We start from the raw sequence: 101,366 nt of genomic DNA, 5'->3' as shown, positions 1-101,366 counted from the left end.
TCTCCCTTTGGCAAACTTCTTTGGTCTCTGGATCAGGTGACTCAGGTCTACTTTCTAATCCTGGCCCACATTTGTCTCCCTCTTTCTATAACTACAGATGGACTATAAATTCCACCCACCGGCAGTTAGGTCTCCCAAAGCAACTGAGCCTCCGCTCAAGTGCCCCAGCCCCAGTGGTCAGCTCTGGGGAGCCCCTTGAGCCAGCAGGTTGGGGAGAATCGTTTATAACAGCAATGACTCCCAACTCCTGCCCTTTGGAAATAGACATGAAGGCCCCAAGATGGAGTGAGGGGGGATGGTTTGGGCGTGCTTCTTCTCTGATGTGGATTTCCTGGGTCTTTTACTTCTTCTTTGCCCACTCTTCAGGCCCTAAGATTTAGAATCACAGTCAAATACCATTTGAGTTGGAAGGTAATGGAGTCATTTTTTTGTAGGTAGGGAAACTGAGGTGGGTGGATGACTTGCGGGGGCCTCACAATGAACTGGTGGAGCAGTCTCCTGGCAGAGCCAGGCCGCACACACAGGACTTCAGGAATCCCTGTGTTTTAGTGGGGGAGATGACCCTTCTCCAACACTTCAGTTCCCGGCAGGCATCCTCCCGTGCTGGTTTCCAGGGTAGGCATCCCCCCTTTTCCTTGGGGAAGGGTCATAAGTGAGTGGATGAGGCAACCTGGGGAGGTTTCTCACACTGCTCCTTAGAGCAACAAGGAATTAAAATGGCCTCCCTCTAAGGTGACAGGAGTTGGGGGGTGGGGGACTGAGGCCCATGTACCAGGGATACTTCAAAGGCTCCTGTTTGGAATGCCCTCTTCAAGAAGTGGGGGTGGGCCGCAGACCAGTAGGCAGCCAATCTTCACTTCAGTGCTGTCCTGCTTCTACAGAGCTCAACCATTTTCTAGAGAATTCTTGTAGACAGGGTCCATGAACTTGGGTGGGGGAAAATAAAAACCCATTGTTACTTACAGAAACCTCAATCCAACTGAAATTCAGCATCCCTTTCAGTTATTATTATAGTCTACAAACCACAAGAGTATTTGCAGTGTTTTTGACTGTCACCAATAGACATCACAGATATTTTCCAACCACTTATAGTTGTTGCTATCTCAAGATATCATTTATGTTCATTATTACTTCAAAATTTTGGCAGGGATAAGGCCCACTGCTAGATATTTTATTTAATGAGTTATTAAAGAAGCACAAATATCACTAAATTACACATTTTATAAAATATTTTCATAAAATGACATGCGATATAAGTGATTGCCTTTGTAACCTTATCCTTTATTTTGTGTTTTTAAAAGCATTATCCTGAGAAGGTGTCCACATAGGTTCACTGGATTATCAAAGGGGTTCATGGCATGAAAATGATTAAGAGTACCTGATTGATTAGCCCCTGAAGGCTAATCATTTGGACAGGATTTAAGGAATCCTTTAGAAAATGGCTTTGACTCTTTGCATCTGGGGTTGTCTCATCCTCATAACTCATTTATCTGAGAGGCCACATCTGAAGTGGGAGTGCAGACTGAAGACACGAAGACTGAGTTTAATTACAGCTCTCTGGTGGCTACAGGATGTGGGTTATTTCCTGTGACCCTGCCCTCTCCTATTTCCTGTCGTCTCTGAGGGCCCCGTAAGATAGGTTAGTACCCGGGTGGGAAGCCTGACTCCTGGGGCTGGGCCTGGGTCGGCTGGGTAAGGATTGCTAGGGAGAATCCAGGAACCAGTGACCAATGTAGGTGAAGACACCGAAATCTGGCTAAGATGTCAGAAAGATCTTGAAGATGAAGGGTGTGAGCGTCAGGGACGAGGTGGCCAGGCTGTGCCTGCCAGGGTAAGGTCAAGAGCTGAGGTTAGCTCTAGGCAACAAGGGTCTGAATATTTCCTACGTTCAAGTCCTTTGCCGGATGACAACGAGGGAGGATGACATGTAAGGTAAGTACCTACAGTGAGATTTGTGGCTTGTTGGCCCTGTGAACAAGCACATGAGCTCCACGAGGGCAGGGACTCTGCCCTGTTCACTGCACCTAACACGATGCTTGGCACATGGTTCTGGGGATGTCGTACAAATGAGGCTGAGCCTCTGAGGGAGAAGGAGCCAACTGTGCCCAGGATGCCTGTACCAGGTGACATCAGACACCTTGGACTGGAGTTCCCAAGGGCCAGTGTCTAAGTCATCTAGCCATGTGGTGACTGAACACCCATGTTGTTAGACAGTCCTGATTTCAGGCGGTTTATGTCTGGAGGACCATGCTCTGGGAGTTCTGTCTGGAAAATAGGGCTTCTTAGCCACACTTGGCCTGTCTCCTCCTTAGACCTGAGGTGTCAGGGCAGGAGTCCTGACTGGGAGCTGAGTTGTGAGGACAGGGGGTGTTAGTCTGTGGGAACTGAGTTGTGAGGACAGGGGGTGTTGGTCTGTGGGAACTGAGTTGTGAGGACAGGGGATGTTGGTCTGTGGGAACTGAGTTGTGAGGACAGCGGGTGTTGGTCTGTGGGAACTGAGTTGTGAGGACAGCGGGTGTTGGTCTGTGGGAACTGAGTTGTGAGGACAGCGGGTGTTGGTCTGTGGGAACTGAGTTGTGAGGACAGCGGGTGTTGGTCTGTGGGAACTGAGTTGTGAGGACAGGGGATGTTGGTCTGTGGGAGCTGAGTTGTGAGGACAGCGGGTGTTGGTCTGTGGGAGCTGAGTTGTGAGGACAGGGGGTGTTGGTCTGTGGGAGCTGAGTTGTGAGGACAGCGGGTGTTGGTCTGTGGGAGCTGAGGTGTGAGGACAGTAGGTGTTGGTCTGTGGGAACTGAGGTATGGGGACAGCAGGTGTTGGTCTGTGGGAACTGAGTTGTGAAGACAGGGGGTGTTGGTCTGTGGGAGCTGAGTTGTGAGGACAGCGGGTGTTGGTCTGTGGGAACTGAGGTGTGAAGACAGGGGGTGTTGGTCTGTGGGAACTGAGTTGTGAGGACAGGGGGTGTTGGTCTGTGGGAGCTGAGGTGTGAGGACAGTAGGTGTTGGTCTGTGGGAACTGAGGTATGGGGACAGCGGGTGTTGGTCTGTGGGAGCTGAGTTGTGAGGACAGGGGGTGTTGGTCTGTGGGAGCTGAGTTGTGAGGACAGCGGGTGTTGGTCTGTGGGAACTGAGGTGTGAGGACAGGGGGTGTTGGTCTGTGGGAACTGAGTTGTGAGGACAGGGGGTGTTGGTCTGTGGGAACTGAGTTGTGAGGACAGCGGGTGTTGGTCTGTGGGAACTGAGGTGTGGGGACAGCGGGTGTTGGTCTGTGGGAACTGAGGTGTGGGGACAGCGGGTGTTGGTCTGTGGGAACTGAGTTATGAGGACAGGGGATGTTGGTCTGTGGGAGCTGAGTTGTGAGGACAGGGGGTGTTGGTCTGTGGGAGCTGAGTTGTGAGGACAGCGGGTGTTGGTCTGTGGGAGCTGAGTTGTGAGGACAGCGGGTGTTGGTCTGTGGGAACTGAGGTGTGAGGACAGGGGGTGTTGGTCTGTGGGAACTGAGTTGTGAGGACAGGGGATGTTGGTCTATGGGAACTGAGTTGTGAGGACAGTGGGTGTTGGTCTGTGGGAACTGAGGTGTGGGGACAGCGGGTGTTGGTCTGTGGGAACTGAGTTGTGAGGACAGCGGGTGTTGGTCTGTGGGAGCTGAGTTGTGAGGACAGCGGGTGTTGGTCTGTGTGAGCTGAGTTGTGGGGACAGGGGGTGTTGGTCTGTGGGAACTGAGGTGTGGGGACAGCGGGTGTTGGTCTGTGGGAGCTGAGTTGTGAGGACAGGGGGTGTTGGTCTGTGGGAACTGAGTTGTGAGGACAGCGGGTGTTGGTCTGTGGGAGCTGAGTTGTGAGGACAGCGGGTGTTGGTCTGTGGGAACTGAGGTGTGGGGACAGCGGGTGTTGGTCTGTGGGAGCTGAGTTGTGAGGCCAGCGGGTGTTGGTCTGTGGGAGCTGAGTTGTGAGGACAGCGGGTGTTGGTCTGTGGGAGCTGAGTTGTGAGGACAGCGGGTGTTGGTCTGTGGGAGCTGAGTTGTGAGGACAGTGGGTGCTGGTCTGTGGGAACTGAGTTGTGAGTACAGTGGGTGTTGATATGTGGGAACTGAGTTGTGAGGACAGCGGGTGTTGGTCTGTGGGAGCTGAGTTGTGAGGACAGGGGGTGTTGGTCTGTAGGCTGCTGGTTTTGCTGTTCTTGGAAGAGCCCCAAAGGAAGTTTGGGGTGGGGGTGGCTGTGAGAGTGAGATGTTCACCTGACCTGGGGTGAGGGGCTGCCTTTGTTCCTTAGCTCTGCCTCATGCTCCTTATCCAGACAAGGGGATGGTGTGTGAGGCTGTGGAGGACACGAGGGTTTACTGGGAGAAAGGGAAGAAGAGGAGGCTGGCAGGTATTGGGGCACGGAGGGGAGGGGATGTATTCTAGCTACGGGCCTCATGGTCTGCCACAGAGATGCCACTTGGGAAGGTAAGAGCTGAGCCTTTGTTCCTCTGAGCCCAGGGCAGGCCTAAACCTTCTCCTCTGCCCCTCGGGCCAGGCGAGGAGTGGCTGGGGCACTGAGGGGCAGGGGCTCCTCCCTCTAGAAGATGAACAAGGAGGGCTGTGGTCACCAGGAACCCTGCCTGGGAACCCGACCTGAGGTCAGCCCTCGATGTGTTCTCTTCCTCCTGTCTTCACAAGCAGGCTGAAGCCCCAGACTCTGTGGCCATGTCTTCCTGGGAGAGGCGGCTCCATCGGGCCAAGTGTGCACCATCCTGTAAGTGGCACCTTCATTGTGGCCCATGGGTGGGCCCTGGCAGAGGCCTGAAAGGGCAGAGGGCAGTGGGGCTTCCCTCAGGCCTCCATGACCCCTTTTTCCTGCTTGGCGTCTCCTTCCACCCACCCCGGCCCTGGCCACCATGCCATTCTGCACTCTCCTCCCTGCCTGAGGAGAGCTTCCTCTCTATAGTCCGGTTCCTATGACCATGGACTCCCCTCTCACAGGCTGACTCCAGTGAGACTGTGCTTCATTATTTAGTGGTCGTTTCCCCCTCCATCTCACCCTGGTTCTGTGGCTTCTTTCTACTTCCTGTGGCATTGCCCTTCATCTTGTGTTTTCTGTAGACCCTACTCCCTGTCATGTGTCCATGGCCCACCTCACCTGTCCTAGGTCTGTGGCCTCTCCTCCCACCTGTCCTGTGTCTGTTCCTACCTCCTTCACCTGTCCTGTGTCCCTCACCTGTCCTATGTCCCCCACCTGTCCTGTGTCCCTCACCTGTCCTGTGTCCCTCACCCGTCCTGTGTCCCTCACCTGTCCTGTGTCTCCCACCTGTCCTGTGTCCCTCACCTGTCCTGTGTCCCTCACCTGTCCTGTGTCCCTCACCTGTCCTGTGTCTCCCACCTGTCCTGTGTCCCTCACCTGTCCTGTGTCTCCCACCTGTCCTGTGTCCCCCACCTGTCCTCTCACATCATGGCTCCTTCCCTCGCCGCCCTCTGCTCTGCTTTTGTCTTCTCTTCATCTATGGTTGTTCTTACTACAGGCCTCTCCTCTGTTGCCTGGTTATCCCCATGGCCTCTTCCCTGAGTGTGTGGAGTGAGGAGGAGCAGCAGCTGCAGATCTCTGGGCAGTCCCCCTGCTCACCCCACATGCTCCCCATTCTCAGTTCCGCCTGCCTGGCTTGCTAACCAGGAACAGCTCTAGGAACTGAAGGCCCAGGTGCAGCTGGCCTGGGGCCCACTTGATGCACATCAAAGGCAGATGCCCTGCAACCCCACCCCGCCTGCCTGCCAGGGAGCGGGCAGGGCTGTGGTCTGAGGCACCAGCTTGTGCTAGCTGCTGAGGAATGTTGGGGCTGGGGCTGCCTATCATGGGGGTCTGGGTCCTGTGAAGCCTGAGAGGGCTGCCTCCCCGGGTTCTGGCAATCTCAGCTTGATGGGGCAATGCCTCTGTGTCCCCTATGCAGACTTGTTCTCCTGCTTCAATGGAGGCGAGTGTGTGCACCCGGCCTTCTGTGACTGCAGACGCTTCAATGCCACTGGACCACGCTGCCAGATGGGTGGGTCTGGCCTCCACCCCACCCCTGGGAAGGGACCACGGGTGCAAGGAAAGCTAGGGGGAAAAGGGGCAGCACTTCCAGGGCTGGACCCCACTGGCCTCTGGCTTGGTGCCCACTGTAGCTACACAGAGAGGTTCTCTTTTCTCTCCCTCAGTGTACAATGCCGGCCCTGAGAGGGACAGCATTTGCCGGGCGTGGGGGCAGCACCACGTGGAGACATTTGATGGGCTCTACTACTACCTGTCTGGGAAGGGCAGCTACACGCTGGTGGGGCGCCATGAGCCTGAGGGACAGAGCTTCTCCATCCAGGTGAGGCTTCCCCTGCCATGTCTGTTCAGGAAGGTTTCCCTAGGCTCTGAAGGCTGCGCTGGCCTGGGCTCTACTTGTCATAGTTAGAGAGACTGGCACCTTCCTCCTTGCATCGCCCCCCAGCTCCCACCTAGACAGTCTGCACCTGGAAGGACCTAGGGGCTCCACAGCTCTTCCTCACCCACTCACTCTGGCCATTCATTCATTGAGCCACTCATTCATCAAGCATTTACTAAGTGCATACTGTACTCTCTTCTGGCATAAGGTTTGGTGGTGGGAGGCCCTGTAGACAACAACACAGATATAGTCTTTGTCCTCACAGAACTTATAGTCTAATGAAGAAAGACATCAAATCAGATGACTGATTTCAAGTGCAACTGAATGCTACCGAGGAGAAATGCCAAATGCTAAATGAACAAGTCCTGAAAACCCAATCTTGTTTATTGGGAAGGATGGTGACCTGGGAAAGCTTCCTGGAGAAAGTGACTTTTTTTTTTTTTTTTTTTTGGAGATGGAGTCTCGCTCTGTCACCCAGGCTGGAGTGCAGTGGCGCGATCTCGGCTCACTGCACGCTCCGCCTCCCGGGTTCACACCATTCTCCTGCCTCAGCCTCCTGAGTAGCTGGGACTACAGGTGCCCATCACCACGCCCCGCTAATTTCTTTTTGTATTTTTAGTAGAGACGGGGTTTCACTGTGTTAGCCAGGATGGTCTTGATCTCCTGACCTCGTGATCCACCCTACTCAGCCTCCCAAAGTGCTGGGATTACAGGCGTGAGCCACCGTGCCTGGCAAAAGTGACATTTAAGTGGAATCTAAGGAATGAATTGGAGTTAGCCAAGTGAAGAGTAGGAGAGTGTGGGCAGACTTGAGAACATTCTGGGGAAAAATATCATTGGGTGCTAAGAAAGAAGAGTGCCTCAGAAAAATGAGGGAGGTCCTGGATGACTCAGTTTAGAGTCACCTCCTCTAAGAAGCCCTCCTGGATCTCCTGACCTTCCAAGCTGGCTGAGGACCTCCTCACTGGGTAACTCAAAGTTCCACATTATGACCCTGTCATTGTATTTCTCTTACAAAGGTCTGGTTTTGGGTTGGTTTTCTCTACCAGCTTTGAGCTTTCTAGGCCAGGGGCCATGTCTTTCTGTGCCTGGATTGGTGCTCAGTAAAGGTTTGTGAAGTAAGGGAACACATGTGTGAAAGCCACTGTCAGGCAGGCCTGATTTTCATGCCTAGTCCGTGTGCTAAACCGGGAGCCACCTTCAGCCACAGCTCAATACCCCTCCACCTGGAGGAAAGTCTCTTTGGAGAACCAGCTCTGTTGGAGGGCACCTTGGTCAGTACTGAGTTAGGGTCAAGGGGTTGGGGGTATGGGGAGACCCCAGTGTTCAGTGTCTCCCCTCTGCTAGCCATTTGTGAGCCTTCTGTCTCAGGCATGGACCTATGAGCCTGCCCTAGGGACCATGCCCTGGATGGGTGGGGAACTGCCACCAATTTTCCTTTCTCTGCCTCGGCCTATCACATAGCAAGGATTTTCATGATCCATGATGTGACAATTACTTAGACCAATGGATTGCCATACATTCATGGGTTACAAAATCAACTTAAAGAATCACAACCATCATTAAAAAAATGAGGCAAATAAAATAGAAAATATTGTAAGAATGCATTATGCATGATAGGGATTAGTATTATTTTGTAAAACTTTTAGTTATATGTGTATTTCTTATTGTGGGTCGTGGTCACAAAAGCTTGAAAACCCTTTAGTTAGACCATGGGGTAGCTTTCGCAGTTCCCACTTGTAGTTGAAGTGGCTCCAGCCTGCTTAATCACATTGAACAGTAATCTGGTGGAAGATGCGTTCCTGGGAAGGGTTTCCACACTTGGCAGGGATAAGCCCTGGGAAACTCTTCCCTCTACCCCACCCTGTCCTTTAGGTCTATGGCCTTTGAAGTCTGGGTTCTGTCTGAACGGGGGCAGAGGAGATGTGTGTGTGTGTGTGTGTGTGTGTGTGTGTGTGTGTGTGTGTGTGTGTGAGAGACAGCAGCTCAGGAGTGAGATGTGTGCCTATAGGTGTAGGGGAAAGCTACAATCTGTACCTGCCAGGGGCATGGGGAAAGGGGAGTGTGTGTATAGTGTGCACACTGAGAGTGTCATGTGAGAAATTTATGGAGTGTGTATAGATGTGTGTGTTTGTGTTCTGTATGAGTGTGAGATGGTGGAGTACGTCTGTTGGGCTTCAATCTGATGGGATATCCTGGGTAGAATAAACAAAAAAGTTCAGAAATAGGCATAGAGAGATGGAATGATTGACTGGGAAGAGCCCTGGGATCTGAGCCATCCAGATCTGGGCTAGAATCCTGGCTCTGCGATTTCCTAGTTCTCTGTGTGTGTGGCCCTAGTCACTTCACCTCTGTGTGAATCCATTGCCTCCCCTCTGTGATATATAGGGACTGAGCAAAATCACAGAGGAAAGGTGGTTGATATGCAGGGGACAGGCCATCAGCATTAATGGAAACTCAACAAGGTGTGAATCTCAGGGTCAGGCCGGTAGCAGAAGCCTGCAAACCAGCCTCTGAACTCCCTACTCAGGTGCACAATGACCCGCAGTGCGGCTTTTCCCCCTACACCTGCTCCAAGGCTGTCAGCCTCTTCTTTGCGGGTGAGCAGGAGATCCATCTGGCCAAGGAAGTCACCCATGGAGGCGCAAGGTAACTCTAACACCTTCCACATCAAGTTGTCCTATCTCTGACACTGGTGGTGGTGGATGGGTGAGCATCCGCTCTTCTCAAGCCCAAAGGAAATTGCTTTCTGGGGACAAACAGCAATTTCCACCATCAGGGCGGAAGCATATGGGCAGGTCACTGGGTTTCTTGCCAGTGGGGTCTGCAGAATGATTTTTTTTTCCCTGGAACTCTCAGATCTTGCGGATTTCCAGACAGCAGGCTTTCAGGAAAATAGAGTTTTCCAGCGAGTTGAGAGTTTATCATGATAAGCACGCTTACTTTTCCCTCCCCAAATCTTCCCAAATGGATCATGCAATTTCTACCTTCTATCAGCAGATTCTGAGCACACTTTTACCCATTTCTGATGACACAGGGTCATTGTGAATGTCAGTTATCTTGCTGGGCCATCAGGGATGACTGGGGGACCACCAGAGGAGTGGGAACCCCTTGCTCCCACACTAAATTGCCACAACTGTGGTCCTTTGTGAAATCTTTCTTGCATCTCTTCCTCACTGTTCTTTCCTTTCCTTGATGTCCACTGTCACTTCTTGTTGCTGTCATGGGGTCTTCCTGTAATGACACTTCTCCCTGTCCTCATCTCCTGCTTCAGATCTGGAAACTGGATAACCAACCAATTGTTCTGGGGCTGAGTGTAAAATTGATGGCCTATAGGTTTATCCTGTGAATGAAGAGTTGGTAAATGGGTCTTGTGGCTAGTTAGACACTACTTTTGTTTCCCTTTCCTGATATTTTGCTGAGTTGAAGGTTGCCAAATTCCAGATTGGCTAGCAGTCCCTGTACCAGAAAAACTGGGAAAGTGGTCAAGCCTGCTGGAGCCCACCATCTTTTCTTGCACTCCTAGTTTTCCTCCTCTCTTGGCTTCTGTTTCCACTTGGTTCCTGCTCCCCACCAAAAAAATAAAGCAGATGTTTGCTTATATTCTGTCCTGTCTGGGAGAAAGGAACTTGGAGTCACTCACTCTAAGATTTATTCCTGCCTGGGAAATTGCCATTTTAAAAAACGTCTAAAGACAAAGGAATCCATGTCTACTGGTATACTTCCAGGCACCTGGGAATTCTGGGAATTCATGGGGAGGGGAAGTGGGAGCATTGGATCAAGGGTTAGGGACTGGGTGTTCCTTCGGTGAAGAGACTGGGTTAGTGGAGGTGTTGTGGATACCCTGAAGCTCTGGGATGTGCCCTGCAGGGTCCAACTGCCTCATGTAATGGGGAGCGTGCGTCTGCAGCGGCTTGCTGGCTACGTCATCGTGCGGCATCAGTCAGCCTTCACGCTGGCCTGGGACGGTGCCTCAGCTGTCTACATCAAGATGAGTCCAGAGTTCCTGGGCTGGACCCATGGGCTGTGTGGGAACAACAATGCTGACCCCCAGGATGATCTGGTGACCAGCTATGGTGAGGCGCAGACAGGTGGCCTCTGAGAGGTGTTGGTGGGGATTGGGGGACAGGTCAGGCTGGGAGGAGTTGGAGGGGACTTGGAACAGAGCCCTGGGGTCATGGTCATGGTATTAAAGACCCCGTGGAAGCCCAAGGGCCCCTTCCTAACAAATGTGTGTCCTTGGGCATGTTCTTAAACTACTGTCAACCTCAGGTTCCTCATCTGCAAAAATAGTCATAATAAGAATTCCCACTAGGGTTGTGTAGGTATCTAATGGACACTTTGCAGGTGGGATTGACCCTGCAATGTGGGGGATGGGGTGGGTAGGCAGGGAGCAGAGGGCTAGAGACAGCCAGGGAGAGAATTGGCCCAGCTAAAGACACCTATGGAGGAGTGGTAGGAAGTGAGTGAAGCGTTCAGGGCCAAATCATGGTGGCTCTGGCCAGAAGGGTCGTGACCCCTTTTGAACACCTACACCATACTAAACACTTTACATGCATCATCTCAAGTAGTCCTTGCATCAATCTCACTGGGGGATTATGTTCCCTATGGCAAATATGAGGCTCAGAGACACACAGGAACTTGTTCAGGCTAACACACCAGTTCTCTTTCCAGTGCGTGGTGCTGCATCCCCTGAGTTTGGAGCCATAGGGAGCTACTACAGGTTCCTGAGCATTCTTGGCTATTACTACCAAATAGCTTTTTCAGGAGAATGGCTCAGTTGGGAAAGCCTGATTGGGATGGGAGCTCAGGAGACCGGATTCTTCAAAACTCCTTACCCATCCCTTGGGATCTGCTTTCCCTTAGAGCCTTCTGTCCCTCCTGTACACCCAACCCCATCGCTGCCCCACCATGATGTCAGTTCCCTCCTCCAGGGAAGCTGACTGACGACGTGGTTGAGTTTGTGCACAGCTGGCAGGAGCAGGCCCCTAACCAGCCTCCAGGGCCCACAACCTCCTCCCTGCCTCGCCCACCGTGCCTGCAGCAGAATCCAGGAACCATGCAGGTCTGGAGCTTGGGGAAAGACTCCGCCACCCTAGAGCCTGACGTGCTCTCCAATTCTTCAAAAGCCACTGGCTGTGGGACCTGACTGGCTGGTGCCCTTGGCCCTATCCCTCTCTTCGCTGCCCTCCTCTCCCTTTTTCTCCAGTTTGAGTTGGGGTTCTCTGTGGGGCTGTGTGTGGCTTTGCCAGCCCCCAGCCCTGGCTCCTGGTCCCTTGCTCTAGGGCGTGTATGAGCAGTGTGAGGCTCTACTGCGGCCCCCGTTTGATGCCTGCCATGCCTATGTCAGCCCTCTGCCCTTCACAGCCAGTTGTACCAGTGATCTCTGCCAGTGAGTAGGGGTGGTGTGGGCCATGGGGAACCCTCTTGTATTGGGGTGAGTGCTCAGCACATGGGCCACCAAGCTGGGTGATCCCAGACACTGCCAGATCTGCTTCCCAAGGCTCTGAAATTCTTATCTGCCTAAGTGGGACAGAGTCATCCCATTCAACTGAAGCCTGGAAATGGGGCCAGACCCCATTAGGATCACACAACAAGTTAGTGGCAATGCTGGGACTAGAATCCAGGATTTGTGGCTCAAGTCTAGGCATCTGTTCACCTAGATGCCTTCCTGGGCAGCCTTTCCCAGTTGGGTGGAGAGGAGAGGTGCCCTGAAGCCCTGGCAGTCTCTATGGGATGGTGGCGGGCTGGTGGCACTTTGGGTTTTGTTCCAGTGAGACCCTTGGTTTCTCTGCACAGATCAATGGGCGATGAAGCCACCTGGTGCCGGGCACTTGCAGAGTATGCCCGGGCGTGTGCCCAGGCAGGGCGGCCCCTGCAGGGCTGGAGGACCCAGCTCCGGCAATGCAGTAGGTGCAGCCCAGTAGTGGGGCAGGGAGGGCTTCAGGCTGTGGGTGGCATTCTCAGGCCTCAGCTCAATGTCTTGTCCTGCTCAGAATCACAGTTGTCAGAACTCTCAGCCCCAAGGTTTTATTACCATGTGACAGATGAAAAAACTGAGGCTCAGAGTGGGAGGGACTAGCCTGGGTGATTCTCAGAGCCTCCCCTTGTAATTCCTTCTCCTTGTCAACTTCCTGGGCACCCAGTGCTCCCTCTGGGACTAGGGAGTCATGAAAATCAAAGCCCTGCATCCCATCCCCACCACACAGCCTTGGGTAGGAGCTGGGTCCTGGCAGAGCCGGGGCCAGTAACTGACAAACCATGGACTCCCTCCTTCCCAAGCTGTGCACTGCAAGGAGAAGGCCTTTACCTACAATGAGTGCATCGCCTGCTGCCCTGCCTCCTGCCAGCCCCGGGCATCCTGCGTGGACAGTGAGATCGCCTGTGTGGATGGCTGCTATTGCCCCAATGGTATGCTAGGGGCAGACGTAGGTGCCTGGCACCATCTTTCTGGCCTGGCACAGATGGTCATCAAACAGGAGTTCAGAAGATGCCTGTTTGTGGAAGGAAGGAAGGAAAGGAGGGAGGGAGGAAGGGAGGAAGGAAGAAAGGGGAAGAAGGAAGGAAGGAAGGAAGGAAGGAAGGAAGGAAGGAAGGAAGGAAGGAAGGGAGAGAGGGAGGGAGGGAGGAAGGAAGGAAGGAAGGGAGAGAGGGAGGGAGGGAGGAAGGAAGGAAGAAAAAGAAGGAAGGAAGGAAAGGAAAGGGAAGGGAAGGGAAGGGAAGAGGGGAGCAAACAACAAATGAATAAATGATTTAAGGGAAGTGAGGGTGGGGACAGAACTGCAGCCTCTTGAGAGATTCGTCAAGACATTTGATTTCATAGGGATATTTAAATTAATCAGAACTGCGCTTCTTAAGGTGTGTATGAGAACAGGTCATTGGTTTATATATACATATACATTGGTTTAAGCATTGGTCTATGTATGGGGACTGTATCTGTTTTTCAGTATATAAATTTGCAGCACATCTACAGTGTGCAACTCACTTGGCTAGGAGGATGGTTGAGATAAAAAATATAAAGATAAAAGCATTGACTTTGGGAACCAGAATCTGGTTTCAGAGATATGACACTCATATGACCAGTCTAGGGTATGATGTGGTGAAGGCCAGCTCAGGGGTTCAGACAAGAAGAATTACAGGAATTCAGAATGGGGAGAGGTTGTCAGGGAAGTCATTCCTGGAGGAGGTGGTGCCTGGTACCTAAGCTGTTTTCGATGTGGTGACAGGCTTTTGAGAGGTGGTAAAGAGAAGCTCGTGTGCAGGTTGGGAATGGGGTTGTGGGCAGTTCTCTGAGCAAAGGTCTAGAGGTGGGATTCTTTCATCAGGTGCTCACTTCTGGCCTGAGCCAAGGATTTATGGAGGAGAAAGTTTGGAAGTGGGTTCGGAGATGAAAGAAGTTAGACAAGGGGATCTTTATCGCAGGCCCTGGGGAGCCACAAATGGTTTGTGAACAGGGGCAGAGGTGAGTTAATTGGCCCTTTGCTGTCACTCTAGGGCTCATCTTCGAGGATGGGGGCTGCGTGGCACCAGCTGAGTGTCCCTGTGAGTTTCATGGGACTCTGTACCCACCTGGCTCTGTGGTGAAGGAAGACTGCAATGCTTGGTCTGTGTCTGCTGCTGGGAAGTGGGGTGTGGGGCATGGCCACTGACACTTTCCACGAGGGCTGCCCATCTGGGGTCTAGGAGTGCTAATGGCTGGCGTCAGGGCACTCACTCAGTACCTTTGAGTCCCAGGGGAATCTCGTGAGATCCAATCCATGGGGGAAATCTCTACCACCCATTTTAGAGATGGGAAGACTGAGGGCTGTGGGCCCTGCAGTTTCCCAGCATCTAGCCCAGGCCTCGAGGGGTGACCTTTTGCCTCCACGGTCTCTGTGTTTTAGCACATGCACCGCAGGCAAGTGGGAGTGCAGCACAGCTGTCTGCCCAGGTATGTCTGACCCCCACCTTGTACTAGACTCCCTTCCACCAGTCTGGTTTTTGGGCAAGGAATCTCTGGGGGCCAGGCTTGCTGTGGGTGGGGGTGTCACTCAGTTCCATTGGCTAAGCCCGGGCCCCTGTTTCCTCAGAATCACTTTGCCGGATTAAGGTCTGGCTCCAGCCCCTGCCAGGAAGGGTTTTCCAAAAGGAGAAGGCTTTTCCATGGGTTCCGTATATCTAAGGACCTTCCTGAGCTAGGAGGACTTGGACTAAGGCTGGTCCTCAAGGCCAGGCCCTGGTCTCCCCTCCGAGGGAGATCCCCAGGGCAGGGCTGTGCCTGTCTTCAGAGAGTTCTCTGGGAACAGGCCTGCGTCTCCCACTGCCCAGGGCTCTCAGAGGCCAGGCCTCATTCCTTACACTGCTCTTATTCTGGAGGGCGGGGTGCTGTGTCCTCCTCATGCTTGGAGCTTGCAGGGCAGAGTTCCCCTGGGGCAGCTCCCGTGGCTCAATGGTCTTTCTTTACCCTCAGCTGAGTGCTCAGTGACTGGTGACATTCACTTCACAACCTTTGACGGCCGCCGGTACACGTTCCCCGCCACGTGTCAGTACATCCTGGCCAAGAGCCGCTCTTCGGGCACCTTCACCGTGACATTGCAGAATGCCCCATGTGGCCTGGTAAGAGCTGGGGTTCCCCAGGCCCGATCCACCCAGCTACTCCTGCCTACTGCCCCCGAGAGAGACTGGGACTTAGGACAGGGCTCAGGTCTTCCCACGGCCCCCACCTTCTGCCTCTTCTCTCTGGGGAGAAGGCTGGGTTCCAGCCCAAGCACCTCTGCTGACTGAGTCACTTCCCTTTCCCGGGCCTCAGTGGGTTTTTGGCTTTTGTTTTAGGATTTTACTACCTAAATATATATATTATATTCATGTGTATATATATGTACATATGAAAGTGTAACACTGGCACTACTTTTAAATCAATTAATTTATGAAACAAATCCCTTTAGAATACCTGCTGGCATTGAAACAGTAAGTGGAGCTTGCAGTGAGCCGAGATCACACCACTGCACTCCAGCCTGGGCAACAGAGTGAGACTCCATCTCAAACAACAACAACAACAAAACACACACACACACACACACACACACACACACACACACACACAAAGAAATGTAATGGTTATCTACAAAAAGTTAGTTTTGATGGTTGGTTTCCTTCCATACTTTATGTGTCTTCACACACAAAGAAAATTAATTTTCAAACATTTTACATTCCACAATTTTTTTACAAGTACACCATTTTGCACTGCTATGGTCTTTATAAAGGACTTGACTTAAAATTTCAAATAAAAAAGAATGAAGTTTCTAGGATAACTCTGTGTCTTTAAAGAGCACCCTTATACCGAACAATTTGAACTGGCATGCAGGCAACTTCTTTTGTTGTTGCACACTTGTATTAGGAAAATTACACCCATTTTACAAAAAAAAAAATCCCAAAATATTTACTGAAATAAGCTCAAAACAATGTTAGAAAGACCAGTGTGAATGGTACACAAAAATCTCTTCCTTATAAATTATTAACTGGAATTTCTGATCATGGAGTGGACCTCAGTGTTTTTTTTAAAAAAAATCTCTAAAATTGGTTTAATTCAACTTTTATCTTCTCTGCTTCGTTGGATTGCATCTTCAACATTCGTCCCTCTCTTCCTTCCTTCCTTGCTTCTTTCCTTCCATTCTTTTGTCCTTCCTTCTGCAAACATTGAATACCTATTTGCGCCAGAAGCTGAGCTGGGTCTTGGAGACTGGGATGAATTAGACATGGCTCCACCTCCCTGGGCCCTATAGTTTGGTGAGCAAGGCAGGCAAGTGAACTGTTGTAACTGGGCTATAGCCAGCTGTGAGAACATGGAGGGCACAGGGTGGATCTCCACGGGGGAACTCCTTGTTGTTGTTGTTTTACTTGGGCACTGGGTGACAGAGGTGTGAAGTGGATCCAGAAGGGCTTCCTGGAGGACATGACTCATGAGCTGTGTCAGTCACCTGTGAACATAACTGAGAAAATGGCCAACGTGCAAGTCTGGGGTAGATGGGGGTTTGTTTGTTTCTCAGCAGAGACTCCGTTGTCCCTGGGCTGATCATGCTCAGCCAACCCTGGAAGCCCCAGTCTGGGCTGTGCCCAAGCTCCTCCCTGTGCATCACAGCAGGAGCTCACACCCACAGCCAGAGCAGCTGCCCCACAGTCCTGCCTCCCTGCTGGCCTTGCTCCAGCCCCTAGCACTGAGGACCCTGAATGTGAGCAGGCATCAGCTGAAGGTGTCACTCCATGGCCCTGGGGACACAGACTGAACTGGATGAGGCAGAGGACTGGGCTTTCTTCTCCTTTTGGCCTGAGTGTCCCCCTACCTTCTTTCTGCTAGAGAATGGCCCGGCCCTGGCTTGGCTGCTCTCTGAGTCAGGAGGCTGCTCTTCCTCAAAAGTGGGGTCATTCCCATCACATCCTGAGGGTGGCATAAGACAAGACACACAGGCACAGCCCAGCGGCTCCTTCCCACTCACAGAATCCTGGGGGCTATTGGGCCTCAGGGTCCCTTACTCAGTATCCCCTTCTTTTTTTTTTGAAGACAGGATCTCACTCTGTTACCCAGGCTGGAATGCAGTGGCGCAGTCTCAGCTCACTGCAGCCTCAACCTCCTAGACTCAGTGTCCCTTCCCACCTCAGCCTCCCAAGTAGTTGGTACCACAGGCACATACCACCACGCCTGGCTAGTTTTTGGTTTTTTTTTTTGGTAGAGTTGGAGCTTCATCATGTGGCCCAGACTCGTCTCGAACTCCTGGGCTCATGGGATTCACTTGCTTCAGCCTCCTAGTGTTGGGGTTATAGATGTGAGCCACCACGCCTGGCCATCAGCCCTTCTCTCTACCAGGTCTCTGATAGGTGGTGGGCCAGCCTTGGCCTGAGGCAACCCTCTTCTTTGCGGGACAGTGCCTCTTGATAGCAGGTTCTTTTTACCTTGGGCCAGCTCTCCTCCTTGTGACTTCACCCATGTGATGGGCCCATGGAGGGCCAGCCCTGTGCCAGCTCTGTGCTGGGCATGATGAGGTTACGCAGAGTAATCAGACCCTGATCCTATCTCCAGGCTCTTGTGGTCTGTAGGGAGTCTTTAGACAGCTTCCATATAAGCTACAACACGATCAGTGCCGTCACAGGGGAGCTTTATGGAAGGAACAGTCCTGCAGGTCAGAAAAAAGGATCAGAAAAAACCTCACGATAGAAGTGGCATTTGGTCTGAGGGACCTAAAAAGTGAGCCTAAAAATATTCATAGAAATCAGTATGCCTGGGTAAGGAGAGGGAGGGCACTCCAAGGGTTGATTAGATTATATGAGAAAAACAACAAGGTTGGAATATTCCAGGATCCATTAAAGCAGATGCAGAAGGACTTGGCAACTGACTGACTGTGTCTGGTGAAGTGGGGAGTGTGTGGGAGAGAAGTTAAAGATGAAGCTATGACTGCAGTCTTGGGTGACCAGCATGGAGTGGCGCGGGGACATTCACAGAGAGGATGATAATGACAATGATAAAGTATTTACACAGTGCCTTGAACTTTGACTAATTACTTTGCAAACAACATGTGATTTAAGTCTTAACATACCCCATGTTGTAGTTATCATTCTCCCCATTTTAAATATAATGAGATAGGTTGACAGAGGCTTGGGGCATTTCCGAGAATCCACAGCCAGCAGGAGGCAGAGCTGAGCCTGACCTAGGGTTGGAAGTTATCACAGCGTCTTAACACATCCACCCCAGAATCTATGCAGTGTTTGCAGTCCTCAAAGGGTTTTTTAAAGTAGACTTTATGTTTTAAAACATCTTTAGCTTTACAGAAATATTGCCAAGATAGTACCTAGAGTTCCTGTCTATCCTACAACCAGTTTCCCTTGACATCCTACATTAGTAGGGTACATTTGTTAAAAATAATGAAACGATGTTAATAGATTACCATTAGCCAAACTGCATACCTTATTTAGATTTCTATAGTTTTTTACCTAATGTCGTTTTTCTGATCCAGGGTACCAGGTTACATATAGTCATCATGTCTCCTTAGGCCCTTCATAGATGTTACAGTTCCTCAGATTTCCCTTGCTTATGATCATCTTGAAAGCTTGAAGAATGCTGGTCAGGTGTTTTGGAGAATGGCCCTCTATTGGAATTTGTCTGATTTTTTTTTTCTCATGGTTAGACTGGGGTTATGGTTTTTTGGGAGGAAGATCACAGAGGTAAAGTGCCATGTTCATCACATCTTATCCATGGTCTGTACGATCAACACGGTTTATCACTGTTGATTATGACCTTGATCATCTGGTGTAGGTAGTATTTTTCAGGTTTCTCCACTGTAAACTTATTCCTTTTCCCCCCTTTCCATACTGTTCTCTTTGGAAGGAAGTCACTATGGGCAGCCCACACTTACAGAGTGGGAAGTTATGCTCCCCCTCCTTGAAGGCAGAGAATCTACATACATTGTTTAGAACTTTTCTGCCAGGGAGATTTGTCTCTTTTCTCCCATTTACTTATTTATATCAGCATAGACTTATGGCTATTTATTTTATACTTTGAGTATATATAATCCACTACACCTTTATGTTCTTACTTGAATTGTTCCAGCTTTGGGCACTGGGAGATCATTCAGTTGACTCCTGTGTCCCTTTGACATACCTTCATCATTGTGTGTGTATATGCTGGTGGTGGTGGAGCTTGAGTGTGTGTGTGTGCATTCACATCTTTACTTTCTGGGCCTATTAGATGCACCAGGCCTATCATGTATAGTTCCCGTCCCAGTCCTAGTATCATCCATTTCTCCAAAAATATTACTAGGCTCTCCTGGTTCCTTTTATTGGACAATGGTATTAGAATCAAGATCTGGGTATGAGATGTGCTCATTGCTACTGGGGTATGACTTCTTTTAAGCCTTCTTAGCTGACAGAGAAAGGAAATATCCTCATTATCTGTGGGGGACTGGTTCTAGCACCCCACTCCCCACAGACACCAAAATCCACAGATGCTCAAATCCCTTATGTAACATGGTATATAGTATTTGCATATAACCTATGCTAATCCTCCTGTATACTTTAAATCATCTCTAGATTACTTATAATACCTAATACAATGTAAATGCTAATATAAATAGTTGTTATGCTATATTTTTCGGGAATAATGGTAAGAAAAGTCTGTACATGTTCAGTACAGACGTGAACATCCATATTTTTTTCCAAATATTTTCAATCCGTGGTTGGTTGAATCCATGGATGCAGAACCCCTGGATATGGACAGCTGACTGTATATGCATAACCATGTTTATCTTTGTATATACCCATAACTATAAATATTTCTCTATATAACCATCTGTCTCTATATGTGCTAAACATGACTTCATACTGATCATCCAATTCTAATCCATTCCACATGGATCATTCTAGCTTCCTCCTCTTGCTTATCTGTAAATACTCACACTAACAGTAAGAAACCTGGCCTTCACCATACACCATCCATTTACCTAATTGTTCAATTCCAGTATACATGTATATTCCTATTATTAATGTATATCTCTATAGGAAATAACTGTATCAACTAAAGTACAGTTTTCGTGCACAGTTTCTTTTGCCTTTAGTCTTATAAATTCCACTTATTTAGAAAGTTACTTATGTCAACACCTTTCCTCCCACTCTTTTCACTGAGTTTTGTTTCATACATTTGTAATGCAGTTAGATTATTTTGTTGTCATCTACATTTCATGCTGGGATCCCCTCCTACATGGTTGTGAGAATTTGCCTACAGCAAGTTTCACTCTTAGTAAAGTTCTGTGGGCTTTTGCAGGTAAATGCAACCTCCAAAATATTTTATGCACATTTAAAAATCTGTACCCAACTGGGTAGGATTGGGTACAACCAAGTGTTGTTGTATCTCTATTTTGCAGAGGAGAGAACTGAGATCTGGAGAATTTAAGTGACTTCTTTAAGGTCTCACAGCTTTCAGTTACATTAGGATTTGAACCTGAAACTTTTGACTAAAGGGTGTGGGCTTTATTCCCACACAGGTGACATGTCCAGAGGGGACTAGAGGATGAGTGGGTTGAACAAAGAAGATGATGTTTTAGACACAATGATTTTGAACTGTTTCAGGGATTTCCTGTCCTCCTGGGCAGGAACTCAGAAGGATGCTTGTGGCTTGTTGCACAATGTCTTTCTTTAAAGTTTCAAGCCCTGATCGTTCTGTCACTTCACTGTGTCACTCTCCTGGTTCACTTTCTCTGGTTGGCTGTTGGACTTAAGATAAAGTCTAAAAATATTTCAAGGCTCTGCCTAAGCTGGCCTTTACCTACCTCTTGAACCTTTTTAAAAATTATTTTTATTTTTTATTTTTGTAGAGACAGGGTCTCTCTATGTTGAGCACGCTGGTCTTGAACTCCTGGGCTCGAGCCATCCTCCCGCCTCAGCCTCCCAAAGGGCTGGAGTTATAGGGGTGAACCACTGTGCCCAGTCTTTAACCTTATCTTAAACCACTTTGCCTGATGGGTTCTGGTCCCTTTGGTCTTCTTTATGCCCTTGAATGCATTAAACGACTTCCCATAACAGAGCTTTTGTATAAGTTGTTCCTTTTGCCTGGATGTCTCCTTCCTCCTCTTCTCTCTTTGCCCAGCTAGCTTCCATGCATCCTTCAGATTTCAACTCAAATGTCACCGTTTTATGAGCCTTGGTATTCTAATCTGCAAAATGGGGATGTTAGTAATACTTTCTTAATCAGATTGTTATGAGAGTTCAGCAAGTGAATATATATAAACAGATTTGAACAGCACCTGCACATACTAATTCCATATGAAAGTTAATTGTTGGTTGTAATATCCTAATAATATTGTGGTATTATTATGGTTTTTATTATTATGATAATTTTATGTTATTATCATTCCCTAGGAAGGCCTTTCCTACCTCTGCAGACTAAGTCTGGTTCAGTCATATGCTTTTCTAACACTCTACACCTGCTTATAGCACTGATCACAATTATAATTGAATAATCAACTTTGTAATTACTTATTTAATGTCTGTGTGCCACACAGTATGTAATTTCCATGAGGACAGAAACTTAGTCTTATCACTGAATCCATAAAGTCTGATACAGTATGACTTGCACATATTTGGTGCTCAGTTAAGTGTTTAAATGAATGATCGTGTGGATGTTTTCCTGTGGAGGGAGGTATAAAAGGGGCCCAATGTGTGGCCATTTTAGAGATAGAGAACCTGAGGCCAGAGAATATTACCTCATTTCCTGCCTGCCTGTCAGTGGAATGCAGGATGTGACACATGAAATGAATTATAAAAATACCCATAAAGCGATGAAATTAAAGTTCTGGGTTGTGATGAGGTGGGGGAGGCCAGTGTTTCTCAGGCTGGACTCTGGGCCATCTGGGTTCCATCTCTGCTCTGTGTCTTCAGATAACCTGAGAGTTGACTATCATTTTTATTAGTGTTATCACATTCTGCCACTAACCTTCTCCAACCTGAGCCTCTGCCTGCTCATTCCCAGACGAGGGCATTTGGTTGGATGATCCCTGATATCCCTGGGGCTCTGTCTGTCATTCTGAGGAAACTGTCTCTCAAGCTGGGCTGGGGTCTCTGTCCCTAGAGGGCTCTGTTGTATCCAGCAGGATGGTCAGACCAATACTGCCCCATTGACCTTTCTATCTCTCCAGAACCAAGATGGAGCCTGTGTCCAGTCAGTGTCAGTGATTCTGCACCAGGACCCTCGGAGGCAGGTGACCCTGACCCAGGCAGGGGATATCCTTCTGTTTGACCAGTACAAGATCATCCCGCCATACACAGATGGTACAGTTTGGGGTAGACAACAGACCTAGTTGGGAACTGAGGGTTTGGACCTTTCTTCCCAGGCTCCGCTGGCTAAAAGGACTGCTACACTGGCAAAAACTCATATTCTAGTACTGGGTAGATCAGGATAGGGGACACTTTGGTTGCAAAAATGTGGACTCCAAAAATGTGTCTTTCTCCCACCTCAACAGGACAGTGGGCTTCCTAGTAGTATGATGGCTTCTCCTAACATGAGCATATGCGTGGGTGTTTCCCATCCTGACTCTCATAATTTGTTTATTAACTACTTGTTATACTGTCTGATTCCACAAGGAATTTATGTGTAGCTCATAAGAAACGCATGTAACAAAAATGGCAAAACGATTAAGAAATAAAAACCTAGCACCAGAAAGAAAGAAAACAACAGGGGCTCAAGGTTGGGAGGAGTGGGGATGCACTGGGTGTCAACAGGCTGCAGAAATAAATATAAACCATAAAGGGTATAAAATGTTCTACAATAAAATCTAAAATTTAAATTTGTTACACTTGAATCTAAAATTGTATCATAAGCTTCCATAATAAAACTGTGTTGTAGCCACTGTGAAGAGAATGGGTAGTTACAGAATCCTCCTTCTGCTAGAGGAGGAAACGTGTACCAGTTCCTTCGTGGGAGCAAAGCTTTAATTGGCACTTGATGCTAAAAAAAATTTCTCAGCCCAGGCTGCCATGGGAAGTTATCTCTGGGTCCTGATTTCATCACTGAACAGGGTTTCCTCAAGCCTCCCCAAACTAACTTCATGGCAGGCATGGCTTCAGTGGGGGCGAAGACTGTGCCAGGTGTGGGAGTCTGAGCGCGCCAGGCAGGTGGTGGTGGTGGGCGGGGTGTGTACTGGCTGCCCTCCCACTCTCCCCTTTCGGATTCTGTTCGCAGACGCCTTTGAGATCCGTAGGCTGTCCTCCGTGTTCCTGCGGGTGAGGACGAATGTGGGCGTGCGGGTCCTCTACGACCGTGAAGGACTCCGACTGTACCTGCAGGTGGACCAGCGATGGGTGGAGGACACCGTGGGCCTCTGCGGCACCTTCAATGGCAACACGCAGGACGACTTCCTGTACGTAGCCCTGCCATGGAACCGGAAGAAGAGGGGAAATGGGCCCCTTAGGGCTGGGTATCTAGAGGCACTGCTTAAATGTCTCTCCCATGGGCCTTCACTGTGCCCAGCATGCACCATTAGTTATTTATTTCTCTACATTTACATTTAAGTATGTTTCTTTAAAGCAGCGGTTTACAGTCCTCTATGTGTGGAATCACCTCAGGAGCTTGTTAAAACACTGATTCCTGAGTCCTGCTCGTCAAGATTTAGGGTGGACTCAGGAATCCTATTTTTGATAAGCACCCCTAAGATTCCAGTATGGGAGATCTATGGGCCATACCTTGAGGAATGCTGTTTTAGAATGAGGTCTTAAAACCGAGTACCTCGGATGGACTTTGATTTGGCTCATGGTTTTGTTTGTTTTAATTGAGGTTGACACCACCTTTAAGCCAAGGACACTAACATTCCCACTTTCTAACCCACCAGGCAAGTATAACCCATATACCTTTCCTATCTGGTACTTGAAGGCTCTTGAGTTTGCACCCCGTGAGCCTCCCAATATTCAGGGAAAGGCTGTTTACTGTGAGCTGACATATTTGGGCACAGACATAGGTTAGGAACTTGGGAAGTTTCCTCGAAAGGAGAACAAAGGGTTGATTTTAAAGGCTGGAGTTTCTAGCCAGTCCTTCGAGTTACATGTATTAGGGGATGCAGAAGAAACAGGGGAGGCATTCTTTAGCCAAAAAAGAGAATTCAGATTTGCTGTGGAGAACAAGAACAAAATAAAGCTCAGAGCTTTTCAATGCATATACATTTAAAACTGTGGCATTCTTACTGTGCTTTGCCTGGTAAGGCTGATGTTAGGGTAGCTGGCCAAATAGCAGGAGGAGACCTTGGTTTAGTGTGTATGCTGTTTGCCACTTTCCTAAATGTGACTTCTGGGTAAGAATATTGCCCTACCTAATATGGGTGCACTCATTGCCCTGGAACAATATATGGGCATGGTGGGTGCCAGACAGAACCTGAGCCCCATAGAGACCATGACCTCCCTCCACTCAACACCTACACCTGGGTTTGGTGACTCTTGGAGACTTGTGATGTCTAGGAAACATGCTCCTCCCCCTTCCTCCCTTCACTGTCCCTTGTGTGACAATTTCCTACTGAGAGAGCCGAAGGGCAAGCCAAGGAGTTTTCAGGAACTGCCCATGGAGAAGGGGGGAGGAAAAAAGTCTTACCCCCATGGGGTTTGATACTCTTCATGATGTCCCTGTTTCTTTTTCTGACCTGAAGAGTTGGGGGTGGGGAATGAAGCCATATTCATTCCCCGCCCCAAGTGTATGGTCCTAGCCCAATGTGAGCCCTTTTGGGGCCTGTTAAATGTTGTGTGTGTGTGTGTGTGTGCCGTGTGCATGTGCATGTGTACATCCATAACTCTATGTGTTTGAATGTGGCTGTGTGTGGATCACCTTGGCTATATGCATGTCTGGCATATATTTGTGCTCTGTGTGTGTGTGTTGAGAGTGTGTGCATATACATGTTATGTATTTGGATGAATACATGTGCTCCTCTGAGGGTGTGTATATGGATGTGTAGATTATGACTATGTGTGTGTATATGAGCAAGTAGGTGCTGACCTGGATCTATGCTATTTGTGCCCCTCGGTCCACATGGGCAAGTGTGTGAATATGGCTATGTCATGGCTTCAGGTCTCCAGTGGGTGTACCTGAGAGCACCCCACAACTTTTTGGCAATTCCTGGAAAACGCTTTCTGCTTGCTCCCCGCTGATCCCTGGCTCCCCACTGGACCCCTGCGATGTGCACCTGCAAGCCGGTGAGTTGGTGGAGGAAGAGGAAAGGCGTGAGTGAGTGGGCTGGGGAGGACTGCTTTAAGAGAGATGAAAAGGGAACTCCAGACAGGAGGGTGCTGGCCAAATTTGTAGGAGTGATAAGAAAAGGAGGAGCAGCAGGGAGGGGAAAGGAGAGACAGTGAGAGCCAGGCAGGCAGGAAGCCTCATATTCTTCCACTATCAGATAAACACACACACCTTTATACTGGCTTCTCCATCTCAGGGCAAAAGCAGAAGTCGGCCCGTGGCCCCACCAGGCCCCACCCTTTTTGCCCATGCCCCCCCATCTCTCCTTTCTCACCTCCTACTCCCACTGCCCTCTGCCATGCCCCAGCTGCCCTGGCCTCCTTCTTGTTCTTTCTACAGTCAGGACTGCTCTTCTCTCTGGGCCTGTGCACTTGCAGTTGCCTCTCCTGGAATGTTCTTTCTGTAGACACACACATGCCTCAGTTCCTCACTTCTTTCAGATTTGTGCTCAAACCTCACTCCCTCACTGAGGCCTTCCTGACTGCCTGAATTCAAATTGCAGTTGCTCCTCCTGCCTCGCCTCACACTCCCCATGCTGCTTCTTAGCTTTCTCTCCCTCCTTAGCTTCTTCACCTTCGAAGTTTCTGTATGAATTTTTTAGTGACTGTCTCCTTTGACCAGAATGTAAGTTCCAGGAATTTTTGTCAAGCCGCATATTCACACTCAGGTGTACTAAACCACACCCATACTTTCCCAGCCAGCTGTACACTGAAGTAGCTGCCTGCATCCATACTGCACGTGCATACACACACACACACACACACACACACACACACACACTCCTCTGAGCCCTGGGGAGAGAGAGAGGCTAAATCCTGGGACAGCAGGTAGACCGACCCCTGACCGCCTGGCTCCTATTCCTCCTGCCCCAGCCTCCTACTCAGTGCAGGCCTGCAGCGTGCTCACAGGAGAGCTGTTTGCGCCCTGCTCTGCGTTCCTGAGCCCAGTGCCCTACTTTGAGCAGTGCCGCAGGGACGCCTGCCGCTGCGGGCAGCCCTGCCTGTGTGCCACGCTGGCCCACTACGCCCACCTGTGCCGGCGCCACGGGCTCCCCGTTGACTTCCGCACCCGCCTGCCAGCCTGTGGTGAGTGCCCCACCCATGTGAGACTGGCCTGGAGGAGCCAGAGCTCCAGACTTGAGTGTCCCCTGCCCCCGAAACTCTCCACTGGGATGCCCTCCAGTCTCCTCCAGCCTGACGGCACCCAGAGCCTGCTTCTCCTCCTGCGCCCTCTGTCTCTGCCAATGGCCCCCATCCCCTCCGTCACTGAGGCATAACACCTGTGACCTGTGACTCAAGACTGCGTCTGTCACCCCTACTTCCAGTCCATCTCAAGTCCTGTCAGTCCTGCTAATCCCAAATTCACCCACTTGTCACCACCTCCACCACTCTGGTCAGAGCCACCTTGCACTGCACCTTTTGAAAGACCACTGGCTGTTGCCCTGGGGTTTGAGTACACACACGACTTCAGTGTAATGAGCCAGCCCCTACCTGTCCCTACCCTGACTCTGGGCTATGCTCCTTCCCATGTCTTCGTCACCTCTGTGCCCCCAGCTCTAGCACAAAGCCTGACTCTCAGTAAGCTTTTAGCAAATGTTTGTTGAATAAACGAAAAAGGCACTGTACTGGGAGTCAGGAGGCCTGAGTTCTGTTCTAGCCCTGCAGGTGACTTGCGGTGTGTCCCCGGGCAGAGCCCTGATTCTCTCTGAACCAAAGTCTCCCCAGAAGGGATTGGACAGGCCCACTGGTTCTTAACCCTGGTTGCATATTAGAGTTACCACAGGAACTTTCAAAAGATTCACACATTTGGGCCACATGGAGTATCAATGAAGACAACATATCTGGCAGTGGGGCCCAGGCATCAGCATCTTCAGAAGCTCCCCAGGTGGCTTTGATGTGCAGCCTGGGTTGAGAACAGCTGAACTTGATGGTCTCAGTAGATCTACTGGATCCCACAATGTGTAGGAGACTCTGGGAGGAGTGGGACGGTGGCCACACAAGGAGAGGGCAGTCCTGAGTCTTGGGACAAAGGGAGCAAAACAGGCTGCTAGAGGGAGCACGGTTGACTTCCACAACCTGTGTGTGACACAGCCAGGGGAGTGAGGGGGTGGGAGCGTGTGTGTGTGTGTCCACACACCTGGGCTCGTGCGTGTGTCTATGCGTGAGTTACGGGGGTGGGTGCAGGGCCTTAGCGGGTGGTAATCTCCACCCCTTCCCCAATATCACTACCTCAGAGGAATGCCTTTTGGAGGAAAGGACCTGCCAGTGGTCTTCCAGGCTGAACTTTGTAGAAGGGCCCACCCGCTGCTTTGCCATTCCAGCGTATTGGTAGGCAGTGGGACTCTGGAGTCAGATCTGGGTTCAGAGCCCGCCTCTGACCTTGACCTGCTGTGTGACCTCAGACAAATGTCTTAACTTCTCTGGATCTCCATTCTCCTCATCAGAATGACAGCCCCACTCCACACAACTGTGGGGATGAGGGAGACAAAGCATGTCCCCCCCCCCGCCACTGCAGCATTGTCCTGTGAGGCCACCAAGGAGTATAGCCCCTGCGTGGCCCTTTGTGGACAAACCTGCCAGGACCTGGCCAGCCCTGAGGCCTGTGGGGTTGATGGTGGCGATGACCTGAGCAGGGACGAGTGTGTGGAGGGCTGTGCTTGCCCACTGGACACCTATCTGGACACCCAGGCTGACCTCTGTGTCCCCCGGTGAGTGGGCCAGCTTGACCTCTGAGTTGGGTGGGCAGGTGAGGCTGGGGGACTCCAGGGCATCTGAGACTGGGGAACTTGGCTGGGCTTCTCGTGTCCCTGCTTTCCCTCACGGTTGCAGGCCAGACCTTGGTGGGTAAGGTGGTTGGGCTGCCTTCTTGGGGCCTGCCTCCCAGATCTCTCCTCAGCCTTGGCCTTTGGGCCATTCTAGCAGCTTCGTCACAAGACACAACAACCCCACAGAGCCCAAGGGCCCTCTCTCTCCTCATTCCCCTCTCCTTCCACAGAATCTATTTACTTTCCGGTATGTTCCAGACATTTCTAGGACTTGGGAATTCAGCAATGAACAAAGCAGAGTTCAGCCCTCATGGAGCTCACATTCTAGGGTTGCAAGACAGACACATAAATGAACAGACACTTAATGGACAGGTGGCAACAAGAGCTGTTGAGCCAAGTAAGGCAGAGTAAGAGCAGGGAGTCCCGTTCCTGGTGTGTTAATTGAGGTAGGCCTGGAAGCAAAGCCTTTCTGCTGAGGTGAGGTCTGAGCAGAGACCTGAGAGAGTGAGGAAGGGGGCTCCAGGAAGAGGGGGTGGCCCAAGGCCCAGCTTGTTCTCAGTGTGGCCGGACGGCAGAGCAGGAGGAGGATAGTGGGAGGCAGCAACCCCATATCATTCTGGGGTGACTGGCAAGGTCCTTGGTCCCCTCCAGGCCTCTGTTTCTCCATCTGTAAAATGATACATATTCAATTGGTGGTCTTCAAATGGTGGCAGGGCTGGAGAGAGGCCCCTTTAGGGTAAATAGGAATCACTCATAGGCCTTCCCAAACTACAGAATCCTCCCTTGAGATCCAGACATGTCCCTGGCGGCTCTCACCCCTTGATGTTGAGTGTTGCCAACAAAGGGGGTCTGTGTGGCTTACGTAGGGAGAGGGAGGTGGTTGTTGAGCAGCACTGGAGCTGGGGAGTTCCGGCGTCCCGTCCGTGACTCACTGCCGTGCTCCAAGACCTGCACATGCCTGTAATCGGCAGGTTCTGTGGGAGCTGTGTGAGGAGGAAACAGCCTTTTGCCCTTAGATGACCTGCACAAAAGAAGCAAGACGGCATAAGAATCCCTACCTCATAGAATCCCTGCAAAGAATCAATGAGATAATATATGCGGAGGGCCTGGCTGGGTGTCCCTGGCCAGGGGTCAATGTACTTAACAACCAGTACAGCACTGAGCAACTGGAATAGATGCTGGGCGTGAGTAACCAGGACACCTGCGCCAGGAGGCAGCACCAGCTGAATATCTGCCCCGTTCCTGACATGGCTTGGGCTCAGGAGCTGTGCTCCTGTTCTTACTGCCCCTCCCTTCCTCAGTCCAAATGAGGCTGACTGCAGGAGTGTCTGGAGACCAGTGACTGTCCTTGTCAAAGCTTGAATCTGGGACCCATCCATGACCTCTCTCCCTGGTGCCAGACTGGCTTTTCCACTCGCTGGAGATGTGTCACATGTCACTGTAGATACCATTACTTTTCCCTGTGTCCTTATGCCCCTGGTTGGCTGAAGGTGGGGTCCCTGTCCTTAGCAGTCCCTGCCCCAGCTCCTGAGACTGCTCACCTTGCTTCGCTCCCATTTTTTTCTAGGAACCAGTGCTCCTGCCACTTCCAGGGAGTGGACTATTCCCCCGGAGACAGTGACATCCCATCCCTGGGCCATTGGTGAGCTCCGTAGGGAGCAGTCTTCTTGTCCTCTCTTTAAAGGGAGGCTGCTGACTGAAGACAGTGCAGCTGAGTCTGTGAAGGGACACCCAGCCCTGCTCTGTGCAGGGAGGGGGAAGTGAGTGAGGATGTCTGTCTGAACTCTGCAGTGACCCGAGTGCGGTGACATGGGGTGTCTGGATCCTGCAGTGACTCAGTCAGCTAACCCCGGGGCCTCTCTCTCTCTCTGCAGCCACTGCAAAGATGGAGTCATGAGCTGTGATAGCAGAGCCCCAGGTAAGGGTGGCTGGAGGGGTGAGGCCCTTCTAGGGGCTCCACATGGTGAAAGAGAGTGGGGAGTGGAGCACTGATCAGGCTGTCGCGAGCCCACTCCAGGTTTCGCCCTACACTGGGACTTCTGTATTCCTTGCCCTCTTGGCAAAGACTCCAGTTTGGAGCGTGGCACCTGAAACCCTGTCCCAGCCTCAGCCCAACCCTAGTGGCTGTCCCTGCTGCTTGCAGAGGAGAGGCGGAGACTTTGTCTTCCTTCAGGGCAACCACCTGGGGCAACCACGTTGAGTATCTGGGCAGTTTCTTGACTTCCTTTGGGTCCCAATTTTCTCTGTCTGAGCTGTCATGTATCTACTGAGGTGGACTCTGCCCAGGACAGTGCTGGGTGTGGGGTCACAGAGGTGGGCAGGACAGCCTGGGCTTTTGAGACCCTCCTAGGCAACAGAGATAGGGATGGGGTGGAACAGTCGGGGGTCAACCTTTGAGAGGCTGGGAGGTGGGGTAGGGCCTGGGGGCTGGAGCATTCAGGGAGGGCTTCCTAGGATAGAGGAAGGGATCGGAGAATAATCATGCAGTAGGTGGTTAGGAGCAGGGCCTCCGGAATCATCCAGCCTGGGTCCACATCTTCCCCAGCACTCACTTACTGTACAGCCCTGGGCAACCCACTTTACTTCTCTGGGCCTTCATTTCCTCTTTGGCATATAACCTGGATTCCTGCATCCTCCCCGTGTTTTGTGCATAATCCTGGAAGCGCTTTTCCTTTGGTCACTTCTGGCTTTGGATTTCTGGCTCTTTGGAACTTTTATCTCACCTCCTGTGCCTATGCCTTTCTGTCTGGTTCATCCCAGTCTGGGCATGGAGCTCAGCTCCGTTTTATTAATTTTCATAAAAAAGATCACTCACACAGTATGAATGTGCAGGGCAGATCTTACTGACGGCTCAGGGAGAGAGGGCGTGTTCATGTCACAGAAATAGTGGTAAAAGGACTGTGACTGTCTTTGTCATTCAGAGTCCTCTGGCCCCCCTGCCAGACTGGTCATCCTCTTTCTAGCCCCTCTCCTTGTCCCTCTGGGGCACTTCTCACTTTATGATGACTTTGGGGAGGAGGAGAAGTGGCTTCACTCCTTTATTTGGAAAAATGGGAGACGATACTACTTCCTAGAGTTGTTGCAGGATTCAATATAATGATGCAGGGGAAGCGCCTGGAGCAACCTGGTATGGGGGATGTGCAGCGATGGGTCCTGGTGACCGTGGTCCCACTGTGTGACAGACAGCACAGATCCATCCCTCCCTCTGTGAGGCGTACCTGGGAAACCAAGCAATGTCCAGCAGCAGCCAGGGCGGGAGGAGGCTTCTGAGCCCATCTTTCCCTTCATCCTCCCGCTGCTGTCCCTGTAGCCCAGGAGCCCATACAGAGGCCCCAGGGCCTCCGCTCCCATCTTCTTCTCTTCCAGCTGCTGCCTGCCCAGCAGGCCAGGTCTTCGTGAACTGCAGCGACCTGCACACAGACCTGGAGCTGAGCAGGGAGAGGACGTGTGAGCAGCAGCTGCTGAACCTGAGCGTGTCAGCCCGTGGCCCCTGCCTCTCGGGCTGCGCCTGTCCCCATGGGTAGGTACCCATGGTGTCGTGGGCCCGCAACTCTGAAGGGTGGCAGAACCAAGGGTCACAGGGTGGAGTAGGGGCAGGGAAAATCTCACATGGCCTTGTAGGAAGGCACTGGCCCGGACTGGCCAGCCACAGCCATAATGGCCAGAGAGGAGTCTGGGAAAGAGGAGGGGCTGGTGATCCAGCCTGGAGCGTGACCTGGAGGAGAGAGCCCTGGCCGCTCATCTGTGAAATGGAACCATCATCACGCCTGCCACCGTAACAGGCTGCTGTGAGGAATCAATGAGCTCATTCAGTGGAAGCACTGAGTGGGGTATCTGGCACGCTGGGTGCTGCAGTGGGTTGGAGACCACTGGAGAGGAAACCCAGGTTCAGCTCTCAACTTCTTCCTCTGCACAGTTGTGATCAGAGACCTCAGGAGGAGGGTGATGCCCCTAAAATACTCAAAAAAGAAGACCCCACCCAGAGAAAACTGTCTCATTCCCAGGTCCCCAAAACCCTGCCATTAAAGCTGTGAGAGCTGCATGAGTCAGGCTCTGTGGGCATGCCTTGCGTGGCTGTGTACACTGAGGTGGCCCAGGGCCTGCATCCAGCTCTGCCCGTTCTCATTCCCAGGTCTGGGCTGAGAAGACAGCTGGCACCTCATCCCGTGCCTCGGCAACACCAGACTGTGCCCTTCAGCCTATGCAGAGATTAGTGGCCTGGGAGTTGTGGCCCAGGCCTGGCAGCCAAGGAAAATGAGATGGAGGTCAGGGCTTCTAGGGTAGGAAGGGAAGGGGACAGCCAGTTGGAGTTTTACTGCTTCTAAGACACTTTGATGTTACTCCTTCAGTCTCAGAGCATCCATGATAAAGAGGTAGGGAGGACCATGATTCCCATTTTGCAGATGAAGAAATTGAGGCCAGGGGAAGGGTTTAGGGAAGTGGTGCTCAAATAACCACGACTCAAACCCAAATCTCCTTACTCCAAGCCCAGTCGCTGGCCCAGAGCACATGAGGTCCAGGATCTGGTCCCCTACGCAGAGATCATAATGTGGGTTGTGAGCCTGCCCCTTTCAGGCAAGAGTGCCTGAAAGAGAACCTGCAAGCGACCCTAGGCCTGACCACCTGCTGCCACTTGGGCCGCAGAGTGGCATGTGAGGAGTATCTTTGTCACTGAAGGCCCCTTGTGACACCATCCTGTGTGCACAGCCTGCCTCTCGGCCTGAGGTCAGGAAAAGCCAGGGTGTCTGCGGTCAGGAACCGAGGGTCACTCACTGCCAAGAGTGGTGGCAAGGCCACAGAGGCACAGTGGAAGGGGGGCCGGAATGGAGACTGGGAGACCAGGCTCTGGGCTCAGTTTGGCCGATGACCCATTGTGTGCTGTATCAAAGGCTCTCTAAGGAGCTTACACACATGCCTCAGGGGCTTGTCAAGGTGAAATTGGTACAGTCTCAATTTGTAAGGGAAGGGCAGGCATTTCCTACCATCCTGGAACATCCTCTTGCTGGGATAGGGCTCCCAAAGATGCCCAACCATCCTTAACAATCCCTACCCAGGACCCTTGGTAACCATGATCACCTCTGTGTATGAGAGTTCCGACTGTCCGGCCGCCATGCCCTTCTCCATAATGTATCTAAGAATCTCCAAAGAACGGTCTGTGGCTGTCTGTGCACCTCTATATTTCTTTGCATCTGGGGTCTGAGCCAAGGGCCCTGGGGCCACTAGGCAGTGAGGCACAATGAGCACAGACTCTGGAGTCAGGCTTGAACCCTGGCTCTACCACTTCCTGACTGAGTTAATTAATTACCCTGAATCTCAGTTCCTTCATTTGTAAAATGGCACAGAGTAAACACTATGTGAGCAGATAGCATTGTTTCTTCTCATCTGGATCCCATGCATTTGCAAATAACCTCCCTGAGGGGTACCTGGAGTGAGAAGGTCCCCTACAAGGTAAAGAGAGGGTACTTTGCAAATTGAAGGCTCCTTGAGGACCGAGGCCAAAGCCTTGAGTCTTCCCCATTATGGGCACACAGCAGGTGCTCAGAGATGCAGACAGGTCTGCTAAGGGCAAGGAGGGAGTAATGGGTGGTGGGCAACAGGCCGCTGTGAGGAATCAATGAGCTCACTCAGTGGAAGCACTGATTGGGGTATCTGGCACTCTGGGCGCTGCAGTGGGTTGGAGACCACTGGAGAGGAAACCCAGGTTCACTTCCTGAGGGAAGACCCCTCAGGGAGTGTCTGGAGACAGGGCTTGGGGCTGAAGGAGGAAGGCAGTGAGCCAGCCCTTCACTGGTATCTGATGCAATTATGGGGGAGAGAGGGGCAAGAGACCAATATATATTGTGTTTCTACTAGGTGATAGGCAGTGTGCCCAGGCCTGTAAGATTCTCATAATGACCTTCGGAGGAAGCTGTCATTATTCCTGTTTTAAGCTTAAAAAAAAAAGAGGCTTAGAAAGGTTACAGTGGCTTCAGGTAAAACGTAGTGAATTAAGCACGTGCTTTTTTTCTTTCCTGCTTCCTCCCACAACCACAGTGAAATGATAATGGGGTTAAAAGGTATAAATCCCAAGGGACAAAGAGAGAAGAGTGGAGAGGTCAGTAGTTTTTGAAGAAGGAATGTGGGTGGATGTGTAGAAACTGGCCTTCCAGAGGGGAAGGCCAAGGAGAAACAAATTGTACATGCATTTTGCAAAATAGTTTGGCAGTTTCTTATATAAACATGAATCTACCAGAGCACCCAGCAGTTCACCCTGAAGTGTTCATCCAAGAGGAATAAATAGAAGGGAGCGTGGGGGGAGGGAGACAGGAGGTTGGGTTGCAAGTCTGTGCAAGGAGGAGTTCAGCCTCCAGATCCCCTACTGCTTCCACTGGGGTCACACCACTACCCCAGCCCCATCCAGCAGGAGAAAGGAGAGTATCAAGAGAAACCAAATCAGAGACTTTGGTCTTGGAGGCACCAGGAGGGGTGAGATGCATCGTGGAAACAGGGGGATTCAGTGAAAACAAGTGGAATCCCAGCAAATGGAGACTTTTGCCTCCCAGCCCAGAGATGAAAGAGATTTCTTCTCTTGAAAATTGGCTGGGCCAATAGAACGACACAACAGAAACTGACATTTTGGGGGTTTCTCAACAAAATGGTGGGTCCTCCTTAAATAAGGAGCCTCCAGTCAGCTTTTGGTGCCTCACTCTTTTTTTTTTTTTTTTTTTTTTTAGGAAGTGATGCATAATTTATATACAGTAAATTACACGGATCCTAAGTATACCGTGTGTTAGGCTTTGACAAATTGATACCTGCTTATAACCCACACTCCTGTGAAGATATAGAACATTTCTGTCACTCAGAAAATTCCCTAATGTTGGTGCCCTATATATTCCCTAATGTAGAATATATAATGTTTATCTATTCTAGATACAAGACTTTTGTCAGTCCTTTCCAGCCAGTTCCGCCCCCACCAGCATCGCTCTGCTTCACATCAGCATAGACAGGTTCTGCCTGTTCTAGAACTTCATGTAAATAGAATCATACACTATATACCCATTTGGGCCTGGCTTCTTTTCCTTAACTCTTGAGGTTGATCTACATTGTTGCATCTATCAGTACTGTGTTCCTTTTTCTATTCCAGTAGTATTCCATTATATGGATACACAATTATTTATCTGCAAAGGCTTTATATATAATAAAATGTACCCATTTTTAGTGTATGGTTTGATGAATTTTGACATCTATGTATATATCATCACAATTAAGATATATGACATTTCTATCACCAACAAAGTTTCCCTCATACTCCTTTGTAGTCAATCCTACCCCTGTTAGTGCTAGGCAGACACTGGCTTTTTGTCACATACAGTAGTTATTTCTGTTCTAGAACTTTATGTAAAAAGATCCACATATATACAAACACACACACATACACACTCACAGACTTTTTTGGATCTGGATTCTTTAGCTCAGCAATAAAGTTTTCAAGATTCAAAAAAGAAAACAATTATTTATCTGCTCAAACATTGATGGACATTTGGATTGTTTTCAGTTTGGGACTATTTTGACTAAGGTTGCTATTTATTTCCTTTGGATGAACATTTCAGGGTGGAAATGCTGGGTCCTAGGATAGATTCATATTTATATAAGAAACTGTCAAGCTGTTTTTCAAAGTGATTGGACAATTTTACACTTCCAGTGTGAGAATCTGACTGTTCCACATCCTCTTCCAGTGTTTGAGAATCTGACTGTTCCACATCCTCTTCCAGTGTTTGAGAATCTGACTGTTCCACATCCTCTTCCAGTGTATGAGAATCTGACTGTTCCACATCCTCTTCCAGTGTTTGAGAATCTGACTGTTCCACATCCTCTTCCAGTGTTTGAGAATCTGGCTGTTCCACATCCTCTTCCAGTGTATGAGAATCTGACTGTTCCACATCCTCTTCCAGTGTTTGCGAATCCGGCTGTTCCACATCCTCTTCCAGTGTGTGAGAATCTGGCTGTTCCACATCCTCACTAACACTTGGTGTTTTCAGTCTTCTCCATTTTTGTTATTTCAGCAAGTACATGGTCCTACCTCATTATGGCTTTGATTTGTATTTCCCTAATGACTATGAGTACTTTTTCATATGCTTATTGGCCATTTGTGTATCTTTCTTTGTGAAGTGTCTGTTCTGGTCTTTTGTCCATTTTTTAATTTGGTCTTTTTCATTTGATTGAGTTGTAAAAATTTTTTATATATTTTAGATACAAGTCCTTTGTCAGGCATATGTATTGCAAATGTTTTTTCCCAGTGTGAGTTTGCCTATTTATTTACTTAACGTGCCTTGAAGTATCGAAAAACTCCTGATGAGAAGTTTTTAATTTGGATAATGTCTAATTTTTTTCTTTTAAAAATCTCCTTCATTTCTGATGATGTCTAATTTATCATTTTTTTCTTTATAGTTAGTCCTCAAGGTTGCAAAGATATTCTCCTATGTTTTCTTCTAGGAGTTTTACAGTTAAATGTGATGGATTAAATCATTAATTTATTATTATTATTATTTTTACAGACAAGGTCTTGCTCTGCTGCTCAGGCAGGAGTGCAGTGGTGCCATCGCAGCTCACAGCAGCCTTGAACTCCTTAGCTCAAGCGATTCTCCTGCCCCAGCCTCCTGACTAGCTAGGACTACAGGTGTGCACCACTATACCTGGCTAATTTTTTAAATTTTTTGTAGAGATGGAGGTTTTGCTGTATTGTCCAGGCTGGTCTCAAACTCCTGACCTCAAGAAATCCTCCCAAAATGCTAAGATTACAGGTGGGAACCACTGCAACTGGCCAGTTTTACAATTTTAGCTTTTACATTTAAGCCTATGACCTATTTAAAATTATTATATTTTACACATGTTGCAAAATGGAGTCAAGGTCTATTTTATTTTATTTTTTGATGGACATCCAGTGGTTGTAGCCCCATTTTTTAAAAAAGACTTTCATCTCCCCATGTAATTGCTTTGGCATTTTTGTGAAAAATTAATTGGCTGTATACACGTGGGTCTATTTCAGAACTATTTTCTGTTCAATTGATCTATTTGTCTGTCTTTATGCCAATATCCACTCTCTTGATTTATGAAGCTTTATAGTAAGCCTGGAAATCAGGAAGTGAGAGTTCTTCAACTTTTTACTTTTCTTTCAAAAAGTTGTTTAGGTCTTTGCATTTCCAAGTAAATTTAGGATCACCTTATCAATTTCTACCAAAAAAAAAAAAAAAAGCGCCTGAGATTTTGAATGAAACTGTGTTGAATTTATAGATCAATTTGGGGAGAATTGGCATCTTAGCACCAGTAAGTACTCCAAACCACAAATATGGTATTATTTTCTTGTTTATTGGTCTTCATTAACTTCTCTCAGCAATATCTCATAGTTTTCATGTAAAGGTTTACACATTTTTCATTGAAGTTTTCATAGGTATTTGCTGTTTTTGTTGATGTTATAAACGGTATTATTTTATTAATTTTCCATTTTTTAATTGCCACAATATAGAAATACGGTCGATTTGCACATATTGAGCTTGTATTCTGCAATCTTGCTAAATTCATTTATGAGTTCTAGTGGCTTTTCTTGGGCAGATTCTTTAGGATTTCAGTAAGTGATCGTGTCATCTGTGAATAAACAGTTTTACTTCTTTGTTTTAAATTTTTACAGCTCATATGTTTCTTGCCTTATTGTGCTGTATTGGACTTACAATACACTTTTGAATAGAAGTGATGGAAGTAAAAATCATTGCCTTTGTCTTGTTTTGGGTAAAGCAGTCAGTCTTCTACCGTTAATTCTAACATTTGCTGTAGTTTTTTTTTTGCAAATGATCTTTATCAGATTAGGAAGTTTCTTTTTATTTCTATTATGCTGCAATTTTTTTAAAAAATAATAAATGGGTACTGAATTGTCAATTGATTTTTTATTTATTTTTTATTTTTTTCTGAGACAGAGTCTCACTCTGTAGCCCAGACTGGAGCACAGTGCTGTGATCTTGGCTCACTGCAACCTCCAGGTCCAAGTGACTTTTATGCCTAAACCTCCAGGGTAGCTGAGATTACAGGCATGGGCCATCACGTCTGGCTAATTTTTGTATTTTTAGTAGAGAAGGGGGTTCACCATGTTGACCAGGATGGTCTTGAACTCCTGGCCTCAAATAATTCTCCCACCTTGGCTTCCCAAAGTGTTGGGATTATAAGCATGAGCTACCTCACCAAGCCTGTCAATTGATTTTATTTATTGGAATATCATAGGATATTTTCCCTTTATTTTATAAATGTGGCAAATTACATTGGTTGATTTTTAAAATCTTAAACCAGTCTTACATTCCTGGAATAAATCCCAGTTGTGACTGATGTGTTATTTAATATTCTATGGTCTGTGGTTTTCCATACTTGCAATGTTTTTGTCTGATTTTGGTATCAGATTAACGCTGGTCTTAGAAAATGAGTTGGGAAGTATGCTTTCCTTTTCAGTTTTTGGAAGAGTTTGTTTAAAACTTGTATTTATTTCTTCCTTAAATGCCTGGTGGAATTTACCAGTCTTGGAAGATTTTTAACTTCAAACTGAATTTCTTTCAAGGTATTGGGCTAATTCAGTTTACCTGTTCCTTCTTGGCTGAATATTTATAGTTTGCGTCTCTAAGGAATTTGTCCATCCCATCTAAGTTGTCAAATTTATTCACTTAACATTGTACATAATATTTTCTTATTTTCCCTTTACTATCTGTGGAGTCTGTAGCATTGTCTCCTGTTTGTTCTAGATATTGGTAATTTGAGTATTCCTGTCCCTCTTTTTATCATTCAGTTTACACAGGAGTTTGTCAATTTTATTGGTCTTTTCAAAGAACCAGCATCTGGTTTCATTGATTTGTCTCTATTGTTCTGTTTTCTATTTCACTAATTTCTACTCTTATCTTCATTTATTTTACTACTTACTTTGGATTTAGTTTGCTCTTGCATTTCTAATTTAGAACTTTGATTTTAATCCCTTCCATTGTATATCCTGACCTGGACGTTCTGGCCACTTCAGAAGCCCTGAACCCCATTTTCTGTCTGCTCTTCTCAGTGAGACATCGTGCTGTGCTTGGATTCCATCATCCTGTACTGTAGTCCAGAAAGTGCCTCCAGGCAGAAAATCTGGATACAGGAGCAACTAACAAGGGACTCCTTTCAGTATAATGCCTATAGCACCCTTTCTTTTTACCTCCTTAACCCATGTGCTTGTATTCTTTTGAAAAATAAAATAGGAAGGTTAAGTAACTTGTTTCAGGTAGATCCTGGATTTGAATGAAAAATTATTTATTGTCAAAGTTTGTGTTCTTAGCCCTGCCCCAGGCTGTATCCTGTTGATGCCTGGATCTAGCATGATGCTGTGGCCTGAGAGCTTTAATAAATGCCCTGAGGCATCCTTGGCTCCGGCCTGGGAGTGGTCAGATTTCATGGAAACCAGACTAGAAGATGGCAGTGCTGCAGCTTTGGGGCCTGTGATCTGAGAGCTCCATGAACAACCTGGGTAGAAGGGTCAGCACCCATATCCATGGCCTGTTCATTAGTATACAACTAGTGCCTAAGGATCAGCTGGCATCCACTTGGCCACTAGGGCTATGGCTGGTAGAGATAAACCTCGCTTCTTGATGGATGACAGAGACTTTCAGGCTGGACCTAGTCCGTTACTGGTTTTTCCAATTACTGAGGTCCCTCTGAACCTCACTGGGCAGCAGCAGGATGGGCAGAGAATACACAGTCTCTTCTAGGGTAAATGCTGGAAGCCACCTCCGAGCATCCAGGTTGAGGCAGGGTCCTCCACAGATGGCAGCTATGGGCAGGGAGCTCTCCTGACCGCCTGCTTACTGTGTCCCTACAGTCTGCTCAGACACGGGGATGCATGTTTCCTGCCAGAGGAGTGCCCCTGCACTTGGAAGGGGAAGGAGTATTTCCCTGGGGACCAGGTGATGTCTCCTTGCCATACCTGGTAAGTGAGGGTCCCAAGCAGGCTTTGCTTTTTTGCTGGGAGGGGGCATGGATATGGGTGCATGATCAAGAGTATAGTCTAGCATTCCCCTTTCGTTATGTTTGTATTCATGTTGTGTGTTTGTGTGTTGTGTGTGGTATAGGGGTTTGTGTACACATAGGAGTATATGCATACAAAGGAATATTTTTGTTTTTACATAAATATGTTTGCTCAGTCATGTATGTGAATGTGTATACATGCATATTTGTAACCATGACAATTTGTTTGCATATTTATATGAACATATGAGTGTGAGTGCAAATCCAAAATGCATATGTGCATATGTGAACATGCATGTGCATGGATGTATATAAAAAGACGGGCATTCACAAACTCAATATGTCAGTGAATATATACAATTAGAAATTTGTATATGTAGACAGGTGTGTTTATATATACTTTTGTGCATATGAGGGCATTTAAAAATGTGTGCACATGTATGTGAAAAGTGTGGCTATATGTGTAAAATGGCTATACGTATTTGTATTCACATGTAAGTGTAAATATCTATGTAAGTGTGCATTGTGTTTGCTTGTGAATAGATAACATTCTTGTGTATGAAAGTATGTGTGAGGGTATTTGTTTAGTAATGTAAGTATGTGTATGTGGGATTGTGTGCACCTGGATTGGATTCTATGGAAACAGACTCGGGGCTGGTTCTGCAGGGCCTGTTCTGGGACACACAGCGGTGGGTAGGCAGTAGATAGACTCAGCTTTCTGATAGAGAGAATGCTGGGGGAGGGGATGAGAAATTATAAATGTGCCCTGATGCTGGAGAGTAAAACCAGTCACTGTTCCAATTTCGAGAACCAGCTAGGGGTGGCCTGAGGTGAGCAGGAAGCCCCTGGCACTGGAACTCCAGGGCCCAGCAGAGAAGCTCAGAGAGGTTCTATCTCAGAGACCCATCTGGGTAGCTGGAGCATGGCCCCCAGTCCCTGTCCCATGCTGGGATTGAAACCACCCTGTTCCTCTGGCCTAGAGGAAGGCCATAGTGTTTCTTTCTGTGTTAGAAGCAGGGTCATGGTCAAGCCCATCTGCTCCAAGACTGGTTTCCTCAGATACATCAGAGTGCACTTGTAGGGTCGGAGCCCTGGCTGTCTGACCCCAGAAGTCCCTGGGTATAATGTTAAGACACAGACCTCTGCACAGGCTGTGTGCTCGTTTTTTTTTTCTTGGGATTTTGTGACTGTGGTGAGCCAGAGCAGACCAGGTATGCCAGGCACATCAGGTGAGAGACTGGGGATGGCTGGCCTGGATTTGCCCAGGGGTGCTCAGGCCCTGAGATGGATTCGCTTCCATCACTTCACTAGACTCCAGACACTGTAGCAGCACCCTCACCCTCAGGCAGGGGATAGATGAGTTACATTGAATCCTCTCCTGTGAGTGCATTGTGCTCATAAATCAGAACCAAGGCAGAGGTGGTGAGGAGTCTGGAGCCAAGGCCGAAGAGCTGGGATTATTTAGAATTTGGAACCCTGACTCGAAGAGGCATATGCCTTCATAGGAGAGGCTGACTGGCCATAGGATGGGTGTCCTCTCTTCCATGGAAAACTAGGAGATAGACGGGCAAGTTTTTACTTTTTAACTCAGTTGTAAAAGTTCTACCTCCTAATACACGGACAAACCTCGACATTTGCTCTCGAAGGACCTGCCACTGTGGCCCAGATTCCAGCTGCTCTCCCATGGGGAGGTGGGTGCTGGAGATGTGTTGCGCTGGTGTGACTTGAGCATTTGCTGTGATCTCTTTACCAGGAGGGAGCCCGGCTGCCCATCTCTTCCCAGCTCTGCGTTCCATGTCGCCATGGTCTGCAGCATGGTCAGCCACAGTGGGAGTATTTCCAGCATTTATGCATTTATGGCTGAGTCGTAGGTCATGTAGGTAGGTGAATGACAGGATGGATACACATACTCAGGAAGCCGCATGGACTCAGTGCATGACTGAGTGTGTCTATGGCACGTGATTGGAGAAAGCCTACCCCTCATTGTTGCTGTCAGACACGGAGCCCAGGGTCATGCCCCTTTACTTCCAAATATTTTGGCACTGAGCTCTGTGACTCTTGCCAACTCTACTCCTTCCTTACTTCTTGGAGATTTTGGTATCCATTTAGAGGTGCTTCTAGTATCTTCCGACATCTCAGATTCTTCATCCTCTCTTGCAAAGATCTTTCTCCATCCTAGTGGAGTGAGGGGTCATCTTGTAGATGTTGCCATTCCCAACAACTCACCCAGCCCATATCCCAGTGAGTCTCACCTCACCTTCTGTCTTTCTACTCCACTCCCTCTCTGACTCCCTCAATCCTGCAACCCCACAGGGATTTCTCATCCATGGTCCCTACCACCTCTCTGCTGCCTCTCACCCCTCAATGTCTCCCCTTCCCTTTTACCTCAACCTGTGGTCCGGAACCATATTACTTCCTTGAATGCAGCCCCACTTCTCTTCCTCCTCCTGCTTTGCCCTACTTGTTTGGCAAAACCACAACCCTGGTGACATCCACACCTTTACTTCCTTTGTACCTGCGTCCATGCAGCTGAATGTGACTGGAGGGATGCGCAAAACCCCACTGCCAGCTCTCATTTTAAATTCATGGGCTCAGAAGGGTGGAAAAGGCCCTTAAAGCTGATGGGCTCTCGGACTGTATTTCCTGGGTCTCCTTTGCTCTTTCATCCCGCTAGATAACTATTCCACTCCTTCTCTTCTCTCCTTAAAGCCCTGACACCTCCTTCCCTCTCATTCTCAGCTGATGATCCTGCTTCCTATTTCCCTGAGAAAATTAAAGCCATGAGAAGAGAACTTTCCAAGCTCTATACCCAAGTATTTTGCCTGTACAACAGATGAACTAAGTGTCCGTGTTCCTATCTAAAGCCAATTTCTTCCCTTGTCCTCTGGGTCCTAGCTCCTCACTTGCCCACCCAAGGGCATCACTGCAGCATCTCTCCCTCTTTTCTCCCATATAAGCAATTTACATTCTCTACTGGCTCATCCCTATTGCATAAAAATATATTGTTTGAAAAAATTCCAACCTCCTAGAAACTGCTCCATTTCTCTGCTCGCCTTTTATTGCAAAACTCCCTGAACACTTTTTCTATACTTGCTGCTTCAACTTCCTGTTCTCCCATTCCCCTTTAAGCCCTTTCAGTCAGGCATTTTCTCCATCATTCCATCGAAACTATTCCTACTAAGGTCACCAGTAACTTCCATATTGCCATATCCAGTTTTCTTTTCTCAGTCCTCACCTTCCTAGACCCGTGGGCAACATTTGACACAGTTGATCACTTGTCCATTATTCCCTCCTTCTTGATACTTTCATTCGTGTGGCTTTTGGGACACTACCTCCTCTTGCTTTTTCTCTGACCTCTCTTCCTGTTCCTTCTCGGCTTCCTTCATTGGTTCTTCCTCTTCTCCAACATCTTGATATTGGAGCAACCCAAGGGAACTCTCCTCCTCTGTATTTATACTCACTCTCTTAGTGAACTCACCCAATCTCATGGCTACAAGGCCCATCCATAGGCAGAGGACTACCAGATTTCTACCTGTAGTCCAATCCATGCTTCTCAACTCTAGGTTCACACATCCAACTGCCTACTTGACATCACCATATGTATGTCTAATGGAGGTCTCAACTTAACATATCCAGAACAGCACATCTGATCTTCCCCTTCAAACCTGCTTCTCCCTCAGCCTCCCCTATCTGAGTTGATGAAGACTTCATTCTTCTAGTTGCTCAGGCCAAAAAAAGCTGGAGTCAACCTCGTGTCTTGTCTCTCACTACCTATATCCAACCTGTCCACAAATCCCTTTGGTTTTACCTTCATAATACACCCAGAATCTGACAACTTCTCAGTCTCTCCACTGCTGTTACCCTACTCCAGGCTGCCATCATCTCTTCCCTGATGTGCTGCAGTAGCCACTCAACTGGTCTTTCTGCTTCCCCTTGACCCCCTTGAGCTTAGGCTCAGTACAGTAGCCAGAGTGGAACATAAATCACATAGTGTCATTCCCATGATCAAGTCTTCCAATGCCCACCCCCTGCTCCCATTCCTAGCAGGAGCTAACCTTCCTATAGTGGCCCTATTGGACCCATGTCACCTGACCCTCCATTACCCCTCTGAATTCCTCTTCTACTCTCTTGCCCGTACACTCTCCATTTTAGCCATGTTGTCTCCCAAGTGTTCCCCAGAGCCTTTGGAGAGGCTGTATCCTTTGTTTGGAACAACCTTCTTCCAGATGCCCATGAAACTAACTCTGTCACCTCCTTTACATCTCTACTCACATGTGCCCCAACCACCCTATTTAAAATTGTAACCCACTCCACCCACATTCCCAGTGACCTGTATCCTGCTCTCGCATAACACTCATTGCCTTCTAATGCACTATAGTACATACTCGCACTGCCTTATTACTTTTTATTTAGTGTATCTCTTCTTCCTCTAGAATAAACATTCCCAGAGGCAGACGGTTTTCTTTTTTTGCTGTTTTATTCATTGATGTATCACAAAATTTTGGAATAATGCCTGGGATATGGTAGGCACCTAATATTTGTTGAATGAATTGGTAAGTGAATGAATGGAGTGGTAAAGGGAATATGGACTTTGGAGTTAAATAGATCTGGGTTAAATATCAGGTCCATTACTTATTGGCTGTGTCTTGTAACCTCTCTGAGCCCTGGTGTCTCCTGCATGAAATCACAATCTTGCCCTTGAGACTCCTGTTATAGGTTGGTGTTTGTTGACCCCTTTGCCAAGGGAGACAGTGCGCGTGCATTCGATAGGCCATGGCTCTGTCATGAGTATTCAGGTATGGGGTGGGTGTGCTCTACGAGCTGGTCTGGGCCTGTGTGTTTCAGTGTGTGCCAGCGGGGCTCATTCCAGTGCACCCTCCACCCTTGCGCCTCCACCTGCACTGCCTATGGCGACCGGCATTACCGCACATTTGATGGGCTCCCGTTTGACTTCGTGGGGGCATGCAAAGTGCACCTGGTCAAGGTGAGTTCCCAGATGTTTCTGCCCAGCTGGCTCCATGCAGACCTGTCAGGGCACCGTGGTGCTCTGGACTCCAGTCCGATGCAGAATTGGGTGGTTGGGAATCTAAGCCCTGAGTTGGGGCTGTCTAGAGACTAGAAGAAGTGCTGAGATGCAAGCTCAAGGCTGGATGGAGTTCACCAGTCCCGAGGTACCACACTGCCGGTCTGCTCACTGCTATAATCTTGCTGTATTGGGTCCCAGTGCTTTTTTCTGTCTATAATAGCAAGAGCCAATGCTTTTTGAGCTTTTATTATATACCTAGGGGTCTATTGGGCCATATTTTGTGGATTATTTCACTTAAATATCACAGCAGCTCTGCAAGGTAAAGTTTATGGATCCCATGGTATAGATGTAACAATTCAGGCTAAGGGAAGTCAGGTAACTTGCCCAAGGTCCCCCATCAGTCAGTGGTAGAGCTGGGGTCAAGTTTGACCAAGAAATCTGACTGGAGAGTTGGTGTGCTTAAAGGAGTCACAGGTTATAATTTTCAGCTCACCTGGAGGAAGAAAACTGGTGATGTTGGGGGCACAGTGAAGGCAGGATCCCTACCCCAGGAGGAAGGGGCACTGCCATGGTGGAGGAGTGTCACAGACACACCCAGGGGACCTTGGTTTTCTAATAGCCTATCTCATCTTATAAGAGTGACATCAATAATAAAAATAACATATAATAATAACAATGCCAAAACCTTTTATGGAAGGAATCCTATCTACAGGGCAGGCACTGTACTGGGGTCTTTCACATAACTGCAGTAAATCCCCACGAGATAAAGATTATTGACCTCATTTTATTTAAAAAGTTCTAAAGGTTACTGCAGTGTATATTAAAAACAAATATTCCCCTTCCCATTTCTTCTGTTCCTGTCTCCTGTTGAATAACCACTCCAGTCGGGGATGAATCCTGCAAGACCATTTTTCTGTGAGACATGGACACACACACACACGCGCACACACACACACAGTTTGTTTAGTTTATGTGAATAGGATTCTACAATGTGCTTTTTTCACTTAATAGGATACCTTGGACTTGATTTCATATAGTTTGTACACACTTTTTTCTTTTGAACAGCTGTGTAGAATTCTACAGAATACCGCCCTCTAGTTTGTTTTATTTTTTCCCCATCGATGGACATTTAGGTTGTCTCCAATATTTAAATGCTGCAGTGAATACCTGTGTGGATGTATCCCCAGGTTCTTGGCAGTGGAATTGCTGTATAAAAAGCTATGTACATTTAAAATATTCGATGCCAGCAAATTCCCCTTCAAAAAGCTTACACTAGCATCAAGGATGTATGTGAGACAGTGCCTCTTCCCCATACCCTATCAACACAATCATCCCTATTGTATATTTGTTAATACATAAATTCGTCAGATATTTTGGGGAGTCACTACATGTTAAGCACTACACTAGGCATCCAAAACCAGAACAGCTTCAGAGAACAGAAGTTGCCCAAAGTCACACAGCTCAGCAAACACAAAGTAGAAGTAGATTGAAAGCCGCTCCGGAGTGCGTGTTCCTCCACCTCTGTACCTCTCGGCAGGATCTCTTTTCTCCCTTGTTTTATTGGACTCGCTTATTCTCTCCTCAGAGCATGTCAGATGTCAGCTTCTCTGTGATTGTAGAGAATGTGAACTGCTACAGCTCCGGCATGATCTGCAGGAAATTTATTTCCATCAACGTTGGGAGCTCACTCATTGTCTTTGATGATGACTCTGGAAATCCTGTAAGGCCCAGTGCCTGTGAAGGTTGTGTAGACAATTTACAGGTTACCAGGGGTTGGGGCAGAAGAGGGCTGAGGACTGGCTTCCTTACCACAGCAGTTTCTCTTGGAGAGCCACTGAGTTAGGAGCCCAGACTGAATTCCTCTTGGCCAGGGTCGGGAACACAGAGGCCAATGGCAGGGTATGAGGGAGGCAGAGGCATTGGTGAGGTCCTGGCTGCAGGCATAGCTGACCTGGGCACTGGGAGGCACTTGGGCTCAGGAGTGACCATCTCTGTCCCTCTAGAGTCCAGAGAGCTTCCTGGATGACAAGCAGGAGGTCCACACATGGCGAGTGGGATTTTTCACACTGGTGCATTTCCCACGGGAACACATCACCCTCTTGTGGGACCAGAGAACCACAGTGCACATCCAGGCTGGGCCTCAGTGGCAGGTACTTACATGAACAGTGACCCTCTGCTCCTGCTTGGGGCTGAGCCAAGCCCTGGGTGTCCTTGGGTGAGCTGTACCCTCTCTGAGGAGCCAAGAAGAGCATGCCTCTGTTCTCTCCTCCACCCTGCTCTGGGCCCCTTCTCCTCTGACATTGCTCCATCCCTCTTCAAACTGTGACCTCAGCAGTGACTTCTAGGTCCATGATAGACTCCTGGGCTCATGGGGATCCCTCTGCCTGTGGCTCACCCCTGGCATGCCTGCAACTGACCATGGTGTCCTCTCTCTTTTCAGGGCCAGCTGGCAGGCCTCTGTGGGAACTTTGACTTAAAAACCATCAATGAGATGAGGACCCCGGAGAACCTAGAGCTAACTAACCCCCAGGAGTTTGGCAGCAGTTGGGTTGCAGTTGAGGTAAAGCCTCTCCTCCAGGCTGGCTTATGCCCCTCACTCAGATGGGCACTGCCAGCACTGAACCTGGCCCCAGGTCAGGGAAGAGGGATGCTGGTGTGAGGTTTCTCCTGCAATATTCTCTCAGCCTCTGACTGCATCCCTAACCCTAGACTCTGTCCTATGGCCCAAAGATCATGCATCATCTTGTCTCACAAATCCAGCTGCCCACCCTACCCTGGACCAAGCCCTGGCAGGGTGGTGGAAGGTTGAGCAGGTGATAAAGTCTGTCCCAGGAGAGATGGTCACTCATCATGATGCCCCCCGGTGCCTGGAACTAGGTCTGACACAGAGAAGAGACCAAGAGAGACTGAGGAGGGTTGAGGCAATCAGGGAAGTCTTCCTGAAGGAGATGAGACTGGTGCTGGCACTTAAAGTTTGGGCCATGCTTAAATAGATGAATATATCAGAGATAAGATCTCTGAGAGGAAGGGCAACACTAGCATAGATAGAAATGAGGGGGTCTGCCCCAAGGGACAATATGAGAGATGTCCAACTGAGGCTGTCAATCTGTGAGCTGTGGGGGAAACAGCTCTGAGTTGAGAGCAGGAGACCTGGGTTCTTGTTGGGTCATCTATTGACTTTCTGGGTGACCTTGAGTACATCCCATCTCTGCAATCCTCTGCAAAGAGAGGGGACTGGGCCAAGAGAGAGCTGATGAATAGATTTCACTTCATGTGACAACTCTGATTGGTCAAAAGAGGCTGCTTGGGAGCTATATTGAGAAACATCCAAGATCTGTGTCAAGCTCAGCTGGAAGGAGGACTGTGATCGATTATTTATGTCTGCCATGAGAGCAGCAGGGGAGAGTGGTGATGTGAGTGTTATATATTTGCCTTTCCTAGACTTAGTGATCTTAATGCCCTGCTGGGAAGTACACGGAGATGAGCTTATGTAGACTGGGGTAGGGGGAGCAGTTGGGCATGTCCTGGAGCTCAACTGTTCCAGGTGGGACAGGGCTGTTTTCACAGACTCTGAAATCCTGAGGTGGGACAAGGCTGTTCCCACAGCCTCTGAAAAGTGCACCCTAACACACCCCCATTTTAGAGAAGCTCAGTGGGTGACTAACCCTTATTGTCCCCACACCCCCATACACATCATATTTCTCTCTTGCTAATCCTATTCGGCATACCATGGGGTTCTCTAGTGAAAATGTAGTCTAAGGAAAGAGATTCAGCAGACATCGGACACATCTGTATTAGTTATCTACTGCTATGTAACAATTTTATGAGACCTAGTGGCATTAAACAACACTCATGTATTATTTCAGTTTCTGTGGGCCAGGAAGTTAGGACACGGCCTGACTTGGTTCCCTGCTTAGTGTCTCACAAGGCTGCAATCAAGGTGTCAGTCAGGGCTTGGCTCTCATCTGGAGGCTCCACTGGGGAAGGAACTGCATCCTCACCTGCTCACATGGTTGTTGATTACATTCAGCTCCTTGCAACTGTAGGACTAAAGGTTCCATTATTTTGGGGCCAGCTTTTGGCCAGAGACCACCCTCAGCAACAAGAGACCACTGACACTTCCATCCATGTGGGGTCCCCCAGCATGGCTGCTTGCTTCCTCACAGCCAGCAAGGGAGAGACTCCAGCAAGATGGGCTCTGGGATCTCATGTTGGGAATTGTGTGATCACATACACATGGCCATGTCCATCCCATCACCTGAGCCATATTCTGTTGGTTTGAGGCAAGGCATAGGTCCCTTCTACACTCAAGGGAAGGGGATTTTACAAGAACATGAATATCAGGAGGCAAGGATCATGGCGGCCACCCTAAAATCTATGTGTCATGTCAGGCAACAGGCATTTGGCAAATAGGGAGGTCAACAGCCCTGCCTTTGCCCCTCAGTGCCCAGACACCCTCGATCCTCGGGATACATGTGTCCTGAATCCTCTCCGAGAACCATTTGCCAAGAAGGAGTGCAGCATCCTGCTCAGTGAGGTGTTTGAGATCTGCCACCCTGTGGTGAGTGGACCCCAGCCTCGGCTCCTCCCGAGCACCCCCTCCACCTTCCTGGGATCCCTTCAGCTCTCAGACTCCCCCATGTCTCAGAGGAGACAGCTCAAATCTCCAGAGAAGATCTGCCTCTGCTGTTCCACTGCCTCCACTCGGCTCAGATGAGTCCGTCATATTTCCCCAGATGACCAGGCACAGACAACCAGGCAAACAGAGCTTGTGCCCTTTTCAAGCTCATCTTGATCTGGCCCTTCCTCCTTATCATGAAGTTCTTGATATGGTGGACCCAAAGCCCTCATGCTGAGGCACCACCTATTGCCTGTTCTGCTTCGGTGCATGCAGAGGAGGCTGGGGCTCAGCATTGCATGGCACCCTGCAAGCCTTGAAGGCTGCCGTCAGATTGGCCTTGGCTGTCTCTGGCCCTGGCTAGGCAGTTCAGGCTCTACCCCTGTTCAGCCACTCTCGGCTCCTGGATCAAACAGGCCAGACTCAGGAGAGAAGAGAGCTTAGTTCTCAAAAGTGGGCATCTGCCTGGACCATGGAGTTCTCGTTTCCTTGTACTTCTCCCTTCACATCTCATGAGACAGGACAACTCACCCTGTCCTGTGGTCCCTTCATGTTGGTGCTGGTAGCCATCAGCTGACAAGCTGCGGATCTGACATTTGGGATCTGTCCTTTGACCTCTGACTTCTGACCTTCTCCAGGTTGATGTCACTTGGTTTTACTCAAACTGCCTGACGGACACATGTGGCTGCAGCCAGGGTGGTGACTGTGAGTGCTTCTGTGCCAGCGTCTCTGCTTATGCCCACCAGTGTTGCCAGCACGGGGTGGCTGTTGACTGGCGAACCCCCCGCCTCTGCCGTGAGTGTCCCAGACAATCACCCGAGGGACAGAGTGTCCCCTGTGGGCATACCTTAGGGGTACTGGCAGTCTGTCTAGCATTTACTGAGTACTTAGAATGTACCAAGCACCAACTGCTTTGGGCATGTTATTCATTGAATTCTTACAACTACCCTTTGAAACAGGGCTATGTATTTCCTATTTTAGTTGAAGAAACAGCTTAGAGAGAGAGATCAAGTAACCTGCTGAAGGTTAGTGGTGGAGCCAAGGTTCATCCCTAGAGAGTCCAATGCGAACCCGTGCTCATAGCCACTTTGTTAGAAGAGTCAGGAGCCTAGACCCAGAGCTACCACTTGTAAGCTGTGTGACTTCAAACAAGTCACCCAACCTCTCTGGGGCTCAATTTTCTCGTCTGAGAAACAGGAATAGGCCTGCCCCCAGGTTGACTCTGAGGACCAAATGGGGTGATGAATATAGAAGTCCTTTGTCAGCTGAGATTCGCAGGTCCCATCAGAGGCAGCACAGATGATCAGTTTATTCAGAGCAATGGTGGTCTGCAAATGCTTTTCATTGCATACCCCATCAAGTAAAATCATTTTGTGCACATACATATGCATACATAGATATGCATCCATAGATATACTCTTCATGTAAAATACGTAGACATATTTAAAAATTAATATTTAAAAGGTGAAAGAAAACATAAAGAAGGCTAAATTCTTCATTTCTTATTTTTTATTTATTCGCGCACACCAAAGGATTTTCCTGGTGCAAGCACCGCGCCTTGGGGTGTGATGGCCATTACACAGCCTTGCTCTCTGGGGTCAGACTGATTGAGTTCAGACCCAGCTCCACCGAGTTGGCCTGGGAGTCTCTTCACCTGTAATAGAGGGGTGAAGATAGCTGCATCTACCTTGTAGGGTGCTGTGAGGTTTAAACAAGGCATTGTGTGTACAGCACTTGGCACAGTGACCTATGCTAATGCGGAGGTTGTCATTTTTTCATGGACACCTGGGTACTGACATGTCCTGAGCCCTGACGCCTGCAGGCAAGATGCCAAAGGAAGAAGGTGGAGCAGAAGCACACTTGCTGAGGGTCCACTGCGTGCCAGGCCTTGTGCCTATGTGCATTACTTCATTTAATATTCAAGACTAGGGGGAGGTGATTGAGGTGCTTACCTGGGGTACAAGGTTTGAGGGGGCACCAAAAATGCAGTAATCAAGAGAAATAATATTTTGATGTAATATTTCTGTAAAATAAAAATTGCTGCAAAAATACTGTGGTGAACAAACTTTCAAAGGCTCAATAGTATTAATGTTTCCTTTGGTCTCAGTGTCTACTCTGGCTCAGTGGGAGACTCAGTGGGAGACTGTTAATGATCTTGTCTTTATTTTTAAATTTTGATATTTTATTTATCATGTGTTTTTCTTGCATTAATTTTGATGTCTTAAAATATTGCATTAAAATAGTATTTATCTTGATTACTGAGATTTTTGGTAGCCCGTTAAATTTCACATCCAAGATGAGCACTTTGCCTTACTCTGGTCCAGGCCCTGGCAGATCTATGGGGCAGATGCCGGTAGCCGTCCCACCTTAGAGGAGGGCACTAAATTTTACTGACGTTAAGTGACTTGGTTCAGTATGCACAGTTGATGAGTGAGGGACGTGGGATTTGAACTCAGGTCTAACTCTAGAGAGCTGGCTTTTTAATGACTCTTGTTGGCTACCACTCCTTGACTGGGTACACCCTGGAAACCAGAAACTTGGCAATTTTCTAATTTTCTGGTTCAGCCTTCTGAGTCTGCAGATGGAGGGAGAGGCAGGCACGTGCCCGCAGCCACACGGCGGGCCTGTCTCCTGACTCTACGTGCTCTTTCTGGAGGGTGACCCCAGATGCATTGACCTTGTGGTCTGGGGTGTGGAGTGAGTCGGTGGCTCTCTTCAGACCATGCCTACGTGTGAAGCATGCTGCTCCTAAGCTTTATCCCAGGTCTATCTGCCTGGCTCTTCATGGCTTTGCTGCTGGCTTTAGGGGTCTCCCGCAAGGTCCCGGGCACTCCCCAGTGGACTGAACATCTGCAGCTGAGGGGCCGGGGAACAGGGTGTGGTGCTGGAGATGACCACTAGAGGGCGCGCTGAGCCCACGCTTGCAGGAGCTTCTTACAGCTTGGCTGGTGGAAGCGCCTCTGCAGTGCAAGCGGCTTGAAGAAGCCGGTGATGCTGGGGGCTCCTGGTCCCCTTCCCACCCAAGGCTCTTGGAAGACCAACCTCCGTCTTGTGCTTGCATCTCTCTGGGGGCCTTCTGCAACATTTCTGATTAAAACTCCCACCCCTTGGTTCTAATCCTGCTCTTTGGCACCACACAAAATACACCTGCTTCTTTCCAACATTCATTCATTTGTTCATTTACTTGACACATCGCTGAGGTGCCTACTGTGGGCCAGTCTTTGAGCCTCATGCTGTCGGCCCAGAGAGGAGCCATTCTATTTACTTCACTTAAGACATTTGCATCCATGACCATCCCCAAATCTTGACATGTGGGAGGCAGGCCAGGCCCAGCACTTGGGGAAGAAGGGAGGCTGGGATGCTGGGGGCCTTGGCTCTGTCTATCTGTTCCAGGCTCTGGGCTGGCTCTCAGGAAGTCCCTGTTCTCTCTCTTTCAGCGTATGACTGTGACTTCTTTAACAAAGGTAAGACCCTCCTCCCCACGCAGAGTCTAAGGGGCCCAGGCACTGCCAGCCCTGTCCTGATGCCACACAGCATCAGCCATCCCAAGGCGCTGCTGGCCCTGGAAGAGCCCTGACCCGGGCTGGGAGGGCCCCCATCATGCAGAGAGAGCCCTGACAGTGCAGGGCCCAGGGGTATCCTGCACCTCTGTCCTCAGCAGTTCCTGCAGCCCCTGTCCCGGGCCCAGGCAGGCCGGCTCCCAGGGACTGTGCTCGGCAGGGCAGCCCCACCAGGAAGGAAAAACCCCATTCCCACCAACTCGCCAGCTTCTCCACCTTCATAATCTAGCTCATCAGAGCCACAGAACATCACCTTGGGTTCCCCGAAGATTTGCTTTTGGCAAAAGCAGACACAAACTGCCCTTTCTGAGTATGAGTGGAACAAAACATGTGGCCCGACGCATTCATCTTCAAACTCAACCAAGGTCGCAGGATTCCGGCAGACGCTCTGACATTTAGATTAACGAGGGTGCAAACACAGGTCATAACCAAAGACCCAGGGGAGGTTAATGTCCAGTTTAGAGCCAATTCATCAATTTAATCACGAGGATTGGGTAGGTAGGATAGAGAAGGGCTGCCCAGGAGTAGTTTTTAGCACTGAACTTCATCCAGTTGGGCCAGGGTCAGACCTTGGCAGAGTGAAATGCTCATCTGGTCCTCCGTGCTGTTCGCCTTTGACTTCCACTCCCCGACCCTCCTCCAGGGACTGTGCTGCCAGGAGCAGGCCTATGTGGGCAGAGGCCCAGGGCTTTGTCCTCAGTTGCCTGCATTATGAGATTTTGGCTTGAGCGTGGTGGGTGAAGTGGAAGAGAGAGACTGGAGACAGGATACCATCTGGGGGCCTGTGAGATGAGGCCCAGACCAGGGTGTAGCATGAGCATCCACAGGACTGCAGTTCTGCCAAAATACTAGTGCCCAGGGGCTCTTGATGGCCCCAGAACTTCAACTGGTAAAGGGATGAGCCTGCAATGGGGGATCTGTGGTCCCTGGGAGAGACAGGATCTGTCTGACATCAGGCAAGACATTTCAGCAAGATGAAGCTGCTCCGTTTTCTCTCTTCCGTGGCATTTTGGGTGGCAGTAACTGGCAAAGGACAAGCTGTTTCTAGCGTCTTCCACCTACCCACCCACCCACTCACCCGTCCTTGCTCCGTTCTTCTACTAGCATTTGGTCTGGTCCTGGCCCGCTGGGTGCTGGGAAGTCATGGTCCCTGAGTCCTGCCACAGCGGTGTGCGGAGCGGGCTCACGCCGCCTCTCTAGCACCCATTGTGTTCCTAACTCCTCATTCAGTTGGTAGTTTCCAGTTGACCCCTCGTGGGAGTGTTTACGCCATGGAAATCTGAAAACCTACAAACCACTTTTTTTTGTTTGTTTGTTTGAGAGCTCGTTGTTAGCCATTTGCCAGCACAGCACTGCTTGTCTAGTGGGGGTGACAGATGTGGACCTCCCATCCAGATCCTCATCCGAAGAGCTGTAACTAGTATGTGCCATGCTCTAAGAGCTGGTGGGACACAGAGGAGGAGGGACAACATTTGCCGTGTGGCAGGAGAGGGTGCAGGGAGAGCGTCACAAGGAGGTGACATTTGAGCTGGGCCGCAGAGGTTGAGTAGGCGTTTGCCAGGCACAAAACGGGGAGGACTACTCTGAGTGGGTGGAACGGTGTGATGAGATGTGAGCTGGGAAATAACACCACTGCTCCTTCCAGAAAGAGCAAGAGAAGTTCAGCATGGCAGGAGCCAGGGCGTGGGGGGAGTGGGGAGGTGGGCAGGGGCTGAGAGCTGAAGGGCTTCTGAATTCAAGCTGGGCTCTTTAGATTGTGTCCTGAGGGCCATGGAGAGTCACTGGTGCACCCCAGCAGGGGGCATGGCTGGGAGGGCAGCTCAGCAGCCGTAGGGAGGAGGCATTGGAGAGCGGGGACACAGCAGAGGCAGGAAGATCCCTACAAGGTGATTGTCCAGGAAGCCCATGTTCTGTGCCAACCTATACTGACAACCACCGGAATTATAAAGACTCAAAAGTGATACGTGTTTGAAATAATTAGATAAACACTAACATGTTTATCGTCCCTCAGGCCTGGGGTGGGCAGAAACCTGGTCTGCTGTCTTCTTCCCGAGGGCACCTTGAATAGAGCAGTGGCTGTAATGGTGAAGTTTCAGGCAGTGGGAAGGCTGTGGAGAGACACTGGGGGGCCCAGGTGCTCCCTGTGGGTGGCCTTCTTCCCTGGCTCTCTGTGAAGTGATTCAGGCACTGTGCAGTGGGTCTGTTCCTTTCAGGGGCTGGCAGCCTGGGAATCCTGTCCCTTCCTTCTCAGGGTCATCAAGGTCCCTGAGCTCTGGGATGAAGGACGCCATCAAGAGTTCCTCCTTGGTAGCTTGCTCTCCCACCCCACTGCTGCCAAGGGGTGGGGCAGGAGGTATGGGAGGTGGGCAGGCAGGGGGGCCAGGCTGCTCACGGGGCCTCTTCTCTCCAGTGCTAGGTAAGGGCCCCTATCAGCTCTCCAGCTTGGCAGCCGGTGGTGCCCTGGTGGCCATGAAGGCGGTGGGCGAAGACATAGTTCTAGTGAGGACAAAGGATGTGGCGCCAGGGGACATTGTGAGCTTCCTGCTGACAGCTGCTCTGTACAAGGCCAAGGCCCACGGTAAGGCCCACCTCAGTCCCACTCCAGCTCTTCTGGGAGGGAGGAGGGTGCTGGAGGAGGGGTGAGTGCTGAGGCCCTAAATATCTGTAGTGGCAGGGGAAATGGGGGCTCTGACAAGTGCCCCTCTCCCAGTTGAGATGTTTCTTCTAGGTCAGCTTCTTCTCTGCAGACACTCTCCATCTGCTCCCCTAACCTCCAGGGCAGCCAAGGCCCAGGTGTGCCTCTATACCTTGCTGTATGCAATAGCTGTTCCAGAAAAGCCAAGCAGCAGCTCTCCCTCCTCATGCTCCTCCTCCTCCTTCCTCCTTCCGCTCTCACCCTCCCCCCATCTCTCCCTTCTTCCCTCCTCTCTTCCCTTTCTCTCTCAATGTCTCTTCTTGCCTCTCTCCCTTTCACTGAACCCTAATCCCATGCCAAGCACAGAGCCGGGTACTGGGAAATCAGGGATACAAGAGACACAGTCCCTGCGCATCAGAAGCCCACAGTCCCATCAGGGAGACAGACATGCCCAAAGGCAGTCACAGCACCTGTGAGAACACTGGGGAGGGGCCCCCAACTCAGTCTTAGAGTCAGGAGAGGCTTCTTCAAATACAGGGTGTTCCCCTGAGAGCAAGAAGGAGTCTGGAAGGGAAACTTCTTACTTACTTAGTAAGCTAAGCTCAGGAGTTGGGACTTTATCCTGAGGGCAATGGGGAGCCATGGAAGGGCTTTGAGGAGGGGAGGGGACATCCTGGCTCCTGCCCAGCCCCAGGCATGGCCAACATCCCTAGCTGTAGGTGATGTTCATGGCGGTGTGAGCCTGGGGGAGGTAGGTGGTACCTGGCAGAATCATGTAATTGCATAAGAAAGCCTGGGAGTGAGGAATCAGGGACTGGGCCACAGGAGAGCCAGAAGTACCACCCCCAAAGACAGCACTTCCTCCCTACACATTTCTGATCCCCAGATCCGTGCGCTCCTGCCTGACAAAGGTGTCACCACCTTCCAGATGTGGCAGGCCATCTGCTTAGTGAGGCTTTTCTGTTCTCCATCCAGTATGTTAGTCTAGTAGGTTATGTGTAGTCCAGAGGGGGTGCTGCCTTTCCACTAGGTTTATGGGCATGCTAAGCAGGTCCCTGGAGTCACCTGGCTTTAGAGGATGTCACTGGGGGCAGGATCCCAGAGGCACTCCAGTCCAGGCTCCATCTCAGAGTCAGGCGTGGGTCTCATGGGCCCAGTGGGGACCCAAGCTCCTCCCTCTCCCATCCCATACTGCTTCTCCTGGGCTGTACCCAGGGTCCTGGGCAGCCAAGGAAAGGTGCCTTCCAGGTGGGACCTAGGGTGGCTGCATGGAGGAGGTGTCCCTTAAAGGATGGAAAGATGGTTATGCGAAGAAGTGGAGAGCAGGAAATGTCACGGAGGGGAGGACTCAGCAGTCACCGAGGCCCAGGCTTCCCACTCTGGGGAGTCACCACCACAGCCTGACAGAGGTCCCTGGGGTGCTAGTGTTACCTGAAGATTTTTTTGGGTGGGAGGTTACTTATTTATTAATAATCATATGTTGCCCTTCTGTAGGACTTCTCATGTATCGGCACTGTTCTAAGTGCTTCATGTGTAGCAACTCATTTAATCCTCATGACAATCTTAGGAGGTAGGGACTATTATTTTCCCAATCTACAGATGAGGGAGCTGAGGCCCGGAGAGGTTAGGTGATTTACCTAGGGCGCAGTGCTTGTTAGTGACAGGTGCCAGCCGTTTGGCTCCAGAGTCTTTCATTCAAACTCCTCTGCCATACTGCCTTCCAAACCGAGGCATTAAAGAAGAAATACAGAGGATGGCAGGCGAAGTCAATCGAATATTTACAGTACAGCCCCGGACTCTGCACCTCAAGGTCTCTGCCCTGTTAGGAGGACAGCAGGGAAAACAGTGGAGAAGCCTTGATCCAGGTCAACCCTGTCTTCATGAAGGAGGAAGCCAAGGCCCAGGGAGGAGAAGTGACTTGCCTGAGGTCACGCATCCCGTAGAGCAGGCTGGGGCTAGCACTCAGTGCCCTACCACGCTGGGCTGCCCATGCCGGCGCCTGCATCCCATGGGTGGGGCTGGCCCTGTGGCGGTGAAGATGCTGGGCTCTGGCCTCGGCCTGCCTGCGTCCAGCCCTGCCTCCCTCATCCACTGTCAGTGTGACTCTGGGCCTCTCTTCCCTCCTCTGTAAAGTGGGAATAGTAATATCACCACCTTTTAACCTCTCACAGCAATGTATTCTCTCCCCACCCCACAGCTGCCAGGATGGCAAGCTCCATGAGGGCAAGAATTTTCATCATTTTGCTCCCTGTTGTGGCCTCAGTGCCTAGAACATGGCCTGGCCCACAGCAGGTACTCAGTAAATATTTGCTGCTGAATGAGGGAATTTTTCACTTCACAGGGTTCTCGTAGGAATTTTATAACCTGCAGGCAAATGGCTTGCTTAGCACAGTGCCTGGCATGTAGTAAGTCATGTGTAAACAGCAGCTGTGATTATTAACATGAATAATGAAGCCTGTCTCCGTTACCTGCCATCTTCTCGCAGCTGCCCAGGGAGGTGTAACAGGGACACTGTCGTCCCTCCTGGGGACACAGGGGACACATGGGAGGGGCTGAAGATGCACCCGCCCAGCACCATGCTGTGCCAGGTGCTTCACATACACCTCATTGATGATCCCTCCAACAGCCCAGGCATGAATGTGCTTGCCCACATCACAGCCAGGGTGGTAAGCTGGAATTCCGGCCCCGTGCTCACCCCCTGCGCCTGCTTGTGGATTTGGGACTTGAGGAGACCCATAAGGCCCTGTGCAGGGGAAACTGCCCACTGGGCATCAAGCCGCATGCCCTAGAACTGGGCAGTTATGGAGACCGGAGAGGGAGGACAGAGACGAGCTTTGGGTCTCTAGGCAAGCTCTCTCTGGGACCCTCTCCCTATCTGTGGGTTGGACGAAGGGCTGCCAATGCTGGCCCTCTGGGATCCTGTGAGAAGCAAGACCAAGCCGGGGACCCTATAGCCTGACAAATCACCAACCCCCAGCCTGCCCCACATGTCCAATGCAATGCAACCATCAGGGCAGCTGCCTCTGTTGTATTCGCTGCTGGATCCTGGGTATCTAGAATGGTGCCTGGCACATTGAGGGCACTCAAACATGTTTGCAGAAGGAGGGAAGAATGGAAAGAGGGGTGCAAGGGGGACAGAAGGAGATAGTTCAGTTACCTTCCCGAGGCTCAGCAGTTGGGGGATCTCTAAGCCTCCACTCGCCCTCAGGCAGAGACGGTGAGAGCAGAGGGACAGCTGGCAGGCAGAGTAGGTGGGCCGGGGGCCGGCGTAGGGGGCAAGGCCCGCTGGTCTTCAGGCGTGCTGCCGTCCAGAGTTGTTGAGAGAGCAGATGTGTGCCAGGATGCTGTCCCCGCAGCCCACCAGTCTGGACTTCTGCCTGCACTGACCCTCTCCGTGTGGTTCTCTGCAGACCCAGATGTGGTATCCCTGGAGGCAGCAGACAGACCCAACTTCTTCCTTCACGTCACAGCCAACGGGTCTCTGGAGCTGGCTAAGTGGCAGGGCCGTGACGCCTTCCAACAGCATGCCTCCTTCTTGCTGCACCGGGGCACATGGCAGGCAGGCCTGGTGGCCCTGGAGTCCCTGGCCAAGCCCAGCTCCTTCCTCTGTGCATCGGGCCCGGTGCTGGCCCTGCGGCTGTACGAACACACAGAGGTGTTCCGCCGGGGCACGCTCTTCCGCCTTCTGGGTAGGTGACCCCCTGCCGTTGCCCTCGGCCCCTTGGCCCTCTCAGTCCACTGCTCTTCCCACCCTGTCCCCACCTCACCCTTCCAATTGCCCCTAAGAGGCAGAATCCTCCTTCTCTTGGCACAGGGGGCCACATGGGTGCCACCCTGACACGAGAGGTGGCCCGGCCTCCATGTTAACGGCCTAGGGAGCCACGGACAGTGTGCTTGGGGTCCAGCCAATGTCCTGGGTCCTGCCTGCTGCCACAGGCCAATTACACGGTCTAAAAATATAGCAGCCTTTGTGGAAGTGAGGGGAGGTGTGATTCTGGCTGCAGCACGCGTAGCCGCTGGCTCAGTTTTCTTGCTGTTGGGGTCACATGCCTGCCCCATGAGTTCAAGGACTGTCACAAGGGGGATAGGTCTGGGGACCAGCAGCCTCATCTCTGAATGGAAGGCCCAAGCCCCTGGACAGGGGTGGGGTGACTCCCCGAACTTCCACCGAGGCCAAGGGGGTCCAGGGCCTGCCCTGCCAGCTGTGTCTGTCCCCAAAATATTGTTCTCTGCCTAAACCCTGGAGTTTCTTTACTGTTTTCTCTGTCTTGCATGGGGCTTGGGGGTACTTGTGTCTGTGGATGGATCCATTTGCATGTACACATATGGAAATGTGTTTTCAGCCAGCCTCCTCATTTCATCACCCACCCCACCCAAGCCAAGGCTGGGTGAGCTCATTCTTCCCTTCAGCGGTTAGCAAGTCCGCCCTTGAACTTGACGTGGGACAGGTTTATCACCGGCCATGATGACAAGACTTGCTCATGATGGGAATATTTGTGTCCCTTTCTGGAAGACACTGGGGCATGAGCCCAGACTTTGAAGCTGGACAGCCTTGGGTTCAAATCCTGACCCCGGTCCTAGACACTTGGAGGAGAACCCCTATCTCCTTGACTTGGTTTCTTCACCTGTGGAATGGGGATATTTGTCTAAGTGTGCTGTGAGGACTGGCTGTGTCTCGTGGGCTTTGCCCAGGGCCTGGCACATAGTAGGTGCTCCCCAAATGTAAGTTACACTCTCCAGGCTTTTGGAAAAGCAGGTTTCTTCACAGCTGGCAGCAGTGTTCAGGTTAGGGCATCTGGAGGAGCTGCTGGTGGGGGCTGCTCCCTGGAGCCTGCTTCGGAGCCTACCCACACCTCCCTGCTCAGGCTGTGTGTTCAGAAACTGGTCACTTGTGCCGAGGTAGCCTGGGGTCTACTTGTCTGCCTCCAAGCCCCCCATAGGCTGCAGACTTTTCCCTCATTTGTCAAGGTGCTAGTCACAGGGCCTCTTTTGAGAACATCTCCTCTGAAAACCTGTCATTTTCCCAGCATCATCTGTGCCTGGGTTTCCTCTTCTCTAAAGTGGGGGTAATAATAGCACCTACCTCATAGGACGATGGTAAGGTTGAATGAGTAAATCCGTGTGAGATATTTCGGGTAGCACCCAGTGCTGTTTAAGCGTTAGCCCAACTGCAGGGGCAGTGAGGGCGGTGCTCTAACGACCTGCACCCTCAGACCCTAAGAGGCTCTTCAGGGGGCCCTCTGGGAACAGAGAGGGCTGAGCCTGGGGAAAAGCACTTCCCTTGCAAGCTCTCGGGGGCCAGGTGCCGAGGAAGGCCTTGGGCTAGAGGGGAAGGGATCCCCCAGTGCCTTCCCTCACCCCGCAAAGGAGGGCCTCTTGCCTCCATGGAGGTCTACAATAGCTCTGCTAGAGGCAGGGCAAGGAGGAGGTTACTGTGTTCTGGGATGCGGGGAGAGCCTGGGCACCAAGGTCCCAGAGGGGCAGGGTGGGTGGCAGGGCATCCCAAGGGAGAGATCAGGGGTCCAGGCCTCTTCTTTGGCCACCTTTCGAAGCCTCACTCCAACTGCCAGGGCCAGAGCTTCCCTGTCCTCAGTCCTTCCCTGTCCTCAGTCCTTCCCTGTCCTCAGTCCTTCCCTGTCCTCAGTCCTGCATTCAGTTCCCAGAGCCCCGTCCCCAGGATACCCCAGGCACTCACACCAACCACGGTGAACACAGTTTCTCCTTAGCGTGGTTTTTTCCCCATTCACTTTCCCTGCATGGGTCCATTTATCCCCTCCACAGAATGGGCGACAGGGCTAAGCTCTGGGACTTCCTCTGTGTCTTCACCTGACCCAGAGTTGCTACCCCATCTCACTTTCTAGATGCCAAGCCCTCGGGGGCTGCCTATCCCGTCTGCGAGTGGCGCTATGATGCCTGTGCCAGCTCCTGCTTCCAAACCTGCCGGGACCCATGGGCAGCCAGCTGCCGGGATGTACCCAGGTGAGATGTCAGGGGCCGTGGGCATGGAGTCAAGGTGCGTGCACCAGTGTGTGTGTGCACTCACATACACTTGTGTATGAGTGTTTCACATGTTGAGTGTATGGGGATGTGTGTACCAGGGTGACTGTCTTTCCATATATGCACATATGTGAGCATATGTGAGTATCTATTTGTGCATGATGTGCGTGCAGCAGAGCCTTGTGTGTGTTTGTGTGTGTACTACTACAACTGTGCATTCATTGTACACAGTTGCATGTATGCAGGTGTTGTGTGCAGCTGTGTGCATGTGTGAGGGCGTATTCACTGATGTTTGTGGGAGTCTCTGTGGGTGTGTTTGCATGTATGTGTAAACATTTAGGTGTCCTGCAAGGATGGAGGGGGTACATGAGACCACGTGAGAATGTGCCCAGGCCGAGACACATGTGAACATGTACATGAGTGTGTGCAGAAGTGTACCTTGCTTGTGTGTGTGTTTCCCTCTCGGTCTGAGGGGTAGAAGTGTGCAGGAGTGTGCTGCATACATACTGGGTGTGTGTGCTCCTGTACATGTGTGACAGCATCTCTAAGGAGGGTCATGTGTGTCTACATGTAATAAGCACATGTGTGCACACATGCGTGTCATAAGAAAGGATAAGGCCTGTGCTCAGTCGAGGGAAAAAGAGGTGGCTCTCCCTGTATTCCAGGCCACTAACCTGCTCCCTGCTCTGTCCTCAGGGTAGAAGGCTGTGTCCCTGTGTGTCCTGCCCCCAAGGTCCTGGATGAAGTCACACAGAGATGTGTCTACTTGGAGGACTGTAAGTGGCCCGGACTTCTCATCCTTCCCTCAGATTTCCTCTAAGTCCCTAGGGTCTCATTGAGCAGTCATGCCTCAAAGCTCCCAGGTCCCAGAGAAGCAAGATCAGCACAGGGACCTTTGGAAAGAGATACAGGCAGAGGGGAGGCACAGGCCTCATCCGGTCTATTCGCCTCGTTTCACAGAGAGGAGAAATGAGGCGCAGAGTGGGGTCACATGGTGAGAAGGTGGTGCAGCCAGACTTAGACCTGAGGTCTCTTGGCTCTGGGGTCAGGGTCTGAGGTCGGGCAGAGTTCAGACCTGCTGACTTCTTCTGGCCGTCAGAAGCTGCCCTCACCCCATCACCAAGGGTGCCAGTCCTCAAGCCCCACACCACAGCCCTGCCCAGCGATGACCCCCTGGGGCAGCAGTCACCCCGCCTTCTGAGCCTCTTCTCTTGTCTCCACAGGTGTGGAGCCAGCAGTTTGGGTTCCCACAGAGGCCCTTGGCAATGAGACCCTCCCTCCCAGTCAAGGGCTGCCCACTCCCAGTGACGAGGAGCCACAGCTGTCACAGGAAAGCCCCGGGAGCCCCACCCACAGGCCAGCCCTGGCCCCAGCTGCCCCACTCCCCACAGCCCTGAACCCACCAGTGGCAGCCACTGAAGAGCCAGTGGTGTCTCCAGGCCCCACCCAGTCCACCCTGCAGCAGCCACTGGGGCTCACTGCCTCTCAACTCCCTGCCCGCCCCACAGAGGCCCCAGCCAGCAAGGGAGTGACTGCCAGCCTCCTGGCCGTCCCCCACACACCAGAGTCCTCATCCCTCCCTGTTGCACTGCAGACACCCACACCTGGCACGGTGTCAGGTGCCGTGGAGACAACAAGGGTGACTGTGATCTTTGCAGGAAGCCCCAACATCACAGTCTCCTCCCGTTCACCCCCTGCCCCTCGCTTCCCGCTCATGACCAAGGCTGTGACAGTCCGAGGCCATGGCTCCTTGCCTGTCAGGACGACACCCCTACAGCCCTCCTTGACAGCAAGTCCCTCCTCCAGACCTGTGGCTTCCCCTGGAGCCATCTCCAGGTCCCCCACCTCCTCAGAATCCCACAAGGCTGTGCTGACACCTGCAGTAACTAAGGTCATAAGCAGGACAGGGGTCCCCCAGCCTACCCAGGCCCAGAGTGCTTCAAGTCCCAGCACCCCTCTAACTGTGGCTAGAACAGCAGCAGAACAGGTTCCTGTCAGTCCCCTCACAACCAGGAGCGCGGAGATGGTGCTGTCCACAGAGAAGGGCGAAGCCGGGCACAGCCAGCCCATGGGTTCGCCTGCCTCCCCACAGCCACACCCACTCCCCACTGCACCACCCCGCACAGCCCAGCATACCACCACGGCCACCAGGTCTCCAGCTCTGCCCCCAGAGACCCCAACTGCCGCCAGCCTGTCGACAGCTGCTCATGGGCTGGGAGCCACACCCTTCGTGTCCCTAGAGTCAATTGGTCCATCCCAGTTCCTCTCTGGCCTGCCTCCCGACACCAGCTTGCCCCTGGCCAAGGTGGGCACATCTGCCCCAGTGGCCACCCCTGGCCCCAAAGCCTCTGTCATCACCACTCCACTCCAGTCACAGGCCATGACTCTGCCTGCTCAGACACTTAGCCCAGCACCGCCTTTCACTCCCGCAGCAATGACCCAGGCATACCCACCTGCCCACATAGCACCCTCGGCAGCGGGCACAGCTCCAGGCCTGCTGCTGGGAGCCACGTTGCCAACCTCTGGAGTCTTGCCTGTGACTGAGGGCATGGCCTCCACGGTATCTGTCGTCTCACGAAAGAGCACCACAGGGAAGGTGGCCATCCTATCCCAGCAAGTGTCTCTGCCCACCTCCATCTATGGCTCTGCCCAGGGTGGGCCCACAGAGCTCATGCCTGCCACGAGCCACCCTCTCACCCCCTTGGTGACTGAGCCCGAGGTAGCCCAGGCAGGCACAGCTCTGCCAGTGCCCACATCCTATCCCCTGAGCCGCGTCTCAGCCAGGACGGCCCCCCAAGACAGCACGCTGGTTCTGTTGCCTCAGCTGGCTGAGGCCCATGGAACCTCGGCAGGGGCTCACCTCGCAGCAGAGCCCGTGGACGAGGCCATCACAGAACCATCTGGGCACTCAGCCCCAGCCCTGAGCATCGTAGAGGGTTTGGCGGAGGCTTTGGCAACCACCACTGAGGCCAATACATCCACCACCTGTGTTGTGAGTGATTTGTCAGGGTTCTGTTCCCCCTTATGTGACCCCACCCTTCATCCCTTCCCTCTTCCCTGCTAGATGGAGTTTTAGTTGCTATCCTCATTCCTGCCCCAAGCTCCTGGTCCCTGAAAAATTCTCCAGTCTCCTGTTGGCCCCAATGCCATAGCAGGGTTCCGCCTGGCCTATCTAGGCCCTGGGGGGCTGATTGGATGGCCTAGTGTGATGCCCAGGTGACAATGTGTGTGCTGGTGTGTGCCTTTTGTGAGTCTGCTGTGTGCGTTTGTGTTCACATGTGTGAGACAGTATGAGCGCTTGTGTGTCTGCATGTGTTCTTGTGTGTGTGATGAATGGTGTTTGAGACATCCTCATGTGCATCTTTGTGCCTTTGTGAGAATCTGTATGTGTGTGTGTGTGCGCGTGTGCGCGCGCAGGCTTGCGCAGGTATGCTAGGGTTTCTGTGAGTGTGAACTAGTGTATATGCATGCCTGTGTACCCAGACCTCTCAGCGCAGGCCAGGCAGATCTGTAGAGGTCTCCGAGAATCATTCCCTGACCTCCGAGCTCACACTAAGCACAGCGCCAGGCCCCAGATGGCTTGTCAGTGGGTGGGGGGTGAGGGCATCTTTCCCTAGAAGGTCCCTTGCTCCACTAGGGCCTATATGTGGGAAGGATTGGGTGCCCTTATAGCTTGCAGGGTGGGCTGTAGCTCCTCGATGGGCACTCACACTTCCTCCACTCTGTACCCAGCCAATCGCCGAGCAGGACTGCGTCCGCCACATCTGCCTGGAGGGCCAGCTGATCCGCGTGAATCAGTCCCAGCACTGTCCCCAAGGCGCTGCTCCCCCTCGCTGTGGGATCCTGGGCCTCGCCGTGCGGGTGGGTGGGGACCGCTGCTGCCCACTCTGGGAGTGTGCCTGTGAGTCAATGGGATCAGCGGAGCCTCCTGCATCCTCCCTGTATCCTTACCCCAGCATGACCGCCACCCCTGATCTATGTGCCCCAGACTCCCCTCCTGTGGGACCCCGACCTGGCAGATTTCCTACGCTTGTGACCTCTGATCTGTGTGATGCCTGGTCTGAGCCACCCTCCAGACTCCAGGCCTCTGCATCCATCCAGGAAGAGGACCAGGAACCTGCCCCATCTTCCTAGGCGGCCTTAGTCTTGGAGACATCCACCGATTCTTCTTGTGCCCTGTCCCTCCCCCAGGCCGGTGCTCAATCTTCCCTGACCTGAGCTTCGTGACCTTCGATGGGAGCCACGTAGCTCTGTTCAAGGAGGCCATCTACGTCCTCAGCCAGAGCCCAGATGAAATGGTCACCGTCCATGTACTGGACTGCAAAAGTGCCAACCTGGTGCCTGCCCCATACCTCCCTCCCTGCTGGGGACTAGGAACTGGACAAGGATAAGAGGGGAGATGGAGCAGTGAGCCAGGGTTCCAGAGGCAAAGACAGATGTGGAAGCCCCCCTGAGCTCCCTCTGTCTCCAGGAATGGGCAGGGCCTCCCAGGTGACGGCTCCCTGGGAGGCTGGGGGAATAATTGAGTGGAGTGTGCTGCCTCCTGGTCCCAGCCTGTTCCATTCCCAGTTTGTGCCAGCTTCCTGCCATGTAGGAGGGATGGTACGGAAGTGCAGAGGAACTGGGATGTCACTCCAATGGTGTGGACCGAGGTCATAGGTGCTGGCTGCAGGGAACTCCTACTAGGATGTCCCCATAAGCCAGGTGGAAAGAAGTAGCTTCTTTTCTCTTCCTCTTCCTCTTCTCTTCTCTTCTCCTCTTCTCTTCTCTCTTGTCTCCCCTTCCTTCCTTTCTTTCTTTTTCTCTTTCTTTCTTTCCTTCTTTCCTTCCTTCCTTCTTTCCCTCCTTCCTTCCTCCCTCCCTCCCTCCCTCCTTCCTTTCTTTCTTTCTTTCTTTCTTTCTTTCTTTCTTTCTTTCTTTCTTTCTTTCTTTCTTTCTTTCTTTCTTTCTTTCTTTCTTTCTTTCCTTCCTTCCTTCCTTCCTTCCTTCCTTCCTTCCTTCTTTCTTCTCTCTTCTTTCCCTCCCTTTCTGGCCACCCTTCCTCCCTCCCTCCCTCCCTTCCTTCCTTTTTTCTGTTTTGGTCTGGACTTGCATGAGGTCAAATGGAACCAGAACTGTTCCATGGGATCCTGGGCACCATCTGCCCAGCCTGATGGGAGCCCCTGGCATAGTGCAGGGGGGAGTCAGGGGAGACTGTACTCACATTTGCTGTGCCCACTCACTTGGAGGGGGGCAGAGGACAGGGCTCTAGGTTGATGAGGGCTGGGTTCTCTCTGCAGGGACACCTGAACTGGCCCCCATTCTGTCTGGTGATGTTGAACGTGACTCACTTGGCCCATCAGGTCACTATTGATCGCTTCAACCGAAAGGTGAGTGCATCAAACAGCCAGCCTCCAGGGCAGGGCCACAGTCAGCTGAGGGGCAGGGCATCCAGGGGTGGAGGGGCTGTGAGGCTGAGTCATGATTCAGGGCAGGGATGGGGAGGGGACCTTTTTTTAAAAAATAATGCAAAATTAGGTATATTTGGAAGTGATTATAATTAGAATGCTTGTGGCCACTCCAATGTCAGGGGAAGAAGTATACCAGGAGGGATGGGATATTGTTGTGACAGAGAAAAAGTCGGAAAGGCAAGAGACAGTGGGTTTAAATATTTGTGGCTAAAATATCTCACTTTTGCAATTTTTACAAAAACCTATGGCCACATGAGCACATTACTACCAGGGCCCCTACCAAGAAGTGAGGAGCCCTGAATTTAAGCTTCATTGGCCTCACTAAGTCCACCTTTGTCAAGGAGGCCGGGGTATCCAACAACAGCCCACCTTCATACGGGCATCCTCTTCAGAGGGCCACCTTTGCTCCTCCCAACAGGTGGGCAAGGGGAACTGATCTATCTCCTCCTCAGGTCCCAGAGTTGTAACTCTTTCCCTACTTCCTGAGCCTCAATCTGCAGCCTTCCTTTTGGAATCTGCCCTTGAACACAGGGTGCGGCACATTTGAGGCACTCTTAGGAACGGGGTTTCAGACAGTAGATTTCCCATGGGATGGAGGCTTGAACAGAAAACTCCCTGAGTTTCATTTCTTAGTTTATAAAATTTTTCCATTAAAAAATTAACATATACTCTACATGCAGTAAAATTTACCCTATTTAGTATACAATTCTACAAGTTGTAACAAGCACTTACAGTCACGTAACTACCACCTCCAACCATGATATAGAACAGTTTTATCATCCCAAACACTACCTCCTGCCTCTTTGTTGTCAACCCCTCCCACACCTGCTGACAACCATTGTCTGCTGCCCCTATAGTTATGCCTTTTCCAGAATGTCATATAAATTGACCAGAGTATATGGTGACATTCATCCACATTGTTGCACAGATCAGTATATTAATCCTTTTTCTTGATGAATAGTATTCCATTTTATGGATGTACCATAGTTTATCCATTAACCAGTTGAAAGATATTTGAGTTGTTTCCAGTTTGGGACAATAACAAAAAAAGTGGCTGTAAACATTTACATACAGGTTTTGTGTAGATAAAGCCCCCAGGAGTAGATTTCTGGGTTGAACAGGAAGGACGTATTTAGCTTTTCAATACTTGCCAAACTGTATTCCAGAGCGGGTACTTAGCATTCCCATCAGCAATGGATGAGAGCTCCAGGAGCTTCGCAACCTTGCCAGCACTTGGTGGTTTGTGTTTGTTTATTTGTTTAGTCATTCTAATAAGTGTCAAATAGAACCTCATTTTGGCTTTAATTTGCATTTTTCTGCTTACTGAAGATGTTGAGCATCTTTCCATGGGTTTATTTTCCATGGTATATGCTCTTTGGTGAAGTATCTGTTCCAGTCTTTTGCACATTTTAAAGATCATGTTGTTGTATTGAGTTTTGAGAACTTTTCCTGTGTCTTTTGGATATGATCCCTTTATCGATATAAATCTAATTTTCCAGTGGTTTTCTATTCACCTATTAGTGTCTTTCAAAAGACCGAAGGTTTTTTATTTTGATGGTGTCCAGTTTATCAGTTTTGCTTTTATGAATCATAATACTGGTGTTGTACCTAATGAACCTGGCCCAAAGTCACACAGAATCTCTTATGTTTTCTTCTAGAAGTTTTATAGTTTTAGATATTACTTTTATGTGTATGTTGCATTTAAGGTTAATTTTTGTAAATGGTGCAAAGTATGAGTTGAGATACATTTTTCAAATGTGAATACTCAATTTTTCCAGCACCATTTTGAAGAGACTATTCTGTCTCCATTGAACTGTCTTTGAACGTTTATTTAAAAACCAGTTGGCCAGGGACAGTGGCTCATGCCTGTAATCTCAGCACTTTGGGAGGCTGAGGTGGGCAGATCATGAGGTCGGGAGTTCGAGACCAGCCTGGTCAACATGGAGAAGCCCCTTCTCTACTAAAAATACAAAATAAACTGGGCATGGTGGCACACACCTATAATCCCAGCTACTGCTACTCAGGAGGCTGAGGCAGGAAAATCACTTAAACCCGGGAGGCAGAGGTTGCAGTGAGCTGAGATTGCACCATTGTACTCCAGCCTGGGTAACAAGAGTGAAACTCTGCCTCAAAAAAAAAAAAAAAAAAAAAAAAAAAAATGTTTGGGAGTATTTATATACTTTTTATTTTGTCCTATTAATCTGTCCTTTCACTGATGCTACACTGTCTTGATTACCCTTACTTATTATTAAACCTTAAAATTAGGTGGTATTGTTTTGTCTTTTTTTTTAGAGACAGGGTCCTGCCCTATCATCTAGACTAGAGTACAGTGGTGCAATGATAGCTCACTGCAGCCTCGACCTCCTGGGCTCAGTAATCCCCGTACCTCAGTCTCCCAAGTACAGGACAACAAGTGTAGCCACCATGGCTAGCTAATTTTTAAATTTTGTATAGAGATGGGGTCTCACTATGTTGCCCAGGCTGGTCTCAAATTCCTGGCCTCAAGGGATCCTCTTGCTTCAGCCTCCCGAAGTGCTGGGATTACAGGTGTGAGCCACCGTGCCTGGCCTAGCTATTCTAATGCCTTTAACTTTTCGTAGAAATTTAGAATCAGCTTTTTTATTTCTACCAAATGTCTTCCTGGGATTTTGAGTTTCATTCAATATATAGATTATTTGGGAGAAGAATAATTCTTAACATTGGTGAGTCTTCCAGTCCATGAACATGGTTCATCTCTATTTTTTTATGGCTTCTTTGATGTTTTTATTTGTATTTTGCAGTTTTCAGTGTGAGGATCCTACACATACTTTGATAGACTTATTCCTAAATAGTTTATATTTTTTGGTGCTATTGTAAGTAATTCTGTTGTTTTTGTTTTTCTTTCCAACTGCTGATTACTAATGCAAATGCAACTTATTTTTGCACATTGAGCTTGTATCTTGCAATGTTACTAAACTCAGTTATTAGTTCTTATATTCTTTGGGTTTTTCTACATAGGCAATTATGTCCTCTCCAAATATAGACAGTTTTATTTTTTCCTTTCCAATGGGTATGCTTTTAATTTATTTTCTCTCACCTGTTGCACTGGCTAGGACCTCTAGTGTGATGCTGAATAAGAAAGGTTGAGAGCAGTCATCCTTGTCTGATCTTAGGGAGAAGGCATTCAGTCTTTCACTGTAAGGCATGATGTTAGTTGTAGGCTTTTCACAGATGTCCTTCATCAGGTTAAGAACATTTTCTTTTATTCCTAGTTTTCTGAGAGTTTTTTATTACCAGGAGTAGATGTTGAATTTTGTCAAATGCTTTTTTCCATACCTATTTGGATAATCACATTGTTTTTCTTTTTAAGATTATTAATTTGATGAATTACATTGATATTTGAATGTTAACCCAGTCTTGCCTTCCTGAAATTAACTTCATTTGTTATATTACCCTTTTTATACATTTTTATATCCTTATGATGGGTATTAGTCTAAATTTTCTTTTCTTGTAATATGATAGTTTACTATTGGTAGCAGAGTAATACTGGCCTCATATAATGAGTTGGAAAGTATTCTCCCCGTTTTAAGTCTCTGGAAAAGTATATAGACTCGGTAATATTTATTCCTTAAACATTTGGTAGAATTCAACAGTGAAGCCATCTGAGCCTGGATTTTTCTCTGGGGAGATTTTAAAACACACGTTCAATTTCTTTAGTAGATGTAGAGCTATATTGGTTATATATTTCTTCTTTGGTAAGTTTGAGTAGTTTGCATCTTTCACAGAATTTGTCCATTTCATCCAAGTTGTCAAATTTATAAACATTAAGTTGTCCATCATATATTCTTGCTATACATTTAATTTCTGTAGGATCTGAATCTATGTGCCGTATCTAATTCCTGACATTAGTTATTTATGTCTTCTCTCTTTTCCCTGACAAGCCTGGCTAGAGGCTTATCAAATTTATTGTCCTTCTCAAAGAATGGCTTTATTGGTTTTCTCTATTATTTTTATGTTTTCTATTTCATTGATTTCTGCTATCTTTATTATATCCTTTCTTCTGCTTACTTTAGGTTTAATTTACTCTTCTTTTCTAGTTTGTTAAGGTAGAGGCCTGTGTCATTAATTTGAGACATTTCTTCTTCTTCTTCTATTTTTTTTTTTTTTTTTTTTTTTGAGACTGAGTCTCACTCTGTTGCCCAGGCTGGAGTGTGGTGGTATAGTCTCGGCTTACTTCAGGCTCTGCCTCCCAGGTTCACGCCATTCTCCTGCTTCAGCCTCCCGAGTAGCTGGGACTACAGGCACCACCTAGTTTTTTGTATTTTTAGTAGAGACGGGGTTTCACCGTGTTAGCCAGGATGGTCTCAATCTCCTGACCTCGTGATCCACCTGCCTCGGCCTCCCAAAATGTTGGGATTACAGTTGTGAGCCACTGTGCTCGGCCTCTTTTTCTAATGTAAGCATTTAGTGCTACAATTTTCCCTGTAGGTATTGATTTAGCTGCATCCTACAAGTTTTGGTATGCTGTGTTTTCTTTTTCAATCAGTTCAAAATACTTTTAAATATCCCTTTTGATTTTTATTTGACCCATGAATTATTTTAAGTGTTTTATTTAATTTTCAAATATTTTATAATTTTTCAGATGCCTTTCTGTTATAGATTTCTAATTTAATTTCATTGTGTTCATAAGACATAATTTATCTAGCTTAAATTCTTTTACATTTAGTAAGATTTATTTTACGCCCAAGAATATACTCCAAGTAAATGTGTATTTTATTATTGGGTGGAGTGTTCTATGAATGTTAATTAGGTCAAGTTGGCTGATAGTGTTGTTCAAGTATTCTAAATTCTTACTAATTTTCTACCTGTTTATTCCCAGTTATTGAGAGATTGTTGAAATATCTGACTATAATTGTTTATTTGTCTATTTCTCCTTGGAGTTTTATCAGTTTTTACGTACATATATTGAAATTCTGTTATTTAGGTACATAGCATTTAGGATTGTTGTGTCCTTTTGATGAATTAACTCTTTTCTTCTTAGGAAATGGCCATTTTGTCTTGGTAAAAAGTCTTTGTTCTGAATTACACTTTGTCTGACTTGCCTGTAATAGCTTCTCCAGCTTTCTTTTGATTGGTGTTAGCACGTATACCTAATATGTATATCTAAGATGTATCTTTTTTCATCCTTTTACTTTAACCTATTTGTGGCTTTTTATTTAAAGTGGAATTTTTGGCCGGCATGTAGGCTCATGCCTATAATCTCACTTTGGGAGGTTGAAGCGGGTGGATTGCTTGAGCCCAGGAGTTCGAGACCAGCCTGGGCAATATGGCAAAACACAATCTCTACTAAAAATATATATATTAAAAAATTATCCAAGCATGGTGGCACATACCTGTAGTTCCAGATATGCAGGAGGCTGAGGTGGGAGAATCACCTGAGACCAGGAAGTTGAGGCTGCAGTGAGCCATGATTGCACCACTGCACTCCAGCCTGGGTGACAGGAGTGAAGTCCTGTCTCAACAAACAAACAAACAAACAAAAGTGGGATTTTTGCAGGGGGTAAATAGTTGAGCCTTCAGTTTTTAAAGATCCAATCTGACAATCTCTGCCTTTTAATTGGGGATGTTTATACCATTTATGTTTAATTTGGTCCTCAACATGGTGATGTTTATATATTGTTGCTATTTGTTTTCTGTTTGTGACATCTGTTCTTTGTGCCCTCCTTCTTCCTTTTTTTGCCTACTTTGGATTGTTTTTAATGACTCCATTTCATCTCCAATGTTGGATTATTGTCTGTACTTTTTTTTCTCCTTTAATGGTTGCTTTAGATATTACAGTATGTAATTTTACTTTGTCACAGACTAGCTACAAATAATATTATATTGCATCACATACACCATAAGAACTTTATAACAGTATACTGCTAATTCCTTTCATCAAGCCTTTGTGTTATTGTCACAAAATTTACTTCTATATTTATTATAAACTACACAGTAAATTGTTATTGTTTTTCCTTAAGCATTTAATTTACCTTCTAAAGAGATTTTTAAAACAAGGAAAGTTTATATTTACCCACGTATTTACCATTTTGTGCTTTTTATTCCTTTGTGTAAATCTAGATTTGCATCTGGTATCATTTTTCTTCTGCTTGAAAGATTTCCTTTGACACTCATGTAGTACCGATCTACTGGTGATAAATTCTTTCAGCTTTTGTATGTTGGAAGAAGTCTTGGTCTTTCCTTCATTTTTAAGAAATACTTTCACTGGGTATAGAATTATAGACTGATAATTTTTTCTTTCAGTACTTTACAAGACTTTGCTCCTGTCTTTTTTTTATTGAGGAGAAATTGACATAACATAAAATTAAGCATTTTAAAGTGAACAATTCAATGGCATTTAGTACATTCACAATATTGTGCAACCATTGCCTCTGTATGGCTCCAAAACATTTTCATCACCCCAAAAGGCAACCCCATACCCATTAAGCAGTTTCTTCCTATTCACCTCTCCTCACCATCCATGAACTGCCAATCTGCCTTTTGTCTCTGGATCTACGTATTCTGAATATTTCATATAAGTGGAGTCAGACAATATCTGTCCTTTTGTGTCTAGCTTCTTTCACTGAACTCCATGTTTTGGGGGTTCATCCACATTGAAGCATGTATCAATGCTTCATTCATTTTTATGGCTGGAATAATATTCCATTGTATGTATATACCACAGTTTGTTTATCCATTCATTTATTATGGACATTTAAGCTGTTTCCGTATTTTTGGTTATTTTGAATAGTGCTGTTATGAAGTTCCACTATCTTTTATCTTGCTTATTTCTGATAAGATATCTGCTGTCATTCTTTGTTCCTTCATACATAATGTAGTTTTTTTCTACCCCTTTTTGCTGCTTTTATGATTTTCCTTTTATCACTGTTTCTAAGCAATTTGGTTATGATAGGCCTGGTAATTCAGTTCTCTTTTGGGGACTTCAATGACATGTGTATTAGGATACTTGAAGTTGACCCACAGATCACTTATGCTCTCTGTTCATCATTTTCTTGGGTCTTTTATTAGTCTGTGCTTCATTTCAGATAGTATTTATTGCTCTATCTTTAAGTTCATTAATCTTTTCATTTATAGTGTCTAAGCATATTAATTCCATTCAGTGGTTTTCATCTCAGACATGATATTTTTCATCTGCACAAGTTTGATTTGGGTCTTTTCATATCATGAACATCTCACTTTCTTCTGTTTTCCTCTAGTTTCTTCAGCATGTATAGTTAAAACAATTTTTAAAATAACTTTATATTTCCTTATCTACCATGTGTGTCATTGATATTTTCTTTCATTATAGGTTGTATTTTCCTGCTTCTTTGCATGCCTGACAATTTTTTTAAATTGAATTCCAGACATTGTGAGTTTTGCCTTGTTGGATGCTGGATATTCTTTCATTTTATTTTTGAAAATATTCTTGAGCTTTGTAGTAGTTATGCTACTTGGAAACAGTTTGATCCTTCTGAGGCTTTCCTTTAAGCTTTGTTAGGTAAAGCCAAAGTAGCCTTTATTCTGAGTGTGATTTTATTCTTTATCCTACATACCAATTCCCTGCTACTAAAGCAATACCCTTCTGCATACCCTACCTTATACTCTACATATTAGGAGGTTTTTCTATTCTAGCTGGTGGTAGTCCCAACTATTCTCAGCCCTGTGTTAGCTCTGTGGATTTTTCTGTCTGTTCCTTTCAGGTGGTTCTAGTTCTGTGGATTTTTCTGTCTGTTCCTTTCAGGTGGTTATTTTTCTAGTCTCAGGTAATTTTCTCACCTGCATACATTGATCAATATTCAGCTGAAAATTCAGGACAGGGTCAGGACAGGGTTGGAGGGGGATTCTGCAAAGCTTCAGAGCTCTCTCTCTCTCTTTCTCTCTCTCTCTCTGCCATGCAAACTCTAGCTACCTTGGCCTTTATGAACGTCCATCTCTTGTCTTCTAAACTCTAGGAAACCACCAGGCTCTGCCTGGTTTCCTGCTCCCTGCACTGCAGCCTCTAAACTCTCTAAGTAATAACCTTTGGCAATAATAAGGCTTGCCTCATTTGTTTCCATTTTTTGTTTTCAGGGATCACTCTCCTGCATTGCCAACTGTTCACATTGGAAAACTGTTGTTTTGTATATTTAGTCAATTTGTTTGATCATTTAAGGCAAGAGAGTAAATCCAGTTCCTATTACTCCACCTTCGTCAGAAATGGAGGCTTAAGTCCTTAGTTTTTAACCTTTTATTCTTTGTCCTTGCCTGGACTTCAAGTCCTGTGAATGCAGGCGAGGCTCCTCTCTTGGGCTTCAGATACGTATGTTTACTCCCAGAACTCAGAGAGTGCTCATGGATCATGAAGCCCAATGCCCTGTCTCTACGAATAGGAAGGCTCAGGCTAGGAGAGCCAGGGGCTTTCCTAGGGTCACAAAGTTTTCTTTGTGACTGCTGGGCTGAGGCTCCCTCTACATAATAGTTCATGTGCTGCATAATTTGCTGCATAAAACAGTCTAATCCTTTTTAATTTTTAATTTCTATGGGTAGATGGTAGATGGTAGTTGTACCCCATATATTTATGGGGTACATAAGAGATTTTGACACAGACATTCAATGTGTAATAATCACATCATGTAAAATGGGATACCCATCCCCTCAAGCATTTATCCTTTGTGTTATAAACAATCTAATTATATAATCTTTTAGTTATTTTTAAATACATAATTAAATTATTATTGACTGTAGTCATCCTGTTGTGCTGTCAAACACTAAGTCTTACTCATTCTTTATAATTTTTCTTTTTACTCATTAATCATTCCTATCTCTCCCTCAACCCCTCCACTACCCTTCCCCTATGGCCATGAATTCAATTGTCTTGGTTTTTAGATCCCACACATAAATGAGAATATGTTAGGTTTGTCCTTCTGTGCCTGCTTATTTCATTCAACATAATGACCTCCATTTTCATCCATGTTGTTGTAAATGACAGAATCTCATATTATTATCACTGAAGAGTACTCCACTGTGTATAAGTACCACATTTTCTTTATTCATTCATCTGCTGATGGACACTTAGGTTGCTTCCAAATCTTAACTATCATGAACAGTGCTGCAACAAACATGGGAGTGCAGATATCACTTCAATATATGGATTTCCTTTCTTTTGGGTATATACCCAGATTGCTGGATCATATGGTAGCTCTATTTTTAGTTTTTTGAGGAACTTCCAAACTGTTCTCCATAGTGGTTGTACTAATTTACATTCCCACCAAAAGTGTGAGGGTTCCCTTTTCTCCACATCCTCACCAGCATTCGTTATTTCCTGTCTCTTGGATAAAAGCCATTTTAACTGGAGTGAGATGATTTCTCATTATAGTTTTGATTTGCATTTCTTTGATGATCTATGATGTTAAGAACATTTTCATGTGCCTGTTTGCCATTTGGATGTCTTATTTTTTATTTTATTTTATAACTTTTAAGTTCAGGGTTACATGTGTAGGTTTCTTATGTAGATAAACTCATATCGCAGGGGTTTGTTGTACAGATTATTTTGTCATCCAGGTAATAACTCATTAGTTATTTTTTTGTGCTCTCATTCCTCCCACCCGCCACCCTCTAGTAGGCTCCAGTATCTGTTGCTCCCCTCTATGTGTCCATGTGTTCTCATCATTTAGTTCCCATTTATCAGTGAGAACATGCAGTATTTGGTTTTCTGTTTCTGCATTAGTTTGCTAAGGATAATGGCCTCCAGGTCCATCCATGTTCCTGCAGAGGACATGATCTCATTCTTTTTTATGGCTGCATAGTATTCCATGGCTTGTATATACTACATTTTCTTTATCCAGTCTACCATTGATGGACATTTAGGTTGATTCCATGTCTTTGCTATTGTGAATAGTGCTACAATGAACATATGTGTGCAGGTGTGTTTATGATAGAATGATATATATTCCTCTGGGTATATACCCAGTAATGGGATTGCTGGATCAAATGGTAGTTGTGTTTAAGGTCTTTGAGGAATCACCACACTGTTTTCCACAATGGTTGAACTAATTTGCACTCTCACCAACAATGTATAAGTGTTCCTTTTTCTCTACAACCTTGCTAGAACCTGTTATTTTTTTGCTTTTTAATAATAGTCATTCTGACTGGTGTGAGATGGTATCTCATTGCTGTTTTGATTTGCGTTTTTCTAATGATCAGTGATGTTGAGCCTTTTTCATATGCTTATTGGCTAAATGTAAGTCTTCTTTTGAGAAGTGTCTGTTCATGTCCTTTGCCCAGTTTTTAATGGGGTACTTTGTTTGTTGTTGTTTTCTTGTAAATTTGTTTAAGTTCCTTATAGATACTGGATGTAAGACCTTTGTCAGATGTATAGTTTGCAAACATTTTTCCCATTCTGTAGGTTGTCTGTTTACTCTGTTGATAGTTTCTTTTGCTGTGCAGAAGCTCTTTAGTTTAATTAGATCCCATTTGTCAATTTTTGCTTTTGTTGCAATTTCTTTTGGCATCGTTGCCATGAAATCTTTGCCGTTTCTGTGTCCAGAATGGTATTGCCTAAGTTATCTTCCATGGTTTTTGGTTTTGGCTTTTACATTTAAGTCTTTAATCTATCTTAAGTTAATTTTTGTATATGGTGTAAGGAAGGGGTCTCATTTCAATCTTCTGCATATGGCTAGCCATTTATCCCAGTACCATTTATTGAATAGAGAGTACTTTCCCTATTGCTTGTTTTTGGTGATTTTGTAGAAGATCAGACAGTTGTAGGTATGTGGCCTTACTTCTGGGCTCTGTATTCTGTTCCATTGGTCTATGTATCTGTTTTTGTACCAGTGCTATGCTGTTTTAGTTACTGGAGCCATGAAGTATAGTTTGAAGTGAGTAGCATGATGCCTCCAGCTTTGTTCTTTTTGCTTAGGATTGTCTTGGCTATTCGGGCTCATTTTTGGTTACGTATGAATTTTAGAATAGTTTTTTTTCTAGTTCTGTGAAGAATGTCATCGGTAGTTTGATAGGAAGAGCATTGAATGTATAAATTGCTTTGGGCAGTATGATCATTTTAACAATATTGATTCTCCCTATCAATGAGCATGGAATGTTTTTCTGTTTGTTTGTGTTACCTCTGATTTCTTTGAACAGTGTTTTGTAATTCTCCTTGTAAAGATCTTTCACCTCCCTGGTTAGCTGTATTCCTAGGTATTGTATATTTTTGTGGCAATTGTGAATGGGATTGCCTTCCTGATTTGACTCTCAGCTTGGCTATTGTTGGTGTATAGGAATACTAGTGATTTCTATACATTTATTTTGTATCTTGAGAGTTTGCTAAGTTGTTTATCAGCTGAAGGAGCTTCTGGGCTAGAACTATGGGGTTTTCTAGATATAAGATCATGTTACCTGCAAACAGATAGTTTGACTTCCTCTCTCCCTGTTTGGAGGTCCTTTATTTCTTTCTCTTGCCTGATTGCTCTGGCCAGGACTTCCAATACTGTGTTGAATAGGAGTGGTGACAGCGGGTATCCTTGTCTTGTGCCAGTTTTCAGGGGGAATACTTCCAGGTTTTGTCCATTCAGTGTGATATTGGCTGTGGGTTTGTCATAGATGGCTCTTATTATTTTGAGATATGTTCCTTTAATACGTAGTTTATTGAGAGTTTTAAATCTGAAGGGGTGTTGAGTTTTACCAAAAGCCTTTTCTGCACCTATTGAGATAATAATTGGTTTTCGTCTTTAGTTCTGTTTATGTGATGAATTACATTTATTGATTTGTATATATTCAACTCCTCCTATTGCCTCCTAGAGATAAAGCCTACTTGATCGTAGTGGATAAGATTTTGATATGCTGCTGGATCCAGTTTGCCAATATTTTATTGAGGATTTTTGCATCGATGTTCATCAATTATGTCTTCTTTTGAGAAATGTCTATTTCAAATTTTTTGCACATTTTTAAATCAGATTATTAGATTTTTTCCTATAGAGTTGTTTGAGCGCCTTACATATTCTAATTATTAATCCCTCATCAGATGGATAGTTTGCTAATATTTTCTCCCATTCTATGGGTTGTCTCTTCACTTTGTTGATTGTTTTCTTTGCTGTGCAGAAGCTTTTTAACTTGATGTGATCCTATTTGTCCATTTTGCTTTGGTTGCCTGTGATTGTGGGGTATTATTCAAGAAATTTTTGCCTAAACCAAAGTCCTGGAGAGTTTCTCCAATGTTTTCTTGTAGTGGTTTTATAGTTTGAGGTTTTAGATTTAAGTCTTTAATCCATTTTGATTTGATTTTTGTATATGGTGAGAGACAGGGGTCTAGTTTCATTCTTCTGCATACAGATATCCAGTTTCCCCAGCACCATTTATTGAAGAGACTGTCTTTTCCCCAGTGTATGTTCTTAGCACTTTTGTCAAAAATGAGTTCACTGAAGTTGTGTGAATTTGTTTCTGGGTTCTCTATTCTGTTCCATTTAGTCTATATGTCTGTTTCTTTGTTTGTTTTTGTTTTTCAGAGTCTTACTCTGTCTCCCAGGCTGGAGATCTTGGCTCACTGCTACGTCTGTCTCCCAGGTTCAGGTGATTCTCCTGCCTCAGCCTGCCAAGTAGCTGGGGTTACAGGTGTGCACCATCACACCTGGCTAATTTTTGTATTTTTAGAAGAGACAGGGTTTCACCATGTTGGCCAGGCTGGTCTCAAACTCCTGACCTCAGGAGATCTGCCCACCTTGGCCTCCTAAAGTGCTGGGATTATAGGCATGAGCCACTGCACCCAGCCTATATGCCTATTTTTATGCCAGTACCATACTGCTTTGGTTACTATAGCTCTGTAGTATAATTTGAAGTCAGGTAATGTGATTCTTCTAGTTTTGTTCTTTTTGCTCAGAATAGTTTTGGCTATTCTGGGTCTTTTATGGTTCCATGTATATTTTAGGGTTGTTTGTTCTATTTCTGTGAAGAATGTCGTTAATATTTCCATAGGGATTGCATTGAATCTGTAGGTTGCTTTGGGTAATATGGACATTTTAACAACATTGATTCTTCTAATCCATGAGCATGGACTATCTTTCCATTTGTGACTTATTCAATTTCTTTCAGCAGTGTTTTATCATTTTCATTGTAAAGCTCTTTCACTTCTTCGGTTAAGTTAATTCTTAGATAATTTAATTTTTCTTGCGGCTATTGTAAATGGGATTACTTTTTTTATTTATTTTTCAGATTGTTCACTGTTGGCATACAGAAATGTTACTGATTTTTGTATGTTGATTTTGTAATCTGAAACTTTACTGAATTTTAAAATCAGTTCTAATAGGTTTTTGGTGGAATCTTTAGCTTTTTTCCAAATATAAGATTATGTCATCTGCAAACAGGATAATTTGACTTCTTCCATTCAAATTTTGATGCCCTTTATTTCTTTCTCTTGTCTGATTGCTCTAGGTAGGACTTCTAATACTATGTTGAATAACAGTGGTGAAAGTGGGCATCTTTGTCGTGTTCCACATCTTAGAGGAAAGGCTTTTCATTTTCCCCCATTCAATATGATACTAGCTGTAGTTCTGTCATATATGGCTTTTTTTTTGTTTTGTTTTGGGATGTATTGTTGTAGCAACTTGTTTTTTTTTTTTCCTTTTTTAAAAAAATTTATTAATTATTATTATTATACTTTAAGTTCTAGGGTACATGTGCATAACGTGCAGGTTTGTTACATATGTATACTTGTGCCATGTTGGTGTGCTGCCCCATCAACTCGTCAGCACCCATCAACTTGTCATTTACATCAGGTATAACTCCCAATGCAATCCCTCCCCCCTCCCCCCTCCCCATGATAGGCCCCGGTGTGTGATGTTCCCCTTCCCGAGTCCAAGTGATCTCATTGTTCAGTTCCCACCTATGAGTGAGAACATGCGGTGTTTGGTTTTCTGTTCTTGTGATAGTTTGCTGAGAATGATGGTTTCCAGCTGCATCCATGTCCCTACAAAGGACACAAACTCATCCTTTTTTATGGCTGCATAGTATTCCATGGTGTGTATGTGCCACATTTTCTTAATCCAGTCTGTCACTGATGGACATTTGGGTTGATTCCAAGTCTTTGCTATTGTGAATAGTGCCGCAATAAACACACATGTGCATGTGTCTTTATAGCAGCATCATTTATAATCCTTTGGGTATATACCCAGTAATGGGATGGCTGGGTCATATGGTACATCTAGTTCTAGATCCTTGAGGAATCGCCATACTGTTTTCCATAATGGTTGAACTAGTTTACAATCCCACCAACAGTGTAAAAGTGTTCCTGTTTCTCCACATCCTCTCCAACACCTGTTGTTTCCTGACTTATATGGCTTTTATTATGTTGAGATATGTTCCTTTTATGCTCAGTTTTTTTTTAGGATTTTTATTATGAAGGGATGTTGAATTTTATTGAATGCATTTTCAGCATCATTTGAAATGATCATATGGTTTTTTTATCTTTTATTCTGTTGATATGATGTATCACTTTGATTGATTTGCATATGTTGAATCCCACTTGGTCGCAACTAATGATCTTTTTAATATATTGTTCAATTCATCTTGCTAGTATTTTTTTGAGGATTTTTGCATCAATATTTATCAGAAATAATGACTTGTAGTCTTTTTTTGATATGTGCTGGTCTGGTTTTTGTATCAGGGTAACACTGGCCTCATAGTATGAGTTTGGAAGTATTCCCTCCTCCTCTATTTTTCAGAATAGTGTGAGTAGGATTGGTATTAGCTCTTCTTCAAATGTTTGGTAGAAGTCAGCAGTGAAGCCATCGGATCCCAGGCTTTTTTTTACTGGGAGACTTTTTATTACAGCTTCTATCTCGTTACTTGTTATTAGCGTTTTCAGATTTTGTATTTCTTTGTGGTTCAATTTGGTAGGTTGTATGTGTCTAGAAATTTATCCATTTCCTCTAGATTTTCTCTTCTACTGGCATATAGCTGCTCATAGTAGTTGCTAATGATCCTTTGAATTTCTGTAGTATCAGTTGTGATGCCTCCTTTTTCATCTCTGATTTTGTTAGAGTCTTCTTTCTTTTTTCTTAGTTAGGCTAAAGATTTGTCAATTTTGTTTATCTTTTCAAACAAACTTTTAGTTTCATTGATCTTTTGTATTTTTTTCATTTCAAATGTATTTCTGTTCTGATCTTTATTATTTCTTTTCTTCTACTAATTTTGGATTTGGTTTGCTTTTGCTTTTTTAGTTCTTTAAGATACATTGTTACATTATTTATTTGAAGTTTTTCTTCTTTTTTGATATAGGCACTAATAGCTATAAAGTTCCCTCTTAGTACTGCTTTTGCTGTATCCTGTAGGTTTTAGTATGTTGTGTTTCCATTATCATTTGTTTCAAGAAATGTTTCAGTTTTTTTCATAATTTCTTTATTGACCCACATGACATTCAGGAGCATATAAAACAGTCTATTCTTGAAGGGAGGAGATTAATTCATTACAAATACTTTAAAATCTTAATCTTCTTATATCCCATTTTTTTCAGTGTAAAACTATTATAATAACCTATGGTACATCCAAATTTAACCTTCTTAATATGCAGAAGAGGTTGTAGCCTTGAATTTAAAGTGTTCGTGAGAATTAGAGTGTGTTGCATGTTTAACAAATATTGAGTGAGCCCCAATTTACGTCAGGCCCAAAGGCAGGTGTTGGGGATTCAAAGGTGAATCAGACATAGTATCTACCCTTAAGAAACTCAGTTCACTGGAGATCTTGATGTGGAAACAGATAGATTTCTGTCTTAATGGTCAGCACAGAGATGAGGAAAGCCCAGAGTAGGGGTATGTAACCCCAAGGCTGGGAATTTAGGGAGAATCTCCCAGAAGAAATGATCTGAACAGGATCAAGAAAGACTTCCAGGCCGGGCGCGGTGGCTCAAGCCTGTAATCCCAGCACTTTGGGAGGCCGAGATGGGCGGATCACGAGGTCAGGAGATCGAGACCATCCTGGCTAACACGGTGAAACCCCGTCTCTACTAAGAAATACAAAAAATAGCCGGGCGAGGTGGCAGCGCCTGTAGTCCCAGCTACTCGGGAGGCTGAGGCCGGAGAATGGTGTGAACCCAGGATGCAGAGCTTGCAGTGAGCTGAGATCCGGCCACTGCACTCCAGCCTGGGCTACAGAGCGAGACTCCGTCTCAAAAAAAAAAAAAAAAAGAAAGACTTCCAGAAGAAATGATCTGAACAGAATCAGGAAAGAAGAGAGTGATTGGAAGGGCTCAGGATTTGTGTTTATTTGGGCATTAAGATGCAGCTTGCCTCCTGTTGTTGCATTTCTTGTTTCATTATATTTTTCCAATAAAAATATTTTTAGAATCCTCCCATGCCACTTTGGACTGTGATTTGGCTGCCTGTGCCTGAAACAGAGCCTGGCACATAGCAATGCCTAATAAATTTTTGTCAGATGATGGGTGGATGGATGGATGAACAGATGGATGGATGGATGGATGGATGGATGGATGGATGGATGGATGGACAAGCTGTGCTCACACTGAATTCCCTCCCAAGGTGACTGTGGACTCACAGCCTGTGTGGCCACCTGTGAGCAGATATGGGTTCAGAATTGAGGACACAGGCCACATGTACATGATCCTGACTCCCTCACACCTCCAGATCCAGTGGCTCCACAGCTCAGGACTCATGATCATGGAGGCCAGCAAAGCCAGCAGCGCCCAAGGCCATGGCCTGTGCGGTGAGGTGGGACCCAGCTTGGGGGAAGGGAATGATTCCCACTTCCGCCTCTGCCCCCAGACATAATTCCTCCTGGAGCAGGAAAGGCTGGGACAGAATACCAGGCCAGAGGTGGAAGCAGCAGAGCTGCCAGGGCAGGGAGGCCTAATGTCTTGTGTCCTGGGGCCAAAGCTGCCAATAGGGAGATATAAGAGGGCTCTGGACTCAGCAAGTTGTCACTTCAGCCGGGATTGTCTGTCAGCTTCCCTCACAGCCTTCTAATGTCGGATAATCCTTTCCATCTGCATGAGCCTGAGCATTTCACAAAGCACTTTCACATTCTAATCTTATTTATTCCTGGTCATCCACACAACAGCACTGAGAGATGGCCATTAGTATCCCCACTGAACTAAAGAAGAAAGGGGACTCAGAGAGATTAAGGGGCTTACCTAAGGGCACACAGCAAAGCTGCCACAATACACAGAACTAACGCTCTTCAGACCATAGCATAATTGCAGAGCATGCCCTAAGGGATTGAAGTATTCTCATAAGGAAAAGAGGTATCAGACAAGCCTGGATGTGGGCTGCTGCTGATTGTGGGGGCATAAGCACATGGACACTCATGGGGCACTCCATGACAGACCACCATGATTGTGATAATGGGTGAGATAAAAAAAACTTATAACACACACACACACACACACACACGTACACCCTCCATCCTCCACCTGCACCCCTGGTGATCATTCACACATTCACATTCATGCCTCTCTGCATCCAAATGCCCTCCACACATGCACTAACACATGCAGTTCAGCTCTATGCTCATTCTTTGTGCAACACATATTTGCCATGTACTAGTCACTGGGGAGAAAACAGTGAACGAAACAGACAAAATCCCTGTTTTATGGTGCTTCTGTTCTTAACACAAGCACTTCTTACACACATGCCACCATCACCACCACCACCACCACCATCACCATCACTACCACCATCTTTTTCTCATCATTTCTTCCTTCTCCTCTGTTCATTCCCAGCAAAGAGCACTGTGGTCAGCAGTAGCCTGGTGAGCTGACTCCTCCCTAGGATACCTTTGTGTCATCCCTCACTGACTTAAAGCCAAGACCCAAAGTGTGACCATGGGAACCATTAATAATATATTAATAAGAGTTTGCCTTTAATCATGCTTTATATTCACAGAGTGGTGTTAGAACGGAAGTCGGATCATTTATATCTCCATTTTATTTGAATGCACATTTTGGGCATCCTGCTAGACAAACTTGAGGGTTGCTGAGACAAATGAGAATCTAAAAGAAAATGAGTCTTTGCACTCAGAGAGCTACAATCTTTTATGAAAGGCTGACCTGCAAGCCAGTGACTGTTACACAGATTTTGGAATGTCATGGATGGTGCATCTGAGGCATCCTTGAAGGAAGGACATCTGAGAAAGTATTTCAGACAGAGGGAGCAGCTTGAGCAAAGTTGTGGGCAGGAAAGTGTGTGTCTGGAGCATATAGATGGTAGGTGGGAGATGAAACCAGAAGTTTAGGTCACATTAAAAGCTAGGACCGATAAACTTCACCCTTGCCCCCATCTCAGTGCCTTAACACAACAGAAGCTTATTTCCTGCGTACGTAAGTTCCCAAATGGATAGCAATGATTCAGAGACCCAGATTCCTTCCATCTTCTGGTTCTGCCATGTCAACATGAGTTTCCAAGTTCACAGGAGAGGAGACAGGTGGGAAGGTTTTATGGACTAGGCCTGGAGGTGGTACTCGTCACCTTCACTCACATGCCATTGGCTGGGACTCAATCATATGATCTCACCCAGCTGCAAGGGCGTCTGGGAAAAATACACTGACTGCCCAGGAAAAAGAGGAAACTGTTGTTATAATTAGCTAGCAATCACTGGTAAAGCAGATTTTTTGGGGAGTAGCTTTTTATTTTGCTGTAATATAGCAAAACTTATAAAAATTTAGAATCTGCAAAGATAGCGTAAGGTAGTGTACACCTTTTACCCGGATTTACCAGGGTTCACATTTTGCCCCATTTCCTTCTCTCCTTCTCTCTCTCTCTCTCTGTATGTGTGTGTATACATTTTTATATGCACACGCAATCCATATATATATATACACATTTTTCAGAACCATTAGAAAATAACTTCAAGACATTGTATCCTTTTACCCCTAAATACATGTATATTTCCTAAGTACAAAGACATTTTCTTTTGTAGCAGGTTTCCTAGTTTCCTTTCACATAATTTCCCTCACCTATAAAATGGGGATAATGGTATTATTGACCTCAAAGAACTGTGAAGAATACAAAAAGTGAGAGCTGACGACATGGGAGTGGTAGTGATGATCGTGGCTGGTGGGATTGTTTGGCCTCTTTCAGGTATCTGTGATGGAGATGCAGCCAATGACCTCACCCTGAAGGATGGCTCGGTGGTGGGTGGGGCTGAGGACCCTGCTCCCTTTCTGGACAGCTGGCAGGTGCCCAGCTCCCTGACCGCAGTGGGCCAGACCCGCTTCCGCCCAGACAGCTGCGCCACAACTGACTGCTCGCCCTGCCTTCGCATGGTGTCCAACCGCACCTTCAGTGCCTGCCACCGCTTTGTATGTGCCAGCTGGGTCCAGCATTGGGGACACCTCCTGGGCTGTCGGGGGATGGCAACACCTACCTGCAGAGGCTCATTGTTCCTTCTGGGCAGGGAGGGGAGGAGCTGGGCACTGGGATGTGTGACATCCAAGTAAGCAGCACTGCCTGATGCATATGCCCAGGTGCCTCCGGAGTCATTCTGTGAGCTGTGGATCCGGGACACCAAGTACGTGCAGCAGCCCTGCGTGGCCCTGACTGTGTACGTGGCCATGTGCCACAAATTTCACGTGTGCATCGAATGGCGGCGCTCTGACTACTGCCGTGAGTTTGCGGGGCAGGGGGACCCTCCATTGTGACTGTTGCTCCCATCCCCTGTTAAAGTGGGAAAAGGCTCCCAGACCCAAGTTCATGTATGCTTTCTAGCTTTAATCATTCATGGATATATGTACATTAGTAAATTTATAAATATTTTATATGTTTAATTTACATTTAATTTTTATATTGTATAAAAATACATTTCATAGTAATGAACACATATTTATTATGAGTCCTATGAATATATTAACACATAGTAATTGTATTGTTATTTTAGTATTTGCTTTCTTTGAGTCTCTTCTCTGTAAGTGGAGACTGTAACCATCGCCCCCGCCCAGGGTGGTTTTGAGGATGTGGGGGAATGTGTGCCAAGTGCTCACACAGACCTGCCCCATGGACACCGTCCTGCACATCTTAGTTCCCTCTGCCTCCTTTTTGCTCACCTTTCTCTTCTTCCAGTCTTTCCCCTCCTTCCTGCAGGAAGGAAATGAGATCTGCTTCCTCCTCCGCCAATTAGGTTTGACTGGTGGGGTCCACTGGGGTGGCCTGGGCTAGAGTAGCTTGATTTATAAATGTAAACACATCCAGAAAGGCTGGGATTGGCTCACAGGACGGTCACACCCACAATATGACAGGTAAAAGAGGAAAAGACAAAAGTCCTCTTGGGTTGTGTTCTTCAAAGTGTGGATCCCAACTCAGCGGGTATGAAATCAGTTTAGAGGGTCAGCACCAGCATTTTAAAAAATACAATAGAATAGAATAGAAAATACCAGTGTGTATTGCTCATAGAAAGTTTAGTATTATTTTGTAAAAGAGATTTTTTATTTTATATAGAAGCGATTTTCAATCCTAAATACCCTTTGAAATCACTCAGGGAACTTGAAAAGGCATGGGCCTCACAATCAGAGATTCAATTGGCCTGGGGTGGGGTCCCCACAATGATACCTCAAAAACTCCCTAGGGATTCTTTTGTAGTCGAGTTTGAGGACCACTGTCCTACATGCTTGTGTGTATTGGGCCACAATGTAAAATCTACTTTTTACAATCCAGAAAGTTTGAAAACACTGATCTAGAGCAAGAGATTGGCAAACCTTTTCTGTAAAGAGCCAGAAAGTAAGTATTTGATGCCTTGTGTGCCATATGGTCTCAGTCATAAGTCCTCAACTCTACCTTTTTAGTACAAAAACAGCCTTAGAAAGAATATAAATGAACAGGCATGGCTGTGTTCCAATAAAACTTTATTTGTGAAAACAGACAGTGGGCTGGGTTTAGGCTGTGGGCTGTACTTTGCTGAGTCCTGATCTAAGGAAGGAGGTGATGTCACCAAACCCTTTGACTTATGTACTCTCTGCTGAGGTGCTGATGACACTCTGAGCCCCTTCCTCATCCCCTCCTGTTCTTTCGGCCCTCAGTGGGGAGCCCTGCCTGGGGTCTGAGGTAGGCCTGGTGCCCACTGTGCCCCTGCAGCCTTCCTGTGCTCCAGCGACTCCACATACCAGGCATGTGTGACGGCCTGTGAGCCACCCAAGACATGCCAGGATGGGATACTAGGGCCTCTGGACCCAGAGCGCTGCCAGGTGCTGGGCGAGGGCTGCGTCTGCTCCGAGGGCACCATCTTGCACCGGCGCCACTCTGCACTCTGCATCCCAGAGGCCAAGTGTGGTAGGTTCCTCCCCTCCCTGAGCAGGGGCCTCCAAAGCCAGCCTTGGTCTCACCACCTGTTACCCATAGCTGAGGCCCATCTGCATCCTTTCAGGTCTGCTTAGGGGTGGTCAGTATCCCAGGGAGAGTCTAGCCTGGGAAGGTCTGGGCTCACCTTCCTCACCTCGAACCCTTCCATTCCCCTCTGCAGCCTGCACTGACAGCATGGGGGTGCCGAGGGCCCTGGGGGAGACCTGGAACAGCTCCCTCAGCGGCTGCTGCCAGCACCAGTGCCAAGCCCCAGACACCATCATCCCGGTAGATCTGGGCTGCCCTGATCCCCGCCCTGAGAGCTGCCCGCGATTTGGGGAGGTGGCCTTGCTCCTGCCTACCAAGGACCCCTGCTGCCTGAGGACTGTCTGTGGTGAGTGTCCGCCTTTACTTCCTTGGATCTCAACTGTAAAACAGTTAAAACAGCTGTAAAACAGCTATCCATCAGCCCTGCACACCAACCCTGATAGATAGGACAAGGCCTAGGAAAAGCAAAATGTCTTGTAGGGGGTGAGCTGGGAGGAGGGGAGAGCCCTGCCTGGGGGCAGGGGCAGAGGTGCAGGAGTCAGTGCAGGGAGTGCTGTGGAGCCAGGCAGCCTGGCCACTCTTCCTTCCCCACCTGTAGCCTTGTGGCCTCAGGCAAATCATTTCACATCCTCTGTGCCTTCTTTCATTCTCCCAGAACATGAGCTGATGATCGGGCCCATCTTTGGGGTTGCTGTGAGATGGGGCACGTGTCAATGGATATCAGCTCTTGCTAATCTTCTGTCCCAGCCCTGAACCCTCGTGTGACCCTCAAAGGCCTCATCTAGGAGTGTGGGTCCTGGGGGCTGGGAGGAGCAGTGCGGGGAGGAGTGGGCCAGGCATCCAGGGTTTGGGCAGTTGTCCAGTGCTCTCCACTGGAGAGCAGTGAGGACATCCGGCCCCGAGGTGACAGGCCCTGTGGTCCCCGGGGCCAGTGTGTAACCAGACCCTGTGTGAGGGCCTCGCCCCTACCTGCCACCCAGGCCACCGCCTCCTCACCCACTTCCAGGAGGACTCCTGCTGCCCCAGCTACAGCTGTGGTGAGAGGCCTGGGGCGGGGAAGGTGGAGGACGGACTGAGGGCAGTGTGGGGAGGACAGCTCTGGGAGCAGGGGCTCAGGTGTGGCCAGGCAGGTTCCTCTCCCAGCACCTAAATCCGGCCTTTTCCCCAGAGTGTGACCCAGATCTCTGTGAGGCAGAGCTTGTCCCCAGCTGCCGACAGGACCAGACCCTGATCGCTGGCCGCCTGGGGGACTCCTGCTGCACCTCCTACTTCTGCGGTGGGTCGCCGCCACTAGACGCCAGTGCACACAGCCGGATCACAGTTTGCTAGCCTCACCCTTGTGTCCTTGGGCAGCTGGCAGGAAAGCTGGGGGTCTTCAAATGGGGTGGGAGAAGGGAGAAGGACAAGCTCACTGTCCAGGAAACAGGGTGGGAGGAAGAGAACACTGACCCTGTGTTCCTCCTAGATTACTGAGCAAGAGGAAACAGGTGCTTGTTCCGTGTAAATGTTTGGGTGGACATGAGAACTTCCAGATTCTGATTCCAGAATGAGTCACATGAGACCATGTGATGCTGCCATTAGTTAGCTCCTACCACACCTGGGTTGTTGAGGAGCTCCCACCCCCAGCAACGTGCTGTGTGCCAAGCTCCTATGAGGGGACTGCTGTGACAGCATTGGCCCTCTTCCCCCTCAGCCTGTGGCGACTGTCCAGACCCCATCCCCGAATGTCAAGAAGGGGAGGCGCTCACCGTGCACAGGAACACCACAGAGCTCTGCTGCCCTCTGTACCAGTGTGGTGAGTCCTGGCTGGGCACATGGCTGGCTGTGGCGGGAAGGACCCTTCACAGAGTCCCCACCCTGGGACTAATGGGGGTTGACAGGGAGCAACAGAGTGCTCCCAGGTGGTGAGCTGTGGAGGGCCGAGCAGCTGAAGCCAGGACGAGTGCAGGCCCACCTGAAGAAGCCAGGTCACACTGTCAGGCTGGAGGGTGGGAGGTCCAGGTCTGTCCCCTCCATGGAGGCCCCCAAGGACCAGACAGAGGCTTGGGTTGAAGGCAAATACTTGGGTCCCTTCATCCCCCACAGCACTGATAAGAAGTCTTCATTCCCTGACTCACCCAAGGCCCCCCTTCAGGGTCCCTTTTGCCACTGTATCACCATAGTGCCCGCTCCTGGAGGCTGTATCACAGAAGGCCCTGTGTTGCAAAGCCTCTGAAGCTCTGTTATTTTGTAATGACAAATAAAAGTATACTTTTCCCAGTATTTTTCTAGGGCCTGGTACCTGTATATATGATATTATACATACACGTAGACATGGGTAGTATGTGCATATCATGTACTGTGTTCATAGTACCTTGATATAGAGTGCACTGTGTACATAGTACCTCAGTAGTAACTTGTTAAGCATAGTGCAGCCAGCATTATGGACTGTAAGTAAATCTAATGGATGAAAATGAACAAAATGGTTCGATTTAGATTTTATTCAATTTACAAAAATTGCTTTGCACACTGATAATAGGAGAAGCATGAGGTTTTTTCTTACACAGAGTAGGAGAGGGGCCTCCACCAGGACACCCAAGGGCTACCCTGATTGGTTCAATGTCAAGAGCCACCTCCAAAACAATGTAGGCTCCCATCCCCTGAGAGTTACCCAGATTACCTGGCTGCACCTGACCAGGAGCTGGTTGGCCCACTTGCCACGGTATTTGCCAGACAGACGTGAGGAGAGATTCACTATCTTTTCTCCTTCTCTTCACGTTTCTTCCCATGTTTCTCGGGAGGCAGCCTAGTCTGGTGGATGGAGTATGGGCATAGTCAGTTGGTTTCCGAACCTCAGTTAGGCTGTCTACCACCTGTACGGCCCAGGGCAAGTGCCTTACTCTCTGAGCCAAGGTTGCTCATTTGTAAAATGGTGATGCTAGTATCTGCCTTGAGGGGCTGTTGTGGAAATTAGAGATAATTTATGTGAAGGACCTAATGGTCCTTGGTATGCAGTAGGTGCTCAAAAACAGAGGCTGTTGATATTATCACTTTCTCCCAGTCTTCATCATACTTTTACTGTTACAAAAGCACTGTATATGCCTTGTAGAAAGTACAAATTCCAACTAAATGCAAGAAAATGAAATACCACCTTCCTACCTGCTAGATAATTCCACTGCCAATGCTTTAGTGGATACATATCCTTCCAGATTCTCTCTATGGCTTTATGTAGATGTGGTTTACCAAAATCATCTCATCCTGGACATACTCTTTTTTTAACTGGCTGTTTTCAGTGAACAATCTCTACCTTTCCACGTTAATACGTTTTCAACTTGTCTCATGCCCAGTCCATGTTTCTTCCTGTTTGTCCAATCCAGGATTCAGTCCTGGACAATGCATTATAATGATGTGCCTCACATCTCTCTTAACCTAGCACAGGTCCCTTTTCCTGTGTGACCTCCCACTGTAGAGTCCAGGCCATGACCCTGCAGAGTCCCCGCTTCTGGACTTCGCCAGTTGCTGTCTTTTGGAGCTGCTTTCCTTGTTCCCTGGGCCTCTGTGCTTCCTAAAACTGAAATTTCCATCTAAGGCTTGATGGGTTCAAGTTAAAAATTTGGGGCTAGACAGTGCGTGCATAAGCTTCATAGCACATCACATCGGGTGCCACACACTATCTGGCTGAGCCACTAGAATCGATGTTAACATTGGCCCAGATTAGGGTGATACTGTAATCCTAAGATCTCTCCATCTTACATTTTTCCTCTTCCAACCAGAAAATAACCTATTCCTTTGACACCATAAAAATGCCCTTCCTCATAATTTTTGGAACATCATTTGATAATCCTTGATTGTGACAATAACTTTATTAGTAAATCAAGTAGCTCTTAGAGTTTTCAGATCCTCACCTTCCGTGCTGACCTTTGCCCCTCCCCTATCCACCAAAGTGTTGCACCCAGGGAGTTCCCTCACCCCTTGCCTTGTTCTCTCAGCAAATGAGAATGGCTGAGGAATCCTGAACTGAGAAAAGTCAGCCTGAAGACAAGGAAGAAAGGAAGTGTGGGCCCTGCAGGGTAGCATCAGCTGAAGCAGGGCAGGCTCAGGTGGGCCCCAAGTGGATGAAGTTTCCACAGGGTGGGAAAGGTTGTGTTAGACAGAGCGGGATGTTCCCTGTCAGCAGACCTTACCCTAGTGGCTGGCTTTCCTTGGACCACCTCTTGCAGGGTGACTGCAGACTGGGGAGGCCCAATTTAATGAGCTTGAGGTTCTGACCCTGTCATGTCACCAGTGCCTCACAGGCACAGCACCACGACCTGAAGTAGCTCCCTGGGGAGACTTTGGGTGCCCAGACTCTTCCCTGGGGCTCCGAGGACAGTGGGGGTCACTAAGGAGGAGCTGGGGGTAGCCCCTCCTTAGCCAGTGTTGCCCTTCTTAGGATTCACACCCCCAGGTGCCTGTGACTGATATGTTGCCTGCCTCTCCTCCCCTACAGTGTGTGAGAGCTTCCGCTGTCCCCAAGTGCAGTGTGGCCCGGGCACTGCCCTGGTGGAGGTGTGGAGCCCTGACCGCTGCTGCCCCTACAAATCCTGTGGTGAGTCCGTGGTCAGGACAGCCTCCCCACTGGGAGATCCAGTGGCCCTGCTGAGGAGGGGTTGGGGGAGCCTGGCCTACCACTGTCCACTCCTCTCAGATCCATCCCCTGCAGGGTCTCTAGAAGAAGCCACAAGAATCAGCTTCCTCCTGCATCCGCACTCCAAGTGCTGAACGTTCCTATAGCCTTTTCTCTCCAGGGTAAAAGAAGGAAAAATCAAGTTTCTCATTCCAAAGAGGGTTTCCATCTTAAAAAGTCCTTACTGTGGCAGGGCGCGTTGGCTCACACCTGTAATCCCAGCACTTTGAGAGGCCCAGGCAGGTGGATCATGAGGTCAGGAGTTCAAGACTAGCTTGGCCAAGATAGTGAAACCCTGTCTCTACTGAAAATACAAAAAAAAAAAAATCAGCTGGGCACGGTGGCAGGTGCCTGTAAGGAGGTGGAGGTTGCAACAAGCCAAGATAGCGCCACTGCACTCCAGCCTGGGCGACAGAGTGAAACTCCATCTGAAATAAAAATAAAAATAAAATAAAAGAATAGGCTCTGGACCAGGTGGAGGGATTAATCCAGGTGACAAAAGGAAACCTGTGATTGGCCCATCTGCCTATTTATCCTTGCTCCACACCCAGTGGAGAGCTTGGTGTTCCGAATCCATCACTGCCCACCTGCCTAACCAGAGGAGCTGCAGGCCTCCTCCTGCCCCCAGGGATGGAAGGAAGCTGAGATTTGGGCCTCTTTCTCTTCTCTCCCAAGCCTGGCCTGAAGCTGGGTCTTCAGAAGACGGGTTGTGCCAGCAGTGAGAGGTCCAGGGTATCCAGGGGATTTCTACTTGAACATCCCTAATGAAGTGGGGCCTGGCCCCTTGTGTTTTTCAGAGTGTGACTGTGACACAATCCCGGTGCCCCGGTGCCATCTGGTATGGAGACCCTTTTCCCCCAACACCCCCTGGTCTGCTCCCTTTTCCTTTCCTCTGTATCCCCTCCTCTAGAGAACCTGCTCCTTTAATCTAGTGCAAGGAACCCATGGTTGCAAGTTAGCATTCTTGTCCCAAGCTCTGCCACTGGCTTTCTGGGTATGGTGCCCTCCTTTGTAAAATGGACATAATCATGCTTTAGAGTTGTGGTAAGGATTCACTACAATGATGATGAAAATTATCGTGAAGATGATAGTGATGATGCTGATGGTGGCAATGATAGTGGGGACAGTGAGGAGGATGGTGGTGGCTATGATGGTGATAGTGCAGTGATGATGGCGACAATGCAATGATGATGGTGGTGTTGGGTTGGTGAGGATGGTGGTGATGGTGACGATGGTGATAATGCTATGACAATAGTGGTGGTGGGGACGGTGAGGATGGTGGTGGTGGTGACAATGGTGATAATTCAATGACAATGATGGTGGTGATGGTGAGGATGATGGTGGGGGTGGTGGTGGGGACAGTGATGATGGTGGTGGTGACAATGGTGATAATGCAGTGATGGTGGTGGTGATGGGGATGGTGAGGATGAGGGTGGTGGTAGTGGTGATAATGCAATGTCGATGGTGGTGGTGGGGATGGTGAGGATGGTGGTGGTTGTGGTAGTGTTGGAGGTGGTGATAATGCAATGTCGATGGTGGTGGTGGGGATGGTGAGGATGATGGTGGTTGTGGTAGTGGTGGTGGTGGTGGTGGTGATAATGCAATGGTGATGGTGGTGGTGGTGGTGAGGATGATGGTGGTGGTGATGGTGATAATGCCATGATGATGACGGTGGTGGTGATGGTGATAGTGCAATGGTGACAGTGGTGGTGGGGACAGTGAGGGTGATGGTGATGGTGATAATGAATGACGATGGTGGTGGTGATGATAATGCAATGACGATGGTGGTGGTGGGGATGGTGAGGATGATGATGTGGTGAAGATGATAATGGCGATGATGATGATGATGACAGTCATGATGGTAGCTAATGTTATTGAGAGCTTACTAAGTGCCAGGAACTTTCCTAGACCTTTCATGTGTATTATTTATTCTCACAACAACCTGTGAGGTTGATTCTATTGTTTTCTCAATCCTACAAACAAGGAAGCTAAGGTTAAGGTCATGAAGCTAGTATATCACAGAGCCAGAGCTGACACCCAGGAAATCTGTCTCCAGAGACAATGCCCTTAGCCACCAGGCTGCGTGGCCACTGAGGGAAGTGAAAATACTTTAAGAAATGTGAAGTCATGTTTACAGTCCTTTTCTGAATTATATGTAACCCTCACACCCCAGCACACATTTCCTCTCACTCTGACCCCCATTCCCCCTTCCTTAAAATTGCTGAAGAAAGGTGAGAAGTACTGTGAGCCACCCAGGGCTCTGTCCCTCACTGAGAAAGGGGGGGACACTGGACAGTGCTCCTCATCGGGGAGGCCTGGGAGTCACACTGGACTGAGCTTCTAGGATGCTGCAGGGCCCCAGGCCTGCCAGCCCCCTCCTGCCCACCACAGGGAGGGACTGACATAGAGAGGGGCCCAGGTGGCAGACTGCTCCTGAGGGCCAGGCTGGCCCCCACTCCAGGGTGCTGACTGCCTCTGCCCCACCCAGTGGGAGAAATCCCAGCTGGACGAGGAGTTCATGCACAGCGTGGACAATGTGTGTGGCTGCGCCAAGTACGAGTGTGGTGAGTGGGGGAAGCCTCGGGGCAGAGCCAGGCAGGGGGGGCATGGGTGCCTGGGCTCTAGATGACCGTTGCCACCCTGCATGCCCATCCAGTGAAGGCCCCAGTGTGTCTGAGCCACGAGCTGGGCGTGATGCAACCCGGCCAGACAGTGGTGGAACTCTCAGCAGACGGCGTGTGCCACACCTCCCGCTGCACCGCCGTGCTCGACCCTCTCACCAGCTTCTACCAGATCAACACCACTTCCGTGCTGTGTGACATCCACTGCGAGGCGGTAGGGTGTCGCCCAGGGTGGGGTGGGTGGTGTCAGGAGAGCTAGCCTGGCAGACCCTGTGTGCTCCAGGAATCAGAGGGGCCCTTGAAGCTGCCCTAAGCCTCCAAGACAAGTCAGAGGGGCCCTCAGAGACCTCTGTAGAAAGTGCCAAGAAAGGGACTGGGTTGGGAGAGGCCAGGAGGAGGACAGTAAGGGACAGATTTAGTGCCTGGCAAGGGTGGGTGTTGACAGAGAGAGCACACACTTATTAGGTACCTATGGAATGCCTGGCACATTCCCTGTCCCTTTGGTTTGCATGCTTGTATTGCTACTATTTGGTGAGCACTTCTTCATGCCCAGTACTTAGGATGGTGACTGGCTTCTAGTAAGGGCTAATAAATATGAGTTGGATAAAGGGGGTTAGAATTATTCCCATTTTTCAGAGGAGACAACTGAGACTTAGGGAGACTCTGTCATTTGTCAAAAGTCCTACAGGAACTGAGACTCAAATGGAGGTCTGTCTGGAATGAAAACTGGCATCCTACTTAGCAGAAATGTCTTGGAAAGGGTGGAGATGCCCTTTGCTGTAAGGGAGGCTCAGGGTAGATACAGGGATGATTAGCTGACTGTGACAGAAGGAGGTTGGGAGCTGCTCTTCCCGAGTACCTACAAAGGGCCCTTCCGGACTCTGGGGTCCCTCATAGATAAGCAGGCAGTGGAAGAGCCAGGGTGGAGGTGGGCAACTGGCTGAGGCGCACCCCGCCCTGGCCTGTAGAACCAAGAGTACCAGCACCCGCGGGACCTCGCTGCCTGCTGTGGCTCCTGCAGGAATGTGTCCTGTCTCTTCACCTTCCCCAATGGCACCACCTCCCTGTTCTTGGTAAGCAGCCCCCTCGCTGCCCACCTAGGAGGGTGTCCCAGGAGGGGACACCAGGACTAGGGCCCTCTCTGGCTCCCAGGCCAGGGCTGGGTACAAACAGGCTCCCAGACCCTATGGGTTTGCTCAGGCTGTCCATCTGGCCACAGCCCCCATCACCCACTTCTGTGCCCTCCAGCCTGGGACATCCTGGATTGCAGACTGCGCTCGCCACCACTGCAGCAGCACTCCCCTGGGTGCCGTGCTCGTCCGCTCTCCCATCAGTTGCCCACCGCTCAATGAGACCGAGTGTGCCAAGGTCAGTCCCTCCTTCTCCACTGAGGCTGTAGGCCAGGGGCATCAGCTGTCTCGCTGGCAGTGGGGGGGGGTCCTGTGAGCAGGAGTGCAAGAGGAAGGGCTCCCTGGAGCCTATGCCTGCACTGCCACCCCAAATCCACATCTCTCTCTGCATTTCTTTTTGCTCTGACCACATCATACCCTGCCTCTTCACACATCACGTGACCACATGCAGGTGTGCACAAACACACACTGTTACATGTTCTAGGCACATTCAGCCAGACACCAACACAGGCCACCAGCCACTCACACACCACACCCTCCAGGGACATTCACATCGGCATGCCAATGCACACACCACGCATCATCACACCTCAAAGCACTCATATAAGCACACTCTTGCACACACATGCCACGCAGATGCAGTTCAGTCCTCTGATGGCTGGTGGGTGTCCAGCACTAGCATGGGCAGCTGTCAGTATGGGCACACCTCAGAGAAAAGGATTTTCTGGAAGGCTTGGGGTTATTGTTGAATTATTAAAGTCCCTAAGATTAACAGTGGACATTTGAAGATTTCTGACTCTTCTCTAGAAAACAAATATACACAGACATTCAATGATACTCTCATACACACACCCACACGTGCAAAATCGCACATGTACACACAGATACTCATGTATATGCTCACAAAATCGCACACACATACTGAGACCCGCCCCCCAACATACACTTATGTAGAAAGAACTGTCCCATCCATTGTTTTACCCATTTCACTATAGAGGAGGAGGGCTTTAAGGGATACTTGCCCCCATTTTAGAGATGGGAAAACTAAGCCTAGAGGAAAAGGATGATTTGTCCAGGGCTGAGGTAGAGCCCAGGCCACTGACCCAAGTGGGTGACCCCTGCACCCCTCCTCTCCCTGACCCTTTGTGCTGGGAAGCACTGGCAGTGGGGTAGGCAGTGGAAGGCATGAGGGTAGCTGCCCCAGGAAAGATGGGAGGCCCTGCACCATCTTGACCCGGGCTCCTGCCCCAAGGGGGCCACGTGCAGCCTTAGTGCCAGCTTAGCCCCTGTGGCTCTCCCATGGCCTGGCAAGGGGCCTGTGCTCCTGCCCTGGGGCATCACAGGGAGAGAAGAGTCAAGACTCCTGTACTCTGCCTGTTTCTGGGATCTTGGTTCCTGGCCTGGACAGGTGTCTCCACACCTACCTCTCCCGACTTCCTCTAGGTTGGGGGCTCCGTGGTACCTTCCTTGGAAGGATGCTGCAGGACCTGTGAGTGAGCACGGTGGGGGCCCAGGGGTGGGGGGCTTTGATGGGGGCACAGGGTGTCATGTCAGGGGACAGAGGACCAGGTTCCTGGCCTGGAACCTAAAATGATAGCTCTTCTGGGCTGAGTAGATGAAGGGATAACATCCCCACCATGGGGCTCATGGCACTAGCGCAAATATGCAGAAGGCTGGAAGCCATGTTTGTGTCCTTGTTCTCATACAAAGCCTCTGCTCCTTGTCAGAGCCAGAGGACATTGGGGCATAGCATTCAGGAGGTCAGTAGTTCACCAGTTACTTTGCCTTCTCCTGCCCCTGCCAAGGCTCCCAGCCCAGATGCTCCCACATGAATTCTCCCGTGGTCAGACGCCCTGGTCTTGGAGGAGCCTCCTGGGTGGGATTCAGACCTTCCAGTGTCCCTGACAGTCTGAGTGTGAGCTCTGTGCACCTGTCCTGATACCTGGCTCCTGGAGCCCTGACCACCCAGAACTGTAGCCCCCAACCATGTGCATATGCACATCCCAGTCAGCCTCTGCTTTGCACCACCTTCAATCCCCCACCCATATCTTTCCCCTGTGCCTGCCCTCCTCCTAGGGTGCTCAGACCCCATCTCCAGAAGGCAGTAGAACTTGGGGCCCTGTCATGTGCATTTCATATACTCCAAGAAAGTCGGACTTGAGGCCTCATCGGCTGATCCCTGACCCACAAACTCATGTTCCCTGAATGTCCCGTGTGCCCCCATGTGACCTGCACCCCATGTCCCTCTCCCCAGGTTTCCCGGGGACCCTGTTTCCCGTGGTCCCCGTTAGTCCCGCCTCTCCTCCACGGGTTAGTGTCCACTGTCGCTCAGGTACTCCTCTCGGAAGCCCACTGGACTGGAGGCAGGCAGCCGCGTTGCTATGTCCAGCAATGTCCCTTCTGCTAGGTGGCCCGAGCTCTGGGGGCAAGGGAGGGGGTGGGCCCCTGCTCCCCACCTCTGGCACAGGCCATTGGGCCTGCAGTGCATGCTGGGTAGTGAGCTGTATTCGCTGGGCTTGCATGGGAAAGCTTCAGCAGGGCCCGCTCACCTGGCGCCCACCAACGTCCCAGACCGCCACTGCTTTGCTCTTGCTGGTCACTCAGCCAGTCTCAGTCCAGGACCCAGAGGGCCATGTCAGGACAGCCCTTAGTTCTCCTGCCTCCTGGAGCAGAGAGGGAAGACAAAGTGGACTTAGCTCTGGCCAGAAGCCATCTAGCTGGTGTAGTAGGAAACCTCTGTGGTGAGGCTCAGAGACCAGAAGAAAAGATTCCATTCCATTTCTAGAGGGATTCCTGGGGTTACAGAGTGAGTGCATGTACCTGGAAAATATTAGTGGAGCTCCAACTATGTGCCAGGCACTGTTCTAGGCACTTTAGAGCCTTGTGGAGCTGACATTTAGTGGGAGATACAGAATAACAAGTATAAAAATATATACCTCACTTGTCCCCAGATGCTCCTCTGCCCTAGCACAGAGTCCTCAAGGGGGCCCTGCTGGCCTTCCTGTCTCACCTGCTCACACTGCTCTGTTTGTGCCTTCCTAACTCCGCCTCCTTCCAGGGCATTGGGTTAAAAGGCTTTCCCTGGAAGGGGAGGGGTACTAATGCATGGGTGCTAATGCAGGAAGAGAGACCCTCCAGCATGACACTAACTGCCTGGGGCTGGCCCATCCTACTGCCCCTAAGAAGCCTGGTCTTGGCCACAGCTCCCTTATCCCCTTGTCCCCCCAGGTAAGGAGGATGGGCGCTCCTGCAAGAAGGTGACCATCCGCATGACCATCCGCAAGAACGAATGCAGGAGCCACACCCCTGTGCGTGGTGCCCACAAGGCAGTGGGGCAGCAAAAGATGGGGATGGAGGGGATTTGGGGGTGTGAGCGCCACAGACTACCTCACTGGCCTGCCCATTCCAGGTGAACCTAGTGTCCTGTGATGGGAGGTGCCCATCCGCCAGCATCTACAACTACAACATCAACACCTATGCCCGCTTCTGCAAGTGCTGCCGCGAGGTGGGCCTGCAGCGGCGCTCTGTGCAGCTCTTCTGTGCCACCAATGCCACCTGGGTGCCCTACACCGTGCAGGAGCCCACCGACTGTGCCTGCCAGTGGTCCTGAGGCCTGGGGGCCTGGGCTAGCTGGACCACCTCTGCCGGCCCCACTTCGTGTTTCCAGCTGGCCCAATGTGAATGGGGGTATTAAAGGTGGTAGAAATCTGGTACATGCTGAGCATGGAATGGTGGGAAGAGGTCACAGGAGTAACCAGAAAGGGTCACCCCTTCCCATCCTGGCTCCCTTTCTGGGCTCCCCATTTTCCACATGTGGGAAAATGCCATAGCTGAGGGCTTAGGGAGCTCACCTTTGTCCCTGGCTTGAGATGGAAAATGGGCTTTAGGTGCAGGAGCAGCACCCTCTGAACCTCTGTGACCCTGGCCACAGCTCTTGGTGGGGGTGGTGAGAGCTGTGGGAAGGTGGGATGGTGCATGGTGCTCACATGGGAACCACAGCTGGACCCAAGACCAAGCACAGGGGCAGGATGCAGTGGCCCATTCTCTTGGCCTTTTTGACTGCAGAAGAAACCAGACACAGTAAAAGGAAAGAGGGTTATACCTGCAACACTCAGGCTTGCAGATAGCTGCCCAGAAGGAGTTCCCAAAAGCAAAGATGGTGGATTCCAGGGCCCAGGTTGTCTCACCAAGATCTGTGAAGTCAGAGTGAGCTCAGTGACCTTCATGTCCCCTGTAGTCCAAAGAAAGGTGCCTGGTGTCCTGGTATTGAGATGGTAATTCAGGAAAGGATTTGGAAGACCCAAGCCTGTACCCTTACCCCAAGGCAACCTTCCCAGCAGGCAGGCCGGCCTTGTGAGGTGGTGGTGGGGGAGTGAAACCCTCAGCGAGGGTCCAGCACTGCTTATTTAGGATGCTGGTTGACGGCCCATGCCTCTGAGACCCTAGGTTGCTGAGGGGGTACCTTTAGCCTGCAAATGCAGCTCCAGG

The 101,366-nt window shown here is 48.6% G+C and overlaps 1 protein-coding gene across 1 annotated transcript; it reads left to right on the top strand.

Moving 5' to 3' along the window:
- Positions 1 to 5,104: 5,104 nt before the first annotated feature.
- On the top strand, positions 5,105 to 100,540 carry OTOG (otogelin). Its single transcript, XM_050759239.1, has 53 exons — positions 5,105 to 5,396; positions 5,921 to 6,013; positions 6,168 to 6,322; positions 8,910 to 9,028; positions 10,250 to 10,455; positions 11,314 to 11,444; positions 11,665 to 11,771; positions 12,179 to 12,288; positions 12,662 to 12,790; positions 13,874 to 13,982; positions 14,263 to 14,309; positions 14,829 to 14,974; positions 22,036 to 22,168; positions 23,079 to 23,256; positions 24,945 to 25,069; positions 25,985 to 26,197; positions 27,627 to 27,819; positions 29,444 to 29,518; positions 29,751 to 29,794; positions 31,243 to 31,396; positions 39,737 to 39,844; positions 44,728 to 44,866; positions 46,494 to 46,628; positions 46,912 to 47,058; positions 47,349 to 47,468; positions 49,353 to 49,469; positions 50,165 to 50,321; positions 52,964 to 52,990; positions 55,497 to 55,664; positions 59,132 to 59,410; positions 61,583 to 61,700; positions 62,415 to 62,494; positions 62,942 to 64,710; positions 65,451 to 65,619; positions 65,910 to 66,055; positions 66,998 to 67,087; positions 83,689 to 83,872; positions 86,245 to 86,465; positions 86,631 to 86,769; positions 88,231 to 88,425; positions 88,616 to 88,828; positions 89,415 to 89,519; positions 89,651 to 89,758; positions 90,176 to 90,277; positions 92,951 to 93,049; positions 93,925 to 93,965; positions 95,616 to 95,691; positions 95,784 to 95,962; positions 96,717 to 96,821; positions 96,997 to 97,116; positions 98,322 to 98,367; positions 100,107 to 100,186; positions 100,288 to 100,540. Exons 1-53 carry the CDS (start codon positions 5,105 to 5,107, stop codon positions 100,486 to 100,488), a joined length of 8,742 nt encoding a protein of 2,913 aa, XP_050615196.1. The 3' UTR covers positions 100,489 to 100,540.
- Positions 100,541 to 101,366: the final 826 nt, after the last annotated feature.

The sequence above is a fragment of the Macaca thibetana genome, chromosome 14, assembly GCF_024542745.1.
Source record: "Macaca thibetana thibetana isolate TM-01 chromosome 14, ASM2454274v1, whole genome shotgun sequence".
In the NCBI taxonomy this organism is placed as follows: Eukaryota; Metazoa; Chordata; class Mammalia; order Primates; family Cercopithecidae; genus Macaca; species Macaca thibetana.
Note: the sequence above shows the minus strand (reverse complement) of the source record. Positions and strands in the feature narration are given on the sequence as shown.

Bases quoted from the DNA above. Each gene is read 5' to 3' on its own strand.
- OTOG (XM_050759239.1), top strand. From the start codon at position 5,105: ATGGCCCACCTCACCTGTCCTAGGTCTGTGGCCTCTCCTCCCACCTGT. The intron at 44,867-46,493 runs GTGAGTTCCCAG...TTCTCTCCTCAG, and splicing joins GCAAAGTGCACCTGGTCAAG to AGCATGTCAGATGTCAGCTT. The intron at 62,495-62,941 runs GTAAGTGGCCCG...TTGTCTCCACAG, and splicing joins ATGTGTCTACTTGGAGGACT to GTGTGGAGCCAGCAGTTTGG.